The sequence below is a fragment of the Lepidochelys olivacea genome, assembly GCF_965140295.1.
Source record: "Lepidochelys olivacea isolate rLepOli2 genome assembly, chromosome: 11".
Classification (NCBI taxonomy): Eukaryota; Metazoa; Chordata; order Testudines; family Cheloniidae; genus Lepidochelys; species Lepidochelys olivacea.
Genome location: NC_140421.1, coordinates 63,327,967 through 63,472,145, shown reverse-complemented (window position 1 = coordinate 63,472,145; position 144,179 = coordinate 63,327,967). Strand labels below are relative to the sequence as shown.

General features: G+C 42.7%; 3 protein-coding genes across 8 annotated transcripts; 2 read left to right on the top strand and 1 right to left on the bottom strand.

The window, feature by feature from the left end:
- Positions 1 to 41,799: 41,799 nt before the first annotated feature.
- On the bottom strand, positions 41,800 to 63,862 carry FASTKD2 (FAST kinase domains 2). Of its 2 annotated transcripts, XM_084643321.1 has the most exons (13): positions 63,772 to 63,855; positions 62,093 to 62,230; positions 60,491 to 61,302; positions 59,149 to 59,252; positions 57,041 to 57,149; positions 55,622 to 55,745; positions 52,706 to 52,845; positions 51,684 to 51,856; positions 51,044 to 51,207; positions 48,583 to 48,807; positions 47,577 to 47,664; positions 45,440 to 45,554; positions 41,800 to 44,669 (listed from the first exon to the last, which is right to left on the bottom strand). In XM_084643321.1, the coding sequence occupies exons 3-13, from the start codon at positions 61,190 to 61,192 to the stop codon at positions 44,550 to 44,552; spliced, it is 2,064 nt and encodes a 687-aa protein (XP_084499447.1). In that variant the 5' UTR covers positions 61,193 to 61,302; positions 62,093 to 62,230; positions 63,772 to 63,855; the 3' UTR covers positions 41,800 to 44,549. The 2 variants fall into 2 exon arrangements, with proteins under 2 accessions (XP_084499447.1, XP_084499446.1); XM_084643320.1 differs by lacking the exon at positions 62,093 to 62,230 and having other exon boundaries at positions 63,772 to 63,862.
- A 21-nt stretch (positions 63,863 to 63,883) lies between these two features.
- Positions 63,884 to 87,221, top strand: MDH1B (malate dehydrogenase 1B). Of its 5 annotated transcripts, none has more exons than XM_084643316.1 (13): positions 63,884 to 64,024; positions 66,810 to 66,922; positions 68,610 to 68,744; positions 68,900 to 69,042; positions 70,163 to 70,665; positions 71,177 to 71,318; positions 74,221 to 74,375; positions 75,050 to 75,189; positions 76,547 to 76,595; positions 77,163 to 77,231; positions 78,358 to 78,451; positions 78,847 to 78,935; positions 79,883 to 80,447. In XM_084643316.1, the coding sequence occupies exons 1-13, from the start codon at positions 64,003 to 64,005 to the stop codon at positions 80,353 to 80,355; spliced, it is 2,127 nt and encodes a 708-aa protein (XP_084499442.1). In that variant the 5' UTR covers positions 63,884 to 64,002; the 3' UTR covers positions 80,356 to 80,447. The 5 variants fall into 5 exon arrangements, 4 of the variants coding, with proteins under 4 accessions (XP_084499442.1, XP_084499443.1, XP_084499444.1 ...); XM_084643318.1 differs by lacking the exons at positions 78,358 to 78,451; positions 78,847 to 78,935; positions 79,883 to 80,447 and adding exons at positions 83,575 to 83,649; positions 86,116 to 86,190; positions 86,797 to 87,221 and having other exon boundaries at positions 63,885 to 64,024; XM_084643317.1 differs by lacking the exon at positions 68,610 to 68,744.
- A 2,841-nt stretch (positions 87,222 to 90,062) lies between these two features.
- On the top strand, positions 90,063 to 142,266 carry DYTN (dystrotelin). The gene is given in 16 exon segments (XM_084643122.1): positions 90,063 to 90,547; positions 93,243 to 93,300; positions 97,406 to 97,480; positions 104,156 to 104,357; positions 107,445 to 107,530; positions 108,135 to 108,223; positions 110,821 to 110,892; positions 111,246 to 111,409; positions 114,196 to 114,307; positions 116,435 to 116,583; positions 119,073 to 119,241; positions 122,710 to 122,780; positions 130,246 to 130,405; positions 131,716 to 132,220; positions 140,723 to 140,808; positions 140,811 to 142,266. Coding segments are annotated over 15 exon segments (1,992 nt in total). The 5' UTR covers positions 90,063 to 90,547; positions 93,243 to 93,281; the 3' UTR covers positions 140,844 to 142,266.
- Positions 142,267 to 144,179: the final 1,913 nt, after the last annotated feature.

Sequence of the window (144,179 nt, the reverse complement as noted above, 5' to 3'; positions counted from 1 at the left end):
CTGGAAATTGTATGGCAGGCTATGAATGCTCACGAAAGTGGGGATTGGGGTGCAGGGTGGTAGTGGGGAGGGTTCCGGCTGGGGATGAAGGGTTGGGGGTGCAGGAGGGTGATCCAGGCTGGGATTGAGGGGTTCGGAGGAAGGGGTGCAGGAGTGGGTCAGGGGTGCAGGCTCCAGGCAGCACTTACCTCAAGCAGCTCCCAGAAGCAGCAGCATTTCCCCCCCACCCACCCAGCTTCTACGTGGAGGCACGGCCAGATGGTTCTGCACGCCGCCCTGTCCGCAGGCGCCGCCCCTGCAGCTCCCATTGGCCACGGTTCCCAGCCAATGGGGAGCTGCGGGGCAGCATGTGGAGCCCCTTGGCTGCCCCTACGTACAGGAGCAGGAGGGGGGGCATGCCACTGCTTCTGAGAGCTGTGCGGAGCAGGGCAAGCCCCGGACGCCATTCCCCAGCTGGAGCGCAAGGGCTGGATTAAAACATCTGGAGGGCTGGATGCGGTCCCCAGGCCGTAGTTTGCCCACCCGTGCCAGTGGCTGGATGACCGTATGGAAGAGCCATCAGGTACATCCCAATGCACACAGCATCTCTATCACTACATTTTTGTGTCAGTTGCCTTCCATGGATGACATATCTAAATCATCACCTGAAGGACTGAGACCGTATGTTATGCTGAGAAAGATTTGTGCGGGACAGAAGATTGTGTCTTTGCTGAAAGAGCTTAGAGCAATTTGTCTGCGCTGAACTGGGGGGACATAGAACAACATTCAGGTTACAATCTGTTTTTCCTGGCATCCTTTAGAGCCTTGCCAAAGACCTATGGATCTTCACAGAGGGCCCAGTCTAATGCCCACTGAAATTAATGGGAGACTTTCCCTTGACTTCTGTGGGCATTGGTCAGGCCTGGATTCCCCTGTTCCCTCCCCTCTAAACTGGCATGTGTGAATCATTCCCTACTGCCTGAGAAATGGATGGGAACAGCCTCCTGTCAGTTTGTTGGCCTAGTTCCTTCAGTCAGGGGATTAACTAATGATAGAAGGCACTCTCCCTCAAATGGCTTTCTGATTGGATGGTCCACCCTGTATCCCCAGCCCAGGCTACACTGAGAAACTGGATAGTAAATTATTAGGAACCAAACTCAGCAGCACTCTGAATAGTAGATGAATATTCTGAGTTTGTCATTATAATAGGTTTAACATTGCCTGTTCTAGTTACAATCATTTTCCTGCTTTTGCTATTTTAAAAAAAAATCTTGAATTCGGTATTTGATTACCATTCAATACTCAAAGTACATTTGCTTGCAAACAAAACAACAACAACAACATCATCAAGCACACCTGTCCGTTTTTTAAAAAAATATTAGCATTTGATAAAGTTGCCTGGTTTGATAAATATCAGAAGTTTCAGTCAATTTAATAAAATCTCCAGAAAACAACATGTCCTGGGTAGTGTAAAGAGACTCACTCTACAATATGACAGCTTTCAGAGTAGCAGCTGTGTTATTCTGTATCTGCAAAAAGAAAAGGAGGACTTGTGGCACTTTAGAGACTAACAAAACTGATTTGAGCATAAGCTTTCGTGAGCTACAGCCAGCTCACGAAAGCTTATGCTCAAATAAATTTGTTAGTCTCTAAGGTGCCACAAGTCCTCCTTTTCTTTTTGCACTCTACAATATAACTCCTTTTTAAATAGACAGAGCTGACAGTTATATTGCTGTATAAATTTCTCTCTAAACAAAAGTCCTCTGTTGTAATGATCATCATTTTGTCCCGGATATGCACATAGCAATGTTTTGTAAGCCTGCGAATACCTCCTAAATATATAAATAGGTTAAAACAATGTTAGAAACAGCTACCTGGTGCCTCTTTTTTTTTTTTTTTTTAAGGTTTCTCTCTTTCTTTCAAATAAAAACCTGAATTTTCATCAAACTTAGTGGACAATATCCCTTTAAGCAGTTTCTATGTCACAGCTCATCTTGGTGTTTGGAAAACGCTGTTCTTCAGGGAAGAGCCCGCTGAGACGCCAGCCTTCTCTGAAGTCAAACCTCCTGCAAGACTTGTTGCAGTCTGTTCCTGGCCCATGATGATATTAAAGTTCATTGTGGGTTTTGCCAAACTCTGTGTGTTTTGAAGCCAGGTATTAAGTATCAGAAGAGAGGGGTCCAGGATTTCATACAGCACTATTCCAGGACATCATTTTTTGGAATCCTGAGACTAAGGCAAAAAACTAAGTGAATAAAATACATACAAATGTGAGTATAAGACCTGCCTCACTTTTTGTCTGGAAATCTAAGCTCTTGATTTGGAAATGTGACCTTTAAATAGTATTTATTTACTACAGTCCCTCTCACAGTTATTGTAAGAGCTTCTCATGGTTTTCTTTGTAACAATGAGATGAGACGTGACTAAAAATACTAAGTAAGAGAACTGTGCTATACAAAAAAAAAAAATAAAGTAGATTTGAACTGGAATGCTGTGATATTCAAAAAGTACATCTGGTGCTGGAAAGCTAGTATTTACTCCTAAATGCTATTGTAAAAATTTGAAGTTGTAAAGATTTGTTTTAAGCTTTATTTGTGACTAAATATTAATACTGTTACTATTAATGTTAGCAAGGCGGGGTCGTTTAGAGGATTGTGCCCTGGAATGAGATTCAGGAGACCTGTGTTCTAGTCCAAGCTCTGACAGTCATCGGTGGGCAAGCCACTTTCCCTGTTTGTTTCTTCTCCTGCCCTGTGTCTTGTCCATTTTGATCAGCTCTTCTAAAAATAGGGACTTTCTCTTGCTATGAGTTGGCACAAGGCTGCCCCAATCTAGGTGCTCTTGTAATGCAAATAATACTATTGGTGCTGCAAAATATGTACTTGGAAACGCATAAACAGCTGTTTGTGCTTGAAATCAACTGGTTACATTTTTCAGAGTTGTTAGTGGCATGACTGCAGGGCCTCAGAACCCTATTCATGAACCACGCCTCCATTGCGCTGGGTGCTGTACAAATGCAGAAGAAACCGTTGCTCGTCCCAAAGACCTTACAGACTAAGAAAATACCAGGCTTTCAGCCTTTCTAGAGCACAGATGACATCATCTATCCCAGCTACACTGCATCTAAACAGCCTCTCAGTGCAGGCCCTTCTGCATGAGCTACCCAGGAATGAAACGGCCAGATCTGCAAGATTTACAAGCCTGCCAGCATTCTACTCTGGGGCTTCCTGAGCACAGCATAGAGTGAAGGACAATACCAGCTTAGCCTCAGCCATGCTGTTGGGCTACAGGTCCGAGGGGGCATTTCCAGTCTTCCAAGCAGCTCTATAGACTTGAACAGCCAGAGCCTCGGCTAGTGCAATCAGACCATTTAGGATAAATATCAAGGAAAACATCCTCACCATGAATGGATTACGCCAGTGATGTGCCACCTTTCACATCCCATGAGCCCTTGTTACAACAGAGGGCGGCTCTGGGACCTTCCAGTTCCTATCCATCCTGCCACAAGGAAAGGGAAGCAGGTCCCGACCTTTGAAACCTGTTCACCATCCTTCCTCCCAGGGGTGATTATGACCTCCAGACTGAGAACCCATGGACTGAGCTTTAAGAACAGCCACCAACTGGGGGAGGTCATGGAAGAAGAAACCTCATCACTTGGGGCTTTTATGACTCATCTGGACATTCAATATGCAATAGGGAGAAATACTGGATTAGGGGGGCTGGTGATGAGTCTTTCCCATCTCTAGTTCTGCATCCTGTGGAGTCCTTTAAATAGAACAGAGGTCCCACAAATCTCTGAGTCTATTCTCATGGAGCGCACAACGGCAATCTGCTGTGTACCTGGTGTCCGATAAGTTTTATTGGCTGTTTTAACAAGTACAAGCGGCTTTTGGATGCACCGCTCCCCACCACCCCCATTCCATATATTCAGCCATTTCTTAATTGCTTATATTTCATGCCTTTCCCTGCTTGCAAGATATCTGTTTTAATTTTATAATGTTTCTCATGCACGAAAACAAGTACTAAGTCAAGCAGTTATCAGGACTAGAGGGTCGAACCCTCCTCCAGTCAGCATGGCTGTGGTGTAATAGCCATCATGTTAACTTTATAGATTATTATTACTAAGCTTGTATTACCCTTGGCTGTTTGCCCAGCATGTCCTTGATAACTCAGGGTCACACACACAAAAAAAGGAGTAATACTCTGGTCCTACTCAATAAGACACAGGATAAGCATGACTAAAATGGCTTTAGTATTCAAGAATCCTTAAATATTGGACTTCGAATTAAATTAAAAATGATTTAGATTGCTTTCCATGAATAATTACTATTAACTTTTACTACTGTTTTTGCCCCTTTCCAGAGCCCTTATTGATTCCCTGTTGCTCACACACTAAGAATATCCTTGGGTCATGTTTTGGAGATTGCAGGTACTAACAAGAGTTTGTAAAATTAATGGGATTCTGAAGTACGAGGCAAAAGAAAATTGGATTGATTTCTTGTGTGTGACTAATTGGATACCTGCCTGGTGAGCTGGACGCAAATACCAAATGATGCATTTCAGCAGCAAAGCTATCATGCAATCATTTGCTCCATGGGATCATATCCTGTTGGCACTGGGGGCTGTTACCCAGGCCCATTCTGAACGCTTCCCAATTAGAAGTTTGACAGGGAACTGGCCCTCCCAGTCATTCACCTCCATGAAGCGCTAGCCCATGTTACTCATGATAATAATTAAATCTCCCTTTAAAATGGGTCTGCAATCCTTGTCGCAGGTCAGTATCACAAGCAGTTGCTGAAGAGAGTAAGACTGCCTTCAATACTGAATCCCATTTCACAACTCATTCATTACTTCACCTGGATGCTGTTAAGGACCTTGCTGAGCACAGGCAAGTCCAGCTTTCAGATTAATTAAGCTACAGACACTTTGTTAAACTGTAAAAATCCTAGGAAAAAAAAATATCCCAGTTTCCTCTCCCTGGGATAGTTACTGAAAAAAAATCTTGAAATCTTAACTCTGTGCAGTCAGTGAATGGAGTGAGGAGGAGAATCAAGATACTGGATAGTTAATTATGGACTGGATATGGTGATATTTTCCCTATATTCTGGATTCTCCATTAGATTTTAGAGCCTCTCTCTCTCACTTACCACAAACTTCCCAGTAGGAACAGAGACATCAGATGACCATTTCTTTTTTGAGTGCCAATCATCTGCAACCTAATGTTGCAGCTTGTGAGAGCGCTAGACAGTCAATTGTAATACGAGTGACCTATCTTGGCATTAAATGCCATCAAACCTGCTCTACTTTCTCAAGATGGGCACTGTTACAAGACTCACCACCTCAGAGTGTCCCATCACAGCAAGACCCAGCATTGTAACACTCTGCCTCAGTTTTCCCATAAATATCTTCAGCAGCCAACCCATTTTAAATCGTTCAACCCTCTGCAGGATTACAGGGTAACAAAGTCCCTTAGTCCAAGTCTAACACAACATCATAGCAAAAGAGTCTTCAGCCCCACTGGGTTCAGCCTTTAGCCCCCTTCCGTATAGGTGGGCTCCCAGCAGCAACGGCCCGCCTCACTGTCTAACTGCCTACTCCTTCCTGAGCTCCAATCACCTGGATCGGGACTACTTCCTACCACGTGTCAGGCCACAGCCCTCAACCAGTTCCTAGCCCGAGCCCAGCTTCCTCCCCTCCCCAGCCAGCTCTCTGGCTGCCTCTCCTCTCTGAGCCAGGCACAGGAGACTCCCCCTACATCTCTTTTCCCTCAGCTGGTCTAGACCGCCTCCCCTGACCAGGGGATTCCAGCTACTTTTCTCCATAGACCTTCCGCACCTGCTTCCTCTTCCTCCTTTTAAATCCCACCCCCTGCCCAAGTGCAGTGGGGCAGAGCTAAATGAACAGGGCTGGCTGGCCCAAGACCTCCTGGCCCTTAAAGGAAGGGGCTGCACTGTTAGAGACTTTTTGTTACATGGATCTGGAATTGGTCTTTTATAGCTAATCATCACCAGGGATATCACCCAAACAGATCTTGGATGCTGGGTGATTCTTCTCATGTTCAGTCTCTCCTTCACTGGTTCCATTCCTTCCTTCAGTCCTTCTCCCCACCAGTCAGAGTCAACCAACATTCATTTTTCATTCTTTTACATCCTAGCAATATCACCAGTTCCCCAGTAAGGGTTCATGGATATTTTAGGCCCAGGATAGGTAAAGCTTTCCTACACAAAAGTCTGCTGTTTTAACATAGTTACACACTGACCCCTAACACTAGACAAGACAATTATGAACTTGTATATCACACGTTTCCTCTTTCCCACTGGCCAACCCAGTGTTAAACTCTTCTTCTTAAACTCCATGAACATCTTTCTCCTTCCTGAATTATCTAAGCACCTTCCAGTAGCATTGCCAAATTTATACCCCTATGAAACTTAAGCCACTTCTCGCAAGAACCCATGATTTGTCAAGGTCTTCCCCAGGGCGAGAGCAGGGTACATCATTTGCTTATTCTGATTACCCATCGTAGCCTTGCTAATAGCACAATCAGGTTCTTCAATGCTTTTTGAGAGAGAAGCCAGTAGCAGGGATGGCTGCTGTGCATACATAGGGGCTCCATGAAAGCTGGTATATACCAGATAGCTCTGTCCATATATTTTATACTAGCAACCATGCAATAATCATTCATATGATGTAGGGATCATGCATGAAACATGCAAGAATGTCCTTAACTGGGCATGATCTTTACATGTTCCTTGCACTGAACTTTGAATAATGGATATTTGCATGCCTTGACTCATCCATGAGTGCTCCTTGCCCTTCTGTCTATATGGAATGAAGACATTTCTGTTTCTTACAAAACTGTGGGATTAAAATTATGTAATGCACTTTAATAATGAGCATCCCTGATATTCCACTCCGGGATCTCTCATGAGCAGGGAATGCCAATCATTTTCAAATTATGTGGGGGTCTGCTGCTGAGGCCAAACATCCAGAAAGGAGGCTGCTGAGGTTAACAAAGTTGTCCTGTCATGGCTCATTGCATGGCGAATTCACTTATGAATTTATGACTTATTCACTTATGACTACTAAGACATCATCCTATACTTACATAGGAATGACAAGGTGGGTTAGCAAACAGGGTGTGGCGGGGGAAAAGAGAGTATAACAAAGATAAAGGAAATAGAAACATACTTTGATACCAGATGCAAACTGGAGATATCAGAGCAACAGACAATCAACAGCAGAGCTTATGAAGAGCACCATTAGCAACCTAGAGGCTAGGCCCCCATTGCCAGCCCAAAATCTCACAAGGCAATGGTGGTTATTTCAATACAACATGATATAGCAGAGAAATAGGAAACAAATACAGGAAACAAAATACCCACTAATTAAACTGACCCCTGCAATGTGAAGAACATTCAAAACTCATATGTGAGTAAGTAGTAGAGACCTATGCATGGGACATGCTAGCATGGCTGGGACCACACCAGCTCGACCCAGAAACTTCCGGATTCCATATATCTCTCAGCTGCAATCCTCCTTCACATCATGCTTTTAGAGTTTACCACGAAGAACAACAGTTCCTTTTTTACTAGCCTTTAAAATATATTTCCCCAAGCAACTCTGCAGCAAATTTTGCTTCCCATTTCCCCCCTTAGCCCCCTATTTCACTTACTTCCCCAATTCTGGGGAGGACCTGTATAGGGCGGAACTTAAATCAACTGGTGCTTCCTGAGGCTTGCTTCCTACAGCAGAGCTTGAAGGTTTGCCAGTGTATTATTACTGATCACGTGTATTACAGCAGAGACTATGGGCCAGCCCAAAATAGGGCCCCATTATACTAGGCACCACACAAACATAGAATAGTAAAGGGTCCCTGCCTTTGTAAAGAAACTGCTTAGTTCAGCAAAACCACCACTCTACTCACAGTACTGCAGGCTGGGAACTTGCTGCTTTATTCACCTGCATCACAACAGAGTTTGTAGAGTGTGGCAGGACACTCCCACTTACAAAACAAGCAGTAAGGAAGGGGGTGGAGCATGGCTCCATCCCATAATACACTGGGTAACCAAATTAACCCTATAATGACCACTTTCCTACACCTGCCCCAAGAGCATAGTTTAGGAGTTAGGGACCTAAAAGCCTTTGAGGATCTGGGTCTTACTACTTCTAGAGGATAATGTCACAAATCAGGGCTATCTGAGGAGGTTGCTAGAGATCTGAAAGACATACCCTATTTTAAGAAGTAACAAAGGATTAAAAAAAGAAAAGGAGTACTTGTGGCACCTTAGAGACTAACAAATTTATTTGAGCATAAGCTTTGGTGAGCTGCAGCTCACTTCATCGGATGCATCAAATAAATTGGTTAGTCTGTAAGGTGCCACAAGTCCTCCTTTTCTTTTTGTAAATACAGACTAACACGGCTGCTACTCTCAAAGGATTAAAGAAATCAGCCACCCCAAGAAAGGAAGAAATACTAATAGAAAAACTCAACCCATTCTTCCCCAGGACCAGGAGTCTAAAGGATTTGTGGTCCAATCTGTCCACTAGCTCCGATTTTTATCATGAGTACAGTCCATATGCTACTAGTGGAAGCATCTTTGTTGTGGCACCTATGCTCAAAACCAAGACCACCTAAGCACACATGAATACTAAAGAGTGTCCTTAGCACATTACTAAACCTAGGTCTCCAGAAATGAGAGACTAGTGCAAAAACTCACTGACTCCAAACCTAATGCAAATCCCAGATCCAAACGTTCAGGGGTCCTATTAGAACTTTGTAACCAAGCTGGGTTTTGTAGCAATTCTAGAGTCTCCATTTTGGATGTGATCTCAATTTCTTTCACTCTCTGTCACTGTTCCCTCCCCAGCTTTGTGGCAATGAAAATAAATTGGCTTTGGCCTGTCATATCCATAGAAGAAAATCATGGGCACAGCATGTCTTGTAGAAGCAATATGCTCCATTTTATTTTTTATTTATGTTATAATTGGACTCCCCATCTGGTCAAGAAAAGCACTAAGCTCTGAAGAAGCCAAAAGAAAGCAAAGGGGAGGAGATGAGACAGTGTTCTTGAGTTGTGCTACTGTCTACAAGCACCAGGAGAACCCAAAATGGACTCAGAGCAGTTTAGTCTCCAGGTCCATTCAGCCCTTTGCCCTTCTGTCTGGAATTCCAAGAGTATATCACACAAGCAGTTTAGGGGAGGGAGAATTTGAACTAGATGGGGCTGAGACACAAAGAGCCAGATCCTCAGCTAGTGTAAATCCACACAGTTCCATTGAAATCAACGCAGCTATGCTGATTCACAACAGCTGAAGCGCTGGCTCAAAGTCTGGATACAATCTGGATCCAAAGCCTGATGTGTTCAGATCCAGGGTGTGAGGTCCAACCTTAGGTATTCACTTATGATGGAACCTCTGGGTTACGCAAATGAATAAGAGGTGAGTGGAGTTGAGGGCCCAAGTGGTGTAACGGAAAATAGCTGCTGACAATCTGAATAGCTCTGGAAAATGGACAGAGATGTTTTTCACAAACTCTCAAGAAACTAATTTTCCCATCTTCTCCTGCTGCCCTCAGGAAGCGGGCAGAAAATTGTATTATTAACCATTTCATATTATGCTGCCCCGAGACAGCTTAACTTTTCTGAACAAGGGCCATATTGGGAACTTGCTGGCAACCTTTGGGCTACACTAATTTATATAGCATGGAGCAGAAAACGAGAGGGTGCTTGGATGAAAATGGAGTATCACATGATTGGGCCCGTAGTTTGTTCAATCTACTTATGTATTAAAAATGGGTGTTATCACGTACGTTGTCGAACTCCATCAGTCAAATTTTGGCCACCCTGTTATAACCCAATGATCATAATTACAAATAAATGACTTCAGTGAGTCTACATATGTGAATAAGGCAAGCAGGATTTGCCTGCAGAATGTGTCAGAAAGCAAGTGGCTGAGTGTAAAAATGATGCTGAGGACCACAATAAAGAATAACACCTTCTATTTTTTAATTAAGCCGGGACACTCTGATTCACTTACACGGGTGTAAAGCAAAAGTAACCCCACCAATTTCAGTGGCATTACGCAAGGCTTACCCCAGCGTAAATGAGATCAAAATGTATCCCTACACCACTAAGCACTCAAAGAGAATCAAAGAAAAAGCAACAAAGGAATACAAGACAAAGCCATGCAGAGGATTCAGGCGGATTCAGGGAGCAGGCGGAGGAGGGGAGTGAGAGGAGAGATGTTAAGGTCGGAGAGTTTGTTTTCATTTACAATTTCCATTTGTAAACGGTGGTTGACTTAGTAGCTCCTGCATAATACAGTCCTCGATGTAGATCTCCAATGTATATAAGGATTCTGTTAAAGGCACAGAAAACAAAGGAAAAAATCAGTAATGGCAGGTGGAGATGAAATATAAACCCTCACATAACGCTGTTACAGATCAGTTTTCTGCAGCCCTAACTGACTCTTGCCATGAGGAGCCCTAAATGCGTTGTGAACACTTGTGCAAAGTGTCTGATTTGGGGTTCAACACGGGATTCTTCCCCACAGCCTTCAGTGGTCTCTTTACACTGCATAGTGTGCGAGGCATCACTGGAACAACAGAAGGACCAGCATTGCGCTGACAGGAATGCAACAGAAGGGATACATTATCATAGCCAGGCACTGGCTCCGAAGCTTTGCTTGTGCCTTACCCTCCTCCCCTCCTTGCATATTGGAAATGCTGTGGTTGAATTCCATGGCCCATGCCTTTCACTGGGTTCTTCTTCCTGTGCAGGTGGTTATTAGTTTTAATCTCAGTGAAGATAATGAAGCACCCTGAGTGGATGCTGGTAAACCTGCTAATTAAACTTTGGACAACACAGCCATTTTTAAAAAGAAAAAGGAGTACTTGTGGCACCTTAGAGACTAACAAATTTCTTTGAGCATAAGCTTTCGTGAGCTACAGCTCACTTCATCGGATGCATTCAGCAGAAAATACAGTGGGGAGATTTATAGCTCACGAAAGCTTATGCTCAAATAAATTTGTTAGTCTCTAAGGTGCCACAAGTCCTCCTTTTCTTTTAGCAGATACAGACTAACACGGCTGCTACTCTGAAACAACCATTTTTATTTGTCTTTTGAAGTGAATTGCTGGTTAACACACATCTGACTATTACATTTGCAAAGATGCCAAACGTTGGCAGCTTAAATTTCCGTTTTAGTTTTCAGGACCTTATAATGACTTTGAATCTGATAAGAAGTGTTTACGGGGAACATCAAAATATCTGTGAAATCTTGGGTTCATTTTAGAATATGCCTCTATAATAACTGGCAGACGCCAGCTCATTTAGGCATCTCTTCCTATGGTGCAGCGCCATCTGCTGGCAGTGGCAATTGCATTGGATGCATTTCGAACGGTGCTAAATCTTGCATACTAAAGGTTATGAATTGCTTATGATCAGACCTCAATAGTATAAGCCCAGATCATGATGATGGGCCACATGGGGGCTTCTCCTGACTCTTAATGTTCTGAAGACACAATTTACAAACAAAATGTAAAGACTTACAAGTCACACCTTAAAACAAATGTAAGTTTGGGGAGCGGCGTTCCTATGGGGAGAAGAGTTAATTAGTGCCACCTTCTGCTGCTGAGCCTGGTGACAGACGCGTCTCACTGTAAATTAATGCCTGACATTGGAAGGGCTGTGCTCTAGGGAACCCGCAGGAGTCAGTCTTACTTACACCATTTGGTGATGGACTTCAGGAACCAAACACAGGAGTGAGGACTGATTGGCTGGTAATGAAGACAAACTTACAATAAAATTACATTGATGTGCTCTGGAAAAATGGCAACAAAGTCTGATTTTAAAATGCTTATAAATGTGGTGTGGATGAAAGGCTCTGGGATCTCTCTGATCGGCCTTGTGATTAAGAGAGAGGAATGGTTTTGTGGTTAAGGACAGAGAAGGACTAGGACTCAAGACATCTGAGTTCTATTCTTGGTTCTGCCACAGATTTCCTGTGTGACCTTGGAGAAGTCACTTAGCTTCTCTGGGCCTCAGTTCCCCACCTGTAAGGTGGGGCTAACACTATTCCCATTCTCCTGTCCTTTGTCTGTTTCCATTGTAAACTCTTTAGGCAGAAACTAAAGGGGAAACTGAGGCACAGAGAGGCTAAGTGACTTGCCCAAGGTCGCTGAGAAAGCCTGTGGCAGAAGATGGACTCAAACCAGCTCTCCCAAGTCCAAGGTTAGTGCCATAAATGCTGGACTGTTTTATAAACACACATTTTAACCTAAGTATATAGGGCCTGATTTTAAAACACTGAGGGTATGTCTGCACTGTAATAAAAAAACCCGTGGCTGGCCGGTGCCAGCTGGCTCAGGCTAAAGGGCTGTTTGATGGCAGTGTGGGTGTTCTGGCTCAGGCTGCAGCCTGAGCTCTGGGACCCTCCCACCTTGCAAGGTCCTAGAACCCAGGCTCTGGCCTGAGCCTGAACCTCTGTCATGAGACACTAGGCATTTGTGGAAATCATGCAGACAAATGCATTTGCACATAAAACTGGAGGCGCATTTTTTGCATGTGGCACTGGATTTTGATGTTTTGAAAAACAGTAACATCCTGGCGACCCCTCAGTAATCAGATCCCTAATAATCAATTGCTAATGAGTTATGATGAAAGATCAGGATTAGTTCAGCCAAAAAAGACTTGTAGTCACCACGCAGCAATGTATAAGGCTGTGAGATGAGAAGAGAATGCAGACCTAGCCACCCCCTCCTTGCACCCTGAGCTACCCCCTCCCTGCGCACCCTGAGCTATCCCCCTGCCCGCACACAGCCCCTAGCTACCCCCGGCCGGTACCCTAAGCTGTTTTCAAACTTTTTGAGCTAAGCCCCCGCCTTGAGTTATAATTTTTGTTTGTGCTGCCCCGCCCCAACCCAGACAGGCTGGACGGCCTGCTGCGGTGAGTCAGGAGGTGGCGCTCCCTCCCTGGACCCTGCCATGTGGAGATGGCCCCTGCCCCCCCGCAAAATAGAAGTCAAACCATGCCTATGCCCAAGGCCCCTGTCCCTGCACCCTGTTGGGCCCTGGAGTTTTTATATCATGTTGAGGGGGGGCCTCAGAGAGAAGAAGGTTGAGAACCCCTGCGATAGCAGGTACGCCTTTAGTTCAGATCCCTGCATGCCTAGTAACACTTGCATTCAATGCAACTACTGTGTGTGGTATATTTCTAGAGGTCGATCACGCCAGGTCATAGGACTTCTTCCCAGGCACTCCCCTACATTAGTGCAGGGGTCCCAGCTTAAAAGACAGCCTCAGATTTAGGGGGTACCTCAGTGTCCAAGTATGATTATAATGGAATCCAGGTTGTGGCTCAGATTCAAAAAACTCAGCTGATTTTTTTATTGTTCTCAGCCAATCTCCTCATTACACTTCAGTTCTGTGCCTCCCACCCCCCGGTAGTGCTCTTGTCCAGTTTAGCAGCTGAGTTCAAACTCACACTGTGCACTGCCTGTGTGCACTTCTCCACTGACTAACCAGGGCGAGGGAGTACAAGAACTGGAACTCTCCAAATCCTGATGTTGCCTGATCTGGTGACATTCGATTTGTTAGGCACCAGGCTTAATGCAGACTCAACTCAACGGGGAGACAGACGGGTATGACAGGGAGGCAGCTGGGTCTACAGGGCCTCATTAGGGTCCCAACAGTATCTCCATGCTGATGTAATGGGGAGAGGGGGAAATGGCTGTGATGCAGATGCCAGTGATTGGTCTGTCTGTTTCTCCTGCTAGTGTTACTGAAGCATGAGTTGGGATACAAAGAAGTGAGGGGTGAAGATTCCAACATAGTGTGTTCTTTTCCCCGTGCACTTAAGCTCATGACTAAGGAAAAAACACCGTAGAAGAATTGAACATTTCTGGTGGAGGGCAGGACACCTACCCAGCGTACAGACATTAACCTTTGTTTTCTGAAAAAATGCCTTCTGTCTGGAAGCCCATCCTAACCCAGAAGAGAAGATCCTGTTATCTTCGACAGCATCCCCTGACAACTGTCCGATCAGCGCATAGCTTCAGCCTGAAAGAGAATATTGCCTGAACTTCCAGGGAGTCACTGGGGCTGATCAGCAACAAATGCCTTTACACTGCGAAGGTGCTTGATGCTGAAGTCTGCCTAAGAAGCTGGGTCGGAGTTCTAGTCAACAGCCTCCTGGGTAGCCAAAAAGCCGATAGATGGGTGGGATGTTGCAGGAGGCCACACTGAGCTCTTAGGACATTTTTGTCAGTGGAAAATTGCGGGTGACAAATAAAAGCCACCCTGTACGGTTTGGCAGTAGATTCTCTTGAAAACTTTGAGATGTTAATTTAAGACCTGCTGAAGCCCCAGTAAAGATTACTTGGAAAAAATGCAGCATTAGAAGGAGCTTCCAGAACTCAAAGTAGTATTAAAGGTCGTGGTACAATGTGACACTGTCCAAGGTACTCCTTCAAAGAAGTGAAGGACTCTTAAAAGAACTGCAGTCCGGAGCACTGAAGACCAGCAGCCTTGGCCTCTGAATAGTTTTGGTGCTAGAAAGATGAGGATTTTTTCCTCAGAAAAACTACCTTCCCTTCCTAGCAAAGGAAGCTGCAAAATTCACATTTGGGTACCATTATTGTGCCAGAAATGAATATAAATACAGTGCACAGCTATCTTTATAATCCCGTTACTGGGTTTTCATAACTTATGGTTTTCCAGGAATAGATATAACCATCGATACTGAGAACTGGCAGGATATATGGATAGGATAGGATATGTCCAAGTTCTGCAGGAAGCTTTTTATCTTTGGGTCAGTTTTGTAATTTTGTAAAATCTGAGAAGAAAAAATGCAAAAGAACAGCACCAGATCGTCCTGTACAAAACAATCACTGGACATGACTTCATTTAGAATTAGCATAGACTGGTTGGTCATCCTAGAATACTTCCTTTGGAAGAGACTGTACCTGCCCACCAAGTGTATCGAGATATCTACCGCACCTTCAAAGGCATTTCAAAAGTGATAATATATCAGATTACATTTATAATGCAGTCTACATTGGTACTATGCACCTTACAACAATGCAAGATAAATTCTGCAGGGAGAGACACAGTAGGAGAGATAGATCCTATACATATGGAACACCACCGTACAGAACCCTCTAGTTCTTTACCCTTGGGATCAGAAATGGAAAATTGTTCCAGATTTCATGGTGGCTTTGTGATGCACCAAGACCATGATTCAAAATGCACTGACTTCAAGGGCAGGCTTCTCACTGACTTCAGTGGGCTTTGTATCAGGTCCAAGTTGAGGATGCAATGTGCCAAATATTTTCATTTGTTACATCCCAAGCCCTGGTTTGAACTTGGGTCTCCAGAAGTGATCGTGTAATGCACTTCAAGGTATAATCTGTCTCTAAAGAAATAGTTTAACAATTTCTTATAAGTAGAGGAAGAGAACTGAGGAATCCAAAGCTATCTGCAAATTGTATACTGAAATGGGAAAAGGACTCACTTCTTTCAGAAGAGATCCATTCTCTGGCATGAATCCCACAGTCCATCCAAATAATCTTCTTGGCCTTATTTGATGGTTGACTTATCTGGGGAGTGTAAAAGTGATCAGTAGGAAATATTAAAATAGAAGAGCCTAGCATATTATAATATGTGAAGTATGATCCTTGATATACTGCTTAGCCATGTGAGATGCTTACTATTACAGACTTCATTATGACCAGCTTTCCTCCCTAATAATCCAATCTCTGCATCATCCCAGGCCAAGAATCTTAAAGTGTGCGTTGAACAAAGAGTACCAATAAAGCAGCTTCTAATTCTTATATGGTTGCCTTCACTTATATGAGTCATTCCCTGGGCTGATCTAATTTTGAGGTTCTCTTCTTTGGAAGGGAACAAGCAGAAAGAAAGATAAACCAATTTTTCTCAGCAGTGAAGACAGATCTTATAAGAATTGTCATGAAATAGTCAAGATAGAAAGGTCACAGATTATAGAGAATAGTGAAAAACAAAAACCCTTCAACACACACAACTATAGCAAACATAGTTACACCAGGTTGACTATGGTATATTATTAGGCCTGTCCATTATTTGCAGTTAACTCCAGTATTACCTCAAAACAAATTAAGTTGATTTAAAAAAGTAATCCTGATTAATCACAGTTTTAATCACACTGTTAAAAATAATAGAATGCCAAATGAGATTTATTAAATATTATTTTTCAAAACAGGATTTTAACCAAATCTGGTGTCTTCACAATAGAACAGTGGTATCAAAGACTGATGGCAATTGTCGATACAAAAGACAGCACATTTCTGTAGTGTTTTGTCTAGGAGCTAAAACCTCTCCTGTTATTTCAACCTTACGTCACCTTGACATTTTCCCTCATCATTTTATGGAGATGCTCTTTATTTATCTAAACAACACTCTCCCCACTCACCTTCAGATAATACATTGGCTGGTTCCCACATGTCACTCCTAGATAATGCTGTGCCACCAGTTCACTGTTGCTCTCCTTTATCTGGGACATCCAGTGATAAATCTGAAATAGTCCTGGGGAATTGTTGCTCTAAACAGGGAGTTCCCTTCTTTCCCCCACCCACCCACTTCCAAACAGCAAATGTTTTATGTTTCTTAGATACACATGCCTCTGAGCATATTTCAGGCTGTGATATTACTTAGCACTGTTCAAGACCAAATAATGGGGCAAGACATTTCACTTACATCAAATTAAATACAAAGTAATTCATTGCAAAGGCGGGCATCAAAAAACATCGCCTAGGACTCCTTCGGGAGCCCATTCAATGCTCCAACCCCATCAGGAGCCTTTCTATTGACTTCACTAGGAATTGGACGATGCAGTCAAATCCTAAAACTATCATTGGGCTGGATCCATCAGCCGGATGATTACTAGTTTTTCCACATTTCAGGTCAATGGCAATATACAAATGCTTACAGTAAACACATATCATATGCCTAGAAGAAAAAATACCACAAAGCTCTCTCTTTGAGCGTGTCCTCTAAATCGACTGCGGAAGATATAAATGAGAACAACAGTCCAGCTGTCTTGGTTCTCCACTCTCACCACATTCAAGCCTCTTCTAAAGGCTCACTTCTTCCATAGAAGGGAACCCAACCAAAAAAAAAATTCAAGTTATTCATTCCTCTGGCCTTCCCAGGGTGTCCCATCTTCTCCGTTTCTATCTGTTATGTTATAAGCTTACCGGGATGGTCATCATTTCATGTCTTGGTCAGTGCTTAGCACAATGTCAATGCTTATATAAATAACAATGAAGAGGCATAATAAATGGATATTCAACTACTCAAAATATGGATTAAAAGCAGCAAACAATGGGTTGAAGCCTATAGATGCTACCTGGAAGGGAAGAGATCATGTTCAACACGGGGAAAAAAAGAGTCCACAGAAGGACTGTAGCTAAATGCATGAATCCTTCACACAGAGCATTTACATTATAGAGATTAAGAAATAAAGGGTGAAATTCTGGCTTGACTGACGTCAAGGACAAAACTCCCATTAAATTCAACGGGCCAGGATTTCATGCAAAGGACTTGAAGAAAGCCAGATCCTGCAATGAGCTCCAAGCAGGCAGACCACTAAGCCACACTGACTTCAGGGGAGCTCTCTGCAAACACAGGAGCATTCGCATAGAACTCACTGCAGGAGTAACACCTAAATGACAGACTTGGTTTCCTTCTTACCTCTTCCATTGGATGATATACAGTTTAGGAATAGCCCTCTGGAACCCTCCAGTGACTGCTGCCCTCCCTTGGTGTGCTACTGTCCAGCTGTTTTTATATGTCACGTATTAGGACCCTGAAGAAAAAACAAGAGAAAGATTAAAGTTCCCTAAACAACAACTGAGGAATGACTTTAGCAATATCCTTAAATCAAAAACATGGCCTTTACACCATGGTCTACCTCAAACCTCTTGCTCATCAGGCCACTAGATACAGCACTAATAATAATTGTAATAGAACAGGCCAACATGTTTTGAATATTGAGATTTTTAAATTTTTAATTAAAAATTCACGTTTTGAGCACTCCCCCATCTTGAAGCCCCCACCCCACCCACCAAAAAATAGCCCTGAAAATGTTCAGGTTTTTTCCTCACCAGCTGTAAGCACTGGTTAAAATTTTTCCATGATCAAAAAAATCATGTTAAAGGTTTGTCATTTGGGGGGGGAAACAGTAAAAATTTTCAAAAAACTTCACACTTTAAAAATATATTTTTGGAAGATTTCCCAATGGTGCTTTTTTATAGGTTTGCAAAAATTGTCTTTGTCCTGGAAAATAGATGCTCCAGCAGGTTGGCCACAAATTAATTCTGAATCTGCTTCATCATGGGCCTGCTTCAGTGACTGCTGAAGTCAATGAAAGACTTCCATTGGCTCCACTGGGCATTGGCTCAGGCCCTGTGCTTTTAGTAGAATTCTTTGAAAGACAACACAGCCATGTGCAACACTGTTCTAAATCTGTGCTTGAAGTACATGCTCAGAATAAGACAACTGTGAAAGCAGTGCAAGTTCACATGTTAATGTCATGCTTTGAGAGCACTAATTGGCTACTCTGCTGTCTCAAGCACTGACCGGCATTTCTGGAAGGCTGCCCTTTTAACTTTTGAGAGTGCTCTCAGCTGAATTTCAATATGAGCTTTCTCACCTCTGTGTCTCAAGGTAAAATGTAAGCAGTGCAAACTCACATGAACGGACACCAACAAAAAGGAGCTCATCACAGCTCCTGTGAACTGAAATCTCTGAGTTTAATGCAGCTTGAATATTTGATGACCCTAATATAATATGCCATTTATGTCTCCATCATTACATGGCTCAAGTTGTCATATTGCCTTCCTTGTATGCCACCCACCTTCTTAGAGGGGCTTCTCCTCAAAGTCTGTATACAGAAATTAACTATCATTCTGTTTTTCACCTCTAAAGAACAGAGAATCAAATTTTCAGTCTGCCTTTCCACTTGGCCTCCCTTTTGTGCACCCCACACAACAGAGGCACAAATCATTATGAGTGCAAACAGAGTCCAGTTTTAGAAAATCTGAACCACAATAATATTTCAGTTAGACTGTAAACACCGATCCCAGATGCTAGATAGTTATATACTGGCAACCCTATCCCATATCTCTCCACTTGTTGTTGACAAGGCATCAACATTAATTACTACTAAAGAGAATTCATTAGGGAGGAGATCAGATATCAACTTTAACTGTGAATGGTCTTGCTTGTCATAGCTTCAGAATGGACTTTAATCCTCTTTCAAGGTATCTTTTATTAGTGAATGTCACTACAGCTGGGCTGTATTCAGTATGTCTATTAGTCATTTGCCATCCTAGCACTGGATGGCTGCAGAACTGTAATTTTCATATGAAACATTATAGCTGGTGGGTTGGGTTTTTAAATATTTTATGTGATGTGTGACAATTTGGGGACTATATCTTTGCCCAATTATGAATACCATTTTGTTTTATGAAGACTAGTTGTACAGGTAACAGTCATTGTGACTAGGGGTATGTCTATACAGCAATTAGACAACTGCACCTGGCCTGTGCCAGTGGACATGGGCTCACGGGGCTTGGGCTGTGAGGCAGTTTAATTGCAGTGTAGACTTCAAGGCTTGGGGCTGAAGCCCAGGCTTTAGGACCATGGGAGGGCTGCAGCTGGCACAGGCCACCTATGGGTTTTTAATTGCAGTATAGATATACTTTAGATCATCCATTTGGTGGCAGGAACCTGGCACATAGTGAGGAGCCATGTCTGGAAAGATATGACCAGGCAATCAAGGCAGCATCAGCATTGAATGGCTCTCACCTACTTGAACAATGGAGTTTTTCCCAGAAGGGCCTTTGCTTTTGAATGTATCATCTCTTCATAGATATCTGTTTGGGGAGAAGGAGCGTGGCGGGATTCCTGCTCAGCCTGATCACATCACTGAGGGATCTGCAGTTTCTTCCACTGACCACCTGGCCCATAGCCAAAGGGAGCCAGTCCATCACACAAAACAAAAGGCATAGCTGGAGAAGTGGAGGCAGGAGGGACATTGTCTCCCTTCAAGGACAAAAACCAACCCCAAGGACTGTCAGGAGTGGAGAGGTCCCTGATGGGGGAAGATTGCATTCAGGGGTTTATGGTTTTGCATAGATCTATAACTCTCCTGTGCTATCTAAGAGTAAAGTGTGTGCATTTAAGAAGTTCCCTTGCAAGACAATGTTCCTTACTTTACCTACCACACTGTTGCCGGGGCTGTAAACTAGAAATTAGAGTGCCCACAGGAGTGAAGCTCTGGAGGAGTGTGCACAGGCCATTGGGAAGGCTTAGGAGGTCAGATCACTGGATTCAGGGCCTAGGTCATCTGGACGACAGACTCCCTCATTCCAAGGAAAGGAGGGCAGACAGGGAATTTGCAACCCAGGAGTGTGAAGATGCAGAGGAAGAGACAGTATCTGGACTTTGCCTAGACCCAGCTGGCCTGGACACACACAGGATCCAAAGGCTGGATCCAATTAACACAGTCTGGTGACCACCCTGTGGATCCACCCTGTGGATTGGGGGAAATTTGCCATTTCCATGATAGGGAGGATGGTCATTGAAGCCAATGGAGTCATTCAGTATGCAAGGGGATCCCTATCAGGCAATTAGTGGACATAGTCATAAGATATCAAATGCTGATTTAAGCAGCCTTTCAGCTCCTGTAAACTGGAGGCTGGAGCCCTGACATGCAGTTCTTCTCCAGCCTGGATGTCTTCAGGCAGCAGTGGCTTCCACAAATCCAGCTGGAGAGAAAGAATGGGAACACAAATAACATTTCTGTTTCCATTGCTAAAAAATCTAATTAAGATATGCTAGCTATGGATGAATAAGAGGAAGCAATCATTCCTAATGCTCTCTGCCCACGCCTCCCCAGTCATCAGCTCTCTACCCAGTTGCTCCCAGAGCATACATCTGGGACATCCATGCGTGGTCTGTGAAACAACTGGCCACAATTGGAGGATGGGAAATCTCATAATTTCCTATGACCGCATAAGGGCAAGGCTCAACCCAGCCCTTTATTAGTAAAGTTCTTAGGTATAAGCTTTTTCAGGCTTGCTTTTTCCTTAATTTCTATACAAAGTTAAATACAAATCTGTTTTATAGAACTAACTTTGCATCAGGTTTCTTGTAAACATTGTTAGCGTCACTCACCAGCAAGGTGTCACAAAGATGCTGAAGTTGCTTTACGTGCTTAGATGTTTGTGGCAAGACTTGCAAAACCTGGTCCCTGGAAATTAAGAGTAAAAAAATCAGCCCAGCATCTGTTGAAAATTTCCTTTCCCCTGAGTCTAAAGAGTTGTTTTGTTATGCAGAAGGGAGTTAGCTCATCTAACTGAGTCCCATTTCACTGAGAACATGACTGACTGATGAATTAATGGAATACTTTAGATATAGATAGGATCAAGTTCTGTAGATTCTCTGGGTACCTCAGTAGGGCCCTACATTACCTTTACTTATTTGCCAGTGCCCTGATCTTTCAAACACTTAAGCACATGAGCAATTTTATTTCATCTTATCAGCCTCTTTGAAGCCAATGACATTGCTTACATGATTAAACCTGTGCGTGTACTTAAGTATGTGCTGGACTTGGACCTAATAAAGTTGGTAATAATATACAGTGCGCTATTTCATCAACTTTGACCTTTTTCTGGTCATGAACCATCCACAAATAGACTTAGTGTTTTGCATATTTATTCATTATTCAAAATTGCTTGACAAAAATTTTATGCAAACCTTTTTTAGCCAATAAGATTTCACAAACTACTTGCTGTATGTTTGACTATTCACTATTTGTGGCCTTTGACAGGTCACCTAAATTACATGGTAGTGCTCCTGCTCCCTGATTGGTAAACTGAAATTTATAAACAGGAATACCTAATTTAAAAAAATCACAGTGATTTCAAGATGGCTGGATGAAAACTTCCTGTCTGGAGATGTATTTAACCGAGTATTCCTGAGACTTTCACCTTCTGAAAATTTTTATCTGAAAAAAAATATTGAAGGTTTACACAGAACAAATAAAAAAGGCTGCAAACACAGTTGAAGCAAACGTGTGGTTTCTACAAACAAATCTTCCTAAATACTTTTTTCTGGGGTACTAATGAAGCTCAGCTTTGTGGTCCTGTAGCAAGCAGATGTGGAACTTCAAAATGGATAAGAGTTTTTAAAAGCAATAAATGAAAGGTTGTGACGTGAGAATGTGCCATCATCACTGGGAGTGGATTTTCATGATTACATTGCATTAGATATCCAAAGGTGAGTTAGTATCTTTGGAAGAGAGCTGTTGCCACTGATATGAAATCAGAGCGGTACCAGAAATATTTCTATTTCTTAACAACCACTGGTTTACAATCGTCTCCCCTGATTTCAATAGGCTTTGGATCAAGTTCTTATCGTACATGTATGGTCAGGAAAGAATTTAAATACAAAGATTCTACTATAATGGAAACTTATCACAAGAGCTTTGTGTAGCAAATCATTAATGATCATCAATATCATGTATGCTCACTGCATGAGCAATAATTGCTAACTGGGCATTTGCACTCCCATCGCAAATGTACGATATCAGCTCAATATACTTGCAAATAGAATTAGCTAACTCTCCCATTAGCCACTGGAAAAAAATATAGGAAACTTTTAAAAATCCCTGATCTTTTAAAAATATGATGCTTGCTGATCAGCTGAAACACAAAACAGGTCCATTTTCTCTGACAATTGGAATTAGCTGTTTATTACCCATACCAGTGTCACGCTGTTGCACTTTTGTCCATTAGGCAAAATGATAACACTTGCATTGCTAATTATTTGATATAACCACAGTAAATGTCGATGCAACAGAACCTCGTAGATATAGGATAAATGCCTCCCAGTCTGAAAATGAATCTCTCAGCTGCAGTTGGGAGTTTATTTTCCATAAATGCCTGGGCTTGCTTTGCTCTTTGTCTGTCAGAAAAGAAACAATATCCTGTAATGCTTTTCTGTCCCCATTGACATTATGTCTTAATTACACCAAATGAAAGAAATGTCAGACAATCAGATTGCTGCCAGATGGCCAGCTCTTATTTACTGATAAAACCTTTTACAATGGCCAACATGGAGGCAGATAATTTTTAACAGTATGCTAATATTACGAAGATTGTGCCCATTTATGATTATGAACTAGGTTTCTCAATTATAGAAGTGCAAAGTCGATCCACCCAGCCAATCAAGAACAGTTTTTCAATAATAAAAACACAATGAAGCATCCTCATTATGCTAAACTAATAGTGTCAGTGTAAGCTGTGTTCTGATTGGCTGGTCAGAATTTCTACTTTTTATAGATAGTATGTGGCAAATTAAGATGAAGTAAAATATCCTTGTTGGTCTTTTCCAGAGTCATTTCAAATAATGTCCCTTTATTTAAGTAGCATCCTGCTCCCAACTCAAAACACAGGTTGGCTGGGCTGAGCTAGCTTTAATAATTCTAGTCAAAGACTGGGGCCAGACCCAAACCCAGTTTAGCCGGGAGCTCAGTCCCAGCCAGCAATTAGACCCCAAGGTGCTAGGTCCATTGCCAAAGAGCCAAGCACACTGAGTGCTATGGGAGGCTTTCCATTGAATTCAATAGGCCCTGGGCCTGGAGATATATAGATCGTCTCTAAAAGGGGAAGAAGGGTCTGTGCCGACTGCGCTGGAGGTTTTATACAGCTAATGGGGGAGGCAGGAACCTATTTAAATAAACTGCCCATTGGTTCCACCCCCTGAGCAGATCCAAGTCTTCTGACAGTGCCAGTTGGGGCATCCCTGGGCTATACTTACTGTGGTAATTTCCGGCACTGGGCTCAGTCTCAAATTGTATCAGTGTAATTTAGTTATGGAATAAGACACTCATATGTTGCTCTCATCACATCACATCCCTACCCCAAATCCACAGCAAATCCCAACCTGCTGTAAATCAAGCTGTTGTTATTTACATAGGGCCAGATTTTCAAAGGTCTTTAGGTGCCTAAAGCTGCAGATAGGATTTCAATGGTAGTTAGGTGCCTACCCCACTTAGGCACTTTTGAAATCCCACTAGGGCACATAAATACCTTTAAAAATCTGACCCCTAGTAGCTAAAGTGTGCTGGGTTCTTGCCAGAACAATAGAAGATTCAGTCGTGGACCCAAAGAACCTAGATTTTCAACATGAAAATGATGAGAACTGCAAATAAAATGGGGGTTGGCAAGGGGATTTAGGAGTGAGAATTAGTCCTGCAACTGCACTCCCCAGTTGGGGAGGACATGTGTCCCTCATTCCCCCTGTGCAGGAAGGGGGAATATGATACAATGGATAATGAGAGCAATGAGAAGACGATTGTGCAGTTGTTTAGGTTTGTTATGAATGGGTCTCTGATTTTTTGGTAAATTGAGATTAGATTCTATGCTGATTTATACCACGTGAAAACCCCTTTTAGTTTCTAGGCGTTTGTAAAGGGTGTAAAAAAGTACAGCATTTTCCCTCTAGCATTTAAAAGCAAATGCTTCTGAGGTAGCATTCATTTAGGCACTTCCACCTCCCACTGTGCTACCTTCTCTCCTCCCTAGGGGAAATTCCAGCAGGGGACTTGCTAGCAGTCTGTGTTTATATTCTGCCTAGCACAATGGCGCAACTCTTGGTTGGACCTTAGGCATCACTGTAATAAACAATAATAAATAATAAGTTCCATGGATTACCGGGAACTTTCTGTCCCCTGTAGGAGTAAATTCCACATAGGATACAATTTGGCCCTCTGCAGGAAATTTTTCTTCTTAGTTTAAGCCCAGTTCTTCTAGCTATACCCACAGGTGTGTTTTCGATAATTTTACCCGAGTTATGAGATGGCATTTCAAAGCTGTATTTCATTCTGTTAGTGTCCGCCTTTATAGGCCCTTGCAATTATTTCTCTCTGCTCACAAAGGCGATCCAGGTGAGGTTCTGAAACCTCCAACCCTTCCTCTTAAGGGAACCACAGCTTGTCTCTTTCACATCCCATCTTCTAATGGCTGCAACTCCAGCACTCTACTAGGAGGTCAGGCCAGCGTGTCAACTCCAATGCTTTTCCGTGGGTGATGGGCTAAACCACGCCCCAGAGCTCCTTCATTCCCCCTGCTGCGCAAGCACCCACCATCTCTCACAACCCAATGCAAGACAACACTCCTGAGGTTGTAAAGGTGAATTTTCTCAGAATGTTACAAACTTTCATGGTATTCACAGGCAAAGTTTTTCTCGGTTTCTGTGGACTTTGCCATGCCATTTTTGTAAAGACAATAAATGGCATGTATTAAAAATATCTACCTTCTTCTAGGAAATACTGCTGTGAAGGAAATCATGCCAGTTTTAGTGGGGGAGAGGGAAGAAAAGACTGAGGAGAGTTCATACTTTTTCAAAAATAATTGTCGATAGTACAACAACTTCATGATCTAATTCCCTTAATACTCTAGGTTTGGATCATTGGTATTTGCAGATTTGCGTATTTTCAGATTTTTCCAAATTTGTCATTCCCTGAATTTTATCTGTTATTTTTACAGGGATTCCTTTGCTCCCTGATTGTCCAGTCCTCTTCTTTTCACTTCTCTTGATACAGATTTTTAATAGGAGTTCAGTGTCTCAAAAGCATTTTCGTCCCATAAAGCCTAATCTTGGTGCTGCACCAACAGGATTTTAGCCAATGGGAGCTTAGCACACTGAGTAGCCAAAAGGAGACACTGTGAACCTTTCATGATTGAGTCCGTAATTTATTTGACTAAAATTAACTCATTCACCCTTTTTCTTGCTCTATATTTTCTCTACAAGCCTTAACCATATCTGAGTATTTGGATTTGGTGACCCTCATTTTCCATTTCCAGTATAGGACTGTAACCTCCTGTGTTTCAGCAATCTGTAGCAGACATGCCCCATTTACAGCTCCTTGTTCCTTTCATTACACTGTCTCAGAGGTACTGTAATCTGTTGTGCCTTCCTTATGGTGTTTTAGAGTACAGCCCTAAACTGCAGCTCCCTGCCAGGTTTTATACTCATCCATCATATTGCAACATCAGGCCAGACCTCCCTGGGATCAGGACTCCCAGGAGGCAGAAGATCCCAAGAGATAACTTCATGCTTCTGCAAAGAACCTGACTCTCAGCAGCACAGAGCCATAGAGCATATGTCGACTCCAGTATCAACTGTGGATCAAACTGACACTCGCACAGAAGATGAACCTATTTATAAATGAGCTCAGCCGAAATTTACCACAGTTAAATAATTAACTCAGTATCCCATGTTATCATTATCTCTGATGAAATATGTAAGTTCCCATATAGAGATAGTACATCTTCGGAGATTGGAAAAAGCTGGAATTATCTGCTCAACCCTTCTTTCCCCTGACCTCCGCTCATCTCTGTTAGAAACAAAGATATTGACCTAAACTGAAATTTACCAGCTGACTAACCCTTCTAGTCCTGAACTTCGTTGCCTCAGATTAAATGAGGCCCAGATGTGAACTAAACTTTTGCAAAATCATCACCACCCAGAGTTTTGCCCTTCTTTGTTGCACTACTAAGTAAATTATACTCTCTCCTACATTTCCCCCACTCCTTCACCCAAAAACTGGCATGAGTTCCTCCAAAGCAGAATTGCATAGGCAGGAACAGACATTTTTATGCACATCATTTTGTCATTACAAACTTCACGTGGCAAAAGCTATAGAAACTGAAGAAAATTTTGCCTGTGAACTCCATGAAAGTTTGCACTATTATATAAAAATTAACTTGGAACAACTGAAGGAGGGTTATCTTGTCTTTAGTTATGAGAGAAATGCTTGTGAGGGGAGGGGGAATGAGGGAACTCTGAGAACATGAGCTATACTGCTCTGACTCCAATGCTCAGCCCATCAACCCACAAAGCCCATCAACCCACATCTGTACCAGTGGTGACATAACATGCTTGCCTTACCTCCTAGCTGAGTGCTTAAGCTGTAACCTCAGAAGAGGGCTGGAGAAGATTCTAGAGTAGGTAGCACCTTCTTTTACAGCTCTGCAGAGGAAGCAGACTGAATACCGCAGATTGCAGTAGTATCGCTTATTTCATATTCCAGCTCTCTGCTAATATAACCTACTATGCATGTCTTTTCTCCACAGCTGTGTACTGGGCTGGTGCTGTCAGGGTCTTCTCCACGATAACTCCCAAGACCTTTTCCTCATGGTATCAGACCTGTGAAGCCTCAAATCTGCAACACTGGGCCATGTGATAGGGGGTCCAAATTAGGGACAAGACAAACAGGTTCAGAGGGAAAAGGCTGAACTGAGGCAATCTTGTTTTCCTCCTGCTTAAATAAAAAACAAAACACTAATGATGTAAACCATGAGATTTTCTGAAAGTAAATTTCAGCTGAAAGCTGAGGTGTTGTCAAGGTTCCTTCCCCACTCTGAACTCTAGGGTACAGATGCGGGGAGCTGCATGAAAGACCCCTTAAGCTTATTCTTACCAGCTTAGGTTAAAAACTTCCCCAAGGCACAAACTTTGCCTTGTCCTTGAACAGTATGCTGCCACCACCAAGCATTTTAAACAAAGAACAGGGAAAGGGCCCACTTGGAGACGTCTTTCCGCAAAATATCCCCCCAAGCCCTACACACACTTTCCTGGGGAAGGCTTGATAATAATCCTCACCAATTGGTACAGGTGAACACAGACCCAAACCCTTGGATCTTAAGAACAATGAAAAATCAATCAGGTTCTTAGAAGAAGAATTTTAATTAAAGAAAAGGTAAAAGAATCACCTCTGTAAACTCAGGATGGTAAATATCTTACAGGGTAATCAGATTCAAAACATAGAGAATCCCTCTAGGCAAAACCTTAAGTTACAAAAAGACACAAAAACAGAAATATACATTCCATCCAGCACAGCTTATTTTACAAGCTATTAAACAAAAGAAAAATCTAACGCATTTTCTAGCTAGATTACTTACTAACTTTACAGGAGTTGTAAGGCTTACATTCCTGATCTGTTCCCGGCAAAAGCGTCACACAGACAGACCAAACCCTTTGTTCCCACCTGCTCCAGATTTGAAAGAATCTTGTCCCCTCATTGGCCATTTTGGGTCAGGTGCCAGCGGGGTTACCTTAGCTTCTTAACCCTTTACAGGTGAAATGATTTTGCCTCTGGCCAGGAGGGATTTTATAGCACTATATACAGAAAGGTGGTTACCCTTCCCTTTATATTTATGGCAGGTGTCTACCTTTAAAATGGGTTATATTTATTCTTTGGTGACATTATTTCTGTAATGTCAACAACTTATCAAGCTAGATGTCATCACTTTGCCTAACAGGGTAGTAGAGTAGTAGCAATAGGGTATGCAGTGTAGTGGTCGCCATGTCAATCCCAGAAGAAGAGCTCTGTGTGGCTTGAAAGCTTGTCTTTCTTACCAACAGAAGCTGGTTCAATACAAGGGCAGCAGAGTGCCAGTTCCTCACTATCGTTTTGATTCAAATGCCAGTGAAGTCAATGGACAAAACTGTTGAATTCAGTGGGCACCTGTACCAGTAACGATGAACAGCCCTTTACAACCGATAGAGAAAATGGACTTTGGTCTGGGCTTTGGCACAAAACTTATTTATAAAAGAGGAGTGTCATAAATATAAAGCGAAGGGTAAACCCCTTTAAAATCCCTCCTGGCCAGGGGAAAGCTCCTCTCACCTGTAAAGGGTTAAGAAGCTAAAGGTAACCTCGCTGGCACCTGACCAAAATGACCAATGAGGAGACAAGATACTTTCAAAAGCTGGGAGGAGGGAGAGAAACAAAGGGTCTGTGTGTCTGTCTATATGCTGGTTTCTGCCAGGGATAGACCAGGAATGGAGTCTTAGAACTTTTAGTAAGTAATCTAGCTAGGTATGTGTTAGATTATGATTTCTTTAAATGGCTGAGAAAAGAATTGTGCTGAATAGAATAACTATTTCTGTCTGTGTATCTTTTTTGTAACTTAAGGTTTTGCCTAGAGGGGTTCTCTATGTTTTTTTAATCTAATTACCCTGTAAGATATCTACCATCCTGATTTTACAGGGGGGATTTCTTTATTTCTATTTATTTCTATTTTTATTAAAAGTCTTCTTGTAAGAAAACTGAATGCTTTTTCATTGTTCTCAGATCCAAGGGTTTGGGTCTGTGGTCACCTATGCAAATTGGTGAGGCTTTTTATCCAACATTTCCCAGGAAAGGGGGGGGTGCAAGTGTTGGGAGGATTGTTCATTGTTCTTAAGATCCAAGGGTCTGGGTCTGTAGTCACCTAGGCAAATTGGTGAGGCTTTTTACCAAACCTTGTCCAGGAAGTGGGGTGCAAGGTTTTGGGAAGTATTTTGGGGGGAAGGACGCGTCCAAACAGCTCTTCCCCAGTAACCAGTATTAGTTTGGTGGTGGTAGCGGCCAGTCCAAGGACAACGGGTGGAATATTTTGTACCTTGGGGAAGTTTTGACCTAAGCTGGTAAAGATAAGCTTAGGAGGTTTTTCATGCAGGTCCCCACATCTGTACCCTAGAGTTCAGAGTGGGGGAGGAACCTTGACAAGGAGACTTTGTGTTCACTGTACTTTATTTGCTAACGGGGCCTGGTAAAGCTGCAGTTCAGCAAGGTACTTAAGTCTGTGCCTAAATAAGACTATGAGTAGCCCCACTGAAGTTGGAATAAAGATCTTTTGCAAAATGATTCTTCTGCAGATGTAAAAATAGTCACAGGATGAACAAGTAACTTCATTATGTCTGTTGCCCTCTTGGGCATAAACAAAACTCTTGCCTTATGAAGTCAGTTCTTTAGTCTGGTTCTCACTGGCAGTTGCTTATCTTTCTAGCACAGCTGGAAGGCAGCTTAAGCCACTTATTCCCATCTTGAGTACTAGGTACAATAAGACATGGGATGCTCTGGTTTTAGAAAGAGTCATGAATAAGAACATGCAGTATGAAATACTAGCGTCTCCTTTCGTCCAGTATAATACTTTAGACTTCTTAAGCACTTTACTTCTTCAGATCACAAAGCAATTTTTCAAAATGAATTTAGCTTCACAACACCCCTTTGAGACGGATATTGCTGCCCCTGCTTTAAGGATGAGGAAAAGGAGAGAGAGAGAGAGAGAAAGAGAGAGAGAGAGAGCAGGATAGCAAGTAGCTTGCCCAAGGTCATAGAGGTATTCTGCAGCAAAGCTAGGAATAAAACCCAAATCTCCTGACTCCCTGTCACGTACAACCTTAAATATAAGAACCACCTGCTCTTGAGTTGTGGATACAATATATGCCAACTCCAACCAGCTGGCTGCTAAGCCTGTTAGTTTTCCCATACTGATATCATCTCATGATAAGCTTTTGGCCCAGAGTCAAAGTGATTTTCAGGGTTTGAATGATTCAACCTGTTTGTTATTGTTTCAACCTGGTACTATTCATATGCTCAGCTATTTTCCACTGGGATCTGCATACAGTCTGTTGAGAAACAGCTCAAAAGTTACATATTAATTAAACAGAATAACACAGATAGAGGACTTGATCCTGCAAGCCTTCTGTGCCCAGATTCTGCTGAACTGCACGGGAGTTCTGGGCACTGGGGACTTTAGGTAAAACATTCTCTACACATCCCCCTCCTCAAACTCTCATTCGTCAGGAGTTTCCCTGGTTCCACAGCTTAATCTAACACTGATCTCACCTGAACTGAAAATCAAACAAGAACTACACGGAATTCGGTGTTTTTGACATTTTTCTCTTTCTTTCTCTCGTCATCATCTAGACTGACTGAATCCTTCTCCAGTAAATGCCCCTGCACTGTTGCTGTATAGCATTCCTGATTTGTATCTGGCATGGAATCCTCACTCACAGGGATCAGTACAGCAGACTGCTGACTAGTGTGGCTTAAATCCTGCTCTCACTGCAGCAAGAAACTAGACTGGGTCTCTCACCTCTGCTTCCTCAAACGGACAGTAGGAGCATCTAAGTACTTTATTTAAATTACACAATTTTTAAAGAAACTTAAAGACTGTTTTACTGCATTAAAAGCCCATTTTTACTAGTTTTTTTTAAATAATTAACTCTAAGTAAGCCAAGTATTATATTATTACCAAAAGCTAAACTGTAAGAGACAACAAATAAGTCATTACTACTGTTTAATGGCTAGGAAACAGCTTACTGCACTGCATTTTAGGATATCCAGCTACATTCATTTTTATGGGTTTTATTACAAGCAGTAAAATAAATGTATTAACCATTTAACCATAGCTCAAATTATTAGATGCACATATGCTTGAATAGAAAATAGGGACAAAATCAGAAAGGCGAAGGCACAAAATGAGTTACACCTAGTGAGGAACATAAAAAGCAAGAAGAAGAGGTTCTATAAATATATTAGGAAGAAGAGAAAGATGAAGGAAAGCATACGTTCATTACTTAGCGGGGAAGGAGAGCTAATAACTGATGCCATCAAGAAGGCTGAGGTTTTTTATACCTATTTTGTTTCAGTCTTCAACAAAAAGATTAATTGTGGCCAGATGCTTAACACGATTAGTATTAATAACAAGGGGAAAGGAACACAAGCCAGAATGGGGGGGGGCGAAACAGGTTAAAGAATATTTAGATAAGTTAGATCAGTGGTTTTCAAATTTTTTAGGCTGCGTACCCCCTTCTAGATAACCGTCTATGGCAGGGGTTCTCACGACAAATTTTTTGGTGGCCTCCCTTTTTCCTAAAATACTTAATTCGCTTTAGGAAAATCAAATAAATATGCACACAGACACATCCAAATCATTGTAATTTATTTATGGCTAGCTAGTAAGTCTGTTGTGAACAGTGATATTAACAAACATGCAAGTATTACTTTTCAAAGCAGAGTTACTCAGCTCTGGCAAGCCTGGGGACAAATTCAGCCCTGGGGGAGGGCCAGGGAAGATGAGGTGTGGGGCTGGGGGAGGCAGCAAGAGCTGGAGCCTGAAGACCTGCAGCAGGAGCCCAAAGTCCCACAACTGGAGGACGGGGCCCAAGGATGGAGCCCAAAGCCATGTGGCCGGACCCTGGGGCCTGCTGCCACACAGCCAGGACCCAGGGCTGGAGCCCAAAGCCCCGAAGCCAGAGCCTGCTGCCCTGCCACCCCCGAGCTGAAGGCCAAAGCCTGAGCCACACCATCCCTGGGAAGGTGGGGAACTCACCAGCTGCCTACTCCTACGTTGTGCCCCAGGTTACTCCAGAGGGGCCAGGGCTCAACCCCTGCTGGCGGCCCCAGCAACCAATACTAAGGCAGTGCATCCAGGAGAGAGGGAGGGGGGCATTCCTTTGCCCTCCCCACCCGTCCCAATCACAGCCCAGGAGGCTGTGGTGGCAAGAAAAGCCCCTGGTGGCCGCATGCGGCCACATAGACCAGTGTTTCTCAAATGTGGCCAATGGCATACCCGCCTCTGAAATAGGTATCTCAAAACATACCTATGAAAACACAAGAAAAGGTCTGCAAGGGATAACATGATGCAACACAGTGCACAAGCCCTGGAGTGTGTGGTCCCTGATACAATTATTACTATTATAATGAACAATTTTATTATATATACACATAGCGTTAACCTCACACAACAAAAAGGAAACGTGTATGCTTATGAAATTTGTGGGTGACATGAAGCTGGGAGTAGTTGCAAGCACTTTGGAAGACAGCAGGGTTAGATTTCAAAATGACCTTGAGAAATTGGAGAATTGGTCTGAAATCAATAAGATGAAATTTAATATAGGCAAGTGCAAAGTACTACACTTAGGAAGGAAAAAATCAAATGCAAATACAAAATGGGGAACAACTGGCTAGGCAGTAGAACTGGTGAAAAGGATCTGGGAATTATAGTGGATCACAAATTAAATATGAGACAATGAGACGCAATTGCAGGTGAATATCATTCTCGGGTGTACTAATTGGAGTGTCCTAAGTGATATCAGACACAAAGATGTACACAATTTGTTGGGGAAGAGTCAACATGGTTTTTGTAAAGGGAAACCATGCCACACCAATTTATTATAATTCTTTGAGGGGACCAACCAGCGTGGACAAGGGTGATCCAGTGGATGTAGTGTACTTGGACTTTCAGAAAGCCTTTGACAAGGTCCCTCACTGAAGGCTCTCAAACAAAGTAAGCAGTCATGGGCTAAAAGGGAAGGTCGTCTCATGGATCAGTAACTGGTTAAAAGACAGGATACAAAGGATAGGAATAAATGGTCAGTTTTCAGAATGGAGAGAGATAAATAGTAGTGTCCACCAGTGGTCTATTCTAGGACTAGTGCTGTTCATCATATTCATAAATGATCTGGAAAAGGGGTAAACAGGGGGGTGGCAACATTTGCAGACGATACAAAATTACTCAAGATAGTTAAGTCCAAAGCTTATGTTCAAATAAATTGGTTAGTTTCTAAGGTGCCACAAGTACTCCTTTTCTTTTTAAGTCCAAAACTGACTGTGAAGAGTTACAAAGGGATCTCACAAAATGGGGTGACTGAGCAACAAAAGGGCAGAGGAAATTCAATGTTGATTTATGCAAAATAATGCACACTGGAAAACATAATCCCAACTACTCATACAATTAGTTGTTCTCTCTCAAGAAAGAGATCTTGGCATCATTGTGGATAGTTCTCTGAAAACAGCTGCTCAATGTGCAGTAGCTGTCAAAAAAGCTAACAGAATATTAGGAACCATTAGGAAAGGGATAGATAGATAATAAGACAGAAAATATCATAATGCCACTATATAAATCCATGATACATTTACACCTTGAACACTGCATGCAGTTCTGGTTGCCCCATCTCAAAAAGAGATATATTTGAATTGAAAAAGGGACACAGAAGGCAATAAAAATGGTTAAGGATATGGAACAGCTTCCATATGAGGAGAGATTAATAAGACTGGGACTTTTCAGCTTGGAAAAGAGATGATTAAGGGGGGGATGTGATTGAGGTCTATAAAATCATGACTGGTGTGGAGAAAGTTAATAAGGACATGTTGTTTACTACTTCTCATAACACAAGAACTAGGGGTCACCAAATGAAATTAAAAGGCAGCAGGTTTAAAACAAACAACAGGAAATATTTTTTTCACACAATGCACAGTCAACCTGTGGAACTCCTTGGCAGAGGATGTTGTGAAGGCCAAGACTATAACAGGGTTCAAAAAAGAACTAGATAAATTAATGCAGAATAAGTCCATCAATGGCTATTAGCCAGAATGGGCAGGAATGGTGTCCCTAGCCTCTGTTTGCCAGAAGCTGGGAATAAGCAACAGGGGATGGCTCACTTGATGATTATCTGTTCTGTTCATTCCCTCTGGGGCACCTGGCATTGGCCACTGTTGGAAGACAGGATACTGGGCTAGATGGACCATTGGTCTCACCCAGTATGGCCGTTCTTATGTTCTTAATTGAGGCTTTTAGGGATTAGCTGAATAAGGGCCCATTCCTGCATCATTGATATTAATAGGAGATTTTGGTGGGTTTTGGAATCAGGCCCTTAACGCTTTAACTAGGCATGTTTTAAATATCTGTAGTATGCGTGTATGGGTTTAAGTGTGTTAGAAACAGCTAATTTTTTTAGCCTGTGATTTTGTAAACCTTCATTGCTGTTAATAGCTGGAGAAATAGTGCTGAGGGCATTGGCTGGGTTGAAAAGCTTTATCAACAGTATCTTAGTTAGTCTGGCTTTACCTCAGTTCAGGCCTGTTGATTTTGCTTGTGGTTGGGGGTGGATAATTAGAGCCCTTTTCTAGTAATTAGCCAAAACCTTTCCTCCACCACCCAGGCAGGCACAGCTGTGATTGGCATGGCAGTGGGGGAGTGTATTACTAGTAAGTATTATTTATAAAGCTGTCACGCCTTGGCATGCCAGCCAGGATCTCAGCTCCTGGTGAGCTGCACAAACATGTAGTAAGTCAGAGACAGCCGTTGCCTGAAGAGCTTACAATCCCAATAGAGAAGAAAGACAAAGGGTGGGAGAAAAGATGTTCTATTATTTCCACTGTACAGATGGTAACTGGGGCACAGTTGGGAGTTAGGTGCATAAATGGCTTCAAAAATCTGGCCCTAACTGACTTGCCCAAGGTCACACACAGCCTGTGGCCAAGCTAGGAATTGAGAAAGTTTTACTATTTTGGTACTTTTATATTTAACCTGCCACTTTTCCTCCCTCCAACTGAAGCTGAAGCGATCGCTCTTTACCCTGAAGCTTCAGGGATTGCTGTGGGAAGGTCCAATGACCAGCTTGTCTAGAGGTAGGTCGTGGCCTTATGGTTTCTGCTGGACTAGTCATCCCAGAGAGGGCCTGGCTATGGCCTCAGTCACCCCCTTGTGCTCCAGCTGCTCCCCCAGAGGTTCTATCACTACAGAGGAGCAAGGTAGGGGGACCTGGCCCACCTACTCCACCAGATCCCAACCCATTACCAGAGAGAGAGGTTTATGAAGTGTCTAGCCCAGTTATTGAGCTACCCCAAATTATGTTTTCCCCTAGATCACTTCCTGCCAGTCCAAGTGCCTCAGTTTAAGGCATGGTTGCTGGCTTAGCAGACTGTCTTCTGTTTTTTAGTGCCTTGTTCAGTCAATCTCTTTTAGGGCTTTCAACTCCCAAAGAGTGGATCAGGGAAATCTAAGTCACGGCTGCTAGAGCAGCCCTTACAAAGCTGTTGCAACCTCAGGCACAGCTCTTGGCATGAGCCACACTCCCTGATGCTGCATGCAGCTCTTTTCCTGGGCTACCAGTGTCCTCTTAAACTGTTTCTCCACAGGGAATGTGCCCTGTTCCTGTTGAGGGGCAGGGCCTCCGTAGCCCAGTATTCTACTCCCAGCACTGGTTGTGTGGAACCTGTAGACCAGTGGTTCTGAAACTTTTGTACTGGTGACCCCTTTCACACAGCAAGCCTCTCAGTGTTTCCCCCCTTACAAATTAAAAACACTTTTTTATATATTTAACACCATTATAAATGTGGGATGCAAAGTGGGGTTGGGGTGTAGCCCCCCTGTAATAACCTCATGACCCTCTGAGGGGTCCCAACCCCCAGTTTGAGAACCCCTGCTGTAGACCCCATCACAGGGACCAAGCTTTGCGAACCATACGACAACCATTTTGGGATATCCATTATGGTATAATGTAGCCACACAGTGGAAAGACTGTACCTATGCTGAAAGGGAGTCTGTTTGCCAACAGCACTGAGGCATCTGCCATTTTTTACTTTGTTTTGGGTACAGAACATTACAGAGCAAATCCCAAGTGCTCTCTCTTTCTTGGTACTTTACATACATAACATCCAGCACCCAGGTGACACTGCAGCTGAATGAGACTAAACACATTCTAACTACGGGTAAGTCTACACAGCCAATGTTAAATGTGGTTAACGTTAAACGTGGTTAACGTGGCTGTGTAGTCGCAGCTCCTGCGGTGGGAGAGAGCTCTCCTGGCGCTATAATAAAACCACCTCTGTGAGAGGAATAGCTACCAGTGCTGGGAGTGTGGCAGATTTACCTCAGTTTCCTTGAGATCAGAATCAGGCCCAATAGCCATTACTGCTGAAGAAAGAGAAAATGGTGTTTGCGTAACAATCCAAAAGTTTTCTTCTTTGAAGACTTAGTACCAGAGCCTCAGCTGGGATAAATTGGTGTAGCTCCACTGACTTTAATTTACATCAGCTGAGCATATGGTCCCTAGTTTAACATGAGGCATAATTCAGATGAAGCTATGTACAAGATGATCTGTGCAATCAAACCAAACCAAAATAAATACAGAAATCTTAACAAGCACACTTTGCTGCATGGATTGAGGAGACTAAGATGTGGCATATGGCATGTGGCAAAAGGTAAATTGAACAAATTTATTGACTACTATCTCTTTGTCCGAAGGCATCAGTAGAATCCAATACCTTAAACAGTGACAAATGAAAGAAAATTATCCTAGTTATTGGAATTTGCATCTCACAAGACAAGGCTAGAGCGAAACTGGCACTTGATGGGTGCTATGGTAATCATGCCACTGTAGCATTGTATGGAAGTGTTCTCATAAAGGTGGAGCAAAGTAGAATGACAGCCTATGTGCTACCTGGAAAAAGGGGGACTTTATATAAATGCCTGCTGCAGACACGCTGGAACCAATTTGCTACTGCCTTGCCCACTGGGTGCTTTTTTACACCTCTGCAACGTAGGTGCAGAAGGGTAGCCTTTTACACCCACCTTGAAGACTTGAGTATGAAGATGTAAAAGGGATCAGAGCGCTAAGGATTAAATTGTTGTTCCTGAAATGACAGATCTTGAACACCTGGCTCAAATATCAACTATCACTGCAGCACTCAAAGGTAGGACAACATAGCTGTCCTGGTGCTTTTATAGCTGTTAGCAAAAAAATGGAAACACAAGGCATGTTTACACTGCGCATTCCTTATGGCAGCATGTAGATGGCATACCCTGCATTCTCTCCTAGTACGGGTATAATCAGCAGAGGCACTTAGGTGAGTAAAGATACGCTTGGATCCTGTAAGTATGTACCCGACATGACTCTCCATGCACTCAAGCAGTGCCTCCTCTGTCTACACTGCTGTTTTTATCAGCGTAGGGCCCAACTGCCCCCCTGCTGCCAGAGTCTTTCCCCACCGCAGGGAAGCTCCCAGCAGTGGATAAAGGCTCTAACAGCTCCCTTGCTGGCCAAGCCTTTCCCTGCCACAGGGAGCTGCCTGAGCTTTTCCCGCCTGCCACCTCTCTGACATGTGTAGCTACACTACACAGCGGTGTCCTACAATGGACACAGCCTGCTTTTCACTGTGGCATGTGGCTACACACACCTTACACACCGCCTACAGTGGTGTGCAGTCTGGACATAGCAACAGAGTTATACTCTGAGCAAAATTACTACTGTAAGTGTTTGAATTTGGAGGGAATGCTAAAATGCTTTCTTAACGAGTTTGTTATTGATTCACAACCAGTGTTGCTCCATTGGATTTTCTATCCACAGAAAGAGGTGCCTGACAGCTGCTTCTTAACATACACCTCTGCTCAGCCTGCCAGATCCCTTCATGTTTTTCCCACAAATTGTGTTTTGGGGAATTTTATTTTTGCACTTTAAATCCACTTAGGGCCTTAAAGTAGCTTAAACTGATCTAAAGCCTTGCATTAGTATAAACTACAAAAAATAAAATTTGGGGGGTTGGGAGGCCATTTTTTTTTCACTCTATAAACATGGAATGCTCTAAACAAGGACCAGGCTGATTACTGGCAAAAGAAGAATGTTCAACATCAGTATTTTACTGTCTCCAGACATAACTTAATAATTCGTCACATGAAATGCTACACATTTTGCCTCTGCTGTTGTTGATACTTACAAAACCTCTGTAAATTCTTCTCAAATGCTGATCTTCCATTGCCAAGAAATAAGAAGTAAACTTGATATCTTATTCAAGCAAGGTTATTTGCTCTGCAATTTGCTTGGAGAGATGAGAACAGTTTAGCAATAAATAATAATCTAAAACAATACCAATTAAAGTAGCCTGGGAACAGAACTCAGACTAGGGAAGAGTCAGGTCAGTCTTTGTAGCACTCTTGGCTACTACAGTTCCCTTCTCTTTTGCAATTGCCAAGTCCTAATTCTCTAGACTCCAGCACATGCAGGATACTTGCGTACAGCCCCTTTACACAGATCCATAACCACATCACTCCCCCAGAAACATGTTTTTGTACCCTCATTCTAGGATCCACTTATTTAATTTCTATTTTCAACCCTTCCACGCTACCTCACTCCTTCTGCTCATCTGGTACTGGCCCCATTCCTTCACACCAGCCACCTGTTGCAAGAGCCTTCTCCTTTGCGGCATGTCTTCTTATTTCCGGCTTGCTTCATTGCCTCTCTGCCCACTTTTAGACCTCACCTGGCTTGCATATCCTAGTGCCAGTTATTACTTTGTCTGTGCTTTCGATCACTGAACTTTATTATATTATTTAAGTCAAAACCTTTTTAGCAGTTTATATCAAAGATTATGCACAAAAGGGACCTGATCCTGCCACCCTTTTCCATGAGAGTTTTTGTTTCTCATGTGAAAGGGGCAGTTAAATTCAATGGGACTAGTGTCTAATGCTTTGCCTGCTACGGGACATAGCCTGGAATAGCCATTCCGCAATAGCTCCCCATGTGAATGCTTAACCCACATTTAACACTGGTCTACACTGGGAACTTACATCAGCATAGCTAGGTCTCTTAGGGGTGTGGCTTTGTCACACCCCTGAGATGTAGCTATGCCAACCTAACCCCCAGTGTAGACAGCTCTGGGAGAACCCCTTCCGTCATTGTAGGGAGTGTCTACACTGAAGCACTGCAGCTGTAGTGTTTTAAGTGGAGACATAGGCACTTTTAGGGCTTGGTTACACTTGCAGATGTAGAGCACTGGGAGTTAAACCAGCCTTTGGAGACTGCAGCAGGGAAAACGCTGCCGTGTGTTTACGCTATCAGCTGGAAGCGCACTGGCATGGCCACCTTAGCAGCTCTTGCAACGCCACAGAGAGCAGTGCATTGTGGTAGCTATCCCAGTGTGCAAGTGGCTGCAGCATGCTTTTCACATGGGGGGCGGGGGGAGAATGTGACAGGGAGTGTATGTGGGGGAGGAGGGGAGAGTGTGTCAGCATGCTGTCTTGTAAGTTCAGACAGGAGGAGACACCCCACACACACACACACACTCACAACAGCAGCATTTCACGCTAATGGTTTGCTTTGTCCCACAGCAGAGAAGCATGCTGGCTGCCAGAAACGGAGCTTTGAAAGGGGATATCCACATGCCCGCAGCCGATTTCAAAACAACAACAAGAGTGACCACTTGACTTCAGGGGATTATGGGACGTTTTCGGAGGCCAATCACAGCGCAGTAATGCAACGCCTCGTCCACACTGATGCCTGGATGTTTCAGCCGGGGTGCAGCATGGAGGTGGATTACCAGGAGCGCTCCAGCTGCAGAGTCCAGATGCTCTATGTGCCTTACCAGTGTGGACACCTCAGGAGTTAGGGGGCCCAGGGCTGCTTTAATGTGCTCTAACTTGCAAGTATAGCCACGCCCTTAGGGGATGTGGGTTTAGCTTACTCCACTTCTATGAAACCGCACAAAGGCATTCTTAATTTGAAATATCTATTGCACTTTAAATTCACTCCCTAGCTTATTTTGCAATAGGTTCCCTGTGTAGACAAACCCCTAGTTAATACTTCACAAATTCATAATGGGGGAACAGAACGTTACATGGGTCCTCTATTCAGATTTCCTTGTGGCCCAGGGAATAAAACATGTTGCCCCCTTCCTGGATCTGACAAAATCTATGTCAGCTCTAAGACGAATATTCTGCTCTCTTCTTTGAAAAGAAAGTTACATCTCAAGTGGGATAGATCCAGAACTGCTATAACAGCGCCGATGAAAAGGGTACTATTTATCACTTCACAGCTTGCATGTCATTCACTTTGTGCAAAATCTCAGCTTTCATTTCAGAAAGAAGTTTCTAACTATCACTAGAAAGAAAACCTTCCAAACATGAACCAAGGGTAAATGGACACAAGGCTGCCTTCCCGAGTCTGCAGCCAGCCTGAAACAATGGCTCAGAGAGGCATGAACTCCTCTGTCCCCTATTAATCTCACTCGAGTGAGAACTAAAACAAACCCTTTAGGGTCAACATTAACTTTCTTTATTGCTGATCATTTAATAGATGGAATGGGTGGGAGAAAAACCAAGGATACGGAGAAATTAGGAATTGCGGTGAGGAAAGAAATGCAGAGGGAAGAAAGGAGGAGAGAATGAAAAGGAAGAGGGACAGAAAGAGAAATGAAAGTGAAAAGGAAAAGTGGGTGGTGGTCCCATGAGGGTGCCATATGCTTTCCCCATGAGCAATACTGAATGGAAAAACAAAGTACTTAATAAAGAATAGTAACTAATAAGTTGAGTTACTGTCAAATTCTATACTTGATCTATGTAAAAATTTTCCATTGACATCAGTGGGAGCATGTTATCCGAAATATATACTCTGGCCCAGGAATCATGCCTAAAAATGGAATTTGGCCTTCGATGATTGACACCTGAAAATCTTGTGGCATTTTAGATGCCATGCCATGGTCGCAACTGTACAATGAATGATATTCACACTCAAGCTAGAGGGAAATGCTAGGAGGCAAACACAGTGGGTGCCACTTAATAGGAATCCTGATATTATCAACTTCCTGTGGGTAGCAACATTTTCTAATCCCACCCCACTGACTTTAATGTTAATAGGATTTGGATATTGGCAACAGGCATACTGCTAATTGACAAGTTTTTGATGTGCCTCCTGTCTGCAGCCCTACCTGTGGCTGGGAGGGGAGGTTGCAGGCAGGGCAGCAGCAGGGAGGTTTGCGGGGCTGCAGCCAGGGGAGGAAGAAGTGGGACGTGCCAAGCCCAGGCTCCTGTACTGTGCAGCCCCACAACCCCCAAAACCCACATGGAAAGCCCCAGCATCTGGGCTGCATCCCCCCTGCTACTCTGCATGTAGCCGCCCCTCCCAGCTGGAGGCAGGTTTGCGGGCAGGCAGGGAAAGGTACCACGCATGTCCCAGTGCTTCATTCCCTAGCTGCACCCCTATGGGCTAACTTTCTGCTTACTGGCAACCTTTAGATAATAGCAACTTTTTGCTGGGATCTGAGAGGTTGCTAACAAGCGGAATCCACAGTAGGAGGGAAAGAATAGGGTAAAAGACTCAGAAAATCTGAAGAAAGACCGAAGTCCTCACTGGGAACAAATATCTTTCATAACTATTCTATAGCTGAGTGTTTATAGCACTGTATTTATAAGATGCAAGAATAATACAAACAGTTAGTGATACAGCAGGAGCAAGGTACTATCACGTTGCATATGGCATGAAATATGCCTTCTATTCGGGCCTATTACATTATAACTAGTGTAATGAGGTGGGTCATTGGTTCCACCCACTACGGTTTTTTCCAGTGGTCACTCATTCAGTGCAGTGGTCATGAGTACTCTACACCTTTAACGTAGTGTTGACAGAAAAGAAAATCGCTTGCATGCCATCTTGGCTAGAAGAAAAGGAAAGGTTCATTCAGATAATCAGTATTTCTTGGTGCATCTGATCCAGAAAAAGGGAAATCCCATCAACAAGCAAATCGCTTTGGTCTGAAAATCCAGTTTTAAATCTCACAAGTTCAGGCTTTCTGGCAGAATTTCCATGCTTCAGGGTTTCAGCCAGTCTGAAAACCAGCAAAGACAGCTCTTCTTGTGGTATGTTACCAGTCATAACTCTGTACATATCTTTACTAGCAAGTTCTCTCCACAAACATATATCATATTCAGCTGACCTACTCCGGGAAGGGTACGGCAGCAAATTAAAATAATGCCTCATTTCTTCTTTTCACCTTAATTCTTTTACCACATCACTGCAAAGCTTCAGCCAAATACAGAGACAGATACAGAGACAAAGAAGTGTGCAGTTCACAGCCCACCATGATGCGAAGCAAGAGCACCGCCATTTGGTTGAATAAGGTTACTGCCAAAGGCTCTAACATATATTTACTTGTTCTGGTTGAACAATATCATTATCACAGGACTGACCATAATGCAAAAATGGGTAACAGATTTGTAAGGGGCGGGGGGATAGCTCAGTGGTTTGAGCATTGGCCTGCTAAACCCAGGGTTATGAGTTCAATCCTTGAGGGGGCATTTCAGGATCTGGGGCAAAAACTGGGTATTGGTCCTGCTTTGAGCAAGGGGTTGGACGAGATGACCTCCTGAGGTCCCTTCCAACCCTGATATTCTATGAAGACCACAAGTTTCAGTGCTGTTACTAAGTAAATGTTCAAAATACCCCTATTCAAAATTGCACTTCACTAAAACAAAAAAATAACTTGACAAAAAATGCAAGTGTTTCATTGACTGACTCTTGAAAGCAAGTACTAATGAGTATTTTCAAGAACAGGATGGAAGAGCTAGGTCTGCCTCTTCCACTCCTTCAAATTAGAGCATTCTTTAAACTTCACATTTATATCAGTAGGCAATACCACCATTATTCTGATTTATCCTCTACTACGTAGTGGGCCAGTGGATGTTGTGTTGCATCATAGAATCATAGAACTGGAAGGGACCTTGAGAAGTCATCCAGTCCAGTCCCCTGCACTCGCAGCAGGACTATATATTCTCTAGACCATCCTGACAGGTGTCTGTCTAACCTGCTCTTAAAAATCTCCAAAGATGGAGATTTCACAACATCCCTAAGCAATTTATTCCAGTGCTTAAACTGCCCTGACAGTTGGAAAGTTTTTCCTAATGTCCAACCTAAACCTCCCTTGCCGCAATTTAAGTCCATTGCCTCTTGTCCTATTCTCAGAGGTTAAGAAAAACAAATTTTTCTTCCTCCTCCTTGCAACAACCTTTTACATATTTGAAAACTGTTATGTCCCCTCTCAGTCTTCTCTTTTCCAGACTAAACCCAATTTTTTCAATCTTCCCTCATAGGTCACGTTTTCTAGACCTTTAAATCATTTTTGTTGCTCTTCTCTCGACTCTCCAATTTGTCCACATCCTTCGTGAAATGTGGTGCCCAGAACTGGACACAATACTCCAACTGAGGCCTAATCAGTGCAGAGTTGAGTGGAAGAATTACTTCTCGTGTCTTGCTTACAACACTCCTGCTAATATATCCCAGAAGGATATTTGCTTTTTTTTGCAACAGCATTACACTGTTGACTCATTTAGCTTGTGGTCCACTCTGAGCCCCAGATCCCTTTCCGCAGTGCTCCTCCGTAAGCACTGTGCAATAGCTGTAAGTAGTCTTGGAAGAGCTAATACTGAAATACAAGAAGATATCACAAGGCAATTTATACGAGGGACAGGATCTTATAGCTATGACTCTCAGAGTGCTTTATAACAGGCGGAAAGGCTTCAGACTGAAGAAAAAGCATGGAGAATAAAGAATCATTTGCTGTCCCAGACTTCTGAAAACGAGACTAGAAAGTTATTTTCTGAGTTACAAACTTATCAAGAGATTTGGGAGTTTTGATTTCCACTCCAGTCAATATCTAATGATTTACTGCTTTTCTGGCTGGAGTTCTTACTGAAAGCTAAAGACAGATTGACTCGTTATCCCATTCTCACTACAGTGAGAGCAGTCATGGTCCCAACTGCTCTGAAAGACGGTCACACTCCCCCAGTTCAAGAACAAATGAACAGTTTGGCCCACTGGAGTAGCCTAGATGTAGTTTAAAAAAAAAGATAAATTTGAGATAGTTTCAACATTAAATGCAGGAGGTTTTTTTTTTTGTTTGTTTTTAAATGAAGTCAATCATTGTTTAAGGAGCCTTAGCTATAGCATTCCAGAACACAGGTTTGAAAGTAACTGCTTCTACTGCTAAAAAACTCCTTCAGTAGATATAGTTGAATTTACAAACTTTCTACAGGGTATAATGTCTTGAGGCATTTTTCAGGAATATATGAAACTGCTTCCATCTTCTTGTGAATGGCTGTGATGGGAAAAAAGCAGGAGATCCGAAGTTCTCAGTCCGTTTTAAATATTATCCTGCAAATTCACATCGGAAAAAGGAAAAGCATTTGCTGAATAGATTTCTCCCTTCAAACACTCAATTGCTTCTTCTTTCTTCAGTTTTTTAAACTCCTGGTAGTGGACCTTAGTGGACAGGAGAAGAAGGGAAAGGGTGCATTAGTTCCGCTGCTAAATAACAAACTCACATTCTCTTGTGAACCAACGCACTTAATGAAAGGAAACAGATGTAGAGAATCCCTGCATTCCAGAAAGTGATCAGTTCAGATCTGCAATTCCACATGAAAACAGGTGAATGAGTCAATATCTGATCAAATTCATGCAAGGTTCTTAGGTACTGGAATTCAGCAACTCAGTTTTAGCTTTTGGCGAATTATGGTGTAGTTCAGGGGTAGGCAACCTATGGCACATGAGCTGATTTTCAGTGGCATTCACACTGCCTGGGTCCTGGCCACTGGTCCGGGGGGGCTCTGCATTTTAATTTAATTTTAAATGAAGCTTCTTAAACATTTTAAAAGCCTTATTTACTTTACATACAACAATAGTTTAGTTATATATTATAGACATAGAAAGAGACCTTCTAAAAAGGTTAAAATGTATTACTGGCAGGCAAAACCTTAAATTAGAGTGAATAAATGAAGACTCGGCACACCACTTCTGAAAGGTTGCCGACCCCTGGTGTAGTTCGTGACAAAAAAGGATCAAACTCCACCTGGACATAGTTTACCATAGTGGAGTTCCTTTGCCCAACACCACAGCATACCATCACTGATCAAGGAGTTTTTCCAGCAGTGTCAATTTAGGTTAAGCTTACCACTCCCAGTACTCTGTTCTTCACCTATCATACACATCATATATGTCATCATACTGGTAAGATTTGCATTTAGACTTCTTACCAGTATCACATGATAGCCCAGTGCTTTCAGATGCCTCATCTTCATTGCCAGCTTGCCTCGGGGGTGTCTTGTGCCAAAACAGAAAGCAGATGGAGGAGCACAGAGAACAGCCACTCTAAAGCCAAAAACAGTAATAATTTCTTAGGGAGCTGGCAAACAGCATTATGTTGGTGCAATTTAAGTATTCTTCACAGTTAACCGTTCAGAGAATGCCTTTAATATTAAGGAATAGCACTGCTGTGTTAGTTTATTGCTAATATTTTTGTCCACTCCTAATTTAATCATTCTTTTGCTTCTCCGGACTTAAGCAACTTAAACCCCTCTCTCCTGCAATGTGTTTTAGCTAGGTGCCGAGGTCTGCCCATACAGTATGTATGTCAAAGATTGAATTCTTAGGCCTCAAATCATTCTGCAACTAAGGCTGGAGAAGTTCAGAATGGTGCATTATGTGAAACAGAAGCATCCAAAATATGGGATTGCATCAGAGATGCAATCCCATACTCTGGGTGTCCCGAAACTTTTGACTGCCAGATTCTGGAGGACAGGGATGGATCACTCGATAATTGCCCCGTTCTGTTCATTCCCTATGAAGCATCTGGCATTGGCTACTGTTGGAAGACAGGATACTGGGATAGATGGACCATTGGTCTGACCCTGTATGGCTGTTCCTATGTTCTTACGCATGTAACATTTATTTCCTTCTTTCTTCCATTATCTATTGTGCAAATCCCTAACCTGCTTGGAAGGTTCAGAAAAGTCCAGTGATTTGGTAGCCTGACAAGCAGTATTGGTACAGAGTAACCAGTTCCTTTTTTCCCCCGACAGACAGATAGCAATTCATCTGCGCAAGGCCATGCATCACTTAGATCCCACCTAAACCCTCAGAATCTGACTTCAGTGGTGCACAGGCCTTTTGCTGAATTTGGTCAACAAGGGATACGTTATTGTTAAAGATACAAAATCTGCAGTATTGTGGTCTCAAAGTCACAATTTAGGTTTCCTAGTTTGTAACATGGTCCAAAAATTGGGTCACTGGATTTAGACATATCTCATTTACTAAAAAAAGAGAACATTCCTTAGCATACAGTTGAATTGGTCTCTCCATTCTAACACGGAATAGAGATATAGTTTTTCACTCAACGCATAATTAGACTGGAACTCATTGCCACAGGATCCTGTTGAAGTCAACTTTAGTAAGTGTCACAGAGGGATTCAACATTTATATAGATAACAAGAATATTCAGTTGTAGTTAATGCAAAAGTTTTTTTGGAAGGGAATCAAAATCTCATGTTTCAGGATTTATACCAAACTCTAATTATTAGGGGAGGAGGCCCTGTTTCAGTGTCCACAATTTAAAAATGATGTTGATAAATTGGAGAGGGTTCAGAGACATGGGAATGATTAAGGATTGGAAAACACATCTTATAGCGACAGATTAAAATACTTCAATCTGTTCAGTTTAACATAGAGAGGGTTAAGGGGTGACTTGATCACAGGCTATAAGTACCTACATATGGGGAACAGAAATTTGATAATTGCGGGGGGGGTGGGGGGGGAGGAGGGGACTCTTCAATCTAGTGGACGAAGGTATAACAAGATCCAATGGCTGGAAGTTGAAGCTAGACAAATTCAGACTGGAAATAATGTGTAATGTTTTAACAGTGAGGGTAATTAACCATTGGAACAATTTATCAAGAGTCGTGGTGGATTCTCCATCACTGGCAATTTTTAAATCAAGACTGGATGTTTTTCTAAGAGACATGCTCTAGTTCAAACAGGAGTTAATTCAGGGAAGTTCTATGACCTGTGTTAGGCAGGATGTCAGACTACATGATCAAAGTGATCCCCCCCTTTCTGGCCTTATAACCTAGGAGACCTTTATGAGGGCAGATTATCCCACAGCTACCCACTGTGGAGTTTCTTGCACCTGCCTCTGAAACATCCAGTGCTGGCCCCAGTTGGAGGCAGGATACTGGATGAGGCCCAGGTCTGATCCAGTGTGGCAATTCTTATACTCTTGTGAGAGCATAGAGAAAATGAATTACTTGCTTTGCAGATCAATGAGCCAGAGAGGCACAGGAGGAGCCTCACATAAAAAGGGCCTGGTAAAGAAAACTTGTAACCAAATAAAGGTACCGTTGAACATTTGGAACATCAGCAGGATCATCTACTTCAGTTACTGGAAGCACTTTTTTTCTGTCTGCATCCATTTTGATTTCAAAATCTGAAAGCAAAGCAGTAGAATATTAAATGCCACAAGAGGCTTTGACCATTCCAATATATTTTATGGAGTCAATAGAAAAGAAACAGCTATAATTATTGCATTTGTGTGACAGTTTGCACAATATATTGCTGTTCCTTCGAGAGCAACGAATAGATTCAGCTGGCGCTTTGACACAGTCAGAAAAGGTACTTGTTATCACAAATCATAGATACAGTATGAATAGGCGTATCAATTCAGGATTTAAAGAAAAAAATTGCTGTCTGAGGTTTCATAGATCCATACATAGTCCCTTGTCTTTTATCACTAGGATTGATAAATTTAGGAATAAAAATACCAGAAATATAATAAGTGAATCAGGTAATGAGAGTACCTTGCAAATGATATAATCATAGAAGTATAAACCCTGCATACAAAAGAAACCATACACCATGGAACTTTACTAAATTTATAAATGGTTTTTCAATGAAGCTCATATCCTGTTCTTTAAATCAAAGAAAAAGGAAAACTGTTCCACAGCTAAAACAATCACATTGAAGTTTCATATTTTGCCATTTTATATTGTTTCTTTAATCCAAAGATTAAAAAAATATGTTAGCATTGAAAGGTCAGTGTTGTTTAATATAGTTATTGCCTATTGGGTTTATGTAGGATTAGTTGCATCAAAAGCCAGATTTTAACCACAAAAAGCCCACCGCAATTTTACAAACCAGAGCAGTAACAATATTTTAGTCAACTGTCCAACTATTTTAACGTGAATGTCATAGAAAATACAACCATAAAGGCATAGTTGTCAAATAGACCTTCTCACCAGAAATTTATATTTTACACCCCTTATATTATATGCAATAGTTGCCAGTCCATTTCTTTACCACTATAAATCAATATTCAAAGGCACATGACAATGAATTGGTCCCATACCAATGTTGTAACCATGTGGCAGTTGGATGTTTTGCTGAACCATACGCTCATCTCCCAGAAGTTTCAGGAGAGCCTCCTGTACCTCAGGGAGATCAGAAACCAAAGGTGATGAGGGTTTCTTTATAAACACAGTTGCTGGCTTAGTGAATGAAGGAGGACTATCAAGTTCCAGACACATGTTCACACAGTGCAGCATCATTTCATTCTGCTCCTTATTAAGGCCATCTGAAAAAAGGATAGAAAGGTAGCATTATAGTGGACTCGTTATATTTATATTGTATCGTTTTATCTCAACAAATCCACAGTTTCACTGGCTACCTTGCAGTAAGAACAGATTTCAGCTTTGCTGAGCAGTAGATTCATTCCAAATTAGGCATAACAAAACTAATTGTTTCTTGAAAAGATGCCATCAAGGCATTGTTAAAACCTTCTTGTTCTATATAGCTCTATAAGCAATTTACAAGACACACATTACTGTAGAATCAGCTTCCTGGTGAGGTAAAGCAATGCTACTATACAGATGGAGAACTGAGGCACAGAGAGGCTAAGAGACTTATCCAAGGTCACTGAGGAAGTCTGTGACAGAGCAGGGAGTTGAACCCTGGCTCCCAGGTCCTAGGTTACCACCCTAACCACTGGACCATCCACTCTTGAAAGTCTGAAATCTATTCATTTAACCACTTCCCCCCCACCCCCTATTGTGTACAGCTACACACGTTACCCTATTACAGCTGGGTTACTAATAAGTGAAATACATTGATGTACACATGGAAGCTGTTTTTAACAAACAAAAACAAAATACCCCAATACTTTAATGGATATTGATAAAACATAAGAAGTTAAGTCACATTTTGGATGTCATTTTGAGAACATGCTTTAACAGTACCAAACTGTAGAGTGTTAAGGAAAAGTTAGCACATGTGACTCCACTTTGGTTTGGGGCCCACCATTGTTTAAATGCCAGCACATCATACACCAGGAGGAGCGATCCTTAGATACTGAATCCCTGTGAAAATCCTCCTCCTTGTCTCCAGCCTGCCTTGACTCCCAGTATCTGGTTTTTGTCAGTCTCTAACTCCCTGTCTCTTGGCCTTGATGTGAGGCCTCCCATTCTGATAATAAAAGTTACTGATGCATGGCTTTAGGACCATGCTGTGTAATTAACATACTGGTATAGCACGAGGAATGCACCAAGCAGGGATAGGTGGTAGATAAGACAAGGGTTTGTTTATTGGCTAAGGTTTCCGATGCAGGAGGGCAACATGCTTTGCTAAAAGGTATATAACCTTTGTATAATCTGCATTCAGGGTCCCCTCCTGGCTAGCAGGGGGGCACCACGCTCGAGCGTAATAAACTTAGTGTCTTTTGGGAACTCTGCAGTTGTGGACTTTATTTCTGTGCCTCAGCCTAGATTCGAACTGTGCGTGTCCTACCAGGTGTAATTCGTAACAAGAGCTGGGCAAAATTTTTCAGCTGAAAAGTAAATTCTCTGATAAAATGCAGGTTTTGAGGTGGGGAAAACTATTTGCAAATTTGGGTCAAATTCAGCAAATAGTTTCAGACAAAAAAAATGAGGGAAAAAATTGTGAAAAATATTTTTTCAAAACAATATGGAAACATTTCATTTGACCAGAATGGAACTTTTTCATTTCAGTGGGAAAAGCCTAAATAAATAAAAATCAATTTCAGTTCAAAATAAACTGATTTTCTCCCCCCTTTGATTCAGCCAGTGAATGGAAGGGTCAATTATTCACTCAGCTGCACTGAACTATTCAGGTTCCAAGTAGACAGGCTGTTTTGTTGAAGCGTAGGGGCTTACAGAACTTCAAGCAACGTATACACTTACACCCTGACTCAGTGCCAAACTAAGCGATTAGCTGTAGAGCATTATAACACAAAGCTGAACAACTACCTTGAACCATTTCAGTCGGGGTCCTTCATCCTAAAGCAAAACAGTCAAGCAACTTCTAACCACAAGTTGTATTTTGAGCTAAACTTTGATTTAGCTGAAAAACATACATCACTTTGGTTATTTTTTTAAAAGGTTCTTGGAAAATCTTGAATGTGCATCACAGACATAAGAATCCACAATTTGTTCACATTTGACTTTCTACAACAAATCTTGGATTTACTGTCTTTCACACACACAGTTACCTAGGAAACACTTTCCTCATTACTGAAGTGTCTTATCTGAAAATGGTACCTCCAACAGCACAACACATCGCCACGATGAGGGCACTGGTTCAGTGCTGAGTCTGAGGACAGGGTCACCTGAATCACTAACAAGTAACAACAACTTGCTGAACTCCATTTTTTATATTAACCAGTCTGCCCCACTTAGCTTGTGAGCTTCAATGCAACCACACCCTAAAGAGTGATTGTGTTGAAGCTACTACTACTGTTCTCTACACACTAGTCTGAATTCAATGGCATAACACACATGAATACATTAATGCCTGACCTGATTTTAGTAACTCATTGAGGTTGTCCCCTTGCAGGAGCTGACTAAGTGCAGGCTGGGGCAGATACTTTAAAACGCAAAATGAATACACTGCCTTCAGCAGATCCACATTAGAAATCCTGGTGAGGTACTTATTCAAGGCACTGTTGAGAGACTCCAGGAACCTTCAAAAGAAAAAAAAAAAAAAAAAAGATATCTTTACGTACCAGTTTATAAATAAACTCAGACTTTCCTAAAAATCTCTATAAAATATAAATCAATACTTTTGAAATAAAACTCCAGACAGATATTCCAATTTATTTGGATAACCAGAACCCAAGTCCAGCACCTAAGCTTACCACTAGCTACAACCTGTTCACCACTTTTATCAGGCTATAACTTAAGTGATGGGCACCCACTCTCTATTACATCTTGTGCATTCTCTATTACATTGCTTTACTGTTTAGAAAAAATGTATATATTTTTTATACTAGTGACAGGTAAAGCAAGTTTATCTCACAGATTTAGTAAAACAGACAAAGTGAGAAGTATTTCACAACTGGAATCCAAGATCAGTAGCAGGTACTCTTTAGGGTGCCTCTTCAGACACCCACATAACAAATATGTAATTTAATACAAAGCTTTCTAAGCCAGAACCTACTCCTGATTTTGGCATTTGGGAACGTGGTTGAGAAGTGAATACACCCGGAGAATACTTAGAATATCCTTCAGATTCAGGGATTCAGGATGACTTGTCACCTTCTCAGCCAAAATATCCATCAGCTCAACAGGTCGAAAACGAAGTCCCTCAAAGGCAGACAAAAACAGGACAATCTAAAACGCGCAAAAAAAAGTATATGAAGAAAAACATTTTTAAGGCTAAAAACCAACAAATTAAAACTAGAGTACAGACCTCAATATGGAAATTTACTTAATTGTCTGGTGTCATAGCATCAGAGAGGTTTTTAAAAATGAAAATAAACTTTTGAAAATTAATATATTATGAGCATGACTAACTGTATTCTTTATTACTATACTGCAATAAATAGGAGAACAATGGACTGTTAAACTTCCAAACACTTATTAAAATATTTAAGCCAATATTGTCTCATTGTTTCCCTCTAATCCACCATCTGTATGTCTGTATCCCTGTTGTTTCTTCTCTTACACTTAGACTGAAGCTCTGTGGGGCAGGGTCTGCCTTTTGGTTCTAGCGCCGAGCACAGGGTTCAGGTCCATGATGAGGACTTGTCGGTGCTACGCTTATACAAATTAAACGACAGCCAATGTACCAGTTTTACTGAAGATTTCCCCTCAATCAATCTGCATAAATACACCCTGTTGTTTCAAAGATATACATCAAGAAAGAGAAGTTTGAAACTGACAAATTTTTCAGCCACGGACCAATTTCTACCAAGTTATTCCTATTAAACTTTCATGAAAAGAAACCAGAGAAAAACTGCATTGTTTTTTATGCCCTTTGAATTTTCTAACATTGTGTAGTTGCTCTACGTGTAGAGCCAAACTGGAACTTATGCCCCATTTTAAGCCCATTTCAGAATGCAAACCGAAGTACTGAGTCGTAACTAGCAGCTCCATAAACAGTGTTTGTGTGCACCTGGGCACAGCTTTGTACTGGCAGTTCGTGTGGTGTCACTATAGAGCTTGTGGTCACTACCTCACCTGTTTAGTGTCCCACATGTAGATGGCTGAAGTCACGTAGTTTGCTATTGCTGAATACAAAACTACATTGCGGTACCGGAGGATGCTGCATGACCTCAGAACATGGATTAACTGCCAAAATGGAGTACCATGGATACTCTCTGTAACAGAACAACAACAAAAAGAACAGTGACTGTGAGCGGCGCGTTGTGGGATATGACTGGGACCAGCAGCCAGTGGGGGGGTGATGTGAAAAATCAGATGGGGAGCCATGGAAGAGACTGTGACTGGCTGGGCAAAGGAGACCGAGATGAAAAGTTTGGGGATATAGACTGGGTCTCTGACTAGGAGCATACAGGGGGATGTTGGGACTAATTGGGCAAGAGACTGGAACTAGGATGAGAACCCTGAGGAGTGGAGATAGACTGGTTTGGCAAGGAGAACAAGACTGGGACAAGGAGCTGAGGGTGGGGGAAGAGACATAGCTGAGACAGGGCAGAAGGGACAAAGCTTGAGAGGAATGGGCAGAAAAGTCTATGCCCACCAGAGAACACTCCCCTCCAAAGCCTGGAATGGAACCCAAACATCCTGAGTCTTACCATTCCTCTGCCTATGGGTTTCATAGCTATTTGCAGACAGAAACGTGTTTCATCCTCCTCTAGTGCTGGTCCATATTGAGAATCACCAACTATTATTGCAATAAGTTACTCCCTTAGATGTAGGGGCAGAGTTATATGAACTGGATCTAAAGCAGTGGTTTTCAATCTTTTTTCATTTGTGGACCTCTAAAATTTTTTTGAATGGAGGTGCAGACTCCTTTGGAAATCATAGACATCATCTGTGGACCCCCAGAGGTGCACAGACCACAGGTTGAAAACCACTTGTCTAAAGGTTCCAGTCCTGCTGATGACCTTTATGTGGGTGTCAGCATGATACCAGCGGATGGAATTTGTTTTTTTCAGTTTTCTTTTAAAACCCTAGGAAATTATACGTGTGGATGCACGCACACACACAAACCGCAAAACAATTTGTATTAAAAGAAAAGTAGCAAAATTGCAAAGTTGAACGCTCAAAAGTTAGGAAATGCAAGAATGAAGGCTTCCTGTGTAACCTTAATTCAGTTCCCCTAGTGCATATGCATTATGAGACAGTCTGTAATTTCATGATCACATTCTATTTTTTCCACAAGACCTGTGCCTCATTCAGTGCACAGGATGGACATGATCAGGTGGATCATCAGGGTTGCGTAATAAAGGAGGCTATTGTCTAGGACCCCCTGCTTCATTTGTTGCAGTAGTTGGAAGGTGTATATCGAACAAGACAGATGACTGCAGAAATAGGAAGGATGGTCTCGGCTACTTGAATGTCATCCTGAATTCTATCCTGGCCTAGCCTTGTCTTCTATCCTTCAATCCTATGCAATGCTGGGCAAATCACTTAACCCAATGTGTTCCTCATTTTCTGGGTGCCCAAGCTGAGACCCTCGAATCTGATCTGCAGAACTGCTGAGCGCTCACAGCTGCAAGTTAAATCAAGAGGAGCTGTGCTTCAAAACACATAAAGTGCCAAATAATGCTGAGTGCTCTGAAAAAATCAGATTAGGCACTCAATCAGTGGACACTTCTGACCTTAATATCTGTGTGCTTCAGTTCTGCATATTTACTTACACATTGTAAGGAGAGTGATCACTTTAGATAAGCTATTACCAGCAGGAGAGTGGGGTGGGGGGAGAGAAAACCTTTTGTAGTGGTAAACCCATTTTTTCATGGTTTGTGTGTATAAAAAGATCTTCTGTACTTTCCACAGTATGCATCCGATGAAGTGAGCTGTAGCTCACGAAAGCTTATGCTCAAATAGATTGGTTAGTCTCTAAGGTGCCAAAAGTACTCCTTTTCTTTTTGCATATTTAAAATGCAGATACCACCACCTCACTCTTTGGTGTTATGAAAATAAATCCATGTTTGTGAAGCACTCAGATATTATAGTGATAAATGCCACAGAAAAGCAAATTGGGAAATAAATAATGCTGTCTTCAGAGCAGGATTTGAATCACCTGCAGTAAATAAGACCTATGGCTGTACACTAAACAATGAGGATACAACAAAGTATTCAATAGCTTCATACTATGAATACCATCCATCCTGCACATTAATGAAGCAGGGGTCCTGTGGGAGAAAATAGTTTATTGCCATATAATTAAAGATTGTATCATAAGGTGTATGCATAAGGAGACCAAATTAAGGTTGCACAGGCAACCTGAATTTTGACATTTCCTACCTTTTGAGGGCTTGACTTTGCAACATTAATGTTCTTTTACCATAGTTTTGGATTCAAGAGTATATATCAATACTTATTGATCAATTATGTCTACAATACTTATTGCAAGGGTCTGAGTAAAGGTCAGAGTATTAACCTTCATTTTAAGTTCCTTTGGGCTCAATTGGGCCATCATTTATTAAGTAGAACTAATAATGAAATCCACTTAATCAGTGAACATGTTCCCTTTTGCTTACTCCCTAAACAGTTGTCAATTCATACTAGGAGATGCAAATTTTCAGTTCAGAAACAAACAGTTTTAAAAGCACATCTGAAATCACTAATTTTTCTTGCTGGCCTTTAGTTTTCTTTTCCCCAAATTCTATAAATAGGGAAAATGCTAACAGAATTTTAACTTCAGAGATATGAAGAATGCCATTATAATACACAGAGAGGACATTTCATGGTATAAATGAGGGCAGAGACCATAAGAACTACTTTCTTTGATCATCCATCAGTCCTCCAAAATATTTTGTAATGTACTTTGTCTAATGGATCTGCATTGTTAGACTACAAAACAATCATGTTTTCTGGGCTTAAAAGGAAATTGGAATAAGACATTTTCATTAGGAAGAGTCAGAGTAAAGGAGAGGGGAAGTTTAAAAATTCACTTTAACTCACCAATGATTTTGTTACTGCAGGCATCCAGGATTAGCATGGAGCAGTGATTCATCGCAGCCAGAGCACTAAACATGTGTTGAGCGTTCAGAGGAGTCAAGTGGTCCAGCTCTTTCAAAACTCTACTCTAAAAATGAATTCAATTTGATTAGACTCTTCATTCTTGGCATTGGCAGTCCAAATTATCTGTCGAAGGATGAAGTGAGTCAGGAAGATCAAAACTACGCCAATCCAGTAACGTCACCAGATTTGCACTGAAGGAAAGGTTGGAAGCAGTGGCAGGAGCTTAAAATAACTCCTTCCAATCACTTTTCTTATAAAAACAACTACAGCTAATCTAATGTTTAGTGTGAGCTGTCCTTAAAAAGTTCTCTGGCGCTCCTGTTTCTTTCTTGAATAAAATCAATACAAGATGGCCTTATAATACTTATTTCTGGTTACTATGTATATAGTTTTCCTACCCATGCTTGAAAGAACGGTGGATTGCTACTTAGCATGGATGGCATATTTACCAATATTGTACAGTCAGGATGATAGAGCTTTTGCACATGGCAAAGACTAAGTTATTCTAAATCCTTAGTAAATTACTCACTATTTTCTATTGCCCTTTGTGATACACCTTTGGCAGATGTACACTAATTTAAACAAGATTTAAAAAACTGGTGAAGCTAAAGTTAGTGGGCCCACTTCTGATGTCACTTAAGCCACAGTAAATCAGGAGTGACTACATTCGCATGGTTAGAGTTACACTGACGCAACCAACAGCAAAAATCAGGCCCACTAATTTCAGTTTCCCCAGCTCTTAAAATATAGTTTCACCCAGTACATTCTCAAAGACATACATAAAGGGCAATGAAAAAATTTTATCAATAGAAAAAAAAAGTCAAAACAATGTTTAAAAATACTATATCAACCCCAGCTCCTTCCACTGGATTGAGAAAACATTTTAAGAATCCCTTTCTATTGGGACTAGGGCAGATGTAGTTACTTGCCTCTCAATAGCATGATTCATTACACAGAAAGCCCTGTTACAATGAAGCTCACAGATAGCATCTTATCTTTTACGCTATCAATTTCTTACATAAACACCTCCATGCTTTCTATCCCTATGCGTGGTTTGACCTTTGCACCCTCTACCTATTTAAGTCCCTCCTGCAGAAATACCTCTGTTGGGCAGACTACAGCAAACTTAATTGACATGTACAGTCATTAAAAAAATGTTTTCCCTTCCACAAACCACTGTTTACTTGCTTAAATGTCCCTGGAGGATGAGCAACTTAGGGAAGTTACCATTCATTTTCAATGTCTGGAAACTGCCTAGAGTACAACAGGTGCTACCATAAACAACGAATAAATAGCAACACAGGAGCAGTAGCTATGCAGGAATAATACAAGGCCCCACCAATTATTTTAATCTTTTACCTCAAATTTCCTTTTGAGAGAGAGTGGGGCATCTTTTCCAATGCATTTCATCATGCTTTGCAACATAAAAATGTTACTGATCTTTGGAATTCGCTGCTCCACCAGTAACCTGATAAGGAAAGAAATGGAATTGGTTTAAGGAGGCTTGGGCCTACACACACAAGTTGAATCAGTAAAGCTCTGCTTATTTTGGTGGAAGCAGGCACACATCTGTCTCCCATGGACGAATCCTGAGATAAACTGGTGTAGCTCCTCACGCCTCTTCCACCCCCCCCCCCGCCTTTTTTTTTTTTTAAATTAAACTGGTGCAGCTCTACATTGACGTAGTTAAATTGACTTAATGGCAATGCGGCCATCTCCTGACACTGAAGTAACTACACTGGCGTGAGATATCAGTAGGACTTCTCCTCCCTATGTGCCGTGATCTGTCCGGCAACCTTTCTAAACTCCACTGCCCAAGCAGTGCAGAGGACCCTGGAATGCCCGCCCGCCCACCCACACTGCACCATGCTTACACTGATGCAGAATGCTGCTGTGTGGACACAGTGCTGCAACATACACCAATGCAAGAGCAACAGAGTGAACATACTGCAGGGAAATAGAGGTATCAGTTTAACTAAACTGATGTAACTTATCCCAGTGCAATTTCTCTGTGGAGACAAGCCCCCCGTGACCCGTGAAATTCGGGAGAGCCTTGTTCAGGACACAGAAAATGGAGCAGATGGAAAGGAGAACAAGTGATACTATAGTCTGTAGGAGAAGAACAGGATCTGAATATAGCAGAAGGCAAAGCATCACACAGAGAAGGACTCTGATGTGGTGTATCTGTGGTTGCCATTTTGGCTCAGTAGGAAACAAAAAGGCTAAAGAAACCAAAAAAAATCCCAACTCTCTTTAAAACAGTATATTTTTTTAAATCAAATATCAGAGCATAGTTTTGGAAATTTCAGTGCCTGTATGGCAGTGGAAGTCTCTGAAATTGATCCACTGAGATTGACATTTCCCTGAGAACAGGGAAGTTTGATTAATCAAGATGGAGTCAAAGTCTTCTAAATGGAAAATGGAGAGGGATAACCCACTTTCCCCCAAACTCCCGGAACTGTGCACCTGAACTTCTAACAGAATATGCTGTTATTTAACCAACATGCCCATCCTCTTGTAGCTTGAGCTGAAATAGAATTGATACATACAATATAAATCCACTAATATGTTCTGTTAGAAGCTCAGAAACACCAGGTCCCTGAAGGGGTAAGCAGATGAGGCTTTGTAGACCGACAATCTCCGTATAAAAACACCACCCATAAACAAGTTATTCTGAAACAAGATTAGATGTAATGCTTCTCCCACCCCTACATTTGAATACAGGTGGAATACAAGCTAAAATGGTATTCCAACTCAACAGCATTTCCTACTGAAATCAAGAATAACACCCAGCTGAAACATAGGGCTTTTCACTAATAGATATCAAAGCACTATACAAAGGAGGGCAGTTTTATCCTCACTTTACAAATGGGGAAACTAAGGTATAGAGAGGTGGAGTGACTTGCCCAAGGTCACCGAGCAGGCCTGTGGCAGAAATCAGGTCTCCTGTGCCCCAGACCAGTGTTTTATCCTATCTTCACCCTTTCTGCTGAGAATGCCAACAATGGCGCCAAAGAGAGCTATTTGTTTCAACTACTATCTGATGGTAATTACTTGGGTCCCAATCCCGCAATGAGCTTCTCCAGGTGGACCCTGCACAGAGCTGTCACACAGAGGTCAACGTAGGATTCCAGCCATGGTCACTACCGAGTGTCCCTGATTGTCTAAGACCGTGTAAAGTTACTTAAAAGTTCAAGTGTCTTCTTGCTTTGGACATTTCTACCATATTTTAGATATGAGCACATTGCAGTGATTACTAAAATGTTCTAATGCAATGTATCATTAAATAATCCTCAAGAAAATGCTAAAAATGTAAGCCAGAAAATATCAAAGTGTATTTTGGGCAAAAGAGTAAAGATGATCACTATCCTTTCATGCCATATTTATTTTCCTCCAACAGAAATAAATGGTCACATGACAAGACTTGTAAGTAAGGAAACCATTAAAAAGAATGTAATTGTTCTCACTGTAATCCAGCTTGAAGAGCATCCACATTTCTGCTTTTTTCCATGGTTGCCAAGGTGGTTGACACAACAGAGAGACATCGGTCATCACATTCATTGAGGCGCTCCTATTAAAGATATATTTTCACAATGTTAGAAAGTTCTTAAGACTAAGTGGCAGAAAGCTAGCAAAAATTGACCTATCTTACCCCCACCACCTTCCCCGAGAACAAAGAAAAAGTCACTAGAGCTGATTCTACTTTGACCTACATACTGGTATAATTCTACTGACTTCTGTGGAGATAACTCCCAATTAACCCTGAGAAAATGAGAAATCAGGCCAAAAATAAAAATCATATTAAGGACAAAAGGAAGAAACTGTGTAATGTACTATACATAGTATGATACAAGCTGGAGAATGTCGTACTGGTCATGTTCAAGATTTCCTCTCTAAAGTGTTTTGTAAACATTTACCAGAGTTTTGATGTGCAGGTTCAAAAACATCTGGGGTCCAACTGTGGGCACAGCTGGTGGGGAAACTTCCCCTCCATGTAATAGATCAGTGCCCTCTCTCCCTCTGAAAGTTGCATGCTGCTTTATTAAAACACATACAACTCTACAAAGTAGGATGGGTTGGCTAGGTGCAGAGTTAGGAGGTGGTGGCGGTAGGGATGAGGACAGACTGGTTTAAGGGAATGGAAAGGGAAGAAACAGGGAGAAGAAGTTGCACACAGTGGGTGAGGGGAGTAGTTGGTGGGGGGCTCTGAAGAAAGTCAAGAAAGAAACTCCCAGGGCAACAGCAGGTCCAGAAATGGAGAAACCCTCAACTAGCACAGCATGAAATAGTCATATGATGCTCAGAGGAAGTCCCTGGTTCCATCAGCAGGTGGGGAAGGTCCTGCAAAAATTCCCAAGACAAGGGGAGCATAATACAGCTAATAGTGGGTAGACCAAAGAAAGCTCCCAGAGCCAGCAGGTAAAACAACTGGGAGTCAAGGAGGACACTGGCCTCTGCCCTCCGCCCTCCAATCAAAATATCAAAAATACCTTTCCTCACAACTGCTCACTCTCAAACTTGCCCCATATCATGTGAGGAGAAAGGAGAGGGGGAAGTGAGGGTGGAGGGAGAAGAGAGTTTTTCTACGCCTCAAGCTGATCTAAAGTTTTGGCACAGCCTGAAGCACAAGTATTCTTTGAGCCCTCTCCCTTTGTATGGTGTGGTGTGTGCAGAGGAATGAAAAGAAAGCCTGGGCAGAACTCAAACCACAGGCGTTCATGTGGAGACCCTCTGAGGCTGTAGCCTCTATAACCTGTAAGAACTGGCACTGGAATTTTATTCCCATCTTTAAAAGATTCCAATACTTACCTGAGAGACCCTCAGCAAAGTCTGAACCAGTCGAGTGTTCTGGGATATCCCTAGCTTCACCACAGCATGCAGACTGTATACCAAGTCATCACACCACATGCTCCTAGACTCTTGCATCAGACGCTGACATAGCTGTATGAATGCAGGATGCTCAACCATCAGTTGTTTCTCATAACGCTTCTGGTCTTCGGACAGCTTTTTGGTGAGCGCCCACATAGTAGTAAAACAGTTACTACAATGCTTCTCAGAAATAGCAGACTTTGAAACTAGGTCTAATACATCACAGGGAGATGTGCATTTTTGAAGGTCATCAAAGAACTGCTGTGATTGACTCCTTTCGCTCTTCACTATCAGATTCTCTTCAACAACACTTCTATCTTCTTCTAGAGGGTCCAAGGCACTAGATGAACTTTGCATATGTTCATCTAAAAGAGACACTGCAACATTCTGTTCTTTTACAGTGGCATCTCCTTTACTATAAACAGGCACCCCGTGAGACAGCAATCGGAGAGATGATTCAAGCCAGTGAGGAGGAACATTTAACAGGAATCTTCTCAGGTTCACACTTTGTATGGCACTCTTATGTCTACTGATCCCTAATGTGTATGTCCTCATCGCCGTTCTAAAGCTGGGACCCAGTTTAGAACCACATACATGCAAATGTCTGATTGTCCTTATCAAACAACCCACTTTATTGTTCATTTTTGCTACCGTTTTATAAACGGCTTTCAAATGCCAGCTCAGAAGACAGGGCCTTAATGAGGTTCAAGCCCATAGAAACAGGTCTTTGGACACCAGGTAAAATGCATTATCTGTGAAATCAATTGAAAATTATAAAATCATTAACAAGCTTTTGGTTTAAAGGTTAAAATACCACATCTACTAACACATCTTTTACAGAGAACCTGAAACAGATCTGGAAATAGTTCATTTTCATTTGTAATCCGTCATTAATTAATGAGTGTCTTCTGCTCCTGACTCCGCAATTACACAGGGTCTCAGTCACAAAACTGTTGCAATTCCACAGTATAACTGAAAAGGGATAGGATTTGAAGAGAAATTGGGTAGACTTAAGCCCTGAACTTCCACTGAAATCAATTTACCTGTGTAGATGCGTCTCCACACACACTGGCACAGAGGTCTGTCCTCATGGGTGCACTTACAGGACTGAGTCTAGAGTCTGTACCGTGTACCTTCACTTTCCTGATTTCCTTTTCCCCAAGCCTCCCGGAGCCATGCAGCACTCCCGATTTACCACAAGTGATAAAATTCTGACACTTGCAACAAATTCAGCAGTCAGGCAACATAGAGATAGGAGCCTCTAGAAATGCCTGAGACAGATAGAAGACCTATATTATGAGACTAAATAAGACCAAGTAAAAGACAATGCCATAAATTTAGCTATTAAGGGCTTCCTGCACCTTTCTTTGCACAACCCAAGGGCTTCTATCAAAGGTTGCATCAATTTTTGTGATGCAGACAGAAGTCATGGATCCAGTTAACTAACGGGGAGTCATGGGTGTTCAAGAAATGTATGATCGGGGACTGATGTCATAATTTTCATAATAACTACAAATGTTAAGAAGAGAAATTAAAGCTCACAATTCATGGAACAATCTGATGTACTGAAACCAGACAGGCTTCTGTTCCTCTCATGAACAGCATGCTACAAATAGAAGACACATTTTGGTACCAGCAGTAGAAATCTTCAGGGATTTTACTTGCAGACCTGCAGAATTTCTGAAGGGAGATGGACAATTTTTTATTTTTCAATCCACTTAAGTCAATCATGTTTTAATGAGATATAATTGAAGATATAATTGTAAGCAGAATTCTGTGTATTTTAGGGCAGAAAAGGAGTCCATATTGTAGCCCTTTGTGGTGGAAGACTAACAATTCTGCAGCAACTTCAAGCAAGATATAAATTAAAGATTTGCTATCATTAAATATGAAGATTAAGAGCAATTAGCATTGTTTTTCTTTTCTAAGTTTTGATTTTACACTATTGACAAAATTTTAATGATCAACATGCTAAAAACTGTGCAGAAACTACAGTTGCATGGCGAAAATCCGGAGGTTTTGGCATACAGATAGCAGTTGAGCATTTCTGGGGTGGCACTTCTTCCTTTTCCATTTGCAGATACGGGGGTGAGGGGGGGGTTGTTTAAGATTAAGGGGAGACTCCAACACCGACTTTCATATCCCAGCAACCATCAGCCCCATTAACTACATGTTTCTGTTAACACACTTGGCAGCAAAAGAGATAACAACGGTGTCTTTTAAACAGTCATCTTTAGGTTTCAACCGCTGACCAGACAGCGGATCACACACATATCAGAGGTGCAGTTTCAGGCTGCCTGTAGACTCAGGCATCAGAGTAACAGCCGTGTTAGTCTGTATTCGCAAAAAGAAAAGGAGTACTTGTGGCACCTTAGAGACTAACCAATTTATTTGAGCATAAGCTTTCGTGAGCTACAGCTCACTTCATCGGATGCATACTGTGGAAACTGTAGCAGACTTTATATATACACAGAGAATATGAAAAAATACCTCCTCCCACCCCAATGTCCTGCTGGTAATAGCTTATCTAAAGTGATCATCAGGTGGGCCATTTCCAGCACAAATCCAGGTTCTCTCACCCTCCACCCCCCCACACAAATTCACTCTCCTGCTGGTGATAGCCCATCCAAAGTGACAACTCTTTACACAATGTGCATGATAATAAAGTTGGGCCATTTCCTGCACAAGTCCAGGTTCTCTCACCCCCTCACCCCCCTCCCAAAAACCACACACACAAACTCACTCTCCTGCTGGTAATAGCCCATCCAAAGTGACCACTCCCCCTACAATGTGCATAATTAAGGTGGGCCACAGGCAGACACCCTTGCTTCAGCCACGTGCCATTCACAATGCTAAACGGAGGCCTTCGCGGTCACAGGGCTTACGACCTTCCTTAAAAGAAACCTCAGGGCCCGGAGCACCATAGCACGGCCGGGGTGGATCCTGCGCCTCAGCTGCACGATACACGGGCCCTGATCGTCACATACCAGCAGAGACACCTGTGAACTCCCCGTGGCTTCCTGGCCTGAGCCCACGGACACCGCCCACGGGGACCCCCTCCCACCCTGGCTACGACCGGGGACGGGGACCCGCACCGTGGGGACTCACAAGCCCCCTGGCCCCCGCCGCGGCCGGAGGCAGCCGGTCAGTCCCGGGGCCCTTCATGATTCCAGGGCAGCAGCCAGGCTGATTCGCCGGGGGCGACCCCGCCAGCCACTCACCGGACACTGGACCGACCCGGCTACGCCTCATGGGACCGGCCTACGGGAGCCGCCATGATGGCTTCCGCACGTGCCCTCTCTAAATCGCGCGAGAGTACGGGGCGGGCCAGGGGACAACGTCTCGCGCTCGCCCTCGCGCGGGGAGGTTGACTGGAGGCAGCGTCGCCACGTTGCTAAGCGACAGCCAGGAGCCGCTGCCCCAGGGGCTCGTGCCCCGCCGCCGGCCGCCTCATGGCGAAGTTCGTGCTGGCTGGTGAGAGACCCGCCCGCGCCCCCAGGGACTCCCCGCGAGCCGGGGACTCGAGGAGTCGGAGCGGGGGGTTCCGAGCTAGTTAGCGGGGACAGGGACACGGACACGGTATGGGAGCAGTTGGAGGGGCCAGGAAGGGGTAAGGAGCGGGGGAAGTTAGAGGGACAGGGAGGGGATATGGGGGCAGTTAGAGGGGTAAGGAGGGGGCAGTTAGAGGGGCCAGGGAGGCCTATGGGGGCAGTTGGAGGGGATATGGGGGGCAGAGAGGGGTACAGGGCATTTGGAGGGGCATGGGGGAAGTTAGAGTGTGGGGACAGTTAGAGGGGCCATGGAGGCCTATAGGGGCAGTTGGAGGGGAGGGGGAGGGGATATGGGGGGCAGAGAGGGGTATAGGGTAGTTGGAGGGGCATGGGGAAGTTAGAGCATGGGGGCAGTTAGAGGGGCTAGGAGGGGGCAGTTAGAGGGATCAGGGAGGCCTATGGGGGCAGTTAGAGGGGTAAGGAGGGCGCAGTTAGAGGGATCAGGGAGGCCTATGGGGGCAGTTAGAGGGGCTAGGAGGGGGCAGTTAGAGGGGCTAGGGAGGCTTATAGGGGCAGTTAGAGGGAGAGGATATGGGGGGCAGAGGGGTTATGGGGCTAGTTAGAGGGGACAGGGAGGGGTATGGGGGCAGTTCCATGCTCACTCAGTTCATATCCTTCGGGGCCCATATAGGCATGTTTCACATTCTGTAGTGTTTTGCCCAGCCTGGTTGTAAGGGAAGAGGACTCACCTGCTCTCCCTGGGAGCCTGATACATCTCAGTGCCAGGAAGATTTCCCTTACGCTCAGACTAAATGTTGCCCTTCAGCACACCCATTATTGCAGGCCTTAGTATTCCAAGAGTGGTCCATGATTACAGCATAGAGTGCCTATCGAATTGCCCTGTTCACTTGCACATGCATTTTGTATTTGCTGTCAAATCATGTTGCAAATACAGCTGATTTGCGGTCTACTATCAGGCCTTGTCTTCATTCCATATTATTGGGTTTGGTTTCCTTTCTTCCATGGTTTACTAGTATTTTTGATTATTTTATATATTACTTCTTATTTTCTCAAATGAAATTTCATTTTGTTATGTTCTGGCTGTTTTTTTAAATTACTCTGTGTCCAGGGGTAGCAGTAGCGTGAGGAGTATAAATCATAGAACTCTCAACTTAGTCTTGTTTGGAAATTACATATTTTTTTCTGTTGTGTCTCATTAATGAAGATATTAAGATAACAGTAAATATTACATCTTTGTTATTACACTTGCTTTATGGTTCATTAGCCAGTGTTCAGGACCAATAGCACAGTTCCTAGCTGAACTGATTTGAATATAGTTAAAGAGTAAGATTTCACAAGAAACTTTATCAAAATGGTTCACTAAAATTCAATATAGTACCTCTAACTCTTTCCCTCTCATTCATTAAGGTAGTTGACTTCAATGGGATATAAAGTTAAGCAGGCACTTAAATGCAATCCTGAATTGGGATGTTTTCCTGACTGATGTTCAAGCATGTATATCATCCAGAAAGACTGATGTGTTCACATTTTTCAAGTCTTAGCTGTTCTTTACCAATACACTAGAATATTGTTATTCTGCAGACTTATAATTTTTACAAGAAATGGTGTTGTCTTCCCATCTCAGCTAAAATTTAATAGCACAGAGAGAGCTGTAGTGATGTCACATATCACTACATCTTCATTACATTTACAAAATATGCTACAGAATATTTAGAGAAGGTCTACACTGTAATTAAACACCCATGGCTTACCCATATTAGCTGACTCAGGCTACAGGGCTGAAAAATTGCAGTGTAGAAGTTTGGGTTTGGTCTGGAGCCTGAGCTCTGGGACCCTCCCTCCTTGTGGGATCTCAGAGCCCAGGCTCCATCCCAAGCCCAGATGTCTACACTGCAGTTTTATAGCTCCGCAGCCCAAGCCGTGCAAGCTCAAGTCAGCTGACACAGGCTAGCTGCGAGTGTTTAATTTCAGTATAGACATACCCTCAGTAGTATATCATCGAGTATAGTCATACATAATCAAAATGGCACTTGACATATAAATGAACAGCATGCACTTTAATTCTATATCCTTGCATTTTAAAAAACTGCTTTGTCACTTAGGTCCCTATCCTGTAAAGTTTCCCATGTGGATAGACCCATATTGACTTCACTGGCGCTCCATGCAAGTGCAGTGAGTTCTACCTGTGCAGTGCACCTTGAAGGATTGTAGCCTAACTTATAAAATTCAATTATCCTGATTAGGGTCTCCCAGTCATTAGTGTGAGTTAGTTAGGTTCTGTTTTTTAAAGAGACTCTTTCTTCTGGATTTTCCAAGCTTCTTTTATTTTCTTGTTAAAGGCAGATTTTTTTTAAAAAAGAAAAAAAAAGAATTACAGTATCTTAGCTATTTCTGAGTCATCGTTAATTTCACCTCCCTCTTCATTTATTAATGGACCTTCTTCCTACTGCTACTATCACCCCCACTATATCCTCCTTATCCCCTTTAGAATTAAGCATGTGAATAAGTACTTTTAATGAACTGGAGTTTAGATGTCTTAGGTCCCTAAAATTTTCTTTCCTGGTATTTAATATCCTTATACTACTACTGTTCCTGAGCCCACAGAAAACTGGTCCTGTAAAGTCCCCTCTCTTATTCCTTCTTTTGAATCAGAAGGACTTGTTTTTTCAAAATGTGTATCTTATGATGCTTTCATCAATCGAATTAATAAATTCTTAGAGTTATCATGCTAATTCCCTTATTTTCAGGTAAGGCAGACTGTCCATACTTTGTAAAGGCAGAACTTCTGGCTGACTATCTGCAGATTAATTTGCCTGATTTCAAAATACACAAGATTACTCAGCATCCTGACAAGTGGGAGGTAAGGGTATTTAATTCAGTTCATTAATAGATGCCCATGTGCTTCAGGCTGAGCATGGAATGTACCTCTGATCTGTACTGTGCTTCCTTTGTTGCGCATATTAGCACCACTTTCTGGCTCTGAAAACTACATGAGTGTCAGACACCACATTACTATTGTAGATAGTCTGGGACCTTTGCAAATCATAATACAAAATATGATGGCAGAATGATTACCAGACTAAGATTGTATTTTGATATTAAAATGTTAAAGAAGTTATTATTTCCTTCAGTGTACAAGTACCTGCTTAGCCTATTATATACTACTACTATGTGCCTATTTCAAATACAGTATATATTCCTTCTCATTCATTATTTGCCAATAAATCCGTGGAAAAGGAATTCTAGACTTCAACTTTATGTTACAGTGCCTGAAAGTATTGAAACTGAAAGCCCCATTCTCATTTACTCTAAGTTCCCTTTACAACACTTTTGTGGTGTCACATAGTCCTGTCAGAGTAAGGTGATCTCTCTCATTGTTTCCTTGTGCTTACCTCTCCGTCTGTTAGTATCCATCTGTTGTCTCTTGACTTAGACTGAGGTGTTTTTTGGGTATGTTTGTACATTGCCTCACCCAATGGGGTCCTGGTCCATACTTCTAAGTGCTAGAGTAATACAACAAATACATTGTTGTAATAGCAGCCTGCTGTAAAGTATGGTCAGTGTAAATGAGAATCTGTCACTAAGTGTGTGACTGTGCAATGGATAGTATCGGAAATGTCCAGCTGAAGATAATTTCCTTTTTATTGTGGCTGTAATATTCTAGATCATATCTAGATTAAGTCAAACTCATTAAGAGTCAGTATTATCAAACTATTTGATGACTTATTAAATCGATTTCCGCAAATGCTTCTAATCACCAATTAAACTAAATTGGTACACACCTAGTAGAGTGCAGCATAGTGAGTAGTAGCTGTAGGTGTATGGGTGACAGTAGTTACAAAACAACATTTGATAAAATGCTGTACATTACAGAAGCTACAGTAAACAACTAGACAACTCTTTCAGCCCCTCTGTAAACCAGCTTGCATCATCTATTTCAAAGCAGTTGAAATAATATTTATTAATAAAAAGAGCTACCAAAAAGACAATGGAAAAAGACAGTTGCCTCCTTCAAGTTCTTCCTTACTGAAATGGTGTTTCTTGCATGTGTTACAGAAGAATTAAATCTCTTAGATGTAATTTCCTTTATTATCTAACTGCTGGTAGCTATTCAGGGTAATGTAATATCTTACCTGCAACAGAGAGACTAGGGGAAGTTACTAGAAAAAAATCCCAGAACTATCTCATGAGGCAGACAAAGCTATAAGAGAGGTTTTACTAATGGTATCACCTCTTAGAATTTACCAAGTTCACTGCTAAACCAGCTGAGCAATACTTTTCACAATGATATGATTAAGGAGACATAAGTAGGATATTTTGTTCTCATGCTAATTAATTCCTTGCACAAGTCATCACATCCATCTGGTTGGTAAGGTTCCTCTGTTTTTCAAATATTCACATTTGGGAGACCTGTGAAATATCCCACAGCTGTACATTTAGATGAGAATTACTATTTTACATTGGAAAGTACCAGCAGTAATATATAAATACTGCCTTTCTGCATGTGAAAAAAATTATTAAAACTGTTTTGGGTGTGTTGCCTATAGCAGTGGCTTCATGACATCTGTGAGAAGAATGGATGGAAACACAAACGCTCGCCGATTGTTTGGAGGGAATTGTTGGATCGGGGAGGGAAGGGCCTGCTTCTGGGAGGATTTAACGATTTTATGGAGTATGCCCAGGTAACAAAACTCTCAGTACTGCTAATCCACATTTTGCAGTCTTTTCTCATTCCTTCCTCCTTTTTGAGATGCTACATAGCATTATTTTATGTGGTAAAACTTAGTGGTGTTTGGGGCCATGCTCTGATTACTGAATATCCTTTCTTCATTGTGAGCATTACTATGGCATCACCTCGGACATGCTGAGTGAGCAGATGCTGAGAATTGCTGAAGAGAACTTGCAGACCCATATAGAAATTGAGAAAGAGGAGGAATATATTAAAAGTCTTATCAAACCCTTGCAGATCTGGATCAGCAGGTGAGAAAGCAAAAGCACAGTAATATTCATTCGGCTTTAGAATAATGCATTTCTTCTCAGTCTTCCTTCAGGTGATTAAATGAATGTTGGGCTTGCACATATACATTTTGTTATTTACTGAGGTACATAGGATTTTAAAGGAACACTTTACAAATTTATCTTTTTTTGTAAATTCTAAGCCTTAAAACACATAAAAGGGATATCAGAAGTTGGTGTTAACTAAATTTTAATGTAAATTAAAAAGCTTTTTTTTGTAAAACATTGTCCATAGCTGTAGTAATTTATTTAAAAAAAAATACTATAAATAAAGCACTAAATTGTTCAAATACATGCTGATTAGTTTACTTGGAATAGGTTGTATATAGTCAGTCATTTTTACTGCACTCATCACTATTGTTTATGGGCAGTCAGTAAATATTCCAGAAGGAATTTATGTTTTGTTTGCAGCTTCTAACCCACGCACCCCCAAACCCAATCTTTCTTGTGCCCTCTTCCCTCCCTCCCCCCCCAAAAAAAACCTGGTAAGGTGATATGAACTTAAAGGGACACTTTTGGGCCAAATTTAGCCCCCAAATGACCTTTGGAAAAGGTTTACATATTTACAGTAGCAGAACTTAAAAGAAATATTTTGATGAAATGTTTTATTTTAAAACAGAGGAAATTTTTACATGAATAAATATTCCCATATAGTGTTGGTAATCCAAACATTGCAACATTATGCTAATACATGAATAGCAAAAATGAAGTTTACTAGAAACAAAAGAAAAACTGATTAGTTTATTTACACTGTCCTCCATAACGGAAATGCAAAAAGGAAACAAGCAGCAAACAAGAGTAAATTAGACTTAAAAATTCTTGCACATTTCTTAATTTGTTGGATTTTTTTAAATATGATTTTTAAACCTGACAGTATACCTTTAAGTGAAAGGAAGCCTGATCTGTATTAATTTTTAACTTTTTGTTATGAAAGCAAGACTGAAATGATCTAAGGTAATAGATCATTTGAATATCAACTACAAGACTGAGTTCTTTGTACTGTAAAATGTATTCTAAAAATGGATGACAAACGGCAGTATTTACTGGTTAACAAAGATTTTCCATATCTAAATTTTCTCATCAGTGCATCAGCTCCTGCCTGCTACAACCTGATTCCATTATTGGCCAATGGAGAAGTGTTTGGGATGGCAACGGAAGTTAGCATCCATCTGCTCGACAGTAGCCATTACAAGGAAATTCTGCATGGTATTGTAATGGAGGCTCAAGACTTAGCATTCCCTCTCCTTCGCAGTGTCTCAATGCACACTGAATTAGAGGATGCCTTTGTTCAGGCTGATATTGTTATTTTGCTTGATGATATCCTCTTACAACACGAGATCCCATCACTGGAAGACTGCATCAGACAGGTGACTGAGCAATGTAAGGTGTACGGTTCCCTGATTGAGAAGAATGCCAACAGCAGTGTCAAAGTTATTGTGTCAGGAAAAACCTTTGTGAACCTTAAGGCATTAATGATTATGACATTTGCCCCATCTATTGATGGCCAGAATATTATCGCCATGGCAATGTTCTTGGAAAGCGCAGCTAAAGCTATGCTGGCCAGGAAACTGAATATGAATTCAGCAGGTGAGTAATTTGTACTCTTCAATATCAGTCACAATCTGGGAACTTCAAATCAGGATGCAGTTGGAGTATATGTAAAAACACAAGTACACCTAATACAATGGGTGCACACATTTTTTGCAGGTGCAATCACAGCCTCTTTGAAGTTAATATGTTAAATATCCTATTATTTGGGGAATTGACCAGGTATTTCTTATTTTGGTGTTCACCAAAGCAGTTTGATATTTTATATAATTATCTTTTACAGGTCACCATTAAGACTAAGTGTCTAAGGCTTTAAAAGTAACATTACCATGTTTGCGATTTGTTAAATAGGCACTACAATATACACTAATGTATACAATAGCATTAGATATGTTAGAGTTCCTTCTTCAATTTGTGTCTGGGTTTCATACATTAAGGTTTTTTGTTATTGTAGCAATTTTGAGGTAAAATGACTCCTGCTACTAGGCAGTAGACATTTAAAACAATATCTTTCTGGTCACTCGTCATTATATATTCTTCTTTGTTACAGGAGTCAAAGATGTGATTGTTTGGGGTAATATCAGTGGCAATAACTACATTGATCTGTCTAAAGCAAAAGTTTACAGATATGATAGTGCTATCTGGGGTCCACCTAACTTTTCACGCCGTTTGCTGGACATGATCTATGATGGGTACAGTATACATTTATTTTTCATTTTGATCGTTTAAATGTTACCCTTTTAAAATCCATATCAACCTGAGGCCGCTCATGAATACATGAAGATTAGTATAATTAAAGATGACACTTTCTAGCATAATATTAAAGGGACACAAATCAACTTGAAATAGTCATTTCCCAAAAATGAGTGAAAGTCGTTTCATGAACTACATTTCTCTATTCCCTGCCAATTTTTGTGATTAAAAAGTAGGAAAATTGATTGTATAATTTTTTTTTCTCTCCCACATTACCATGTAAAGGACTAGAGAAACAAGGAAAACTCACTATGAACCAGATTTTCAAAGGTATTTAGGCACTTAAAGAAGCATATAGGCACCTAGAGGGATTTTCAAAAGTGCCCAAGTGAGGTAGGCACCTAGGTCCAGATCCACAAAGGTGCTTAGGCACCTAAGTCCATTTTTACAAACCACAGCAATCCACAGCATCCTGCTCAACCCTGTAGACTCCTAAACTCACTCAGTGAGTATGTTTTTGCAGTTAACATTCTGAAAGTGCCTAGGTTTCTGCCTCTGGGTATGCACACTGCTACCTGACTCTAGGCATCCATGTGTGGACCTCCCACTTAAGCCCCAATACAATCCACAAACTGGGAGAAGATAGGCCCTCCTCCACCTAACTGGCACGTGGGGCCTCATTCAGTATGTATGCACAGAGGCTGCCTAACTCCACACAAGACAGCTGGGGTAGAGAGGGAAGGACTTCCCTTAGACCCTAGCCATCTAAGTTAAAGGTTATTAATCTGGGATGTGAGGAGACGGGATTTGAACATGGATCTACCACCTCTCAGGAAAGTACTCACACCACTGGGCTACAGGAGATTCTGATGTGGGGCGCCCTCAATCTCTCCTGTTGAAATTATTCCATTTTAAATTAAAAAATTGACTATTAAAAGGGCCAGAGAGTGTGAGACTGACTCTGTAGCCCAATGGTCAGGACACTCACCTGGGAAATGGCAAACTCCTGTTCAGACCCCTTCTCCGCAGGCAGAAGAGGGACTTGAACTGGTGGTCTCTCACAGCCCAGGAAGGGTCTAACCTCTGGGCTAAAGGTTATAAGAGGGAGCCTACTCCACTAGCTACCTTTTGTATGGAGTTAGTCAGCCTCTAAGCTCATCTATCAAATAGGCCCTGCACTTGAATTAGGCAAAGGAGCACCTATCTTTCCTTGGTTCATGGATCACTAGAAGAAATAGGCAGCTATCTCCAGGAGAGGGGAGTGATCCTTAGGCTATACCACTCTCCTTCACATCTCCCACTGGTTAGGTTAGGCAGCTCCCTACCTAGCATACTAGGTTTGTGGAGCTCATGCTTATTGGGGTAGCCTCCAAGACCTCTTGCACTCGGTTCCCCCAAGAACTCAGGCACCAGTCTCACTCAGGTTTTGTGAATTTTTTTTGTTTTTTTTTAAATTTGGCATACAGCAAAGCTACACTGAGTTGATCAGACAAATGTAGCCGGTGAGTACAGGGTATATCATGCATCCAAAGTTACACAGAAACCCCCCTTCCTTTACATACACATTTACACATCACATTAATTTACTATACACAGCATCATGTTTTGGTATTGGCTTTATTACTTTGCAGGAACCAATCATTGTACAGCATGCTCGGTCCACGTGCTGTCAGTGTTTGACTTACTCTTTACCTCACCTTACATTCCAGGCTTATTTTATACATTGTTGTCTTGTCCATTGTAAATGATTCCCTGGATGTTCCCCCTTATCTTAGTTAGTACAGACATTGTTTCCAGCCTGCTAATCCATTTACCTCCCTCATTTCTTGGGAGGCAGAATTAGGCCTCGCTTCTGTCCAGTTACTCATGTCAAGTGAGGCCTACAATGCTAAGGTGCCTGTCTCCCCTCATGCATTGTACAGGGAGTCTTGGCACCTAACCCAGGCTTTGCGGATCACAGTGCTGTTCCTGTGATTTTCTAGGTGCCTAAAAGTTAGAGGCTTTGAGGATCGTTGTCACAACATCTAAGTCCCTTTGAGGATCCAGGCCCTAATCTCTATTGACAAACCAGCTAAGGCATCTGTCTACATCTTTATGTGCCTAAATCCCTTTGAAAACCTGGCTTTATTAACTTGACAGCACTAGTCAAACAATCTGTGTTCTGAGGGGATCCTGCAGCCACAAGGGAGCAGTGGAGATGTTATGATCAAGGTTTTGCAGATTCAGCACATTCCCCTGATTACCTCCACCAAAAGGGCCTTATGGAGTCCCCACTACAGTTTAGAATGCTGAAAGAAGGCATTTGAATAAATGACCTGCACCACTCTTCGCCTCCAACAACCAGGCCACTTTTACCTCTGTGCTTTTATCTATAGCTGTAGGTGACTAGCTTTAAGCACTCAAGATTGAATTAGTCCAGCGGTTCTCAAACTGTGGGTTGGGACCCCAGAGTGGGGCATGACCCCATTTTAATGGGGTCCCCAGAGCTAGCTTACATTTGCTGGAACTTGGGGCTGAAGCCCGGGGCCAAAGCCAAAGCCCAAGGGATTCATCCCTGTGCATCGGGGCTCAGGTTACAGGCCCCCTGGCTGGGGCTAAAGCCCTTGGGCTTCGGCTTTGACCCCTACCTTGCGTAGGCAATGGGGCTTTGTCTTTGGCTCCCCACCCAGGGCAGTGGAAATCAGGCAGACTCAAGCTTTGGTACCTTCTCCTGGGGTCGTGTAGTAATTTTGCTGTCAGAAAGGGGTCATGGTGCAGTGAAGTTTGAGAACCCCTGTTTGAGAACTGTATTGGTCCATACTGACATCTCCGACTGTCTTTCATTCTTATTTAATCTAGAAGACTACCTGATCTTGAGTCTTCCATAGTGATATTTAAAAATCTCTCCTTTCTTGATGGCAGCAACTGGGTGCGTTCAGAATTTGTGTCTGTACTGAGTTCCCTGGAGCATCACTGCTTAGGAATGTCACCTGCTCATGTAATAGCTACTGTGCTGAGATACTGGTATCAAGACTCTCCTCCCGGGGAGATTGTCTCAATGGGAATACTCAGCGAAGGTAAATTTCTATTTGTAGTTCACATATACTGAGAAGATTTCTCTTTACCTTCCTTCAGTAAGTGTAATAGTAATTTTTGTATTCAGATCTTTAACAATTTTCAATTAAATCATGATTCTCTGAGTATAACAATTTTCTTAATACAAGAGCTTCCAAATCTAAGAAATGATTCTACCAAGAACCTAGAATGTTGTATGTAATTTTGTGAGATGCATGTAAAAAGTACTCAGGTGTTTTTGTGGTTTCATTTTCTTTTCCCTCTAGTTTAACCCACTAATTCAATTGATTTTATGTAGTCACTGCTTTGTGGAAAGGATTTTTATATTCTTTAGTGATTCTTTGGGCTACATTTTGAAAGAATGTCCTTTAACTGTGATTATGAGTCCAAATACATTTAGTAATATTTTCATAAGTGCCATTTAAAGCACAGATGGAAATAAGGAATTTTGCGTATCTAGTGTTAAGTAAGGTACACAATGATTTTGTGGATTTCTAATTAAAACTTGCAGTCATGATAAATCAGGGAGTTCAGTGTTCTTTGTATTGTAAACTGAGAAAGGCAATAATCTGTTTATTTTAAGGTTTTACACTGCTACTCACCACTACCGTATTTGAGCACATCATTGTGCGTTTTAATCAGAAAGAAACATGTTTTGGGGGCATTTTTTCTTTAGGTCAATTTTGTATCCCTGAAGGGATTATCTTCTCCATGCCTGTGAAGTTCCAAGATGGTAGCTGGGAGGTCATTACAGAAACAGAAATTGATGAAGAAACTCAAGAAACTCTGAAGCATTTAGCCCATGATCTGATACAGGTGATGTATTATTTCTATTCAACAATCTATGGGTGTGTCACAGGGTGCTCTACTCACTGCTTGGAAGTGCCTCCTCCTGGCTTCTTCTGGGATTAACACTGACAAGCCAATGCCCCTTCCTGCGGTTGCACTCTGCAGCCTCTCTCTCCAGCTTCCTCTTTGTGACTCAGTCCTCCAGTCAGGTCACTAAGTGGTTCACCTTCTGAACTATCAAAATCTTTCCATACCAACAGCCTCAGGAAGTTCCCCAGTGGCTAGTAGGGGAACCCTGGCCCGCCAACTACTTTGGATTCCAGTCCAGAGACCTATCTCTAGCAACCATAGCCTGCTCACTTCCAGACCATGTTGCTCTTTCCCAGACTCCTTCCTACATCTTTCTACTTCTCAGCTCTACCTTATGGCTCCCTCCTCCCAGGGCGTAACTGTAGGCTACATAGCATTGTAGCCTCAAATACACCTCCCTACTCCCAAGGAGTGACAGCAGACTACTCTCCTGCAGCCCCTTTCTGCTGCCAGCTTCCTGGCTTTATCCTAGGCCCTCCTTTTCCTTTTCAGATGGGTGCTGTCATCATTCAGGGGATTAATTAGGCCACCTAATTCCCCTCAGCTGTGGCCTAGCTGGTTAATTGGCCCTTTCTCAGCCTCATTAACACTTTCCAGGCTGGTATGGGGTGAACACCCCATCAAAGGTTGTATTATAGTTTTGGATGCTGAGACCCATCTGCCAAACGAGACCCCTACAAAATGCACACATACTGTTGAATATACAAAGATCTCATAGTGGCATGTGTAAACTAGCATTTATGTATACAGATTGGGCAACTGAGCAACTAATTGCCTATTAGCACATATTAATAATAGTTAACATGAGCCAATACAGATTTTGCACCCACAAGTTTGTGTGTTTTGTACTGTGCAGGACAGAAAATTATGCCTTAATTTTCCAGTTGCATTCTGAGTGGCTGATTGGACCATTTTGTTTTGGCTTTACCATATTTATGATAGTACCATGGCACACTGACTGTCCGCTGGTATGACTGTGGTGTGCCATATGTGCAAATACTGAAAGTTTTTTCAAATACTGGGTTTTTTCAAAGCCTAGAATTTCTCATAAAACACAAAATAAGCTAACAGCAATTTCTTTTCAGTGTTTCATTCACAATAAGTTGAAAATTTTTATTAATGTTGAATACAAGAGGACTGATCTCAAACACTTCACTTTAACATCATTCATTTTTTTTCCTTTTTAGTCATGTTAATAGTACAGAGGGGGTATCTTCATCACATTTTAAATTCGTGCTAGAAATTGTATTTGTTGTAAATAGTATATGATAATAAAGCTCTCTTTCTCATGTAGGAAAAACAAGTTGCATTAGGAGAAATACCTGAAATGCGTCCATATAAAGGTAAAACCATTAATAGGAAACATTGGTTTAAAGCTGTGTCATATAACAGAGGACATAAAATAAGATTTTGAGGGGGATTTAAAGTAATGGGTGTGATGATTGGGTTGTATGATTATTTTTCTTTTTCAATGAATTAAAATTCTGCCTTCTGGATTCCTGAAGTTATTTTAAGTGCTGGTATTAAGGGTCCTGATCCTACCATACTGTTGTAATCTCATAGCCCTTAGAGAGTGCAAGACTGGATGGTGGCAGTCATGTTTTGGTTTGTTGATCTTCTAGCATTCAGAGACTATGAACATCATCACTTGAGTTGGGATGTAGAATTTATATCTTGTCATTGTTTAATATTGAACATTAAGCCTCTTTCCATATTGAAATGACTAATTGGAAAATACTTTTGCCATATGTCTTGGTTAATGTTTTTGAAGCCACTCTGGTATATCATGGGCTCTTTTGGCCTCTTTGTTAACCACCTGCCATTAAAAAAAAGGGGGGGGGGGACCGCAGATGCAGAAAGGGCTGTTGTAAATGTGAATTTGAATCTTTTCATTTGGATGTTTTTTACAGAAACTGCATTTAATGGCTTCAATCTGCTAGCGCTTCTAGAAGAGGAAAACTTTCAAACATCCCCAAAGGGTAGGCTAATAAACATGATAGTAGCCCCAATTATTTCAGGGAAGTTAAATCCAATATTTCACTGTTACATCTTGTCACTTCCTCAGGAGGTCCCAATTACAAGAAATGAGAGATCTTTTATACCAGCACTAAATTATTGATCCACTTGGCTTCACTTAAAGTAAAATTCCTAGGTTACCATGACAGAGTTCAAGTGCATAACCACATAAACCGAACCCTATCAATACTTACAGAAAATTCAGTATCTCTTCTCTACTTTGGGAGTTTGAGAGATGAACAGGATTCGTTTGGCGGGACCTGCAAACCACATCACAATGCCATGACAAACTCTTGAGCCTTCCCCAATCTATTTTTCCCATCCACAATACAAGGCCAAGTCCTAATCCACTTCTTCCAATGCTTCATTTCCCACCAGTTTTGCTACTTGGATTCTCTGCCCTGTCACTTCAGGATGATTACATTAGGGAAAAAAGAAAGAGCATCCATTAAATTTGAAAATTTCCTAACCTGAAAGCTGTGTGTTCTTGGGGTTTATTCTGTTTTCCCTTTTTTTTCTCCCCTTCCTTCCATCTCCAAGTTTTATTTTCTTAGCTACCATTCCATGTTCTCTTTTTTCATCTTTTTAAACTACAATTCTCTCTCAATTTTAGTTTTTACTCTTTCCATGTCTCCCTCCCTCTTCCTTTGTGTCATTTCCCTTTCTCACAATCCCTCTCTCCCTGGATTCTTCTCATTTCCACTGAGTTTCTCCTATCTTATTTCTCAGTCCCCCAAATCTCTTTCCTCTTGGGCCTGGTCTACACTACGAGTTTAGGTTGAATTTAGCAGTGTTATCTTGATTTAACCCTGCACCCGTCCACAAGACGAAGCTCTTTTTTTTTCGACTTAAAAGGCTCTTAAAGTCGATTTCTTTTCTCCACCCCTGACAAGGGGATTAGTGCTGAAATTGGCCTTGCCAGGTCGAATTTGGAATACTGTGGATGCAATTCGACAGTATTGGCCTCCGGGAGTTATCCCAGAGTGCTCAGTTGTGACTGCTCTGGACAGCGCTGTCAACTCAGATGCACTGGCCAGGTACACAGGAAAAGGCCTGCAAACTTTTGAATCTCATTTCCTGTTTGGCCAGCGAGGCGAGCTCACCTGCACAGGTCACCATACAGAGCTCATCATCACAGGAGTCCCAGAATCACCGAAGAGCTCCAGCATGGACCGAACGGGAGGTACGGGATCTGATCGCTGTATGGGGAGACAAATCCATTCTGGCAGAACTCGGTTCAAAAAGACGAAATGCCAAAATATTTGAAAAAATCTCCAATGGCTATAACAGGGACCTGCAGCAGTGCGGTGTGAAAATTAAGGAGCTCAGGCGAGCCTACCAAAAAACCTGAGAGGCAAATGGCCACTCCGGTTCAGAGCCACAGACATGCCGCTTCTGTGATGAGCTGCATGCCATTCTAGGGGGTGCAGCCACCACTACCCGAACCCTGTGCTTTGACTCCGTCCAAGGGGTGGGAGGCAACGGGGAAGCAGGTTTTGGGGGCAAGGAAGATGACGAGGAGGAGGAGGTTGTAGATAGCTCACAGCAAGGAAGTGGAGAAACTGGTTTCCCCAACAGCCAGGATCTGTGTATCACCCTGGACCCAGTATCCCCCGAATCCACCCAAGGCGGGCTCCCGGACCCTGAAGGCAGAGAAGGGACCTCTGGTGAGTGTACCTTTGTAAATATTATACATGGTTTAAAAGCAAGCGTGTTAAATGATTAATTTGCCCTGGCATTCGCGGCCAGTACAGCTACTGGAAAAGTCTGTTAACGTGTCTGGGGATGGAGCAGAAATCCTCCAGGGACATCTACATAAAGCTCTCCTGGATGTATTCCCAAAGTCTTTGCAAAAGGTTTCTGGGGACGGCAGCCTTATTCCGTCCTCCATGGTAGGACACTTTACCACGCCAGGCCAGTAGCACGTAGTCGGGAATCATTGCAGAACAAAGCATTGCAGCGTATGGTCCCGGTGTTTGCTGGCATTCAAACAACATCCGTTCTTTGTCTCTCTGTGTTACCCTCAGGAGAGTGATATCATTCATGGTCACCTGGTTGAAATAGGGTGGTTTTAGTAAGCGGACATTCAGAGGTGCCCATTCCTGCTGGGCTGTTTGCCTGTGGCTGAACAGAAATCTTCCCTGCTGTTAGCCACGCGGTGGGGGGAGGGGTAAAGCAATCATCCCAGAAAATTGGGTGTGTGTGTTTGTGTGGGAGGGTTAGTTGGGTTTCTGCTGCACGTGAACCCGGAAACCGCAGCCCCTCGTTTTAAATTGCCAACCCATTTTTAATGGCCAACCCAATGGCTACTTTGTATGGGAAATGAGGGCACTGCTGTTTGAAACCATTCCCACATGTTATGAAGGTTAAAGAAGCCAAAAGACTGTGACTTACCATGGCTGCCTGCAAGGCGAATTCTGTTGCCCAGCCCTGCGTGAGTGATCTCTCACACCAAACCGGCATATCCTCAATAAGAGGCAAAATGTGACCTTGTAATGAAAGCACATGTGCTATGTAATGTTAACAGCAAAGTTTACTTTCAAAGAGTGTACCCATTGTTCTATAAAATGTGTCTTTTTAACTACCACTCTCCCTTTTTTTTTTCCTCTACCAGCTGCGTATGTTTCTCCTTCCCAGAGGCTAGCGAAGATTAGAAGGCGAAAAAAACACACTCGTGATGAAATATTCTCTGACCTCATGCTGTCCTCCCACACTGACAGAGCACAGCAAAATATGTGGCGGCAGACAATCTCAGAGTGCAGGAAAACACAATATGACCACGAGGAGAGGTGGCGGGCTGAAGATGGTAGGTGGTGTCAGCTTGCTGAAAGAAGGCAGGAGTCAATGCTCAGGCTGCTGGAGGATCAAACTCATATGCTCCAGCATATGGTTGAGCTGCAGGAAAGGCAGCAGGAGCGCAGAGCGCCTCTACAGCCCTGTGTAACCAACCGCCCTCCTCCCCAAGTTCCACAGCCTCCTCACCCAGACGCCCAAGAATGTGGTGGGGGGGGGGGCCTACGGCCACCCAGCCACTCCACCCCAGAGGATTGCCCAAGCAACAGAAGGCTGGCATTTAATAAGTTTTAAAGTGCTGTGTGGCCTTGTGCTTCCCTCCTCCACCACCCCTCCCGGGCTACCTTGGCAGTTATCCCCCTATTTGTGTGATGAATAAATAAAGAATGCATGAATGTGTAGCAACAATGACTTTATTGCCTCTGAAAGCGGTGATCGAAGCGGGGAGGGTGCTTAGCTTACAGGAAAGTAGAGTGAACCCAGGGGGGATTTCCATCAAGGAGAAACAAACAGAATTTTCACACCGTAGCCTGGTCATTCCTGAAACTGGTTTTCAAAGCTTCTCTGATGCACACCACGCCCTCCTGTACTCTTCTAACCGCCCTGGTGTCTGGCTGTGCGTAACCAGCAGCCAGGCGATTTGCCTCAACCTCCCACCCTGCCATAAATGTCTCCCCCTTACTCTCTCAGATATTGTGGAGCGCACAGCAAGCAGTAATAACAGTGGGAATATTGGTTTCGTTGAGGTCTAACCAAGTCAGTAAACTGCGCCAGTGCGCTTTTAAATGTCCAAATGCACATTCTACCACCATTCTGCACTTGCTCAGCCTGTAGCTGAACAGCTCCTGACTACTGTGCAGGGTGCCTGTGTACGGCTTCATGAGCCATGGCATTAAGGGATAGGCTGGGTCCCCAAGGATAACTATAGGCATTTCAACATCCCCAACAGTTATTTTCTGGTCTGGAAAGTAAGTCCCTTGCTACAGCTGTTGAAACAGACCAGAGTTCCTGAAGATGCAAGCATCATGTACCTTTCCCGGCCATCACAGGTTGATGTTGGTGAAACGTCCCTTGTGATCCACCAGTGCTTGCAGCACCATTGAAAAGTACCCCTTGCGGTTTATGTACTCGCCTCCTTGGTGCTCCGGTGCCAAGGTAGGGATATGGGTTCCATCTATCTCCCCACCACAGTTCAGGAATCCCATTGCAGCAAAGCCATCCACTATGACCTGCACATTTCCCAGAGTCACTACCCTTGATATCAGCAGCTCAGTGATAGTATTGGCTACTTGCATCACAGCGGCCCCCACAGTAGATTTGCCCACTCCAAATTGACTCCCGACTGACCGGTAGCTGTCTGGCGGTGCAAGCTTCCACAGGGCTATCGCCACTCACTTGTGAACTGTGAGGGCTGCTCTCATCTTGGTGTTCTTGTGGTTCAGGCAGGGGAAAGCAAGTCACAAAGTTCCATGGAACTGCCCTTACACATGCGAAAGTTTCGCAACCACTGGGAATCGTCCCAGACCTGCAACACTATGCGGTCCCACCACTCTGTGCTTGTTTCCCGGCCCCAGAATCGGCGTTCCACCGCATGAACCTGCCCAACTGACACCATGATGTGCACATTGCAGGGGCTTGTACTTCGTGAGAAGTCTATGTCTATGTCCTCATCACTCTCGTCACCGCGCTGCAGTCGCCTCCTCCTCTCCTGGTTTCACTTTTCTTGCAGGTTATGGTTCTGCATATCCTGCTGGATAATGCGTGCGGTGTTTATAGTGCTCATAATTGCCGCAGTGATCTGAGCGGGCTCCTTGTTCCCAGTGCTATGGCATCTGCGCTGAAAAAAGGTGCGAAGCGATTGTCTGCCATTGCTCTGACAGAGGAAGGGGCGACTGACAACATGGCTTACAGGGTTGGCTTACAGGGAATTAAAATCAACAAAGGGGGTGGCTTTGCATCAAGGAGAAACAGAATAGCCCCCTCAAGGATAGAACTCAGAACTCTGGGTTTAGCAGGCCATTGATTTCACGGAGGGAAGGAGGAAGGGGGGAGAAAATGAATACAAAACAAATCTGGTCTATTTCTTGTTTTGATTCACTTCATCTATCTTTATATATCTTGCTGGCAGCAGACGGTGCAGTATGACTGCTGGCCATCGTCATCTCCTGGGTGCTCATTAGAAGACGGTGCAGTACGATTGCTGGCAGGACTGAATCACCATGAGACGAAACTTAAGAGGAAAATGACCTGGCTGAGTCACTCCCATGTTTGCCCAGGCGCCCCTGACCGACCTAAGAGCATCCTGGAGTATGGCGACGATGGCTACCAGTCATACTGCACTGTCTGCTGCCAAAAGGCAATGAGCTGCTATTGTGTAGCAATACTAGTACCACGTCTGCCAGCACGCAGCAGACATATGGTGACGCTGAGCTGAGCGGGCTCCATGCTTGCCGTGCTATGGCGTCTGCACGGGTAACCCAGGAAAAAAGGCACGAAAGGATTGTCTGCCGTTGCTTTCATGGAGGGAAGGAAGTGGGGGGCTGACAATATGTACCCAGAACCACCCGTGACAATGTTTTTGCCCCATCAGGCATTGGGATTTCTACCCAGAATTCAAATGGGCAGCAGAGACTGTGGGAACTGTGGGATAGCTACCGACAGTGCAACGCTCTGGAAGTCGACGGTTGCCTTGGTACTGCGGATGCACTCCGCCGACTAAATGCACTTAGAGCATTTGTGTGGGGTCACAACAATCGACTGTATAAAAACACTTTCTACAAAACCGACTTCTATAAATTCAACCTAATTTCGTAGTGTAGACATAGCCTTGTTCTCATAATGCCCCAGCTATCTCCTTTCCCTTATGCAGGTGCTGCTATTTCTCCTGGTCCTAAATTGCTTTCCCTCTCTCAGATCCCCTCAAATTCCTTCTCTTTCAGGTCATATCAACTCTCTTTTCCCAGAAAACTTTTCTTCTTTACCATCCACTTTATAGATGCACATACTGGGAAACAGGAAGAGGAATGGGAGTGGTATCTCTGTAGCTCCACACCTCCAGTGACCACCTGAGTATTCTGGTCTCTCATCATAGTCCACAGCTCCAGTGATGAATTCTTGATTTATGAAGGGCTCAGTGGTCCGCTCTGGCCACATCCTGGTGCTCTCCGAGATAGACTTAAAGTGAGAACAGGACTCTTCCTACCTGGCTGCCACCTTTTGCAAAACTTCCTCATCCTTTGTGGCAAGAGAGGGCACACTGGCAGCTCAGCAGAGGAGCAACTCAGCTACAGGCAGTCAGCTAGCTAGTAGTAACCTAAATACTCAATTGGTGGAGAACCCTGCAAGTCAAGTTTTCCTGAGGCTTTGGGGGTCTTAGAATCAAATCTTCATAGCATCATATTATTCAGATAATAGCAAACATATCAAAATTCTTTTCCTGTAGCCCTGCATATTTAAATATGAGGAGATGTGTGTTTTAAAATACACAGCATTCTATTATTTTGTTTGTTACAGACCTGGACACCTTATCCAATGGCTTACTTCAGCCAGAGACCCAGGAAGGAGAAAAAGTCCAAACAACCACTGATGGTAAACTATATGTTCCAGAATATTATAGTTTCTACAACATTTCCCTTATTGATAACATCTGAAGGCTGGAGTTCTTTATGCAGAAGCAGGTTGAAAAACAATGCAAATGTGACATTCCCAGACAAGAGGGCAAAGCGTCTTGTGTGAAATCCTGGGCCCACTGAAGTCAGTGAGGCCAGGATTTCACCTTTTATGTTTAATGATTTGTAGCCATGTAGGCCAACAAACTATTAAAAACCTTCCTTTGTTGTCCAAAATATTCACATTTGGGTTTACTGAACAATGGTATTCATGGATAAAAAGAAGTGTTTCACAGCCCCAAGCTACTGCCTCCTGAGGAGGCCAGATATAATACATGACAACTCCTTTGTAAGAATATATATATAAACAAGAAGGCATAGTTAAGGTTGAGCTTTCTTTGTCCTTTCTCTGTGAAGGTTTTATGTACCCAATTTTAGGTTTTTTGGTGAAATACATAATTACAAGCACACTCACCTGAAAACATTCAAGAAAATATGTATAAAATCAATTTCCAATACCTGTAGGTCCTCCTGAGAAATTGGTCCTTAGGATGGTCATTCCAATCCAACTGCAAATTGTTAACCAAAGTTGTCTTACTGCTTTGTAATTTATCATTCGTGATCATAAAACAAGTGATGATATCCAAAAGCTCAACTTGACATAACATATATGAAGGTGAAACATGAGACTACACTATCATAACTGATCACATTTTCAAAAATCTCCACATCCTCTTGAAACCCTCCCTGCTAAGCAGAATATCATCAGTATCTTACTTATATTAAATACCACTAAAGAGAAGTAGCTTGTTCCACCAACCAAGAAATATATGTAAATGATAACAAATGTTGCCTCTATTACTGTATCCTATTAGGATCTGAACCGAAGTCCAATGGGAGTCTTTTTCCTTGATTTCAATGGGCTATTTGGGGCCTTTAATGAAGAGAGAGAGGCTTATTGAGCAAAAAATACATATACTGTTTAATATCAATGAGGCCAAGGGGACTCCTCACTGAAATGCTGAAAGACCCTTCTAATACCCTTTTCTCCTCCTCAATACTATTAGACACAAACCAGGCAAATCAGAGAATAGGGGAAGAGCATGAAAAATGAGAATTAACTCACTCATGAATGTAAAGCATTTCATCCTCTAATTCTGTTTAGTGTGGAAGCTGAAGCTTCTTCCAGTGACTTATTTCAGCCAGGGACCCTAGAAGGAGAAAAATTCCAAACTCCCACCAAGGATATGCCAAGAGGCTTAATTAAAAATGATCTTTTTTTGTTCATGGTAAAAAGAATTCACAATCTACTGTCACATTTCCTTCTTGCTTGCACCTGCGCCCGATACCTTTTCTTTCAGTTTCTCTGTCTCTCCACATACTGCTTCCTTTATGTACATCATAGTGCATAAACTGTGAACTTAGTTCTTCAATTAATGAATGCATGTTTTTAGCCGACAGATACCTAGACTCATTATGGCTTTGGAGTTCCTTATAAGCAGAATTATAAACCCTTACATCTAAAACAGTGTGGTCTAGTTGCTAAAAAATTAGATTGAAAGTTCTGCTCCTGTGCTCTTACGCTGACGTGGTCTATGGTTTTTGACAAATCACTGAGGCCAGCATTTTCAAAAGTGGTCACTGATTTGGGATGCCCACCTTTAGACACGGGGGCCTGATTTCCAGAATTTTTGAACATCCACCACTCCATTAGTTTCAGTTAGAATTGTGAATGCTCAGCACTTCTAAAAATCGGACCCAAGAAATCTGAAATTGGGCACCTAAGAACCAAGGCTCCAAAAATCAGTGACTGCTTTTGGAGAAATGGGCCTTTCCCTAACTGTATCATCAGTTTTTTCATGTATAAAATGATAGTTAGCCACATTTGTAAAGCATTGTGACTACACAAGTATTAAGTATTATTATTTATTATTCACATAGAGGCTATTGGCAAGCCAGCCTGTTTCTAAACATTGTTCAGTATTTAGACTAGACACCTAGCTATCTAAAAATGACTGTCTTCTCAGGAAGTTCTAAGTGCAATTGATATCCATTTATACATTTTAGGACCAAATATCACAAATAACATGTGTTTGGGTAACACATCGCATGACAAAAGTCAAATGAGGATCCTCTATTTTATTCAAAGAATGTCAGTTTTTCTGAAGGGTTTTCCATATCTAAGCACCTCATACGCATTATTGATTGAATGGCCAAGGCAAGGTCACGCAGGAAATCTGTACCAGAAATAGGATCAGAATCTACTGAGTCCCTGCCCAGTGCATTAGCCGCAGTTAGCCTTCCTCTCCTCATTCAGTTCTAAACTGTTCCACATCTCATCTTCCTGAAGCCTCAGCCCTGGTCTACACTACAAACTTATGTAGGTATACTTCATCGTTCAGGGATGTGGTTTTTCCGTTTAGTCCTTTCATTTTGTTTGTTACAGAACCTGAAGCTCCACCCAATGAGTTACTTCAGTCAGAGATGCTGGAAGAAGAAAAAGTCCAAGTGCCCATAGATGGTAGGCCAAGATGCCTAAATACAATTTTTTTTTATTGTTCATAATGTTCAAATTGTAGCTCTTAACACCTTTTGATACACCTGAATACAAATCCTCAACTTTTCACAGGGGGCTAGAAACAAAATAATGGAAAACTTTTGTAAGTAAACAGGATAGCAAAATACCAGGTCTAAATAGTTTATTCAATCACTGACCCAGTTGGTTTAATTTAAAACAGAATATAAAGATTTATCCATTCAGTTAAATGGAAAATGTACCATAAACAAGCAAAGCAGGTATTAATAGCTTCTCAGTGGGGATTGTTGGTAGCTGAGCACTTTTGAAAGTCTGGCCACATCATTTAGGTGTCTATCTGGGAGATGAGCGCTTTGGAAAACCTGGCCAGTGAATTTTACTTGCCCCCTAAGGGAATGTCTACGCATCCGCTGGGAGATGTGATTCCCAGCTCAGGTAGACCTACATGTACTGGCTACTTTAAGATGGAAATTTCCACGGAGAGCGTGATCTGGCTCCTACAGACCATCAGAAAACCAAGAACAAATAGGGAGAAACTCCAAAAAAGAGAACGTCTTGTAAACCTAAAATATTTTAAATCTGTTTTTACAGATCCTGAAACTTCATCTGAGGGCTTAAATCAATCAGAGACCAGTCTGAGCAATGCAGAAAACAATGAAAACCCTTAAATAATTTCTGATCAAGTAAACTACAGCAAGGGATATGCTATAGTGCCTGGAACATATTATTTCTGTGATCTGGCAGAGACTGATTCACAGCTTTGAAACTTCACAGGTTTTCTTTTATGGTAGTTATGAAAGAATGTATAGGAACTGGCACATTTAAAAAAAAAACACCACACCCACACAACCCCCCCCCATGTTAATTGATTCTACAGGGCTGAAAATTTAAACACAAATTCAATAAATGAAAATGTTAAAATTATTTTATCAATAATTCATTCACATTGCATGTGTTGTATATCAAAGTAAATATTTAACAGCCTAAGCAAAAATCTTAGGCCAAAATTGTCAAAAATGAGAGTCTAACTTTAAGCCAGGATTTTAAAAAAGGGATGCTTTCTTTTATTTGCTTTCTGATACCTTTATGTTTGAATTAGTAATATTAATATTGTATTAAAATAAGAAATTAAAATGTAAGTGTAGCATTAATGTTACATATTTAAAGTGTAGTTTTACTCTGAGAAGTAACAGTAAAAATGGCATCTCTTTGCTCAGCAAATATGCACAACAGTAATGTATTTGCTCACTTTAGTGACAAAAATATTCTTAGCCTTACAGAGCCAACAGAACTAAGATGGAATAGAATCTGCATCTTATTCAATCTTGCACAGCCTCAGCAGATTGTTTGCTGAGTTCCAGTCAGTTACACCTGTGCAAACCCATTGAGGAAAATGTTGTTGCACAGATAAAGCTGAGTCCCAGTTTGTCTTACAGAAGCTTTGTCAAAGATGCTGATGCAGAAAGTGAAAAAGCGCAAATTGATCCTCAGAATCCAGAAGGAGGTGGTAGTTAGGAAACAAATCTTTTACTTAAGTACTGAGCACATTTGACACAAAAATTAGTAATACAACAAACATGGAAGCCATGATATCGACTTAGCAAAGTCACTTTTCAGACTAGAACTTGACATAGAACAGAGAAGAATGAGAGAATGAAAAAAACCCAAGCATTTAAAAATATTGAGGTGCTAAAGCAATAATTGCCTTTTTTTAAAAAAATTTGTGCTGGAGAAGTCACGATACAATAAAGAAAAGCATCTTAGCTGTACACTGTAGAGTTGCACTGTTGTGCTTTTTTTTTTTTTTTTTTTTTTTTTGCAGCTTCATAGGTTTTAAACTCACCCTCTCCTTAGGTGCACCCAGCCAAAAGGACCTTTAGTGCATCTGTCCAGATGTAGCCATAACTTGGCTTCAGTACCTGGGGAGCATTAGTAGAGGCCAGTTAGCACTGCTGGCAGCACTATTGGTCCTAAGAGAGTCACATCTGGGCAGGGTCATGGAATCAGTAGGAATACTCGTGAATAAGGGTTGCAGGATCTGGCACTTGACAAATGAATGAATCAAAGGGTTATAATGGAAACTTTTATGCAATTTATAGGAAACTCAGACTGGTTTTGCATATCCAAAGAATCATTTGAAAGGTTCACAAAGCCTTAATAGCGACAAAGTTTGCTTAACCCAAGGTAATACACAAAATACATTTTCAAGGGTCATTATTGTCACTTACTAGAGGGGAGGTACTAAGGGAAAAATTCCATCCATATTTATTACATAAGGTAAATGTAGTGGTGCCAAGACCATTCCCTTTATAAAGGGAACAGATTTGAACAAAATGTTACTGAGAGGTGTTCTCTGCTGCTTATGGACCAACACACAACTCCCATTACGGTTAATGAAAGTTTTGCCAGGGTAAGCACTTCAGGATTTGGCCTTAATTTCTTGACACAGCCATTGAAAGCATTTTCTTTCTGAATGTAAGTTCTGCATAGCACACTCTGATCAGCACAGCAAAAGTATGTTTTGCTCTCTGGATTGGCGCTAGAAAATATAAGTAATAATAAAATGGGAGGCTTAATAGACAGTCAACCCTGTGTGACAAGCTCTGGTGCGTGACGTCCCCGATTAAGCTACAGGACAACAGTGTTATGGTCAGGGCAAGAATTCTCTTTAATCACAAAAGATCATTTCATTGCTTCTTAGTGCTTCATCTTAAAAGGAAGAAAAGTTGATATTTTTTCTTTCATTTTTTCCTCCATTAATTATTTCATTCATTCCATTAGTTTCAAAAGGTAATACTCGTATGCTTAAAGGTAAGCAGATGCTTAAGTCCTTGCCAAAATCAGGGCATTGGATAGCTGCAGTAGACCTTTTCATGTGTACTCAGTGGAAGTTGGTTGTACACCAGCTCCTTTCTTTTGTTAGTCTACATCTTTTAATAGACAACCTTAAAAATAAATTAAATGCCATTGTGCATTCTTAATTTGCTTTTTCTGCAAAGTTTGGAATCAGGATAAAAATTTTTGCTGTTATCTGCAACAAATAAAGAGTGTTTGAATAAACTAATTTCTGTTCAGATGGAGGCTCCATTTGACAAGGGAGGAAACTAAGATGAGTTCTTTAGTTCTTTGCCAGTTGAGATGGACTAAATGGGGAGAGGGAGTCTTGTGAGTCAAAGGAAAGGGAGCTTATGAGAAGAGTGCTCAGGTGGACCAAAGGAGGGTGGGAGCTTGGGTGGGATTTGGAAATGGAAGTTGAGTGTTTTATAGAAGGAATAGCATAGATGGGAAGAGTGTCATGGAGGCAACAAGTGAGGGACCTAAGTTTCGTATGGGGGCAACTGTCTCCTGCGTAGAGGTCATACTGGAATCAAGAGTCTCCTGGGTGTCTTAGGGAAATCATGTAGGAGTCAGATGATTCCTGGGGCAAGGGTGCTTCAATGGGGGCACTGGTTTCAGGGAATAGACGTGGCTCTAATCAAAACCAGTTTGTCACATTTTCTTCAAACTTTGTAAGTATGTTCTCGTTTGCCTTCAGAGTATTTCTACCAGTTTTTAGACCAGACCAATTTTCTAAACCTAAATTATAGGATAGTTAAAATCTGACATTGTAACAGCCTCTTTGTAAGATATTTGTTCATACATTCTCAGATTTAGTATCTTTTAAGCCATAAATAATTTCCAGTGCATACTTTATGAGCTATTATTTAATGCTGTATATGCTGGGAATGTGTAGAATATGTGAGTTCTGATATACTGCCTGTCAGAATAACTGGAAAAGCTTAATTTTAAAACTTCTTTAAATAAATGAATTTCTCTTGCCAATTTTAGCACTTGCATTGCACATACTGTACCATTTGGCTGTACTGTAAAATGTGTAAGCTTTTTGGTTACACTAACACTACTTTACCTAGGGGGTTACATTACCAGTTCAGCTTATTACTGTCCCTGTTTGAGTTGTCAGACTAGTGGGTTGTCACAGGACACTTTGCTTCCTGCCTGAGAGAGAATGACTTCCTCCAGTGTCCATAGCAACATCATGTTTCTCAGCAACCGGGAGATGCTTGTTTGTGTTTCCCCATTCTAGAAATGTTACCTCGCAGTAGAAGAAAAATGGCCCTTTGAAACAACGATCAAGTTCGTTCTGTATTTAATTATTCAGAATATTTATTACTCTTCTGTGTTTTGACTGCTGAGACAATGTACAGTGTCTTGAGCCGAGTCTTTCCTGTGTATTACTGTGAACAGCATTCATTTAAAAGCAAAATCTTTTAGAGTTGTGTCTTGAAATCAGCTTTTAACTACTGAACAGCTTCCACAATACCTTGTGACTTCCAGGCCTTCGGTAGGTAATAGAGAAAGGTAAGAACCGTTACTGTATTTGAGAAGAGATTGTATTTACAATTACAGCATGACAATAAGTCCCTTTCCCCCCTCCCCCCAAAAAAGTATAAGAAAATGTTTTATATTGCTATGGCTTCTTCAGGGTATATTGCTATGGCTTCTTCAGGGTATTTAAGTACAGATCACCCTGAATATCTCACTTGACTCGATTTTGCCTGACTAAAGACTGCAGGATTGGTCCTGTTGATCTACTGTAGATATCTTTGCCTTCCAGAATGTTAGTTAGCCTATGTTTTAAAAAAAAACAAAAAACAATGCAAGACCCGATACTGGAAACACTCATGCAAATGAGTAACTTTAATGTATGTGACTATTCCCACTAGTTTCAATGGAACTACTTATGTGAGTAATGTTACTTATACCTTGCACTTCTATTGTTACTTTTGTTCGCTGGATTAGTCCCTAAGGTTGTACGAGTTCTGTCATGCATATTCATGATTTATACTACTAGTTTGTTCGGATAAGGCCTATTGAATTATTAAATAGCATTTAGACATTGTTACTGACATGCTATACTGTGCATCAAGTATAGTACATCAGATCCCACTGAAATTGAGAAGAGGTGTTAATGCAGCAATTAGTTGCTACCTGGATAAGTATTACTTTTTATTTTGCTTACTTTATGTACAGAACAGATACTAACCTTGGGCTAAATCCTGTTCACCTCACGAGAAATCCCCATTAAAGGCAATCACGTTAGTTACCTCCCTCTTTAAAACACAAAAGTTTATAAGTTCATCATGTGAGTGGGTGTGATAATGTAATAATGCCTTTCAAACACTTTGAGCCAAATGCATTGCTAATGCACATGGATGCAACTTCATTGGTATCTGAGGGCTCCATCCTGCAAGATGGTGAGCACTCTAGTCCAACCCAGATAAACACATGAGCACCTGTTTCACTTTAAGCACTTGAATAGTCCCATTTAGTTCAACAGGACTACATCTATACTTAACTTTTAGGATATACATAAATGTTTTGGTTAATCAGGCTAAAATGTTCAACATCTTGCAGGATCAAGCCTTAACAGAGTTGCACTCACTGCATAACTTCATTGAAGTCATTGGAACTGTTACCATTTATGTTAACGCCCAGTTTGCCCCATGTACCTTTATATACAATGTCACCTCTTGCTTTATTTTGTATACCTTTGTTGGGAAAAAAAAGTAAGAGGTAATTATTGTAGCAGGCTGCATCTATATAAGTCTATGTCTTATAAGAAAAGTGAGGCAGCCTTTAGGTAACTACACCTTTAATAACAACGTATATCCTGATTCACTGGCATGGAACCCTGCTGTTCTGGGGTCCCACTGATTTCCCTGGGACTGCACTAGTACATCAGTATGCAACCGCTTAAGAACTTTTGAGAATTGGGGCTATCAGAGCTAGTGGAGAATCAGGCCCATAAACTGTAATAAGGAAGAAAGGAAAGGAAAGGAGAATTTTTAAAAAGTGATATTCCTTTCAAAGCAAGAGTTTTGAGAGAGTCTACAAATGAACAAAAATAACTGTAGGTTCCTCTATTTAAAATATTAATGTGGGAGTAAGATTGGGACCAAAAGTCACAGCTTTCACACAATAAAATGGTAATCAATACATCTATAGTAGACATCATTTTTCAGACCCACTAATAACTATAGGTCATCGAATTTCTATGCTGTGGAATTGGCATATGTACTATCATGTTTATCTGATAAGTAGTGGTCAATGGCTGTGAGTGGAAAAATACAATAGGATGCAAGTTTGGGTAAGTTCAGCTTTAATGTCATATTTATACTATTAATGTTTCAGATCATTTCCAACTCTGACTGACTAGGTTACTCATTTCTTGTTCAGTTGAACATCAGGATTTTTCACTGAGCCGTACATAATGCATTTAGAACCTTATAACTGTTCCATTGTGCCCTATGTTGCTAAAGGTGAGTGCATAACTAGAAGATAAACTTCACAGGAATTTTTACAGCAGCTAATAACAGAATTTAATTTAATGCATTTCTGACATGTAAGCTGAGAGCAGGGCTTGAAATCTCCACTGTTCTCAGTGGTATAAGGACTTCTATTTTCCAGAGCAGGAGTGGGTTACAGATGTTAGTTGGGTGTATGTTTTCCCTTCTACCTTTCCATATTCACCTCTGAAAAGAAATAATAGCACCTTAGTTGAAGAATCTTACTCCACTTGGAACAATCTAAAAAGTTGAATTATTAAAGCAAGTGCACTTGCTAAGTGGCTAGCAGACTTCAAGACATGCTTTCTTCTCTGGGATTATTTACTCTTGAATGGGTGGTAATATTGTACATGCACACTGGATTACTGAATAGCAAAGGATCCCATCCTACCACATACCTGCATTTAAATGCCCATTTGTCCTGATTCTCCTCTCACACCAATTTACAATTACTCCTGTTTCACACTGCCTGGGAGAGGGGAGTCAGGCCCATTTAATGGAATTCATGCACTTGGAACTGCAATACGAAGGGGTCCATTTTAAAGTAAAGACTCGTTTTATGTAATTTTTGTTTAATTTCATCTTGAAATATACCCAGTAAATGATGCAGATTCAGATGTCCAATTTAAAGAGCTTGCACATATCCTGGCTGGGAGCTGTGATTTAATACCATGGTTTGTTTGGTTACAGGAAGTCCAGTGGCATCCGCCTATTCTAAGCCTTTCTGTTATGGATCCAGACCAGCAAGGTAAGTACTGTTGTCAAGTGCTTCCCAAATTTCACAAGAGAATTCCCAGTGTCCAAACTAGTGAACTTAACTGGAGTTGTTCCATCTTCAGAATCTTTTGTTATAATGTAGGAGACAAGATCAAATGCTATGGCAGATCAGTCTGTTGCTTTAGATCATGCAGCCTGGAAGAAGGATTTCCGGGTTGTGTTATTCTTACAGTGCTCCCTGTATTATATGTAAAGTAGTATCTGTTCTCCTATCTTACCTGCCATTTAAGTCAGTAAGATGCAAAACTACTGGATAATTAGATGTGAGGTGTAAGGAAACGAGGATAAAAATATGTAACTTAAAACAATTTAATCATAAGACCGGAAGGGACTGTCCTTTGCACTCATGGCAGGTCTAAGTCTTATCTAGTCCATTCCTGACAGGTGTGTATCTAACCTGCTCTTAAAAATTTCCAATGATGGAGATTCCACAACCTCCCTAGGCAATTTTATTCCAGTGCTTAACCACTCTGACAGTCAGGAAGTTTTTCCTATTGTCCAGCCTAAACTGCCCTTGCTGCAATTTAAGCCCATTGCTTCTTGTCCTATCCTCAGAGTTTAAGGAGAACAATGTTTCTCCCTCCTCTTTGTAACAAACTCATACACTTGAAAACAGTTATGTCCCCTCTCATTAATGCAAGTTAATCAGCAAACTATTATAAAAGCAAGAGTTTTACATCAAGGACCATCAATTACTTGGCCTATGCTATTTTCATGAGTTTTATATTTGAGGGCCAGCAGCAACATCCTGGCCAACCTAGTCTAAATGAAGTTCAGGAGGTCCTCAGCCCAGCTTCAGCTGTCTGGTGTAGCCCCAAACTGAATTCAATGTATTAATAAACCCTTTTGTTCAGTAATAACCTATTTACTGCCAGGTAACATGGAGAGAAAGTCTACTGTAATATTGGTGCTCTGTGTGCTATTTTTCTCTTCTTGGTTTTGATTCTCAGTCTCTAAAACCCTCCCAACTATAAATTAATGACTACTGAGTTATGTTTTTTTTAAAACCTAGTGGCTTTGGGGTACAATTCACCCTCTGCAGAGAGTCAGCACAAGGTCTAGCACCACATAAGGGCCATTTAAGGCCTGGACCTGCACAAGGTTATGCCCCAGTTGAGTCCCACAAAAGAAGTCCATCTAGGGAGGATGTGGAATTCAGTGGTGCATAGGCCTCCTGCTGTGTCTCTGCAAAGGGGTGAATTTCACCCCAGTTTGAAATTAGATATTTAGTTTGTGTCTTGTAAAATGTCTTCTCATCAATAGTAATTCTGACTGATATGTAATTTAGGCTAATTTCTTTTTTGCTTGGACACCTTGCAGATTAGTTTTGCTAATCTAAATCCTAATCCTAAAGTATGAGCAATTGGTGACCTAATGTTTGTTAAGGACTGACTTAAAAGTTAAAAATATGGTGAAATGTTTCCAAAGCAGACCACTAGCAGATGGTTACCTGTACCCTCTGCAAGTGAGCCTGAGAATGTCAGATGATAGCATGAAATTCCCTTATCTTAGAGAATCTTATTCATGGAAGAATTTCCTGTTGGGTCACATAGAATCATAGAATATAAGGGTTGGAAGGGACCTCAGGAGGTCATCTAGTCCAACTCTCTGCTCAAAGCAGGACCAATCCCCAACTAAATCATCCTAGCCAGGGCTTTGTCAAGCCTGACTTTAAAAACTTCTAAGGAAAGAGATTCCACCACCTCCCTAGGTAACGCATTCCAGTGTTTCACCACCCTCCTAGTGAAAAATTTTTTCCTAATATCCAACCTAAACCTCCCTCACTGCAACTTGAGACCATTACTCATTGTTCTGTCATCAGCTACCACTGAGAACAGTCTAGATCCATCCTCTTTGGAACCCCCTTTCAGGTAGTCGAAAGCAGCTATCAAATCCCCCCTCATTCTTCTCTTCTGCAGACTAAACAATCCCAGTTCCCTCAGCCTCTCCTCATAAGCCATGTGTTCCAGTCCCCTAATCATTTTTGTTGCCCTCCGCTGGACGTTTTCCAATTTTTCCACATCCTTCTTGTAGTGCGGGGCCAAAAACTGGACACAGTACTCCAGATGAGGCGTCACCAGTGTCAAATAGAGGGGAACGATCACGTCCCTCGATCTGCTGGCAATGCCCCTACTTATACATCCCAAAATGCCATTGGCCTTCTTGGCAACAAGGGCACACTGTTGACTCATATCCCGCTTCTTGTCCACTGTTACCCCTAGGTCACATGATACCTTACATTCATGTTTCTTGTTCTTCTTCTGGAAGATAGACTTGGGACTGGATCCACAGCCTATTAAAATCAGTGGGAATCTTTCAATTGGCTTTAATGTACTTTGGATCAGGCCCTTGAAGAAAAGAAAAAAAAATCACTAGTACTATAAGCCAGCAAAACCAAACTTTTTCCATATTGCATTACTTGCTACAGTGCATTATGCTGCATAACTTCTCCAAACAACAGGCAGCAACATAACCTGACAAAACCAAGACTGGACAAGTGGCATAGCAGACAAGGGTTACTGCTATATCATAGGAAGCAACTGAGAACCAGCAGAGTCCATAATTTGCTGACTATTAGCATTAGACTGGTTTGTATGTGAGGAACCACAAATTGGTCCATTTCCACAGGAAACAAGTGGAGAGTCTTGTGACCTATTTCCTCTCAGTTATGCATGTTTGCAGTTTATCTACACCCTTCATCATCTGTATTTGCCTCCTATTTGAACCGCAGGGATATATATGGCTCACCAGGAGAAAGCAATGAGCTAATAAGTCCTGTGATAGCTTCTAAAGATACTGTATATAAGCATTTTTTAAATACAAAATTTACATGTATGTCTGTAAAGCGCCAGGAATATTTTTGGCGCTGTATAAATAACAGGTCAAGTCACGAAGCCCCTTACTCAGTTCCTACTCAAATTCCCGTTGACTTGAGCGGAGTGAAAGGATTGAGCAGAAGTAGTAACGACACGGGATTTAACCCAAGAACTTCAGTGAGATTGCCAAGGGGAGGTATTCATGCTGACAAATTGTTTGATTCTAACAGAGCCACAGATGCAAGACCCAAACATTGTTTTCACAGTATAAAGTACAACTGGTTGAGAAATTGTTTTTCCTGGCAAAAGGCTACAAAAATGAAATTGTTTTGGTTTTCATCCATTTTCCTTCAAAGTTTTAGATTTTTGTTGAAGCCGAGTTGTTGGGTTGTTTTTGTTGTTGTTGTTGTTTTAAAGTCTGCAGAAGTTTCCATTTTGTTGTAAAGCTATTTTCTGTCAGAAAAACTATTTCAGTGGACATTTTTGACCAGCTGTAGTATAGCATGAGCTCTGTCAGTGTGTAGTAACTTCCCAAAATGGCATCCTCCTGTCTTGTGGCTCCAGTGATGGACAGGCTAGTCCCTCTAGCATTATTTATGGAGAGGGTCTAAAATAGTGATCAAACTTCTAGGCTGGTCTCTCTCTGAAAAATTTACATCAGGAGAGCATTATGTTTTTCTGTACCAGGTGTACTCTATACGGTAAAAATAACACTTGGGTCTTGCAGTTCTGGAACACAAACCTATTAACTTCTCTGGGCATTGGCTCTGTTTATGGAGCAGAGTAAGGATGAGCACTGTGCATGTCTTTTGCCAAATTAATAATGAAATGATATTTCTAAAAACAGTGCACCTTCTTTATCAGTGCAGAGATGCTGTTTCTGTAAGAGCCTGTTGAGTTACCCTCACACCCAGCCGGGCTATAGTGTTCCATGCACTGGGCAAATTCTATGTTAAAACAAACATCTGTGGCCCTCTTAGAATCAAGCAATTTATCAGCTTTAATGCTTTCCCTTGACTATCTCACTGAAGTTCTTGGATTAAATCCTGTGTCCTTAGTCGTTTTTTACTCACTAATTGTAACTGAGTCCAGACTGGGATCAGGTGTGAACAGGACAGTTTGAGAAACCCTGGTCTCAGACGTCAGGTTTTGGAGACTCCTTTCATGTTCTTCCGTGTTCTCTTGAGTGTTCCACCGTCCCTTCCCTTCATAACTAGCACAAGAGAATCTATGGTAATTTATATTTGTTTTCCTTTACAGAAGCTCTAAATGCCATTCAGAATTCTGTCTACAGAACAGCCCTGAAACTACGCTCAGTGCAAACCCTGTGCCAGTGTAAGTAGCTCAAAGGAGTCCCGTGGGAGGAGAACCTGCAAGAGTGCTGGCTCTGAGTTGCAATCATAAATACCGCTACTTGTTTTTCTCTAATGCTTTCCGTCTGATGATCTCAAACATTATCAACAACATTAATGAATTAATAAATAATACTTCATACATGTACTTGCTTCCTTTGAGATTCTCAGTCAAATGGCGCTAAGTAGCATTATCCCCATTTTACTGATTGAAAAACTCAAGCTCAAAAGGGGTGAAATGACTTGCCCAAAATGACAGTTTAGTCAATTAGTTGGGGGTAGAGCTCAGATTCTACCTGTTCTAATAACTAAATGATTTCCCAAAGCCTTTCAACACACATTTGACATGGATAAATATCATTATCTCCATTTGTGTTATAAAATAAGTACATATAGAACTGCTCAAAGTATTTTCAACAGCAAAAAAAAAAAGTAATCAAAAGTGGGGTCTCACTTTAAAAAAGATTTTCTGGAGAAAGTTTTGATTTGATTAAATGTTTTCTGTTTGAAAAAATTTCAAAAGGAACGAGAAGATTCAAAATTTGTTTTAAAATAGCAGGAAAATACTTATATTTCCTTTTTTCTTTCTCCATTGGAAAAAGCTAAGTGAGGAAAAATAGGTATTTAATTCTTTTTCAATGGAAAATAAAAAAGAAGAAAAGTGAAGAAAAACCTACTTTCTCCTTTCACCCTCCCACTGGACCAGTGTGTGTGAGGCAGGGGAGGGGGGACAGTGCAAATATTTATAAAAAGAGAGAGCATAACAAGTGAAACAAATACTTTCTCCAATTTTTTTTAAAAGTAGGGAAAAACCTAAAATTGAAGTGAAATATTTTTAAACAAAACCAAGCATTGCTTTGTTTAAAATATTGTTTAATTTTCAATGTGAAAGTTTCATTTTTCCCCGAAGAATCTTTTGTTATATCCCTCCCCTTCTCCACCCCCAATTTTGACCAGCTTTAGTAGTAAGAAAGAAGCGTATCGGGCAGCAATAGTTTATGTAAATTTGGCGTGAATCTGGTGCTATGTATATAAACTTTTGATAGCAGAAACCATGCTTAAGGCCCTTAGCATGGTTTCTGCTATCAAAAGCAATCAGAGCCTCACCTCTGCTTAGGACTCTGCATGGAGCTAAAGTAGCCAAGAAGTGGACTGAATGGGCCCGGGAAGGGATGTGGCTAAGTTGGATCCCCCAGTTTCAGCATATCCCTTTCGTAGTTTAGCTTTCATCAGAAGGGCTTTATTGAAGCTCAGAGGCTAAAACTACCTCTGTCCAGAGGACTCCCCAAGGAACAGAAGCAAATACAACCTTCTCGTCCTTAGAGTAAAGCCCAGATCCTCAAAAGGTATTTAGGCACCTTACTCTTACTGGCAGTTAAGTAGCTAAATACCTGTGAGGATCTGGGCCTCAATCCTCAGTGTAGTATGGGCCTCACTAGTGAAAACTGTACCTTCTGCTGCTAGGTGGGGTGAATCGGACTCAAACTGTAAAAAAAAAAAAAAAAAAAAAATTTTTGCCCTACTTGCTTCATCTGCTTGGCTCATTGTCTATAAATTAAAATAAAAGAAAAATGAGGAGAAAGTTAAATAGCTTCTAAAACTTGAAGCCAGACTAACTAAAATAAAGTCTAGACCTATAAACCTACTCCTCAGTGAGTGAAGTATTTGATGTGGGAGAACCACAGTGACCAGGCAAACAACAGTATTCTTGCAAACAGATTGTACCCTGTAGGATGGCAGACTCACCCCAGAAAGAGAAGCAGATGTTCTCCATTTTGCCTTGGAGCCCAGCTTTCCCTTGCCCACACTTACATGCATCGATGAAGTGGGTACTCACCCACAAAAGCTTATGTTCCAATACGTCTGTTAGTCTATAAGGTGCCACAGGACTCTCCGCCGCACGTACTACTGAGTAATTCCCGGACACCACAATCAGCTTCAGCTATGGAACCCTGCAGACAACTATGGTACAAGAAACCCACAGATTACCACAATTACCTTCACAGATCCAGTAACTACCCAAAACAACACCAAAAACTTATCTACAGCCAGGCACCCGTCAGATACCATAGAATATGCTCTAAGGAGTAAGTCTGGGATTCACACAACACACTAAAACCATCTTCAGCAAACAAGAACTCTCCACCAAAGTAGATTGCATCATGGAATTGGCCATCCAAGTACCCCAAGGGAACTTACTTCAATACAGGAAAACACACCCTCTGACCATCCACACCTAGTTGTCACCTACAGCCCTACACTGGAACCCATACAGGGTATCATTAAACAATTACAATCCATACTCAATGGGGACTACATCCTGAAAGAAGTCTTTCCTGGACCCACCCCCCTTCTGCCCTTCAAATAACCTCCCACCCCAACCTCACCAAGCTCATCATCAGAAGCAAGCTTCCCGCAGACCTGGAGACACCAGCTCAAAGTGGCACCAGACCCTGCCAGAACAGATGCAAAACCTGCAGACATATCTCCACTGCTAAGATGGCCAATACCACCCCACACCCAAACACACCTTTCAAGATCCACAGGTCCGCCACATGCCATCAGAACATATGGTATACCTCATCCTTTGCACCAATGCCCCAACAACTATGTGGGTGAAAAACAGACAATCACTACACTCTTGAATGAAGTCGTGTGTGCGCACACACGCACACACACATCACCCTTGGGCAAACACTTTTCACAAAATGATCACTCCATATTTGACCTCTCAGTCCTTGTCCTCAAAGGAAATCTGCACAAGACAAACTCCCAGGCTTGTCTTTTAAAACTCATAACTTTGCTAGACACTAAAAATCATGGTCTTAATAAAGGCACTGGATTTATGGTTTATTACAATAATCTGTAACCCACTAACCTGCCCCCTATCTTTTCCCCTATGACTGAAGAGGTGTTAAAGGACCACTTCACCTTGAGTGGTCCCTTAGAATGGGTGTTAGCTACTTATGCTAAACAATCTGTTCCACCTTGTATTTAGCTGTGACACTTTGGGTATGTCTATTCTACACTGCATTGTAAACCCAGGGTTTGAACTCAGCCTCAAGCTTAATCCCCCTTCTGTCTACACACAAATTGCACTAACCCAGGGCTAGGATTCAATGGGAGAGGAGGGTTGGAACCGGAGTCAAACTGGGACCAGGATTCAAGCTCTATTGCTTTGCAGCATGGACACAGCCCCTCTGGACTCAGACTCTGGGAGTCTGCCAAAAGTAGTCCACAACCTCACAGGCCAACTTTCCTTGTCCTTTAGACCGTCAAGCTTTCCCACACTGCACCATGAACAGAGGTAAAGTGGCCATCTTTTGGGAGGGCACTAGGAAGTCTGGGATGTGTGTGGCTGGACTTGGGCCTGCATAATACAGTGCAGATGGTGGAGCCCCAGTTTGGGACTCAGAGTTCAATAGTTCCTAACCTGTGGTTACAGATAAATGGTTAACAAACCCAAAGACTGCTAACTCAAGTTCTACTAATTCTGGGTTTCCATTGCAGTGTAGACATACTCTCAGAGTACCTTTCCCAGACCTGAAGGAGAGTTCTGTGTAGCTTAAAAGCTTGTCTCTTTCACCAACAGAAGTTCATCCAAGGAAGGATATTAGCTCTCCGACCTTGTCTCTCTCACAGCTCCAACGTTGCAAACTACAATGTAAAATGTCAAATTCACCCCCTATGCTAAACCAGATGGTAACAAGCCCCTTTTCACAAATAGTATTTGCCAGTGTATTTGGGGTTAAGGGACTGGTCACTCAGTAGCTACTTAGCACAGATCATCAGAACTATCTCAGCTCTCTAATGGAAAGAGTGGTGAAGGTTGAGGAGCACACTCAATGCTATTACAGAAAAAGCAGATCTGCTATAATGGCAGTAGTAGATTGTTCACTGCACCCCTGAAATTCAAAAAAACTCTCCCTTTAATAGATCTTTGTAAACAGTTCTACTCACTGCCTTAGCATAGCACTGCAGAGATATTTGCCTCTAACAGCCCCTGTTGACCACCAATTTGGTCATACGATGAACCATTTCTGTCCACAATTTGCCTCTAAGTCACATTTAGTTCAGATATCTTCTGGAGTAACAAGGCCAGCTAAAAGTCCACACATCCCAACAAGAGATCCTTTCACCCCACTGGGGCTACTCCTCAATCCATGTTCTGGGCTCAGTCCTGAGCCCCACTCTGGGCTCAACAGTCCTTGTGATAGAGTTTTTACATCCTTTTCCCAGCTGGTAGGGAAACCCCAATTTCTCCCCCCTTCTCCACTGTGGTTTGTTGAGCAGCTAGGTTTTCCCCTTTAGATCTGCTCCTGTTTCCCTGGCCCACTTCTTACCTCCATGTCCTAATAGCTTACGGATAATACAGCCTCTCCTCTGGCTCCAAAGTTTCTCCCAAGGTCCGCCCAGTTCTTTGTTCCTACCCTGGTACACCAACCCACAAGCGTGCCTCCCTGGACCTTTCTCCTTTTCCAGCTCCCACCACAAGGACTAATTCTGTCTCCATAGCCCTGCTCAGTCTGTCTTCACCAGGCCCTTCCCAGAGAGCAAGAACTCCCTTTCTCCTGGATTTCCTCCTGTGTCTGTTCTCTCCCTTCTCTAGGTAGTCTCCCTGACCCTTCCGCAGCTGGGATCACCAATTGTAATGGAGTCCAGATCACCATCAGCTCGGGGTTAACTGCTAAATCACTAGCTAGATTGAAACCAGCTCCCCTAGAAGGCTGGCCAGCCTGAGACAGCAGAGATTTTAAAAAAGTTTTGCAAGCTAAGGAATGTTTGCATAATTGTTACAATGTATTACATTGCTAACATAGTGTAAAAGTTGCCAGCAATTATGGAACTTCATATATGGTCTTGTTAAATGTCACAATCTGATGTGTTGCTTAGGAATTGATTTATTGGAAATAGACATAGATCATCAAAAAGGCATGGGCAATTTGCAAACAATATTATTAATGCTATTAATATTAACAACAACAAAATAAATTAGACTATAAAGGATCTAGTCAGTACTGCTTATCTAGGCAAAATTCTCACTGAAGTCAGTGGGACTTTTGTTTTAGTAAGGTGTTACTGAGTAGAGTTCTCAGCATTTATTTTGCTCTCTAATTCTGGATGCAAACTTAACACTGAATGGAAGCATATGTAATTGGTTGTCTTTGTGTCACTTTCAAGGAGGTGAATGCCCCAGCATCCTCACTTGAAACAGTCTGTTCCTGAGGATGTACAAAAATAACAGTCATTGCCTTTAAGGCAAAAGGCCCCATGAAGAGGAAGACTAGCCTTGTGTTGAGGCCCTAGCCTGGGATACAGGAAACCTGGGTTCAGTTCTGTCACAGACTTTCTATGTGTTGGCAAGTCATTTTGGGTGGGAATTTCAAAATATTTAAGTCATTTGAAAGTCAATAGACCCTCTGTTCCTAAACCACTTAGGTTTTCAAAATCCTACCCTTAATCTGTCTGTGCCTCAGTTCCCTTTTTCTACAAGGGGGATAATAATACTTTCTTTCTCCCATCCCTTATCCATTTAGATTGTGAACTCTTAGCGGCAGAGACTGTCTCACAGTATGTATATACTACACCTGGCACTATGGGGCCCTGATCTCAGCTGGAGCCCATTGCTTCTACTGTAATAATAAATAATAAAACCACATTAAGGCTTGGATTTAGTAAAGTAAAATATCCCATAAATACCTTTATAGGGGGACAGACTAGACCATCACAGGGGTCCCTTTGGGCCTTATAATCTATGAAAAAAATCTTTTCAGACTCTTTGGAGCATATGTAAAAGTTGTCACAAAATCATTGATGAAATAGGACTTCCTAGATGATTTTCAGATCATATGTCCAGTTGGTTCAGTGGATGTTCCCATTTTGGAATCTATTCTCTGATCAATATGTGTGCAGGACATGCTCATATTAATGGTCTCAGTTCTTGAGTGAACTCCAAGGATATATTCCTGCTGTTCACTTTGGTTTTGTTCATCTCTTCTCTCTTTCCAGTCACTTTCCATGCACTTTTCCCTCTACTTAGATACAGTTAGTTCTATGCTGTTTACTCTGGCTTGTGGTCTTTTGGATGTGATCTTTAAAAAAAAAAATCAGAGTTCTGTCTGCACTCTGTGGACATTAACTATCCTATGGCACTTTTTTATAATAGGGTGGTTGCCCCAGTGTTCTTGGCCAAACCATTTCCCAGGCTCCTTCATTCTAGCGGACATTGTATGGAAACCTACAGTGGAGGGTAAGGAAACCTGAAGTCCCACGTAAGCCTTATATTGAGGTTGTAAGTGGTGCATAGGCTTTGTGTTCTCTCTCTGCACAGGGGTGAATTGCATCCCATATACAAAAGTTACATGTGCAGTTTGGATGAACAATTGCTCCTGCACTTTTCCTGTATCACCATTTTAAAATCAGGCCTATGAAAGCCCAATTGATCTTTTCCTTCTTTGGACTCTCAGAAAATTAGCTGAATATGAAAACCCAGCACAAGAGCCCTTGCAGGGTATTTCCCCATTCAGTTTTATATCAAGTCTTGTAAGAGGCTTTGCTTTCCAGACAGGTCTTAGTTATGTATTTTCACGAAATGTTCAGCTTCCATTTATGATAAAGACATAGGGACTGATTAATTTCTCCCATTGTTTTCCCACAGTGAGTTTGACTGATGTCTCCCTGATTCAGCACCTCCTGCCAAGCCACCAGTGTCAGAGGGAGAAGCAGAGCTCCCTGACAACACAGCAGCTACTGCAGTTGCTGAAGGAGCTATTCCAGAAAGCCAGATTAGATAAGCCAGGCCAGGTAGAGCCACAAGCCCCTGAGCTCACCTGGAACCTGCTAACTGCCATGTATGACAGGTGAGAGCAAGTGCACCAGTGACTTCATCATCACTATAGCAACACCCATTTCCATCCCCTCCTGCTTTTACATGCCACTTCAGTGGGAAAGTGCCTCCCCCCGCCACGAGCTCAAAAGGCATGTGTTATTTAAATTATACATAGTCAGAGGGGTTTAGCTTCAGATCTGAATTAAGCTTAGGCTAAGGTTTGAGGTTCAGGTAAAAGCTCAAAGCAGGGCTAAGGTTCAGGTTAGATAGCACCAAAATCTTGCAGACTTGTTCTCATGAGCTTTCAGGCCAACTTGGTGGAAATCTCACGAACTATGCTGCTTTTCCAAACTTTCTGCCATTTTGAATCAACCCCTTGATGGCAATCTCAGACAAGGGGCCAGGAACCAAAAGCGTGGGGAAGGTGAATGACCTCTTCAACCTTAGAAGCAATGCTTTCAGCTGAGGGTTGAGGCATGTTGGCAGAGCAGTGCAGGAAGCCTGCATGATGGCTTCCCATTCTGCAGCTATTCAGTCTGACAGAGTAATTCAGTCTCCAGGTCTGGTGAGCTTCACCCACCAATCCCAGTTATCGAATAGAATGAGCACTAAGTTCACAAACAACAACAACAGCAAAGGGAAATGTACAAGTGGGTTTTGTTGGTAAGAACAAGACCTGGAGAAGCTTTGTTGTTGTGTGAACAACCTCACTCATGCTACAAAAGAGCAGTAATGATGTACAACAAGGGTTGAATCTATGGCGGCTTTCCGTGTCCTGAAAAAATACAGTGCTAGGTTACATGGCATGAACTATGAATGCTCTGTGCAGCTCTTACCTGAGAAACTAAGTGATGGTGAATTGGAAAGGTGTATGAACCTGATTTGCTGTTGAACAATGCAGAGGATAAACCCCTTCCCTGAACTGAAAAGAAATGCCCAAACTGTAGGGTGACAAGCAGAAAGAGTGTGCGCTGAGAGCCGCGGCCCATTAGGCAGTGAAAGGGTGGTGCTGACAGCTGGGTTTTTACTAACAAGGAAGCCACAAAGATGAACTAGTTTTAATCATGGTGGGAAATTTTTGCAAAATTTCACTAGCGAACACAAGGCTTATCAGACAGTTTTGCCAAAATTCATTTGAACCCTACTCAGTCGTTCAGTTTGACAGTCTGCTAACACCTGCGTTACTATCCATCATTTTCCAGTTTAAAAAGTTAGTCATCCATTCATAAGCAGAATCAATCAGGAACAAAAGAAAAAAGTGAAGTTCATTGTTTAATTTATTCACAATGGATGGAATTTACCCCGCATAAAGAGCCAGAACAAAACCTATGTACCAATTAAGCCCTCAAAAGCAGAACTTAAGTGATTCATTGTACTTTTACCATCCCCCTTGAATTTTCCGTAATGAATAAGTTGATCTGCTGTTTGCAATTCCATTTGATGAACTGCTTACAGAAATCACTTAAAGGTTAAATATAAACTAGTGCATTTTGGAACAAAACGAGAAATATCAGGAGTATTTTCTAAGCTTCATATTCTAAGTACATACAACCCAAGGGAAATTGCATAGAAGAATCTCCATTACAGGACTGACTTGGTCCCTTTTTGCAAGCCATTTTCTGTCTTCCTAAGGCCAGGCATCATTGTCCACTTGCTGGATATTTGATTTTGCCAGTGAATTTCTTGCCATGCATGCACTGTAGGAAAAGCTTCACATGTAATTGTGGTTTCATCCAGTGATCATTTACTTCCATCTATATTTTTTTCCCCACTATCTGAAGCTCAAACATTTTTTCCTAACAGGGACACACCAGAACCTTTCGTGTATCCATGCGTTAGTTTACTTGTATGCCTACTGAGAATATCACAAAGGCTTTTCTGTCGACAGTAGGAGTTCAAGAGTGATTTCACTGGTATCTTTTCTGCACATTTCATCAGACAGCAGTGTCTGGTGAACATTCTGTTTACATCTTCAACTTTTTCCCAGCTGTTTGATCTTAGTTTGGTCTCAGGGCACTGCTGATGACTCAGCTCACTAGTCCATTCAGTTTAAGAGAATTTCTAATCTTCTGTAGTTTCCTTTCCAGTAGTACAGCACAATTTTATTCTTCCCTTCAAAACTCTTGCCACTGATGTTCTGAAGAGAATGGTAAGTTTCCAAGTCTAGAAACCCTTGTTTGACTGAAACTCCCACCAAGGTATATATTACCGCTATATCTCAACCTTCCCATAATAAAATAAGATATATGGACACTTCTGAAGATGATTTTGATGCATCACAGTAATTAAAATTCTTTAAAGTGCTACCCTACCCTGAAAAATGACTCTATTAAAATAGCATTGCAGTGTTCCACGTTTATGGTCTCTCAGATTCCAGATCAAATCTTCCCTGTTTTCAGGTTTAAAAAAAAAAAATTATTAACTGCCCACCTTGCAAACTGCAGTTAATCTGAAAGTTAAGCTGGGTCCTTTCTGGCCTGCACTTCAACAGTTAGAACTTAGGCCCTGATCCTGCCTATCCATAAGCCTATCCAGAGTCCCAATGAAGTTGGTGGGGATTTGCTCAGTCACCGGGATTTGCCCATGCAGAGCCCACTGCTGGACTGGGGACCAAGTTAATTCTTTTGATGATACATAAGACATAGTAAAACCCAGCTTTCCCTCCCACAGCTGTACTGGTTCCACAGGAGTCAGAGATAGTAAAAACTTAGGGAGAGAGTTCAGTGACATAAAGCAGATCAAAAGCAGCTCTACTGAGTAAAAAAATGCCATTTTATAAGGTAGCTTTCAGAACAGAGTCACATTTTAACACAGGGTTTCAGATGGGACATAATCTTGTTACAGTTTGTGATATCACAGTGTAAAATCCAAGGCTAAAAATTTACTTAGATTGTAATCTTTTTCTTTTGTGTTTGTACAGAGCCTGGCACAGTGGAGCTCTGGTCCATGACTGTGGCTCCTAAGCACTACCCAATACAAAATAAATAATATGGTATATCAAAGCATGTACATATAAAAGGAACTGGATTCTTATGAGGTTGTCTTCCAATATAACAATGGTTTTTGCACTAGTAGCTTTAGCTTTCACATTCCTAGCTTTATTTTTATCTTGTTCTAGGACTGGAACAGGTTTTATAAAAGCCAGATCGGCTGCAGCTGCCCTAATTGCTCTCTCAGGAGACAGTCTGCTTACTAAATACAAAGGTGGGAAAAACAGATCTTTACACACTACTCAAGGTACTATGTACTGAGTGTTGACCAAATCTCCAATCTATTTTATTTCTACACAAAAAGAAAACAGGGTCCTAATGTGCACAAATGTAAGTACATGGGACCAAAATCTACCGCTTTATGGTAGGAAAAAGGTGGATGCAGAAGATAAGCTATTACCAGCAGGACAGTGGGGTGGGAGGAGGTATTGTTTCATATTCTCTGTGTGTATATAAAGTCTGCTGCAGTTTCCACGGTATGCATCTGATGAAGTGAGCTGTAGCTCACGAAAGCTCATGCTCAAATAAATTGGTTAGTCTCTAAGGTGCCACAAGTACTCCTTTTCTTTTTGCGAATACAGACTAACACGGCTGTTACTCTGAAATCCATCTATCAGTGATTATTATATAGTACGGTTTGTGTAAGCATCTCAGAACAAGTCACAGAAAATACGATGGTGAAAATAGCTTTCTTGATAGTGGTGTATTGATGAGACACACCCAATTGTTGCCATGGCAGCTCTTGTTGGAAATAAGTTGCATTCAGAATCTTCAGGCTCTGCCAGGATTGTAAAGCTGTCTTCCCCTGTCCTTTGCAGCTTTGTTTCAACTCTATGCTGATCCCAATGGGAAGGAGACCCTGATCACTCGGAGTGCCATGAGGAGCCTGCTGACAGACTTACATCAGGTGCTACTCCACACATGGAATGGCTAAGTGTAGTAAAAAGTGGTTGTGAAAGGACTAACTGGGTTACCCCAAATATTATGGGATGGAGCCTTGCTCCACCCTTCCCTTCCTATTTTGTAAGGTGCAGGGCTTTCCTTCACTCTGTTGTGCTACAGGTGAATAAAGGAGCAAATTCCCAGCCTGCAGCACTGTGAGTAGAGTTTGTTTTGTTGAAATGAGCAGTCCCTTTACAAAACTGACTGAAGTCATTGGGGCTCCATGTAAGCACAGGGATATGCTATGCAGACCAGTTGTTGGATCAGGGCTTCAGTGTCAAATCCTGTTGTCTTCACTCAGTCAAAATTCCCATTCATATCAGTGCCTCTGCAGCTTGAGTTCTGGCTAAATTTATGGTAGCCATATCCTGTAAGTAGTTCCAAGAGAATGGAGTTGCACCTATGCAGAATTCTGATGTTGTCACAAGGGGCTCCAGCTGCTTGCTGGATCAGGCCATAGCTACTTAGATTGTAAGCTTCTTGGGGAAAGGGAGGAGGAGGTTTTGGAACAAATTGATAAAGTGAACAGTAATAAGTCACCAGGACCAGATGGTATTCACCCAAGAGTTCTGAAGAAACTCAAATGTGAAATTACAGAACTACTAACTGTAGCCTGTAACCTATCATTTAAATCAGCTTCTATACCAAATGACTGGAGGATAGCTAATGTGACACCAATTTTTAAAAAGGGCTCCAGAGGTGATCCCGGCATTTACAGGCCGGTAAGCCTGACTTCAGTACCGGGCAAACTGGTTGAAACTATAGTAAAGAACAAAATTGTCAGACACATAGATGAACATAATTTGTTGGGGAAGAGATTTCCCTTTTGTAAAGGGAAATCATGCCTCACCAATCTACTAGAATTCTTTGCAGGGGTCAACAAGCATGTGGACAAAGCGGATCCAGTGAATATAGAGTACCTAGATTTTCAGAAAACGTTTGACAAGGTCCCTCACCAAAGGCTCTTAAGCAAAGTAAGCTGTCATTGGATAAGAGGGAAGGTCCTCTCATGGATCGGTAACTGATTAAAAGATAGGAAACAAGAGTAGGAATAAACTGTCAGTTTTCAAAATGGAGAGAGATAAATAGTGGTGTCCCCCACAGGTCTGTACTGAGCCCAGTCCTATTCAATATTCATAAGTAATGTGGAAAAAGGGGTAAACAATGAGGTGGCAAAATTTGCAGACGATACAAAATTGCTCAAGATAGTTGAGTCCCAGGCAGACTGCAAAGAGCTACAAAAGGATCTCTCAAAACTGGGTGACTGAGTAACAAAATGGCAGATGAAGTTCAATGTTGATAAATGCAAAGTAATGCACATTGGAAAACATAATCCCAATTATACATATAAAATGAGTTCTAAATTGGCTGTCACCACTCAAGAAAACGATCTTGGAGTCGTTGTGGATAAGTCTCTGAAAACATCCACTCAATGTGCAGTGGCAGTCAAAAAAGCAAACAATGTTGGGAATCACTAAGAAAGGGATAGATGATAAGACAGAAAATATCATATTGTTTCTATATAAATCCACGGTACACCCACATCTTGAATACTGTGTGCAGCTGTGGTCGCCCCATCTCAAAGAAGATATATTGGAATTGAAAAATTTTCAGAAAAGAGCAACAAAAATTTTTAGGGGTATGGAACGGCTGCTGTATAGGCGAGATTAATAAGACTGGGACTTTTCAGCTTGGAAAAGAGATGACTAAGGGGGGATATGATAAGAGGTCTATAAAATCATGACTGGCATGGAGAAAGTAAATAAGGAAGTGTTATTTACTTCTTCTCATAACACAAGCACTAGGGGTCAACCAATGAAATTAATAGGCAGCAGGTTTAAAACAAACAAAAGGAAGTGTTTTTTCATACAACACAAAGTCAACCTGTGGAACTCCTTGTCAGAGGATGTTGTGAAGGCCAAGACTATAACAGGGTTCAAAAATGAACTAGTTAAGTTAATGGAGAATAGGTCCATCAATAGCTATTAGCCAGGATGGACAGGAATGGTGTCCTGACCCAGTATGGACGTTCTGATGTTCAGAGACCTTCTTTTTGTTCTGTTTGTCCAGGGCCTAGCATAATGGGGTCTTGGTCCATGACTGGGGCTCCTATGGGTCTATCATGATACAAATAATAAACAGCAGCAGCAGCCAGGCATTACTCATTGGCATGGCTCTGAGAATGGCCTTCAGGAAGCTCTCAGCCAGGAGATACTATAAGGTGTGGAGGTTGAGGTGGGAGTTTTCTCACTTCACTGTGTTTAGGAAAACATGGAATAAGTCTATGCTGGAAAAAGAAAGTCTGTCCTACTACTGACAGCACAATCTGTTGATTCATATCTAATTACTGGGCCAGAGGCATCATTCTGACACATACTCAGGTTTAGAATTACACTCGTGTCATGTGTCTAAATTTAAACAGTCTTTCCCCCACTATTAGAAGTAAATGGCTTTTCCTTTGACACTTCACCATCTGTGCTCTGTCACTACATCGGTATAGCCTGGTGGTGATAGCTGTCTTATAATGGTGGTTCTGAACAGTTGTCTGTCTTCCTGATGTAGATCCCAGCCATTGTGGGAGAAAGCTGTGCTCAATCTTGTGTGGAAATTGCTATTCGAAGCTGCTTCCATGGGGTGAGTAGAATTCAGATGACCCTAGGAAGTGACCATGAATGTTGCTGACTGATTGAAATTGCCAGTGTATCACATTACAGCAGTTAACGTTACCTCATTTTAAGGGACAAGCTTGCTTCCCAATTCCACATGGTAAACATCGGACACCAATAAAGAAGAATACTCAATAAGGTACTAGCATGGACCCCTGCACTCATGTGGAGACCCTTTGAAGCCAGTGGCATTCTACATGGGTGGAGGAGTCTGTGATAGCATATCCTGATTTAGGATCAGGGCTTATATTATGAGGTGTGACAGAGGCAATAGTTCTATTTAAATAAGTGATTGAACCAGAGATTGATATTCTTTTCCAGGTTCTGAACTCAGCAATCAGTGAAGAGAAATTCCTATCTTGGCTACAGTCTGAACCTGGCCTTCTTCTGTGGCTTCCTACCTGTTATAGATTATCAGCCACTGAAATGGTTATGCATCACGTTAGATGTAGCATCTGTAAGAATTTCCCCATCACTGGACTAAGGTACAGCATACTTACTATGAAGTATTATTTGTAGCATACAGAGATCAGCACCCCATTGCGCTAGGCATTTTACATGGACGTAGTGAGAGATAGCTGCAGCCTCAAAGAGCTTACAGTATAACTAGACAAGACAGATGGGGAAATAGAAACACAAAAAGGGAAAGTGACATGCCTGAGATCACACAGCAAGCCAGTGGCAGAGCTGGGTATAGAACTCAGGTTTCCTGAGCCCTGGGCCAGTACCCTGGCCATTGTGCAATGCTGCCTTGTAGCAAAACTTAACAGCAACATCTACTTCCTGAGCAAATGCAAGAAACAAAACATCATCCCCAGAGGTCTCACCATCTATAACCCTCAGAACACTACATACAACAGTTACCTCACCTGTGTTGTCTCTGTAATATCCTGGGACCGACCCGGCTACAAGTACATTGCATACATTGTAGCCATGGTGTCTTTTTGTTATTAAATCTTCTTTTGCCTTCTCCAGTTGGTTAGCTACGATATCCCTTAAGTCAGCGGTTCTCAAACTGTGGGTCAGCAGTTCTCAAACTAATGGGATCACCAGGGCTGGCTTAGACTTGCTGGGGCTTGGGGCCCAAGCCAAAACCCGAGGGATTCAGCCCTGGGTGGCAGGGCTCAGGTTTTGGTCCCTCCTCCTGGGGTCATGTAGTAATTTTTGTTGTCAGAAGGGGGTTGCAGTGCAATGAAGTCTGAGAACCTCTGCTTTACATCCAGGCAACTAAAAAAATACCTCAGAGTATTAAAGGAATGCTACCAGGTAGCTAGGGCCCAAAATAAAAAGCAAATGAAAAGCAAATATCAAAAGCTTAATATTAATGTAAATGTTTTCATGAAACTAGATCATGATCTGGTTTTGAATATTCTCCGGCAGTGTTTGCCTAGATCTATTTTACAAAACTCCTCTACAAAGACCCAACAAGCTCTGTGAGGGAACAAGGGTCTCAAGAGCTGTACAAGTATTCAAAGTCCAGTGAGGGCTACACAGGGAACAGTCAGTTCTCCATCCTAGTCTAGCTGTAATCAAGACCTCTAGTTTTGAATTCAGTATCTCACACCTGGTTTAATAAAAATGGAATAGGGCTCAGGGCACTGCCTGTTTAAACTGTGAATAACTGCTTTTTCAGTTCAGTGGCTGAACTAAATCATCAGTGGGGAAAATTGTTTTGAGTTGACTCCATTCAAAACAAATTTTTAGCAAACCAAAAAAAATTAAAGTTTTACACTTTGGGTTAAATGAAACATTTCCTTTAGTTTTTTGGGGGAGGTTCGCCTTTTAAAAATAAAATTGCCGTAAAGTGTGAAACAAAGGCTTTTTGAATTGAAAAATCATAACATTTCAAAAATCTTGAAATAAACATTTCAGATTCTGATTTTTTGAATGAAACAATTGGACCCTAATTCTCAAAAGGTTTCAGTTGACTCAAATCTGCATTTTTAATTGAAAAAAGTTTCAGCTGAAAAGCTTCACCCTGCTCTATTGCCTGGTCTCCAGCAAACCAGGAGTTAACTGCAGCTTCTCTTTCCCCATCTCTTGGACAGGTGCTATGAGAAGGGTGAAGGGAGGACGTCTGAGAAAAGACGGGACTAGGCAAGAGGACAGTGATGAACCTAGGACAGGGAGTTTTACTATTATACTTTTGTGGCAATGTTAGCTTGCATTATTGACTTAAGTTTTTCCAAAGTCATAGGTCTCACTTTGCTCTGATGCCCCAGCATTCATCATTCTGGGATGTTACAGCCCACAATGAACTGTATATAGAGACAGGTTTCAGAGTAACAGCCGTGTTAGTCTGTATTCGCAAAAAGAAAAGGAGTACTTGTGGCACCTTAGAGACTAACCAATTTATTTGAGCATAAGCTTTCGTGAGCTACAGCTCACTTCATCAGATGCATACATGAAGTGAGCTGCAGCTCACGAAAGCTTATGCTCAAATAAATTGGTTAGTCTCTAAGGTGCCACAAATACTCCTTTTCTTTTTGTATATAGAGATAAACTGAAGCATGCAAAATACGAGGATACCACAACAGGACCAAAAAAATGGTATCATCGGCAACTATGGCTCCACTATATGAAGTTCAGTGCATCAGTTATTAACTATAAAAATAAAGCTGTTCTAAGGATTAGAACATTGTCAGCTGATCAATTACTCTTGTTTCGATAATGAACTCCTTGGCTCTCCCCTAGCTGTGGGAAACCATTACTACATTGATAATATCATCAGTAAAGCTGGGTTTTTTGATTAACTGATTTTTCACCAAAAAATGCCAAATTTGATGACCAAGGTTGGTTTCAACAAAGTGTCAGACTTCAAAAAGTTTTTGGAAAAGAAAACAGACATTTTCAAAAGAGAAAGTTTCAGTTTTGAGTGAAAACAACTTTTCGTTTCAAAGTTTCAGTAAATTTAGTCTAAAAAGTCAAAAAAACAAACAAACAAAAAACTCCAACTCCAAAATAAACAAAGGTCAAAATCAAAAACCAAAACATTTCAAAATCATCAGAATGAAATGTTTCACTTGACCCAAACCAAAACCTTTTTCAGATTTTCAGTTTGTGAAAATTCATGATTTTGACTTTTCATCCTTATTTTGGACAGAAAAATTTTCAATATCTCAAATTTTCTTGGACCAGAAAAACTGTTGCCTGCCCAGCTCTGTCTAGATTATCAAACATTCATGGGTGCTGATTTCTAAGATCCCAATTCACTTGCATGAATTTGCCAGTCCTTGAAGGTTAATCTTATCCTTTCTGTTTTCCCTGACAGGTATCGCTGTCTGAAGTGCCTGAATTTTGATCTTTGCCAAGTCTGCTTCTTCACTGAGCGTCAGAGCAAACCACACAAGAGGTCACACCCTGTGATGGAGTACTGTGTGAAGGTACCATCCCATTTTACTGACTCATCTGCTTGCTTGGCCTATTGGTATGGATAGGTAGGCTCATGGCTATGATGATTAGAGAGAGAGAGCGTGTGTGTGTGTGATCACCCCCATGAAATATATCCGCACTAGCTGCTGAGCAATGTTAGGTGAGAGAATGAATAAAGTGGGGTTTTAAGTTTAGAATTTTCACTCTGCTTTGAGATAAAGACACAGTCTAGTCACATGGGACACCGAGGAGTAAATCCTGCCCCGTCCTGTGTGTGTGGTATGTCACGTCACCACCCACAGGCATCCACCATCCCATTTTTGGACCTGTGGAAGGGGCCCTCCATGGCACCAGATTTTTGTGTGTGCAGACTGGTTGGGAGGGGGAAGGAAGGAAGGGAGCTTGGCATATGGCTGTAGGAGACATGCATCATTCCCCCTCCCTTCTACCCCACCCTGTGTCCATTCAGGAGCTAATTCAGTGTAAAGCTGCAAGAACTCCTCAGTAAAGCATCTTCTAGTTGGTTTATCAACCTTTGCGAGGCGGCCCCAGGGGCTGTGTGTGAAAAGAGAATTCCTTTTTCATCATGGCTTCACATAGCAGTGTGGCAGCATGAACACCAAGGAGATCACCCCTTGGTTAAAGGAGGACTCCAGTCCTACAGACCACCACATCCAGAAGATGACTGTATTAAATGGAATAGATTGTTGCACTAGCACCTAGAAGTCACTGTGCTAGGCACTGTGCAAACATACAGTAAATGAGAGTCTGTCCCGGGCCACAGAGCTTATAGAAAAAAATGGAGACGTTAACAGGTGAATGAGACAAACAAGCCAGTCAGTGTGGGAGAGCAGTGAGGAAGAAACTCTGCAAGGGGAATCCCAGAGTTTTCATCTGCTTGCTGCAAGCTGATCCAAAGGGAAACCCCTGCACTAAACCCTTCTGAAATCAATGGGGTTCCAGGAAGCCAGAGGACTCCACCCACAAGGATCAGCTTGCAGAATGAGGGTCTGAAGGTGTGTTGACATTAGAAAATGAACTGTGTTTGAAAGCAGTTGACAAACACACTTACTTTCTAAGCCAAACTGAGTACAGGCTTTACTGTGCCCAACAGCTAATTCAGAAAGTATTGTATAGCTCAGGTGAAAGTGGCAACTGACCATGATATAGCCTATCCTTTAAATCAGTGGTTCTCAACCTGGGATCCAGGGCCCCCTGGGGGGCTGCAAGCATGTTTCAGGGGGGCCGCCAAGCAGAGCCAGTGTTAGACTTGCTGGGGCCCAGGGCAGAAAGCTGAAGCCCCACCACATGAGGCTGAAGCCCAGGGCCCTGAACCCTGCCACCCGGGGCTGAAGCCAAAGCCTGAGCAGCTGAGCTTCACGCAGGCTCTGTGGCATGGGGCCCCGGGCAACTACCCTGCTTGCTACCCCCTAATGCGGGCCCTGGCTTTTGTATACAGAAACCAGTTGTTGTGGCACAGGTGGGCTGTGGAGTTTTTATAGCGTGTGTGTGTGTTTGTGTTTTTGTGGGGGTAGGGTGGGGCCTCAAAAAGAAAAAGGTTGAAAATCCCTGGTCTACATTGTCTTTCTCTAGCCCCCACACCAATGTTTATAATGACAATGCTGTTTTTCTTTACCACAGTGACACCTTGTGGTAGTTTTATCATCAATGTAAGAAATGAGTAGAACATACAATGGTTGCATTATTTTTTCCTGTTTGCTTTTTCACAATTCCCCATGTAGATGCACTAGATGCATAATGAGCATCAAATGCTCCCAGCTAGGAAAGGCAGCATTTTACACCCACTTTTCACAGCAGGAAGTAACTGGGCCCTTTGTTGTCTTTCCAGCACATTCTTAAAAACCACCTCAAAAAGGACATTAGGTTCACCCCTATCTACAAAACAAAATCATATTAAAGTTGAGGGTTCTATTAAGCTCCAGACAAACTAGGGAAGAGCAACTAAAGTTAGCCAGCATCCACAAAGGTCTGGAGTTACATTAGCTTTCTTGTGGGTAGAGGGGAGAAGATAGCAACACTCAGCTTTATCTGGGATTGTGTTGACCGACTGACTGCTTGCTGCTTCAGAGCAGTGCTGGTTTTAAATCCACTCTTTTCTCTGTTACATGTCGTTCCAGCAGATGTCAGCAAAGGAGAATGCAAAGATCTTTTTTCGCACTGTCAGAAATAACCTGCTTCAAGAGCGCTGCAGAAGGAAGGAGGCTCAGAGAAGGCAGACACTGGAAACGATGGAGGGAGGGGACTTTCCAGAACATGAGCAAGCACTGTGAGTGTGAGTCCCAGGGTATTTATACCACCTGAGTGGTGAATTTGAAGAGACCAGATACTTCCAAGCTGCAGCACATTCACCACCTGCATTTAACAGTGCTAAAATAGAAGCAGTTTTGAACATAAGCTACTTGACTGTGCTCACACAGTAAATGACTTTGATTTGACAGATGAAATGTGGTCAGTGATCAGTCCATAAAACACAAATTAAGATTACAAAATGGAAGGGTTGAAACTGTACAATAAAAGCAGCTTCTTTCCATGCTTTTTAAAAAATACCAGTCATCTGAAATAAGCCTTTGCATGATATATTGATACTGTGCCCACAAAGTAGCCATTACAGTCTATGGGGGTCAGTGACTGAGAACCTTTTCCATGCCGTGACTTCATGTTATGGCAGAAAGAGGAGCAGGAATCTGCAAAGCTCTCACCCTAGAGAATGTGAAGGTGGTCGCAATGGCCCCCATACTTAGAACCTATCTAACACACTTCCATAAAAGAAATTTTAAAACATTCTATCAGGCCTTGGTCCTATATAGTAACTGCAGAACTCAGCCTTGCTGACAAGTAGAAAGGAAGGCTGGTCGTGTGGTTATGGCCCTGGGTTGGGATTCAGAAGCTCGGGGTTTATTTCCCAGCTCTGCTACTGAAGTGACACCTTGGACAAGTCACTTAACTTATCTGAACCTCAGTGTCCCATCTGAAGGTGGGGACAACGATGCTTCCTTTGTCTATTTAGAATGTAAATGCTTTAGGAAAGGCGCCATGTTTTTCTAGGTATTTGTACAGACGTAACACAATAGGCCCTGATCTCAGGTGGATTCACTAGGTATTACCATAATACAAATAAGCAAGCAGTTTTGGATGAGTCAGTTACTCTATAACACATACTCTCCTTTAGGGGGTGTCATGAGTGTTGTAGTCCATCAACTCTTTAGGATGCTTGGCAGCAGAGTAGGTAAACAATGAATTTGAAGGCATGTGACTTCTTACGTCAACCTTCTACAGGGGTTTGAATATTATGGTGCTGGGGGCCGTACTAATAACTATCTAAATAAAACAACAAAGATGGAATTAGAATTATGAGCACCATTCACAAACAAGCACACATTTATTTTGTTTTCTCTTCTTAATGTCAGCTCTGTGTGCCATGTTTTGTCATATCTAATCTCGGGCCCAGCTTTGCAATACTTACTACCAGACAGTACCTCCCACTGTGGGTAACACCACTGAAGTCAATGAGACTGCTCTGTGCCCTTTAGACTTAGGTAATTGACTTAAGTCTGTTACCTCCATTCCTGAATGACCCATGTCCCTTTACGTCATCCAGGTGTGAGAAAAGGCTCCTCTTAGGTTCACTGCAATACTCTATATCTGTGAGTTGTTTTGGCATCTTGTTATGCTTGTCCTTCATTTGACCCATTCTTGCACTTTGTCTATGGGGGACTTGAATGAGACTGAAGAGGTCTCTTAACCATGTGCTGGTCCTTAGCACAAGTTCTGAGTGTTTGTCTTGCCTAATTGGTCTGTTCAGTTTGTAGACTTAAATATCTGCCAAACAGGGCTTAAGTAAAATTGAGTGATGGTATTCATCCTTTTGAACAGGGGTGAATTTCATCCTTCCCAACAGGAAGGAAGTGGAAAATATATTTACTAAACTTTACACTGAGTAGTGTTATTGCTATTAGAAACCAATTTTAAATACATTCAGACTAATCAAGGCCCCTAGCTACAGTATGAATAGTTTGCTGGAATATCAACCTTGTCAACAAGCTATTTGATCACTGAGATGTTGCTTAAGTGTTTGTTCCTTAGCATGGAATGTGATTGAATGCAACTTGCCCATTAATTCTTTCATGACTGATATTTGCTTACTTTCATTTAGCAACAAAAGCTCCCTTCTTTACATGAACTTTACCGTAATCTTTCTCCAAGTCCACAAGGTCATTTGATGACTTGAGGGGTTTTTGCTTATATCACATTTGGGCAGGATAAGCCATCAGTGAGAGCAGAATTTTGAGTTGCTACTCCAGGTGTCATTAAAAGGATCATTGGTACCTCAGCCTAGCACAGATTGGGCCACAGGATTTCTGGCTTTCTAAAACTTTCCTTATTTGAATTGCCTAGTTTAGTTGGCCCTCTACTGCCAATGGCTAAGAAACAGGGGAAGATGAAAAGGGAGAGCAGCTGTACTGTTGCTAAATGAAGAGGAACTGGAATTCCGTGCTAAAGACTTTATGGTCTCCATTCAATAAACAAAATGACATCCACTGTCGGTTATCCATTTTTACAGCCAAATATAGTGCTAGCTAACAGTGGTCATAACTACTCCGTAATTCCTACTCAGGCATGACAGTTATTACTCTGTTGAAAACAGAAGTTTTATTTATGATGATTCTAGATTCTAGGGAAAGGAACCTAAGAGTTCGACTGTTGAGCTTCTCATTTCATCCTCTCTTTATTTTTGCTTTCTTTCCTGGTGTACAGGCCCTCTACAGAGCTCAGCACCTCCCCACAGCCTGCCCATCATTACCTATCCTCCCCAGAAAACAGACTGGCCCCAGAGTCATCCAAGCACTTAGCTGAAAAGGGGTCTGCAGTGCAGCAGATTGAGAATGACAACAGGGCACCAGCACAAGACAAGACATCAGCTCAGGTAAGCAAAAACAAGATATAGCCACACTGAACAAATCAGGGCGAGTATTGAAGCGTGCAGGGAGACCCAGACCAATTATCGATCAGCTTTCAGACTGCCTATTAAATACTGATCCTAAGATGTTCCCTTGGTTAACTTCAACTCTGTTAATTTCTCATGTTGGAGGGAGGGAAGTGGGCAGGAGAAAGTAGAAGGAAACAAATCAGGAACCTGGAAACTTCGTAGTCATCCCTTAAAGAGCTTGACCACATTTCAATATTGGTGACTGCAGAAGAGTTGACTCACCATTGGCAAGTCCCCGGATGGCAGAGCTTGAGATAGCAGCTCTTTCTTGCCTAACACTGTCAATAGTTTCTCCGGCCCTGTGATGATCTGTCTCATCTTGCAAGTCAGCCCTCTAGCCACATTACATTTTAGTTCCCCACTTTTGAGGTAACAGAGTCTAACAAATAACAGTCCCAGTGTCCTTACGAAAGGTCTTCACACTCCTTCTCTCAGGGCTTCCAGTCATCCTTATTCCCCTCTCAGGGGGCTTCATGCCATCTTTCCTGTGGCTGGTAAGGAAACCCAGATCCTCCCACTCCACTAGGTTCCAGAGCAGGTATCATGAAACAAACAGCAGTAGTCTGCTCCATGAGACTCCTTGCTGCTACATCCCTGGACCTGTTCTGACTAACTACAACCATTATGTCAGGTCTCCTGCTGTGATCTACTCTCCAGGCCCTATTCAGTACCTCCAGCCTCTCCCTGCTTCTTACAGACTCTGCCTCAGGGTCTCCCACAGGACCTACTTGTTCTCTGTAGCCCTTGCAGCTGTATCCCCTCAAACTTCAGTCCAAATGCCCCTTAGTCCCAGACTTCTCTTTGGCTTTAGTTCAGCTAAACTTTCTAGCTATCTCTCACTTGGGTCTTCTGCCTGCCTACCTTCCTATTGCTCTATGCTCCTTAGTCCTTCCTTTATGAAGGCCCAGTTCCTCCCCCCTGGGTATGATCATCAGTTATGCCTGACACCCAGAGGCTTAATTGGGCTCAGGCTCTATTAACTGCTGGTTAACAAGTCTGGGGTGTATACACCCAATCATAGTGGCTAGGCCCAGATTCACAAAGGGCTTAGGTGCCTAAAGTCTAGATTTAGGCACCTAAGTCCCACCTTTTAGTCACCACTGCAATTCACAAGACTCCCACTGACCCTGTAGGCACTGACACTTAATTAGCCTAAAAATTTTCAAGAGTGAAATTTCCTAAGGTGCTTAAGTTTCTACCTCGGGGCACGTGCACTGCTGCTCCATGCTAGGGAGCTGAACACTTACCTTCCACCTCACCCCAGAGCAATTCAAGAACCCAGGGAATACAGACATTCCTCTGCTTAACTCGCCTGCAGAGCCCTATCCAGTCAGCATGCTCAGAGCACACCTTCCAGATTTGGCGCCGTCGGCAAGCTCACACAAAATGGCTGGGGCGAGGAGGAGGATCTGCTCCCTCATAACTTTTAGCCTAGTGGTGATGTGGGAACTTCAGGTGTCCTAAGCTCCACCAAACTGGGCTCTAGCCCCCTGCATCCTTACAACAGAGATGTCTCAAGGCAGTGTTTCTTCCCAGCTTATGAAGGCCCTACATAACTTTCTAGCTGAGTGGTTAGGGCTGTCTCCTGGGATGTGAGAGCCCAGGGTCCAGTCCGCCTGCTCCAATTACTCTTTATTTATACACAGTGGAATAGCTTGAACAGGAGAGATTGAGGGAGCCCATGTCAGAATATCCTATTGCCCAATGATTAGGGTGCTCACCTGGGAGGTAGCAGATTCCCAGTCAAATCCCTTCTCTTCATCCGGTGGAGGGGGCACTTGAGCCAGGGCATCCCAGCTGAGTACCCTCCTCTCCCCAGCAATTAGCAAAAACCACTTTGGGCCCTGAACTCCAGAAAAGGGTTCACAGCTGAGAATCACTAGCAGAGAAAGGCACTACCACATACATACCCCCCTTGTCAGCGTCTCCCATTGGCTAGCTTAGGCAGCTCCCTGCTTAGTTGCTGGCTTTGTAAATCACAGTCTGGCTCTGCTCATTGTGTCGGAAGCCTAGCCCACAACTCAGGATTTGTGGATCACAGTGTTGTTCCTGTGATTTGTTATGCGCCTAAAAGTCAGGCATTGTAACACTGAGCACCACAACTCCTATGTCCCCTTGTGAATCTGGGCCTCGTTACCTGAATGTGGTAGCACACACAGCTATTTGCACTGCAGGGTTATTTGTTCTGTTATTCATTTTTATTTGCATTACAGTAGCACATGACAGGCTCCACTGAGATTGTGGTCAAAATACCATCACCTCTCCCTTCTGAAAGCAACAGTTTAAGGAAAGACATCATAGGCCTGAATCTCAATTAGGCTTGGGCCATTCTGTGCCATCATGACAGCATAAAGGCAGCAGAAATAGTCCCTCTGAAGATATGTCCAGAGTAGTGATTCTCTCCAGCCAATGTAGAAGTGCCATAAAGGCTCTAAACCAACTCTGCTCCCTGCCCAGCAGCCATGTTAGGGGCATGCTGGGAGTGGGTGGAGGTGAATGCATTGCACAACAATATTGCTTTATTTTCCAGGGGCCATGGGAATCAGAATGTAAGTTAGAGTAGCCTCAGGTTAGGCAGCCTCTGCATAGCCCTAGACTATGGGGAGCACAAAAGAGGTCAAGGCCAATTTTGCCTCCCCACCCCTCTGTCTCTTCCCCAGCTCCAGAATGGAGTAATTGAGAATCAATCCCCGTATATAAGCTCATCTATTTTGCCATCACACCCATGCCTCTCTTCAGGAGCTGTACTTCCATGGAGAACATGAGACACTGTCAGCCACCATGTACCAGCAGTAGCAGCTGTGAGCATCTGCAGATATTCAAGTCAAGAGCACTTCACCTCATTGTCAGGCATGCATTCATTTCAGAAGAGAGAGAGACAGGACTGCCACCTTTGGGTTCCTGCAGTGTATTCTTTTTCCATCTGGTGAGGTAGCCTGGGGTTTTGTCATGCTGGCTGTTGACTTGTTTAGTTTCTCCATGGGCTGAGAATTCTTTCTGAGAAGCTTTATCCTCCTTTTGTGTTCTACACTGACATCATGCTGGTTTTTCAGTGCTGCTTTAAAAGACACAGATTGGAAGTCCTAGAGTCCTGTTTTGTCGGAAGATAGATATAGGATGTACCAGAACTGTACCAGACATGCGCTAAATCAAGATGCTTAGGGGTTCCTGAGGATCTGCTTCCAGGCACAGTGGAAAAGTGTGATCCATAGAGAAGTATCCAGACTGTTCGAAATGTGCTAATACCTCAAGTTCATGGCAGTCAAATAACTCAAGACAAAAACTGTAATGTAGACATATCCTAAATGTGATATTACTGCTTACAGCAAGGTTTACACAGCAAATATGATTACAAACACCACACTGGTAAAATTCAAAACAGAATCTTCTCTCTTTCTTCCATAGGCAATAGCCTCTATTAAGGCAGAATTGTTAAAAGCTCATGAATCCATCAAAGCCCTTCACAGTGAGAAGAGGTGGGTAAGTGTGTTAACACCAAAGCTGAAGCCAAATGGAGATAAGTGTTTTAATATTAAAACCAGACAACTTGAATAAACATTACTGCTTCTTTCCTTCCAGTCCCAACCCTTCATTTCCAACCCTAAACCAGACCAAAGCAAGAGAAAGGTTTTTAACCTTGTGCAGTGTGTGTGTGTCTGTGTGTGTGTCCGTCCGTCCACTTGGATTTTTTCTAGCTGTCAAATGCTGGGCTACAGCTCTCGTGTGCATTATTCAGTGAGACAGCTTGCAAGTCTTAATTCTGTCATGTGGGCATCAATTTAATGAGCCAAATTTTCTGCTGGTGTCAATTGGCATGGTTCCATTTAAGTCAAAGAAACTGTGCCAGTTTACACCAGGGAAGAGTTTGGCCTTACACATGGGTCAGTAATATATACCATTAAATGCAGTATATGTTAATTGTGGCCTCTTATTCTCTTTTTCATGTTCTCAAGAGCCATGTCAGAGAACCTCATTAATATATGTTGTCACTTATTAATTTCTCTTTAAATATTGTTACAAGAATAAAGCTGTTTTTATTGGCTCCTCATGAACACAGCAAGATAGTTCAGCTCCTATCGTCCCTGCAAAAGATAAAAAAAAAATACAAATAACAATTTTCCAAGTCCTTTTTTAGATTATTATAATATTATCATTTAAATTTACTACTAATACAAGCAAAATCTTCTGCCTTTTCCAGAACACAAGTTGGAAATAACCCCTAGAATGCAGCTTTATTATCCCAAATCATGATTGCATGATGTGATGCATTGATAGCAATAAACTTTTTTGAAAACATGAAGCATGTTATTTGTAAACAAGTCTTAAAATAGCAAAACACTCACACAATGTTGGTCAGACCAGCTGCCTTAACAAAACCACACACACACACACACACACACACAGAGGAAATACTTAATACCTGACACAATCCCCATGCCACTACATGTCCTCTCACCCCATGTTCTCCTTTCCCCTCTTTACACATTTTCCCTTCACTTGACAGTGGGGTAGGGAGGTGGATGTTTCCATTAGAGAAGAGTTGAAGAAGGAAGGCTGCATGGAGTTTAGTTGTCCTGTCCCACTGCTTTTGAATCCTGTATGAATCTGAGGTATGTTGCAGGATGATCGTGCTGTGGTGTGGGGGAGGCAACAGGAGATGGTATTCTGGCAGCCATTATGGACAGGAATCGCTGAAACAGTTCCCTGTTGAGCTTTGTCTCCCTCCCTAAGCCACCATTCCTGTTCCAAGAACTGCTTTCCAAGTGCCAGCCCCGTCGCTGAAACCCTGTTCTCTACCTGGGTGGTGAGCCCCAGCCTTTCCTCTTGCCTGTCAGTATGCTGTTGTTTCAGTTTTTCATCCCTCTTCTTCTGGTACCAGACCTGCTCGTCTGCCCTCTTAAGATCATCAACCATAACTTTGTCATGGAAACTCTTCCTTTTGGAATGGTTCGTGAAGGTATCTTGGGCCAGGGATCGAATTCCTGAAGAACAGCAGGCAGTAGAGGTTGAGGGTCCTGAAATAGGACAAGAAAAAGGATTGTTGTCTAAAGTAGCTCAGTGGAGGAGCACAGAATTAATTATGGTGGAATCTCAAGAACATAAAATGTAACATTTCTAAAGTGAACACATATTGTGACGGGAAGGCTTCAGTCCTCATGCTGTCTCTGAACACAGCCTTGTTAGTCACAGTTACAGAAGTGTGAAGACAATGGTAAGTTTAAAATTGTAACTTTTTTCTGTTTCATAAAAATTTCGTAACTAATTGTCATGCAGGGGAGGAGGAGAGGTGTGTATAATGCCCTTGCTGCAAAAGGCTTTTTCTGTCATTTCAGGTCTTTCATATTTTGGAAGATGACATAAGTGTTCTTGTGGTGCTCTATTGGCAGAGGGACATGTTATTCCAAGCTGCTGGAGGGAAACATACAGTGTATGCAGCTGAAGTATTCAAACATATAGTGACCAAACAGCATATCTGAGAGTGGGGTGGACTAGTCAGCTATACGGGGCAGGGAGGTCCTGGAAAATATGCCCTTCCCCACAATGTGACTATCTATGTGGAGCTCCTGCTTCAGGAAAAGCATGCAGCTATCAGCAGCCAGGATTGGGTCAGAATCCATGAAGGAATTAACCTTAAGAGCTGACACAGCACCTTTGGCTTACCCTGTTACTGCTGCATACAAATACGCTAAAATCTGCAGCTTTTCTCCACCCTGCACCTGGCATAGTTCTGGGGAAAAACTGATGCCCCACTCGTACTTTGGAGAAATGAATTTGTGACCCGCAGACTGCATGGATTACGCTTAACAGAAATGAGCTAGATTTGGAAATAGAAGACTTTACCCCAAACACACATGCTCAGTTCGCTGTTCACAGGCAGCTGTATAGACCCAGGAGGAATGATTACAGCGTGGGATATTTCTTATTGCTGAAGGGAAATCATGAATGACCCTAGCAAACATCTGTGACTTAACAGCTACAATAACCTTTACAGCTGTTTATGAATCTTTGAAATTTCAGGTTGCCATTTTGAACTAAACAAGTGGGGGGAAGGGAAGGCAAACACCACGGTGCTGTGCTACAATCCACCATTATTGGCCACATGCTGATATCTGGGACTTATTTTTACATTGCTTCTTAGAGCAGAAATCCCTCCCATTACTGTAATAATAAACTGTAAATTTGAATCATACACTTACTGGGCTTTGGGGCCGCTTCAGACTGCACCGTGTTTGTTGCAAATTTTGGCAGTGGGCTGTTCCTCGGGCAGGGGGATCAAACAACTCTTCCAAGTAGGGACCAAGAACTCACTGTTGATGCTGATCCACAGCCTGCTCTGGGACTGGTTTCATTAAGAGAGTCACTTCATGCCCTTCACTTGGAGCCTGCTGCTGGCTGCCTTCAGTCCTCATGGTGGATTCAGGGGCCAACATAGAATCATAGAAGATTAGGGTTGGAAGAGACCTCAAGAGGTCATTTAGTCCAACCCCCTGCTCAAAGCAGGACCAACACCAACTAAATCATCCCAGCCAGGGCTTTGTCAAGCCAGGCCTTAAAAACCTCTAAGGATGGAGATTCCACCACTTCCCTAAGTAACCCATTCCAGTGCTTCACCACCCTCCTAGTGAAATAGTGTTTCTTAATATCCAACCTAGACCTCTCCTACTGCAACTTGAGATCATTGCTCCTTGTTCTGTCATCTGCCACCACTGAGAACAGCCTAGCTTCATCCTCTTTGGAACCCCCCTTCAGGAAGTTGAAGGCTGCTATCAAATCCCCTCTCACTCTTCTTTTCTGAAGACTATATAAGCTGAATTCCCTCAGTGTCTCCTCATAAGTCATGTGCCCCAGCCCCGTAATCATTTTTGCTGCCCTCTGCTAGACTCTCTCCAATTTGTCCACATCCTTTCTATAGCAGGGGTCCCAAAACTGGACGCACTACTCCAGGTATGGCCTCACCAATGCTGAATAGAGGGGAATACTCACTTCCCTTGATCTGCTGCCAGTGCTCCTACTAATGCAGCCCAATATGCCATTGGCCTTCTTGGCAACAAGGGCACACTGCTGACTCCTATCCAGCTTCTCATCCACTGTAATCCCCAGGTCCTTTTCTGCAGAACTGCTGCTCAGCCAGTCGGTCCCCAGCCTGTAGTGGTGCATGGGATTCTTCCATCCTAAATGAAGGACTCTGCACTTGTCCTTGTTGAACCTCATCAGATTTCTTTTGGCTCAATCCTTCAATTTGTCTAGGTCACTCTGGACCCTATCCCTACCATCCAGCATAACTACCTCTCCCCCCATCTTAGTGTCATCTGCAAACTTGCTGAAGGTGCAATCCATTCCATCATCCAGATCATTAATGAAGATGTTGAACAAAACTTGTCCCAGGACCGACCACTGGGGCACGCCGCTTGATGCTAGCTACCAACTAGATATCGAGCCGTTGATCACTACCCATTGATCCCGATGATCTAGCCAGCTTTCTATCCACTTTATAGTCCATTCATCCAATCAATACTTTTTTAACTTGCTGGAAAGAACACAGTGGGAGACCGTATCAAAAGCTTTGCTTACAGCAAGATATATCACATCCACCACCTTCCCCATATCAACAAAGCCAGTTATCTCATCATAGAGGCAATCACCTTGGTCAGGAATGACTTGCCCTTGGTGAATCCATGTTGACCGTTCCTGATCACCTTCCTCTCCTCCATTTGCTTAGACCCTGCAGCCCTGAGGGGTCCTGGGACTGAGTCCTGGGTTAGAGCAATTGCAGTGTAGATGCAAGGGGTGTTAGGATGGAGCCCAAGATCAAGCTCAGGCTTACATTGCAATGTAGATATACCCATAGGGGCCAGTCCTGTGAGATGCTGAACATCTTCAGCTCCCACTGAAGTTAATGGTAGCTGAGATGATGCATATGAAGCCTGCTCCTTCGGAAATGTACTCTGTCCTGACTCAAGACTATACTTGCTGAGTCTCCAGGAATTAAAGATGAATCTTTAAAGATTGTGTCGTGTGGTGAAACCTCCAAGAATGCATCCAACCAAAGTTGGCAACCCTGCTCAAGACCCGATTCCGTAAACAGGAAAATGAATAACTTTGCTCCCAGGAGCAGTCCCCTTCATTCCTAGTCAGTGGAAATACTCGCACAGGTTAAGTTACTCAGGTGAACGTTTGCTGACAGGAATGGGAACAGAAATAAAGTTTGCGGATGATACAAAGCTGGGAGGTATTGCCAATTTAGAGAAGGACAGGGATATCCTACAGGAGGATCTGGATGACCTTGTAAACTGGAGTAATAGTAATAGGATGAAATTTAATAGTAAGAAGTGTAAGGTCATGCATTTAAGGATTAATAACAAGAATTTTAGTTATAAGCTAGGGATGCATCAATTAGAAGTAACAGAGAAGTAACGGAGGAGGAGAAGGACCTTGGAGCATTGGTTGATCATAGGATGACTATGAGCTGCCAATGTGATATGGCCGTGAAAAATGCAGTCTTGGGATGCATCAGGAGAGGTATTTCCAGTAGGGATAAGGAGGTTTTAGTACCGTTATACAAGGCACTGGTGAGACCTCACCTGGAATACTGTGTGCAGTTCTGGTCTCCCATGTTTAAGAAGGATGAATTCAAACTGGAACAGGTACAGAGAAAGGCTACTAGGATGATCTGAGGAATGGAAAACTTGTCTTATGAAAGGAGACTCAAGGAGCTTGGCTTGTTTAGCCTAACTAAAAGAAGGTTGAGGGGAAATATGATTGCTCTTTATAAATATATCAGAGGGATAAATACCCGAGAGGGAGAGGAATTATTTAAGCTCAGTACCAATGTGGACACAAGAACAAATGGATATAAACTGGCCACCAGGAAATTTAGACTAGAAATTAGACGAAGGTTTCTAACCATCAGAGGAATGAAGTTTTGGAATAGCCTTCCAAGGGAAGCAGTGGGGGCAAAAGATCTATCTGGCTTTAAGATTAAACTCGATAAGTTTATGGAGGAGATGGTATGATGGGATAACATGGTTTTGGTAATTAAATATTCATGGTAAATAGGCCCAATGGCCTGTGATGGGATATTAGATGGGGTGGGATCCGAGTTACTACAGAAAATTCTTTCCTGGGTATCTGGCTGATGAATCTTGCTCAGGGTTTAGCTGATCGCCATATTTGGGGTTGGGAAGGAATTTTCCTCCAGGGCAGATTGGAAGAGGCCCTGGAGGTTTTTCGCCTTCCTCTGTAGCATGGGGCATGGGTCACTTGCTTGAGGATTCTCTGCTCCTTGAAGTCTTTAAACTACGATTTGAGGACTTCAATAGCACAGATATAGGTGTGAGGTTTTTTGCAGGAGTGGTGGGTGAAATTCTGTGGCCTGCGTTGTGCAGGATGTCAGACTAGATGATCATAATGGTCCCTTCTGACCTAAATATCTATGGGAAAAAAAATAGCTAAAGATGCTCAGAACCGCACAGGACAGAGCCATTAAATGCTGAAATATAAGGACTATTAAAAGGACTAGTAGAGCTGGTCAAGAATTTTCCAATGAAACATTTTTCCAATCAGGAAATGTTGATCTGTTCATTTTCTGATTCAAAATGACTTTTTGCTTAGAAATTTTAATTTGTACTAAAATAAGTTTTAAAAAAATTTGAAAGGTCGGTATCAAAATGAGATGTTTCAATTGATCTGATCCAAAAAAGTTTTCAGACCATTGGTTCACAAAAAAAATTTGAGATTGACTTTTTATCCCATCTCAGGATGGGAAAAAATGTCAAAAATCTGAAAGAAAATTCTCGCAAGGACAGGAAAACCTTTTCTAAACCCAGATCCAAATACTAGTGTTAACTTTGCATGTCCAGACTTCTTACAAGCCTTATGGCCAAATCTTGCTCAGCTGACATGTATAATCCCATTGAAGGGGTCAGTGGGGCTACTGGCATGAGGAAAGTGAGCAGATGAGTTCTGTCTTTACCCCTAGTGTGGGTTTTTCTGAGTACGTACTGATTAATGTATTTCTTCTTTCAAAAATAGAGCTGGAAGAAACCATTTAGTAAAAGACTGATTTATAACACCATTGCTTCTTGCTTATGTGAACCAACACATTATCCAATGGAAAGTTAATAAATAGAACTCTTGGATGTAATAGAAGAGTGGGGATAACTATTTCAATTGAGCAATATACAGCAGCTGTCTTATTGCTCCAGTGCTAACCAGCTTTTATATCTCTCGCTCCGCCTCAGCAGTGGGCAAGACAAAGCTGTATTGCTATCCTGTGGGCAGCACTTCTCCGCAAGAGTCTGCCTCTATATTAGAGAAATGGGTGGTATTTATGTATTGTCTGCCCTGAGTAGATATTATGTGCATAGTCTCTAATTATCCTGCTCTAGTATGTGTGGGGGTAGCACTTTTGATTGCAATAACCTCATCTTTCCAAGGACAGTGGCTTCTATAGAAACTTTCTGTGCAATCAGTGGAGGCCATACAGAAGGTCCTTAGCAAGAAGGATCATCATCAAGGAACAATGGGGCAGATTCATCCCTGTGGTTGGGCCAGGACAGACAGCTTGCACTTCCCCACTTTGAGAGCTAGCAGGAGCTGGCTTGACCCCAGGCACAGAGGAGGGCAGCTCTTCTCTTGTCTCTGTTGTGACAGCCCCATGGGCCATTCCAGGAATGTTGAATCACCAGAGCCCAGGACCATCCTGGCCACACCTTCTCCATCCTCCCCATGTCCTGGGCTTCCTGGAATGTCCCTGTGTATAGGCTGCTGTGGAGACAGCTCAGCCCCTGCACCCTGGATGGGAAGGTTCTTATACCTGCGCTATAGCCCCTCTGCACCAGCCAAGCTGCAATATTTGTCCTCTCTTGTGCTGTGCATTAAGGAGTGTGCATGGAAGATAATTTAGTCCAGTAACTCCCCTGTCCCCCTGTTGCCTGGCAGGTACCTGAGAAAGCAGTTAAACAAATGGAAAGACAAGGTGCTGCTCCTCCACAACTCCCAGGAAGACAAAAGCTGCAGACTAGAAGCAAAGCTCCAAGTCCTGATAGCAAACCATGAGAGTGTGCAGATGGAGCTGCAGCAAATGAGGCAGGAAATAAAGGTACAGAGAACAGTGTACCAAGAATCTTGACAACAATTTGGCTTTGACATGTTCTGACCACTGCGCACCAGCATTGTCTCATTGTTACTTTGTGCTCCCCCTGTTGTCTCTTATCGATAGATGGATAGAAAGCAGGGGCTATTTTTGTTCTGTTTGAACAGCACCTAGTACAATGGGGCTCATAGGCACCACCACAGTACAAATAAATAAATAAGAGTAATAATTAATAATAAATAGCTGAGTGAACAGCTGAGTAAACACCCTTTCTGTGCAAATTCCAACCATAAAAAAGGCTCCAAAGAGAATTGCTCAATGCATCTTAAGCAAGACTGGACACATCACTAGACAGTGCAGTCTAAAGAACAATCTTACATAAGAATTAGATAATTAAAGGAAAGTCTTTACTTGCTGCGTATCAATATCTTATTTTGCCTTTTTCTTTTGGAATATTTTAATTCTGATTCATTTAAAGTAACCCTTGGTTTCTAAAGTTCAAATGATGTTCTCACCTCTAAAATATTAGTCCATATGCTATGCAAATACATACAGCTGGATATACATGCAATTTGTTTGCATGAGTCATATGTACACACACACACACATTGCATGGGTGTGGGTGTGCGTGTATATATACTCTGCCTATATTCTTAGTTAAATTCTTTTAGAATAATTTTCCAGCAAATTAAATCTTGGGCTACTGTGATGTCCCCTTTTTACTGGCACAGTAAGATACAATATCTTGAGACTGAAGTTGCAATAAATCGAGACATAGAAAATTGTGGAAGGAAACCTATGTACAATAAAATTAGACCCAAGACACTGAAAATCAGGCAGGAGTCACTAGAAGAAGAAAAAGGCAGAGATGGTGTTTCGTGATAGACACCAAACTTTTATGGGCCTGATCCAAAATCGACTGAAGTCAATGGAATAACTCCTGTTGATTTGTTGTTATATTGCAGTAGTGTCTAAAGTCCCCAGCCATGATCAGGACTCCATTGGGCTAAGTGCTGTACAAACATATGAAGAGAAAGTCCCTGTCCTGAAAAGCTACAACCTGATTAATCAAGACCGACAAGGGAAGCATTACTATCCTCTTTTTACAGGTGGAGAAACTGAGTCATGGAGATTCACTGATTTGCCCAAGGTCATACAGGATGTCTGTGGTAGGGATGGGAAGGAACTGAAACCAGATCTCTTGAGTCTCATTTCAGTTCTTTAACTACAAAACCATCCTACCTCTTTAACAGGCTTCCATTGGCTTTGTATCAAGCTTTATAAGCAAGAGGTTTCCTGTGTTGTGTTCATTTCAGGCAATGTTACAACCACCAAACCATCCTTCATTTGTACTGTGTCAAAATATGATGCCAAAAAGTGAGGACCCCTGGAAGGAAAGAAAGCTTCACAATGGATCAGATTCAGCTCTGGCAAAACCCATCCCCACTAGCTTCACTGAGTTGAAATCCCTGGATCCCTCCTCCACTGCAGAAAAAAGGCAGTTACTACAGACTCAGACTGATCCAGCTGCAATGAACCTGAGATCATCAGGTACCACTTTGGGGTCAATATTCCTGCAGAATGGCAATCCCCTAATGAGACAGCATGAAAAATCAAAAGAGAAGGGAATTCCTCAGACAGATCAGGAGGGGATATCACAACCTGAAAGGACCAGGAACCTTACCCAGGGAATTATGACCACAGCTTCTAGTCCCACTGCAGCAGAATTGCCATTTAATGAGAAGGAGGTGAATGAAGAGAAGGAACTGCAGCAGCTAGTGCTGAAGCTGAAGGATGCTTTATCTCTCCAACTGCAACCAGGTAAGAGTTCTAAAGTCACAGATAGTAGGCCTGATTGTCTTCTGACCTACATCCAATTTAATCCAGCATAGTTTATAGACTTCATTGGCGCTACGCCGGACACATATGTGAGTGAGTGGAGAATCAGACCTGATGGACCAAACTCTATTCTGGTGTAAATGAGTGAAGCATCACTGACTTAAAGTGTCACCCTTTGACACCAACAGAGAATTTAGTCCATTGAGTCTAGCATGAGGTGCCTTTATATTTACACTTTGAGTCAGTCAGGTGCTGCACTTATTTGCACCCTTCTCTACAAATTTGAGATCTCATTTGAATTTCTTTCGCTGGTTCAAAATTACTCTAAAAAGGATGCCCACAGAGTTCACATCCATTCTTTAAACATCGGGGATGTGTCCTTCGTATCCCCTCTTCACAGAAGTCGCAGAGTATGTAATGATGGCACCTGCTGTTTTTCATCAATTTGAATATAATTTGGTGAGACAGTATATTAACAACTAGATAATTTGTGTCACATAAGTGTCTTTTACTTCTAGATGTGCAGTAACTAAACCTCACTGCATCCCCTGACATTAGCAGAAAGCTTTTACATGGAAATCTGAAATGCATGGGAGACAATAGGTCTCAGGATATTTGTGTTAGATGTGCTTCCTGGCACTGTAAATTACTAAGGTGAGAGTGACATGGCATTCTGAGGAACCTGTAGTTCTTCAAGTGATTACTCATTACAATTCCAAGTAGGTGTGTGCACGCTGCGTGCAGAATTGTCTAAAGGTTTTTCCCCTAGTGGTACCTGTCGGGTCGGCTGTGGAGCCCCCTGGAGTGGTGCCCTTATGGCAGTGAATATAGGTCCCTGCTGACCTGCTGCCTCTTCAGTTACTTCTTACCACCAGTGACGGTCTTTGAAGCTACTTTGTTCTCTTGCCTTGGGCAAGCTCTTCTCCTAGTGAACAGTTATTCTTGTATTATATATAGTTCTACTTAGTTCTTTCTAGTATTTTAGTTAATTAGTTCGTAGATAAATTTCTATTGGGGGATACCCCCCACCCCGTTATCCTACTACCCTCCAGGGACTGGGGTATGCTTTGGTCTCAAGGCTTCAAAACTTGTGAGTCTTGCCAGAAGCCTATGCCCAGGGGAGACCCTCACGACTCCTGCTTAAAGTGCTTGGTGGAAACCCACAAAACTGACAAGTGCAAAATCTGCAGGAGTTTCCGCCCAAGGACTAAAGGAGAGAGACTTAAGACTTAAGCTTGTCCTTATGGAGTCAGCTCTCCATCCCCAGCTGGCTCAGACCGCGTCAGGATCCAAGCCCAGCACTTCAGTGCAGAGCGCACCGGCCTCAGTAAGGGAGGCTGTGGTGGCAGCAAAGGATTTGGGGCCCATAGACCTGCAGCACCACTACTCTCTGGCACTGAAGACAAGTTTGTCGACTTCTCAGCACCAATTTCACTCACCGGTGCTGCATAAGAAGCTGAGAAGAGCTGAAAGGGGGCACCTGCTGACTGTCCAAGCAGTGGAGCACAATGGTGCCCGTGGAGTGCGTCCCACATCGGGACACTCAACTCCTGCTCAGGGACAGCCGGTATTGTTGACTCTGGCCATCCAGGCAGAACTGTTGACTCCAATTCTGTTGGACCCCCCAGGACGAGAGAGCCAAATTGGGGAGTTTGACATGCTGTCCACTCCTGACACGTTCAAGGCTGCCAGGAACTTCACAGAGATGGCAACCCAGCAGTCCCCAGCACCGGCAAAGCCAGCAGCACCAACACTGCACAGGGGGGCTGGACTGTCCAAAGCAAACCAGCCATGCTGCGGCACCAGTCGTCCTCGTCTCAGCACTGAACACTGGCACCAGCCCACACGGCACTGCCATGGAGCCCGAGATCAGACTCGTCCTCCGAGTTAGAACCAGAATTATACATCTCCAGATGCAGCCAGCACCAGTCTCGTTGCTCCAGATATAACGAGATGCAACAACTTCTGATGATGTCCTGGCCACCACAGTGGCAGGCACCCACTCATTGGCCATTCTGGACTCCCTGGGCGTATCATCCAGCCCAGGGGCCAACTTCACATCCCTTTCGGTCACCTCGGACAGATGGGGGACCTCTGTCTGCCTCAATGGTGAGAGAACCTCCAAGGGATTCGGGAGCCAGTGCCCAGGACAGCACCGAACCCGGCACCGAGTTTGCATCTGGCAACACATCTGCACTGCGCAGGAAGCACCTGCACGGGAGGACCTCCATGAGTTGGAAGGTCAGGAGAATCCCGTGCCTATGAGGCCTTCTTCATTCTCCTCCCCGGATGAGGCAGTACCCGGCTGGTCTGCCTCCTTACCGGCTTTGGACAATAGAGCCCATCAGGAGCTGCTCAGAAGAGTAGCCCAAGATCTGGGCCTGAAAGCGGAGGAGGTGTCAGAAGAAATGGACCCTATGATGAACATTCTGAGGCCAGAAGACCTTTCCAGGGTGGCCTTGCCATTGATCAAGACCATCCACAATACTACCAAGACCCTCTGGAACATTCCTGCTTCCATTCCTCCCACAGCTAAAGGGGTGAAAAGGAAGTACTTTGTACCCTCTAACGGGTATGAATACCTTTTCACCCTCCCTCAGCTGGGTATGCTGGTCATGGATGCAGCCAAGGCCAAGGAAAGGCAGGGTCACCAGGGCCCCACTCTAAAGTCTAAAGAGGCAAAGAAGCTAGACCTCTTCGGCCATAAGGTTTATTCCACTGGGGGACTCCCGCTTCAAATTGTCAATCAGCAGGCGGTTCTTAGCTGCTACCCTTTTAACTCTTGGAATTCCCTGTCCAGGGAGAGCTACTTCCATCTGACTCCTGCTGTGACTCTGGGGCTGCCCTGGAGGAAGGCAAGACCATTGCAAGGACTTCCTTGCAGGCTGCATTAGACTCAGCGGACTCGACCACCCGTACAATGTCTACAACCATTGTCATGCGGCACAGTTTGTGGCTACAAGTCTCGGGCCTCCCCACAGAGGTCCAACAGACTATGCAGGACCTGCCCTTTGATGGTGTGGGTCTCTTCACTGAGCAGACGGACTCTAGGCTCCATAATCTCAAGGACTCTAGAGTGACCTTAAAGTCGTTGGGGCTTCATACGCGGCCGCGCAAAGAAAGCATTTTAAGCCTCAGCCCCTGCCTCGCTTCAACCCCTCTCAGCTGAGGCAAGACTATAAACAGGAGACAGGGTAGGAGTAATAGGAGAAGGCCTCTGCAGTCCTCTTCTACCCAGGGCCAAGGCTCGGTGAGACAGTCGCCGGCTCCCAAGAAAAACTTTTGAAGGTGCGCCCGGGGCCAGCGCACCAGTCCATATCCTGGATCCTTCTCCTTCCTTTGTGAACCATCTATCCTATTTCTTGAGCTTGGGCTTGGGCTCAAAACAACATGCTTGGGCTCAAACAACATCAGATCGCTGGGTCTTGAGCACGGTAGAATTGGGATATTCTCTCCAATTCTGTACCTGTCCACCCATTTTCCCCATCCCTCTTCAGGGACCCTTCTCACGAGCAACTTCTAGTGCAAGAGGTGTAAATGCTCCTGCAACTCAGAGCAGTAGAAGAAGTACCTATGGAGTTCAGGGGAAGGGGATTCTATTCCCGTTACTTCCTAGTCCCCACGGTCAACAGTGGGCTCTGGCCTATTCTAGCCCTCGAAACCTCAACAGATTCATGAAGAAGCTGAAGTTCTGCATGGTCTCCTTGGCTTCCATCATGCCCTCTCTGGATGCGGCAGACTGGTGCGCCGCCCTCAACGTGAAGGATACGAACTTCCATGTGTCCATAGTCCCGAACCACAGACGTTTCCTTCAATTCGTTGTCAACAACACCCACTGTCAGTTCACGGTCCTCCCCTTCGTCCTCTTGGCAGCCGCTTGGGTGTTCACGAAGTGCATGGCAGTTGTGGCAGCCTTCCTGCGAAAGCGGCAGGTGCAAGTTTTCCTGTATCTGGACAACTGGTTGATCAAGGGTCAAGCATGGGCCCAAGTGGAGGGCCATGTGAGCCTGGTGCACATGATATTCCTCAGGCTGTCTCATTCTAAATGTGGAAAAAAGTCAACTATAACTCCTACGCAGAGGATAGAGTTCATCAGGGCCCTCCTGGACTCCATCCAGGCCAGGGCTTTTCTCCAGGAAGCTCATTTCCTCGCAATGAACACTATCAGAGAGGATCTCAAGATGGCGCAAACTTGTCTGAAGTTGCTCCAGCATATGGCTGCCTGCACATATGTGGTACAGCATGCCAGGTTGTGGCTACTCCCTCTTCAGGAATGGTTAGCCCGAGTTTACAGGCCTAACAGAGGTCACAGACAGACGGGTCACTCTTACTCCTCAGGTTCTTGAATCCCTCCGATGGTGGCTCGACCTGCAAGCAGTATGTGTGGGAGTGCTCTTCTCCATACCTCAGCCGTTGCTGTCTCTAGTCACAGATGCGTCAGCGATGGGATGGGGGGGTGCACCTCAGTGAACTCAAGACACAGGGCCTCTTGGTACCAGGCAGAACTTTTGCTGCACATCAACATCAGGGAGCTGCAGTCGGTTCGCCTCGCTTGCCAGACATTTCAAACCCATCTGCAGGGAAGATGTGTATCCGTACTGATATATCCGTATATAAACCGACAGGGTGGTACTAGCTCCTCTCCCTGTGCCAGGAAGCCCTCAAGCTGTGGGACTTCTGCATCCCCCACTTGATACAATTGGAGGCCTCATACCTTCCCGGTTCACAGAATGAACTGGCCGATCACCTCAGCAGGTTGTTTCACAGCCACAAGTGGTCTCTGCACCTGGATGTCACCATCAACACCTTCCAACAGTGGGGATCTTCCCAGACAGACGTGTTTACGACATAGTGCAACAGGAAGCGTCAACAGGTCTGCTCCTTCCTGAACCAAAGCCTGGGCTTGCTCACGGATGCCTTCTTCCTGTCCTGAAAAGGGCACCTGCTGAATGCATTCCTGCCCTTCCCACTCATCCACACGGTCCTCCTCAAGATCCAGTGAGAGAAAGCATAGTTGATTTTAATAGCACCAGCGTGGCCACATCAGCACTGGTTCACCATGCTGCTGGGCCTGTCAGTGGGTACACCCATTACTTTGCCCTTGGTTCCAGACGATCACCCAGGACCACAGCTGCTTCCAGCACCCTAACCTAGAGTCTCTCCATCTCACAGCATGGAAACTCCATGATTGAATCCACTAGAGCTTACCTACTCAGACTCGGTTAGGGAGGTTCTCCTCAACAGCAGGAAGCCTTCCACTCGTGCCACTTATCTGGCAAAGTGTAAGAGATTTTCCATTTGGTCTCTCCACAAAGGTATTCCTCCATTGCAGTCCTTGATTCCCTTTTTCCTGGACTACTTGCTTTACCTAAAGCAACAGAGGTTGTCAGTTTCATCAATAAAGGTGCACCTGGCAGCAGTTTCAGCTTTCCATCCCGGCTCAACGGGATGCTCAGTGTTTGCTAACCCTGGGGTTGGCGTTTCCTCAAGGGACTGGACAAACTGTACCCCCAAGTAAAACAACCAATCCCTCCACGGGAGTTTAACCCTCCCTTTGAGCCCCTAGCAACGAGTTTGCTGTTCCACCTGTCTTGGAAAGTGGTGTTCCTAGTGGCTATAACATCAGCCAGAAGGGTGTCTGAGCTCAAGGTTTTGATGTCCGAGCCCCCTTATACTGTGTTTTATAAGGACAAGGTACGATTGTGGCCGCACCCAGGTTCCCTCCTGAAGGTAGATTCACAATTTCCCGCAAATCAGGAAATCTTTCTGCCAGTGTTCTATCCTAAGCCGCACGCCAACGACAGGGAATGCATGCTCCATTCCCTGCATGTCAGACGGGCATTAGCCTTTTACATGGAGTGAACAAAGCCATTTAGGAAGTTGATGGAGCTCTTCATTGCTATTGCAGAAAGAATGAAAGATCTCCCTATTTCATCTCAGAGAATCTCTTCTTGGATCACGGCCTGCATCAGTACATGCTATGACTTAGCAAAGATTCCAGCCCCAGCATGGACAGCGCACTCCACAAGAGCACAGGCTTCATCTGCAGCATTCCTGGCACAGATCCCCATTCATGACATCGGCAGGACAGCGACGTGGTCGTCTATTCACACCTTTACGTCGCACTATGCCATCACTCAGCAAGTGAGAGACGATGCCGCGTTTGGCAGAGACATGCTAGTCGGCAACTCAGTGAACTCCGACCCCTCCTCCAGGGGACTGCTTGGGAGTCACCTACTTGGAATTGACATGAGCAATCACTCAAAGAAGAAAAAATGGTTACCTACCGTTCGTAACTGTTGTTCTTCAAGATGTGTTGCTCACGTCCATTCCAAGACCCACCCACCTCCCCTCTTTCAGAGTATCCGGCAAGAAGAAATTGAAGAGGCGGCAGGTCAGCAGGGACCTATTTCACCACCATAAGGGTTCCATTCCAGGAGGCTCCACAGCCAACCTGAAGGGTGCCACTAGGCGAAAAACCTTCCAACAATTGTGCATGTGGTGTGCACACCCCCGCTTGGAATGGACGTGAGCAACACATCTTGAAGAGCAACAGTTACGAAAGGTAGGTAGCCATTTCTTGTATGTCTCTCACTGACAGGAAGTGGCTAGATTCATAGGTCACCTGTGTTATGCTGGATGGATTTTCAAGGCGGGAGGGACCAACCAGTTCTAGCCTCCATTCCCCTCCCTGACTTCCAGTCCCACCACTTTGCCTAGCCAGTCCCAGGTTCCACCCCTCACCCCAGGTTCCAGTCTCACCAGACACCTTGTCCCAGTCTACTCTTCCCTGCTCCACAGTCCAGTTTTTGTTACCGTTGTATTCAAACGAGACAGCTTTTCCTCTGTGCTAGCTGACTGCCAGCAGCGGGTCACTGACAGCACAGGAGAGACAAGCTCTAGTGCCAACTCTGCCCTGGGCCAGAGCAGCCATTATAGGGAACGTTTGACTTTGCCCTTGTAGCCTTATGGAGGAGGAGCATGCTCACAGTTGCTATGTGGGGATAGGTGCAGTCCTGGCCCATGTAGAAGCTGTGAGGGGATGGAGCATGCTCATTGAGGATGGATTCTTTGGAGATTTTAGCTTTTAAGCTCTAACACATCTCTACTGAGCATGTGCAACCTGCGATTCTTCAAAGCTTATAGGATGGTCAAATTTGGGCAGATTTTCCAAGGGATAGAAGGAGGCACATCCCTGCCACAAAGGTCACTGCCTGATGAATTTCTACTCCCTGCTTCAAAACATGGGGGTGTTAAAAAATTCTGGTGACCTTTTCTTTGAAATACTCTAACATGGTCAAAACAATATTTTCCCTCTCCTTGTTCTGAGAAATGGCTGGGCCATTTTGGCTGAAATTGTCCAGACAAGTTCATGGGGAAAAATTAGCAGGTGCTCCACACCCACTGGCAACCAAGCTCCCCCCTCCTCGCTTCCTTCCCCACTCTCCCCGCCCCCCGCAAGCGCACCAAGTCCCCACTCCTCCCCCTCCCTCCCAGCGCTTCCCGCCCTCCTGCCACCTAACAGCTGTTTGGCAGTGCTTAGGACTTTCTGGGAGGGAGGGGAAGGAGCAGGGATGTGGCACGCTGAGGGGAGGAGGCAGAGAAAAGGCAGGGCAGGGGACTTGGGCGAGGGCAGTGCAGGGGTGGGGTCAGGAGGTCAAGCACCCACTGGGCAAAGGGGAAGTCAGTGCCTATGCATATAAGTTACAGAGCAAAGACCAACTCAACATGAGTAGAGATATAATCTGACAACTCTCTTCATAGTTTATAAATAGCATATTAGACATGTGGCAGACCCAAGCATTGAACCCAGATCTCCTAATTGCCACTACAGTGCTGTCACCACAACACTAGCCTTCCTCTCTCAGCTTGCAATCACTCTAGAATTACTCCAGATTTGCACTCATGCAAGATTAGCATTTAATCCTCAATGCTTGAGTCATTTAAAACTGGAGAAGACCTAGTACTGTAGAGGAACAGGTTTCAGAGTAGCAGCCATGTTAGTCTGTATTCACAAAAAGAAAAGGAGTACTTGTGGCACCTTAGAGACTAACAAATTTATTTGCATCCGATGAAGTGAGCTGTAGCTCACAAAAGCTTATGCTCAAATAAATTTGTTAGTCTCTAAGGTGCCACAAGTACTCCTTTTCCTTTTACTGTAGAGGAAGTCACTCACAGCAGTCAATATGGAACAAACTTGCATTGGTGGTCTTTTCTATCTCCAATTTCTATGACTGTGTAATTGGTTGACCCCACAGCCAGTCTCCCAGTCACATAAAATCCCCTTATAATCCACCGTCTTATTACAGCATAGCTTTGTTCAGCTCCTAGAATGCCTCTTTTTCATTAATAAGGATGTAATAATGAAAGCCAGCAGATAAAACTTTTGTTTTTACAGAGCTATCTTGAATTGGAGTCGTATAAAGAGCTGTACAGGGAGTTTGCTGCATTCAGGTGCTATGAAAGAATCTCTTTTCTTTCCAGCTCAGCAGTCTGCTATAAAGCAGGAGTTGGTCTCCTCAGCTGAGCATGTTTGCAGGTCCTTCTCTGACCTCATCAGCCAGGTGACTTTGCCAGCTTGGAAGTAATGGAACGCCGGTATTAGCCTTACTACTTCATTGCACTATTGCCCAGGTAATTACAGCCATGTGTCATCTCTAAAGTTGGTCAGATATTGAACTGTAATAATCTAACATAATGGAGTTCTGTCTCTGGGGTCTTTATCAGACTCTTCTGTGGTGTTAGAGAAGGAATTTTCCTTTATATTAGAACCATGTATTCCTAGCCTATTCCTAACCTCAAGAAAATATAGGGCCAGATCTTGGCCAATACATATCAATATAGTTCTGTTGACTTCAGTGAGGCTATGCTGACATATACAGTTAATGATCTGACCCATACTATCTTCTCATTACTATAGTACCTGATAATTGCTTGTGTTTCAGGAAACAGAGGATTTTTTCCCCCTACATGAACACATGGAGATGGCTTTAGCTAACCAGTCTCATTGATAAGTTGTCTGACATTGTATCATAGTTCAAGAAGCACTGAATAGAAGGAGTAAATCTTTAGTTGTCTTCTCCAAGTTGTCCATTGTCTCCAACATCTGACAGTCGGGTATTTGCATTTTATTAAATTAGCAACTAAATTGGTGAGAAGGAAGAGCTATGAACAATTAGAGGCATTGTATTGCTTTAGAAGCCCCTTCCCTTACTATATCTATATATATATGTATGGAACTGTTAAAGAGCTTAATATTACTTGAAGGTCTTACAACATCAGAAAAGAAACTTTCATTTTGTTGCTAGCACAGCATAGTCACAGAGTCAGCTGAAAACAAATTATGAAAACATTTCCAACGCAGCATTGAAAATACTTAAGGATGGTGTTTATATATGGAAGGTTTGTATGGTATTGAGAGATATTGGAATGCTTATAAGGGTTTAGATGGTTATTTAGGTTATTGCTAGCTGACCACCAGATCCTGTGCCCATTGAAGTCAATGGCAAAGCTTCTATTGACTTCAGCAGTGCAAGCTTTCAGCCTTGGATGCTTTGGAGGGGAGTAAGATAGTGGACAAAAGAAGAAGAAGATAATCACTACTGATTCATCTATAAGAGGTGCCACATTCCACTTTCTCTCCTTCTGGTACATAGGAGAGAGATCTGGAAGGAAAGGACTGAACTCGCACTTAGAAGAAAAGCCACTTGTGTCATATGCTGTTCTTTAATGTCCTGGCCTTGGGCCTGATTCTCCATGGTTACATCTGTTTTACACCAATATAACTCCCCTGATTTCAATGGAGTTATATTGACATAAAATTGAAGTAACAGAAGAGAGTCACGCCCATGACAGTTTTGTTATGGAATAGCAATGCTGAAGATTGAGACAATGGTGAGAGGGCAAGGCAGTCATGTTTGGACTATTAATTGTGGTGTTATCACCAGACCGGATATTTTTGTGGGTAACTGTGACCAAAAGCATCCCTGTGTTCACACTTTACATACTATTGTAATCTTAGTATGAAATATGCCATGTGAGATTTCATCTGAAAATAATAAATAACTTGCTGGTCAATAATACAGTGAAATTTATGAGAGTATTATATGTGAAGTTACAAATTCACTCTATATGATATTAACACATGCTCACAACCAGACAGGCCTGTCTAGGCAAAAGTTGTTAAACAGGCATATCCTAAATAAAGGCATGTATGTTTACCCCTCAGTGTACATATAAGTAGTAAATAGGGTCCTCGAGATAGCAGGGGGAAGAGATGACTAGAAACAGAACAAGTTGGATTTCATCAAAGACAAAGGGAGGGGGAAAAAAAAAGAGCATGGAGCCTCCTTTATCACCAGACTCCATGTTGCCTTCTTTACTGCTTGAATAAACTTTACTTTGAAGCAGGGGTGGGCAAACTGCGGACCACGGGCCACATCCAACCCACCAGCTGATTTAATTCGGCCCTCGAGCTCCTTTTGGGGAGCAGGGTCTGGGGCTTGCCCTGCTCCTGCACTCCAGCTGGGGAGCAGGGTCTGGGGCTGCTCCGCAGCTTCCGGAAGCAGCAGCATGTACCCACTCTGGATCCTATGTTTAGGGGCAGCCAGGGGGCTCTGCGCACTGCCCCTGCCCCAAGTGCTGCCCCCACAGCTCCCACTGGCTGGGAACTGCAGCCAATGGGAGCTGCAGGGCAGCGCCTGCAGATGGGGCAGCGTGCAAAGCTACTTGGCTATGCCTCCACGTAGGAGCTGGAGGGGGGACATATCGCTGCTTCCCTGAGCTCCACCCATGCCCCAACCCCCTGCCCTGATCCCCCTCCCGCCCTCCAAACCCCTTGAGCCCAGCCTGGAGCACCCTTCTGCACCCCAAACCCCTCATCCCCAGACCCACTCCAGAGCCTGCACCCTCAGCCAGAGCCCTCATCCCCCCACCCCTTGCCCCAACCCCCTGCCTCAGCCCTGATCCCCCTCCTGCCCTCTGAACCGCTCGGGCCCAGCCTGGAGCACCTTCCTATACTCCAAATCCCTCATCCCCAGCCCCACCCCAGAGCCTGCACCCCCAGCCAGAGCTCTGACCCCCTCCTGCACCCCAACCCCACTTTTGTGAGCATTCATGGCCCACCATACAATTTCCATACCCAGATGCCAAAAAAATTTGTCCACCCCAGCTTTGAAGGATAACCCTCAGAAGAATCCACCAAAGAAAGGGGCAGAGAACCCCAAGTTCTCTCTCTTTCTCCTAAGAAGACTAAGGCACCAGCACTTTTGGGCCTCTGGGAGAGATCTTAACCAAGGAAACTGTCAGCCTCCATCTTGCTGGAAGACTGTGGATAAGAAAGGCCATCTTGAACAAAGCATTGAGAAAAAACTTGCTAGAATAAGTTTGACTTTTAGATGCATTTTCACAGGTAACCATTTCTAACTCTCTCTCTCTTATACTTGCATTCACTTAAAATCCTAACTTCTTTGTTAATACTTAATAAACTTGTTTTATTTTTAATCTAAACTAATCCAGTACTTTATTTAAACTGAACTGTTTGGTAAGTCCAGTTGAAGTAAACTATTGAATATCAACTTTTTACAGGAGCAAGGAACCTTAATATCTGAACTTTCCAGAAAAGGGCTGGACAGTGCAGAACACCCATTTTGGGGGAAAATCCGGGACTGGGAGTATGTTGGGGTTACCCTGCAAGTAGCATCCAAGGGTGGTGGAAGCCAGAGTGGAACTGTAGACAGGCTGGCGGGATCAGAGCTGCTGAATCAGGATTGTCTAGCACACACATACTCAGGGTGCAGCCTGCATGCTGGTAGGCTAGCTGTGAGCAGTCCAGGTTGGGAACTACAACAGAGATGCATTGTGAGGCACCCATGGTTACAGGGAAGGCAGTGACAGAACCCCCTTGTTGGTCTGGGCTGCACCCCAGACTGTGACAAAGACT

Coding starts and splice junctions, on each gene's coding strand:
- FASTKD2 (XM_084643320.1), bottom strand. CDS start 61,192: ATGAACAATAAAGTGGGTTGTTTGATAAGGACAATCAGACATTTGCAT. Junction 55,746..57,040: donor CTCTCAAAAGGAAATTTGAG/GTAAAAGATTAA, acceptor ATTCATTTTTAG/AGTAGAGTTTTGAAAGAGCT. Junction 45,555..47,576: donor GATGTTCCAAATGTTCAACG/GTACCTTTATTT, acceptor TTTTGGCTTTAG/AGTGGCTGTTCTCTGTGCTC.
- MDH1B (XM_084643316.1), top strand. CDS start 64,003: ATGGCGAAGTTCGTGCTGGCTG. Junction 68,745..68,899: donor ATTTTATGGAGTATGCCCAG/GTAACAAAACTC, acceptor CTTCATTGTGAG/CATTACTATGGCATCACCTC. Junction 74,376..75,049: donor AATGGGAATACTCAGCGAAG/GTAAATTTCTAT, acceptor TTTTTTCTTTAG/GTCAATTTTGTATCCCTGAA.